Source organism: Salarias fasciatus, chromosome 8, assembly GCF_902148845.1.
Source record: "Salarias fasciatus chromosome 8, fSalaFa1.1, whole genome shotgun sequence".
Classification (NCBI taxonomy): Eukaryota; Metazoa; Chordata; class Actinopteri; order Blenniiformes; family Blenniidae; genus Salarias; species Salarias fasciatus.
Genome location: NC_043752.1, coordinates 16,496,297 through 16,637,668, shown reverse-complemented (window position 1 = coordinate 16,637,668; position 141,372 = coordinate 16,496,297). Strand labels below are relative to the sequence as shown.

General features: G+C 46.2%; 7 protein-coding genes across 8 annotated transcripts; 5 read left to right on the top strand and 2 right to left on the bottom strand.

Annotated features, from left to right (window-relative positions):
- Nucleotides 1-2,558: 2,558 nt before the first annotated feature.
- On the top strand, nt 2,559-4,756 carry adrb1 (adrenoceptor beta 1). Its single transcript, XM_030097742.1, has one exon. It carries the CDS (start codon nt 2,711-2,713, stop codon nt 3,929-3,931), a length of 1,221 nt encoding a protein of 406 aa, XP_029953602.1. The 5' UTR covers nt 2,559-2,710; the 3' UTR covers nt 3,932-4,756.
- Nucleotides 4,757-12,251: 7,495 nt separating this feature from the next.
- On the bottom strand, nt 12,252-31,228 carry ccdc186 (coiled-coil domain-containing protein 186). 2 transcript variants are annotated; one of them, XM_030097739.1, is made up of 16 exons: nt 31,093-31,228; nt 28,834-29,680; nt 28,430-28,556; nt 26,697-26,825; nt 25,622-25,834; nt 25,405-25,524; nt 24,679-24,783; nt 24,104-24,202; nt 22,686-22,772; nt 22,433-22,575; nt 21,436-21,691; nt 21,163-21,352; nt 20,148-20,246; nt 19,796-20,009; nt 16,339-16,558; nt 12,252-14,388 (listed from the first exon to the last, which is right to left on the bottom strand). In XM_030097739.1, the coding sequence occupies exons 2-16, from the start codon at nt 29,622-29,624 to the stop codon at nt 14,305-14,307; spliced, it is 2,877 nt and encodes a 958-aa protein (XP_029953599.1). In that variant the 5' UTR covers nt 29,625-29,680; nt 31,093-31,228; the 3' UTR covers nt 12,252-14,304. The 2 variants fall into 2 exon arrangements, with proteins under 2 accessions (XP_029953599.1, XP_029953600.1); XM_030097740.1 differs by having other exon boundaries at nt 20,166-20,246.
- Nucleotides 31,229-32,182: 954 nt separating this feature from the next.
- Nucleotides 32,183-40,789, top strand: tdrd1 (tudor domain containing 1). Its single transcript, XM_030098911.1, has 22 exons — nt 32,183-32,294; nt 33,297-33,334; nt 33,425-33,485; nt 34,190-34,272; nt 34,566-34,646; nt 34,727-34,906; nt 34,992-35,135; nt 35,209-35,374; nt 35,637-35,813; nt 35,902-36,009; nt 36,166-36,336; nt 36,410-36,676; nt 36,904-37,035; nt 37,367-37,474; nt 37,775-37,942; nt 38,107-38,418; nt 38,490-38,606; nt 38,694-38,822; nt 39,422-39,589; nt 39,681-39,989; nt 40,545-40,591; nt 40,718-40,789. The coding sequence occupies exons 1-22, from the start codon at nt 32,198-32,200 to the stop codon at nt 40,787-40,789; spliced, it is 3,135 nt and encodes a 1,044-aa protein (XP_029954771.1). The 5' UTR covers nt 32,183-32,197.
- Nucleotides 40,790-43,595: 2,806 nt separating this feature from the next.
- Nucleotides 43,596-53,925, top strand: vwa2 (von Willebrand factor A domain containing 2). Its single transcript, XM_030098910.1, has 14 exons — nt 43,596-43,636; nt 44,706-44,767; nt 48,119-48,193; nt 48,825-48,958; nt 49,040-49,149; nt 50,491-50,688; nt 50,798-50,931; nt 51,007-51,136; nt 51,233-51,288; nt 51,358-51,465; nt 51,606-52,187; nt 52,268-52,819; nt 52,950-53,072; nt 53,164-53,925. The coding sequence occupies exons 1-14, from the start codon at nt 43,596-43,598 to the stop codon at nt 53,292-53,294; spliced, it is 2,436 nt and encodes an 811-aa protein (XP_029954770.1). The 3' UTR covers nt 53,295-53,925.
- A 118-nt stretch (nt 53,926-54,043) lies between these two features.
- On the bottom strand, nt 54,044-84,162 carry afap1l2 (actin filament associated protein 1-like 2). The gene is made up of 19 exons (XM_030098665.1): nt 83,976-84,162; nt 74,166-74,294; nt 71,326-71,391; nt 68,356-68,447; nt 61,231-61,342; nt 60,031-60,242; nt 59,654-59,833; nt 59,484-59,570; nt 59,121-59,205; nt 58,922-59,026; nt 58,626-58,837; nt 56,655-56,800; nt 56,454-56,565; nt 56,069-56,323; nt 55,718-55,988; nt 55,207-55,380; nt 54,920-55,107; nt 54,641-54,835; nt 54,044-54,546 (listed from the first exon to the last, which is right to left on the bottom strand). The coding sequence occupies exons 1-19, from the start codon at nt 83,989-83,991 to the stop codon at nt 54,520-54,522; spliced, it is 2,664 nt and encodes an 887-aa protein (XP_029954525.1). The 5' UTR covers nt 83,992-84,162; the 3' UTR covers nt 54,044-54,519.
- LOC115393668 (kelch repeat and BTB domain-containing protein 13) lies at nt 66,002-67,540 on the top strand. Its single transcript, XM_030098775.1, has one exon. The coding sequence runs from the start codon at nt 66,002-66,004 to the stop codon at nt 67,538-67,540; it is 1,539 nt and encodes a 512-aa protein (XP_029954635.1).
- Nucleotides 84,163-90,773: 6,611 nt separating the features above from the next.
- atrnl1b (attractin-like 1b) lies at nt 90,774-140,720 on the top strand. Its single transcript, XM_030097861.1, has 29 exons — nt 90,774-91,287; nt 94,704-94,787; nt 95,210-95,323; nt 95,660-95,788; nt 96,135-96,343; nt 96,794-96,968; nt 98,325-98,412; nt 98,596-98,857; nt 99,648-99,831; nt 99,948-100,102; nt 101,220-101,304; nt 101,541-101,755; nt 101,878-101,996; nt 102,186-102,318; nt 103,811-103,998; nt 104,442-104,655; nt 104,806-104,997; nt 108,440-108,700; nt 109,571-109,708; nt 111,925-112,018; nt 117,615-117,667; nt 119,188-119,282; nt 119,359-119,437; nt 121,407-121,564; nt 124,203-124,264; nt 127,110-127,188; nt 133,417-133,524; nt 139,027-139,141; nt 139,363-140,720. The coding sequence occupies exons 1-29, from the start codon at nt 91,037-91,039 to the stop codon at nt 139,485-139,487; spliced, it is 4,164 nt and encodes a 1,387-aa protein (XP_029953721.1). The 5' UTR covers nt 90,774-91,036; the 3' UTR covers nt 139,488-140,720.
- The last annotated feature ends 652 nt before the right edge of the window (nt 140,721-141,372 follow it).

Genomic DNA, 141,372 nt, shown 5'->3' with positions numbered 1-141,372 from the left:
GGAAATGAAATCACGACGAAAATAATGAGCAAAAAAAGTCCTCTCTGTGGCCTTTATTAAAATGTTTATGTTCTCAGTTCTTTGTCTTGCAAATCAGAGCTGAATTTGAATCAATCATCCGATATTGTGACATTTTGAGCGTCTGAACTCAGACTGCTCTCGCTACCGTGTAATCGAAGTAGTAAATGTGTTTTGTTCTGCTCCAACTGAAACAAGTCTTTCAACAGCGCGTCTGTTGTTAGAGATGAAGGAAAGGGGTTCGTTCTCACTTCAACAAGTTTTATGCTTTTATAAAGTTTCAGTTTGTTAGAAAGCCCCTGGTTCAAATCCCTCCTGGATGGACTGATGTTGTTACTTCCTGTCACTGTGGACATGTTTGGCTCCCTGTGAGAACGTTCTGAGATATCTGCCGCCATGACGCAACGAGACGGAGCGGAATTCACCCAGAGATCATCCGTTTGAGATCTCACAAAAAAAAGCAAATAAACCGGGATTATGAGAAGTTGGCATCAGCAGACCGAGCTGATCCGCCCTTAATCCCGAACAGGTGAGTGGTCGAGCACATGACGCCTTCATGCAGCCTCCAGTTTGATTTAAACCACTAGAAGAGGTGTAGAATCTTTTCCTTCACTGAAACATGTGATTATTATTTATTATTTAATCTCCCAAACAGAAGAAAAGTAACTGCTTCTCCCGGTGTGTACATCATGCCAACACATGGCGGCTGTGGGCGCCTGAGGCATCGAACTCCACCACAAGGCGGTATGTTGACACTGAGATGGGGGGGGGGGGGGGGGGGGGTCAGGTTCACCAATATATTCAGCAGAAAAGCAGCAGAGTGAGCAGCTTTATCCTCGCGTGCACTTCGTCTGACACAAGGACGTCGGGGTTGGTGATGATCGAGTTATCCGTCCTTGTGTCGACTCTGAAAGGCCGACTGAATTTGCAGGACGAGGGCATCATGAGCTTCACTCTGTCGCTGTATCCTCACAAATAAACAAAGTCACACGGACTGAAATGCTGTGATCTCCCTTTTGAAGAGGGGGATTTTAATTTTACGGTATATTTGCAGCATATTTTTTCTCTCTCTCTCTCCACCTGTGCCTCTGTGCGTTGCAGCCCTCTTCTCTGTGACGGCTTGTTTTGGGTTGAACCACGGCCGCTGCAGGCCGCCGGTCCTGTCTGCCGGGCAGTTTACACCTGATGTGCTTCACTGGCCTCTTTGATCACTTTGTTGACATTTTTGCTGTTTGGTGTTTTGGGTATTTTGATGAACTGTGACTGACCAGGAATCAGTCTCTGCAGTGACATGTGTGAGCAGCAGCGTGGCTCCGAACCAAACCCTGCTTCATGGCGCTCTCGGCTCGGGGAGATGTTTCTTGTGATGCAGCTGCTCTTAAGCGGAGAGAAAATCTGTGGCTGGGCCGGTGGAATGTATTTACAGAGACCAAAATATAAAACGGACAAGTGAAAAAACATTACTTGTTTGTGATGGCGAGTGATGAAAACAGAGAAGTCCCTGTAGCTTCGCTGTTCTGTGTGAACTTCCATATTTGGCCCATAATGTTCCCAAATCCTGGGAGATTTTCCGACTGATAAAAAGACGAGCTGGAGTCTTCCACGGTGGCATGGCGGCCTGACGGGCGCCCACAGCCACCGTCATCTGATCCTCAGTCATGCCAATCCTTAAACTTCTCACCCGCTGTGTCGTCCATCCGTCTTCTCTGCTTGCTGGAGCTCATCCAAGATATAGGAGACAATACAGGAAGCACCCTGAAGGGCTGCCAGGCCATCACAGAGAAACAGCCACACTCACACTCACACCTACAGACAATCTAGAGTCACCAGTGCACAGGTAGAACATGCATTACATTAAAATGAATTCAAAAGTGAAAGCAAATTAAACATGAGACTGAAACGTGTGTGTATTTGATTTCAGTGCAGAAAACACATGGATTAACTTACATTGGTAAAATATAGTTTGTGCTCTGCACGTCTTAAACTGTCTAAGACTCTGCTGAACAGTAACCCAATTAAAGGAGCAGATGATGAAGAGAACAATATATGAACAATGGGTAAATCCTGGGTTTACACATAAACAACGTAGAAAAAAATGAATAAAGTTTTCTGTTATTTGATAGTGCCATATAAATAGTGGCCAAAGGCTTCCAGATGCTTCACAGTTTGAGTTTTTAATGATGTTTTTGAATCATGTGTGAATTTAGGGTGGATATCATGAATATGGTCACTCTTCACAAAGAGAAATAATTAAATTTAAGTATTTCCACTTAATTGAGAGCCAGCTTACCTCTTAATCACTGTTTAAGATCAGTGTGGATCCTGCCTCAGAGTGTTTGATTAGGACTCTGAAGTCCCCTCCTCTCTCTGATCATCCGTTCATTCACGTGCGTTAACCGATCAGACCTGAATGAGGCAGAAAGCCTTGAGTCGGAGGTGTGTGTTTCTGCCCGGCCCCGTGGGGAGCGCAGGTCCTCCGAGCCGTCTGATTGGTGCGCAGCCGCGCTGATGTCACCGCGGCTCCGCTGTCCCGCTCGGTGCGGCAGCCGGAGCGCGGCGCGCGCAGGACAGAGCTCCAGATGGACCCGGAGAACGACGGGAGCAGAGCTGCAGCTCCTCGCCGGCTGGAGAGGCTGCCCAGCACTGCCTGGATGACCCGGACCTGGTGCCGCTCACAGCGCAGCAGCCCGTCATGGGGGACGGCGGCGCGTCTCCGCTGCTGAACTTCCAGAATGGATCCGGGAGCGACGCGGCGGCGGCGGCGGCGGAGGCGGGTGCGGGGGACGCGCCGGGCTCGGCTGCGGCCGCGTCCGAGCAGTGGATGGCGGGGATGAGCCTGCTCATGGGTTTGATCGTCGTGTTCATCGTGTTCGGGAATATCCTGGTCATCGTGGCCATCGCCAGGACGCAGAGGCTGCAGACGCTCACCAACGTGTTCATCGTGTCCCTGGCGAGCGCGGACCTCATCATGGGGCTGCTGGTGGTCCCGTTCGGCGCCGCGCTGGAGGTGCGCGGCTCCTGGCTCTACGGCTCCTTTTTCTGTGAGTTCTGGATCTCGGTGGACGTCCTGTGCGTCACCGCCAGCATCGAGACCCTGTGCGTAATCGCCATAGACAGGTACGTGGCCATCACCTCGCCTTTCCGCTACCAGAGCTTGTTGACTAAAGCCCGGGCCAAGGCGGTGGTGTGCGTGGTGTGGGCCATCTCCGCGCTGGTCTCCTTCCTCCCCATCCTCATGCACTGGTCGCGGGACAGCGTGGACACCGCCTGCTACGAGGACCCCGAGTGCTGCGACTTTGTGACGAACAGGGCTTACGCCATCTCCTCATCCATCATCTCCTTTTACATTCCTCTGCTGGTCATGATATTTGTTTACGCCCGCGTCTACAGGGAGGCGAAGAAGCAGGTGAGGAAGATCGACCAGTGCGAAGGCAGGTTCCACAACACCCTGACTGGACTGACGTCCAAATGCAAGAAGCGGCCGTCCAAGATCCTGGCGCTCAGGGAGCAGAAGGCGCTGAAGACCCTGGGCATCATCATGGGGACCTTCACCCTGTGCTGGCTGCCCTTCTTCATCGTCAACGTGGCGCGCGCCTTCAGCGCGGAGGTGGTGAACAAGGACCTGTTCGTGTTCTTCAACTGGCTGGGCTACGTCAACTCCGCCTTCAACCCCATCATCTACTGCCGGAGCCCGGACTTCAGGAAGGCGTTCAAGAGGCTGCTGTGCTGCCCGCGGCAGGCGGACCGCCGGCTGCACATCAGCTCCTGCGACCTGACGCGCTGCTCCGGGGGCTTCGTGTCCGCGCTGGAGCCCGGCGCGCTGGGCATGTGGACGGACTGCACGGGCCTGGACAACAGCGACAGCAGCCTGGTGGGCACGGCCAAGCTGTCCCACTCGGAATCTCAGCTGTGATCCGTTTTTCTTTGGAAGGAACACGCAGTGATCGAATCACTGAGGCGGATCTGGAGCGCGCACAAGACAAGAGCCATACGTTTTATACCCAAAGTGCGTCTTTTTTTTAAATATAAAAAAAAAAACAAGACTCACTCAAACACCAGGCGAAAATATTCGAAAATAAAGTGGATATCTCTCCGGGATGGCTCCTTATCAGAAGAGATGATCCAGTTTTCCCGATTGCGGTTGTGGATCAGTCTTAGACAAACAGCGCACGGATGCGCTTTTTTCAAAAATGTCTCTTATAGTTCATGGGATCTGATAAGCTGTTCACATATGTATGTATAAAGACACGCTGGGGAGGGGGTGGGTATTCTGTGAGTTTTTAAGATTAATTTATTCTCTAAAGGACCGCTCAGGCGCATTATTATGGGACCTTTTTTTTCCTCTTTTACGCGCGCTGGTCAGGAGCGAGACATTTGTCGGAGAGACTGTATAGTAGCGGCTTTAGAGCTCACAGTGGTGTGTTTTACCTCACAGCCGAAGGCAAGTGCAATCCGTACGACAGGTATTTGTTTATATTAAACATTTCTGTGAAGATAGACGTGTAATTTATTCCGCACTATCTTTTTTTGCAACCGAGCAAGTGATTGTGGGGCGGTTTCCCGCGCCCCGTGTACATATCCTGTGGTGTGTTTAGTACTGAAGCGAGGGATTTAAGCCTCTCTCTCTGTGTTTGGCTTGACATGCTATTGTGGGGTTGTCTGCTAACGTCTGTTGAAATAAAAAGGAAGTCCCGTTGTTATTGTTCGAGCTTTATTTTGGGGAAATTAATAGAAATAAAACGTGTTTTTTTCACCACAGATGAAAACTGTGGGACTCCAAGAAACTGAAAATGCCTGAGAAAGCATAATTTCTTTGTATTTCCTGCACAAAGAAAAAAAAAAAAAAGAATGGATTTATATACCTTGTTAATGGGTTTATGTGAGTTTACACTGGCTCATGCTCAGGAATATGAAGACCTGTCTGTGCAGTGCATGTGTGGGTTGGTGCTCAGGTATTATACAAAACAACACAGGGGTTGGTCGTTTCTCTTCTCCACAGACATTTGGATGATTTGGGTAAAAACACAGACATCGCTGTGACTCATGGTGGCTCTTTTTCACTTCATAGTTGAACTATAACAGGTAGACAGCAGAACATCCTGAAACTCCAGCATTTTCAAAGAAATTCAACCATCAACATTATATGAGCGTCTGGGACTGAATGCCACAGCTGAATGTCACACCGTGAACGATTTGATGGAATTTAACTTCAATTTCCTTTTAATCTGAAAGCCTGATTGTGACATTCTGTGGAGAACATGGAAGAACTTGAACAGCAATTTGTCATTTTTTAATTCTTCTTTTGGGTAAAAGGTGAAAAACTGCAACTAACCTGCACAAAGCATTTCACACATTGTAACCCCTAGTTTATTATAAGTGATTTAAATCATCATGTTTTCTGACGTCTCCTTACCGACTGATGAAATCTTTCAGTCTGTGTTTCAGGTGAAAATCTACACCGAGGTTTGTTTTCATCAAACATCCACCATAAGCCTTTAATTTCATGGGTTTTTTTTTTTTTTTTTTTTGTCTGAAGTGCAACAGAAAGTGTTTTCATTTTCTGATCTTCTGTGTTCGCTGTTATTCAAAAGGTTAATGACACCTTGGAGCTCTTTGAAGGCTGCCGTACACTCAGAGCCTATGGAAAACATCGCAGTAAACATCATGACAGCTGGCGTTACGCCGCAGCTCTTCTGGGAGAGGATTGCAGTCATTTCTGGGGAATATTAATTAGCCCCAAAGCTGGATGTCTTTAAAATGCATTAGCATGATGTGTTCTGCTAATGATGCTCTCCCAAAAGGGCCGAGCTGTACATTTCAATCAGACCAACAAAAAAAAAAAAAAAGAACTTAATGAAACCGAGCTCAGCTGTTTTGGTGAATAAAGCTTGTTTGGATATGATTGGCTGAAGTAATGAGTGCAAACCAGACCCAGCTTTTAGAGAGAGAAAAAAAAAATGAAATAAATAACAACATCAGTGCAGCCAGAATCATTGAAGGCCTCCTGGCAGAGACCCACTTCATTATTAAACATTGTTTGTTTGGCAGAAAGTTTGTGTTTTGGGCAGATTAGCAGAGGGCTCACAGATGGGAAGTTAATCACTGGCTGAGACAATCATCTCTGCAAATTGAATGTGTATCAGGTGACATTGTGGCTACTAGAAGCCAAAGTAATGGAAAAAAAAAAAAACAGACAACATGACCTCGACGTGAACAGATTTTACATTCAGAAGTATTACAAACTGGATATTTATCAATAACGCCGATCTAACGCCTGAATAGCTGACAGGAGCCCGAGATGGGAATTATTCACAATCAGCCCGGAATGGATGTTAAATTGAACAATAATTCAGCGCTTTATCAACGATCTCATTAATTTCAGTTGCCTGGAATCGCCTCATTTATCCCAACACAGTTTCTTAATGAACTTCTCAGTCAGTGGATCAATGATCCACATTGAAATTGGAAAATATCAGGCATTTACTTCAAGGAGACGGATATCAGGCAGAGCTCTGGCTCCCCAAACTGCATGGCTTACCATACTCTCTGATTACAGAAACACCACAGTAAAGCCAAAGCCAGTAAATCCAGAGGCACCCTGACCATTCTCTTCCAAGGTTCTATGGGATACACTGACTACATTAACAGTAGAAGATGAATTCATGCTAAAATTCAGTAACTGAATAGAGAAACAAGGCAGAGAGAAAACTCATATTTCTCTAGCGCTCACAAATGAACGTGTAATGTCTTTTTAGTACACCAGCCGTCATGTTGTGGTTTCTTCTTGGAGTCATCTGCCAGAGTTTTTTTTTCTGTTTTTTTGGCCGGGAGCTGCAGCCACCAGTAGGGTCTTCAGGAAGTTTGTCCTCCTGGCCAATAAATTCTGGACAGATTTTGCCACCTTTGGTGTCAGAGCCTTTGGTTCCAGTCCTTTATGCTTTGGGCTGAACACCTGTCGTACCCAGACAGCGCTGATCAAATCTATTCACACAACGGGAGGTTTTTAATGTCTGTTGCAATGTTACAGTAAAAAATATTAATACTTTTCAAAAAATAAGGACCCTTTAATGCTATTCTGAAATCAGACTTTCTGAAAAATATGATCAATATATTTGGAAAAGCAGTAAAAGGGGCTGCACAAAGGGTGGAGTGTTTTTATAAGCTCTTTTAGGGATGTTTTTCATCACATGTGGATGGATGGATCAATGGGTAGATGATGGATGGATCAATAGATGGATGATGGCTGGATGATGGATGGATAGATCAATAGACGAATGAGGGATGGATGATGGATGGATGGATCAATGGATGGATTCATAGACGGATGGATGATGGATTGATGATGGATGATGGATGATGGATGATGGATGAATGGATGGATGGATGCATCAATGGATGGCTCAATAGATGGATGATGGATGGATGGATGGATGGATGGATGGATGGATGAATGGGTGAATGGATGGATGGATGGATTGATTGATGGATGACAGATTAATGATGGATGGATGGAAAGTTGGATGATGGATGGATGGATGGATGGTACAATATACATACACACATTAACACATCCATGGTTTAAATGAAGGGTGTCAAACATAAGGCCCGTCAGCCACAGCCGGCCCACTGGAGGCAGCCCAGCAAACGAACTGTAAAAATTTCCTAATAAAACATTAATTTTTGTTCAAATGTCTTAAAGAGTGGCGGAGACAGCACAACACAACACAACACAACACAACACAACACAACACAACACAACACAACACACACACACACACACACACACACACACACAGACTGTTATGACACTGGTCTCCTGGTCTGGAACACTCCAGCTGAAGCTGGGCCCTACGTGGCCCCTGAACTAAAACACTTCTGACACCCCTGGTTCAAAGGATATGGGGATAATTAGATGTTTGATTCTCTGTCCTCTCGGCACCGAAGCCTCGTCTGACTGGACTTTCAGATCCGGTCTGATACCAGGCGGGGAATTTCATCCAGCTCGTCCACGGACTCCACCTCCTCTCATCCAGATCATGAACGACGTCTCCGCCAACCTCCTCCCACTGCCATCTGCACTTAATCAGAGACAAACAAGCATTGAAGTCATTGATTAGACATATCATTTAGCTAATGCAGTGATGCATGGTTGCGGTTTCTTCGGCAGAGCTGCGGCAGGAAGACGAGGAACGAGCGTCATCGTTTCGCTCAGAGCATGATTGGAGAGCAGGGTGGGAAACTTCCCAAAATAATCTCTGCACCTGCAAATAATTGCAGGTGATTACTATCAGACCTCGGCAGATATGCAAAACTTGGATCATGAAAGTGTAATTTTTGCAAATATATTCCACTTGAAAAGCATCTATTCATATGAGACGTACCTGAACCGCAGGGCCACTTATCTAAAGACACAGACGAGAGTTCAGGGAAGGGAAGCTGAAGATGTTATCTATGAATGTGAAAACTCAGGGAGACGGTGCAGCTGGCGCGCGTCCCTCAAAACAAAACATTGATTAAACCCGACTTCAATCAGCCAGTAAATGCGTCGGACGCCTGCAAGACAACCCCCCCCCCTGTGATCATAACACTGTAAATCACAGTGCGCGAGCCGCGGAGCGCTGCCAGAAGCAGGTGCTTCGCCTCGTGTGTCCATCTGCTTGGATTCCCGTGTGAACTTGGCGCTTTCTGGCCTCCATCTGCCGCGTTCTGGCCCTGGATCGGGTGGATGCGGGTCAGTCCTGTTGGGTTTTTTTTTTTTGCTCCGGGTTTCATAACGTGAGCCGACCGGCCTTTCGGAAAACGTCGACGGCCGCTTTTAGAAACATGTCCGAGAGGGTCCAGCAAACATAACCGCGGCGCATTTCTTTCTGGCTGTATCAGACATAAACATCACAACAGCAGAAATATTACCCCCGGGAGTTAAAAGGTTTGATTGATAACCGAGTTTTGAAGAGAAATGGGCCTCAGACGAGACCCGCAAGTGCAGGGAAAGCAAAACTTTCAATCCACGGATTTTGGCCCAAATGAAGCTGAAATAACAAAAACATGGAGTCGGCCTTGGATTGCTCCCGGTTTCTGATTGCTCGGTGCAAAAGTTTTCCTCCTGAGGGCACAACTGACAATCACTCACATAAAACACACACATATACCTGCAGTTATTACAGGGGTTAAAGGTCAGTTTCCCAAGAACTTAAAGTGAAGTTGAGCCAAAAAAAAAAAAAAAAGACTTTCTCTTCACTGCTCAGGATGAATTTATAACAACCTGCAGCCCCCAAAGCCGACGCTCCGATCTTCTGTTCGAGCCTCAAGAGTCTCGACCTCACACTGCATCCTGCTGAAGTGCCAGTGAGCCCGTGATTCAGCGTCTGAAGGGCGGAGGTCACTGTCAGTGGCTTGAAAATTGGGACACAGCGCAAGTGTGTGTGAGTGAGTGTGTGCACGGAACATTTTTAAATGAGTGGACGATGCTCGTCCCACATCGCTCTGTCTGAAGAGGTGATCTGATTCATATAAAGCAGGAAGCAGGAGAGAAGCTGAATTCAGCTGAAAAAGAAAGGCGAACTTCTGTTTTTACGTTGAAAACCATTGTCGGTCTCCATATATAGCCTTTAACTGTCATGTCTTTTCCATTTGTGTCCACGTGAACGTCTCTTTTCTCCTGCTTCCACTGTCCACAGGCATATTTGATCTGCGCCGCACGAGAGCGAAGAATCGGAATCGGGTCACATTACAGTGTAAATAAGACCAAAGACGCTGAAACCAGAGACGGAATCTCAAAATAACAGGAGAGATGAAGCAGAAACCAGGACACACGACACGTCGTACTGCAGGACTCCAGCACTCAGTGGCTTATCAAATGGAATCTAAAGCCTTTTATCCGTCCTCTGATTGATTGTTTTCATCATTTAAGGATTTTGTGAAAGTTTGAAATCATTTTGAGATAGTTTCAACCTGAAAGAATCTGTATTCCTTTCAGCGCCTTACATCAGTGACCCCGCTGAGTCCATATTCCCCCCCTCCATTCATCCTCCTGGGAAAACAAAGACGTACAGCTGATCAAACAGACCCTCAGCTTACTCTTTCTGCTCTCTAACTCGTGTCTTTACCACGCGGATGCAGAGATCCAAGGTGGCGAGCAGCTTGAGAAAAAGATATTTTTATTACAGCAAATGACTTTTCGGGGAGCTCTGCTCTTACGAGGAATCGATACCGACTGGACGGAAGGTCTGCCGAGGTTTCAAAGACAGAAACCTCGACGTGGGAAAAACAGATTTGAGGGTTTTGTTCTCTATATGTGAAGCACAGAGCCGGGAATTCAATCCTCCTCAGTTCAGTTTATTCTTTAACATTAGGAAATAAAATCCTGTGACAGATCGTCCAGATCGGAGAAGAAAGACCACCAGAGAACAGAAAGATAAAACACCCGTAAATGTAAATACTGTCTTTTCCTTCATGGTAGAGTAAAAAAACAGCAGCTTGTGGAAGCTCCTTCATCACACAAAAGGCTGAACTAGTTTTCCTGCTGACGCTGCATTCGGCACTGACACTATGTTTAATCTTTACACCAGTCTGCCTCAGCATAAATCGCACAAAAGATAATCTCCCCGAACACACTGAAAGCATGTTATATCATCCTGCTGGGGTTTTTTTTCTCTCTTTTTTTTTTTCTTTTACACCTGCAGCTAAAATCTTGCAGATTTGCACCTTTTCATCAATACTCAGGTTTGTTAGCGTGCTGCAGCTTCCGCCGAGGGAAAAACGAACTGTCTCCGTTTCCATGTGAGAGGCCGGGGTGACGCGTCTGAGGAGGCCGAGTGGCACACAATCAAAGAATTACCGAGCGGCTGCACGCACGCGGAGCGGGCGCCCGATTTATTCACTGGGACAGACCAGATGGATGCATGAATATTCCCAGTTGAAAGCTCTATTCCTGTGCGGAGAATTACACAACGCTGACATTAAAGGGCAACAAGGAGAAGGCAATTTCGTTCATTATGAGAAACCCATTCATATTCACGCTTCCTTCAATCTTAAAGCTGTTTCTCAGAGGGGCCTCGCCTCAGTTTGGATTACAGTAAACAAGCCGGGCGCGTTATCTCTGCTCCTCGAGAGCCGCTGTCACGGTTGTTGGTGTGCCTAAAAGACGCAGGCGATGCTCTATGAATTCAGGGGTGGTCATTTAAAGCCGATAGGAGAGTCCGCCGCCTGTGCTAAAAATAGCCCGTCAGTAACCGTTTTGCTTGAATTGGATATTTGAACCTGCTGCCTGCTGCAGCCGCCCGCAGCGAAAATGGGAACTTTCATCCACACGTGACAGGAATGTCTGCCGTTTTCCCTTTCCTGTGGCTGAATGCCGCGTTGACGCCGGTGACAGCAGCGCTCAGCTGTTCCGGAGGCGTCTCTAGCACATGTGTTCACGTGGGAACGGATGACAAAGTGCATGTATGGCATGATGGTGAATTATATTTAATGTAAAAAAAAATAAATAAATAAAAATCCCAACAACAACAACAGGATGTGTTGAACAGACGATCACGCCTCTCAGGAACATCTGCAGGAGATGAGCAGCTCCTGAGGATCTGTCACATCCTGGACTTCATCTGTTCCTGCTGTCCTCCAGAGGAAGAAACTCAATTAACCTTCAAAATATTTCATTTTTTTTCTCAATTTATAGCAGCAACTGATGCCAACTCAAGCCATTTCTCTGAACTTCAGTCTGAGGCTGAAAACCCTGCAAACAGATAAATGAGTAAAATCAATGACTTTACTATGAAGTTTTTTTGCTCTTGTATTTCTTTACATGTGACCCATGGTCTTTATAAGCTGAAGTAACCTATAAAAACCTGAGAAAGAAGAGGCAAAATATGCAAACTCCACACAGAAATGCAAGAAATGGAGACATCGCCACTATGTTACCATTAAGCTAAAGAAATAAATCTGAATTCTTTCACCCAGGGTGAAGGTTTCACACCGTTTTTCATCTTCCTCTGCTCCTTCTGAGCGGCCTCGGGTTTGAAATCACCCGAGATGCTGCCGGCGCTGACTGATAGCGGCTCGGAGGCGAGCCTGACCTCCAGCACCGCTGACGCCGTCGTTTCTGAGGAGATCTAAAGTCACATCAGGCGGCCTGGCCAGACCGCCCCATTACCCCCCATCTGATATAAACTCCTCTCCACAGCGGCAGACAGGGAAGGTTTTAGCAGAAGAAAAAGACAACGGCAGAACATGAAATGTGAAGTTAAGACTCTTTTAATTCCCTGGAAACACCGTATGTACAGACATCGTTCAGAATCACTCTTTTATTTAAAAAAAAAAAAACAAAAAACAAACAGCTCATGTTGTTTTTACAGAATGACATATCTACAAATGCATATCATGATCACAGCTTGGATATTCCACAAAACAGAGCATGGGGGGAACCATTGCACGAAAGGGAAAAACAGAAATCAAGACGACGGTTTGTCATTTGGATCTACAGACTGAGGCTGAGCACACGGGACTTCATTCATTCATTCATTCATTCATTCATGACGGGCTGCTGCGGCAGGGCTTCGCGTCAGGGCCGAGCGAGCAGCGGGTTCATCTCAAATGGGAAAGCAGCGCGCGGTCTGAGGGGATTCCCTTGCGTATGGAGGTTGCATAGGTCTGATGTTCACTTTCGGAGACGGAAACAGTAAACGCTTCGATTTGGATTCTTTTTTTTTTTTTAAAGATTCATGCAGATCAGTTCATTTCTAAATCATTTTTTGCTGAATGTGTGTTGAGTTAATCTGCAGGTTTGAAAAACTGATCCCTCGTCACGTGAGAAGCAGTTCGATTGAACGACAGCTAAATCCAACAGAGTTGCTCGCCGCTGCAGTCGTGAGGCTTTGAGGACTCGGTCTGGGAAACCAGTGGTCCGTTCTGACGTCGCCTCGGGGGACTTGAGGGGCGGCGGAGCCGCTTGCGGCCCACAAAGGCCCCGTTTCTGGCCGTGACGGATGCGAGGCGGCGGCGTCTGCGCTCGGATCAAACCAGGTGGAGAGGGGACGGCGAGACGGCGAGACGGCGAGACGGCGAGCCGGCTCCCTGCCCTCCACCGGGAGTGTTCCAGAGCGCATGATGGTCTGTGCAGGTGTGTGTGTGTTCGCAGCTAACAAAGTCCAGTCTAAATGCAAACCGCACTTACTCCTCTGAATGGAACAATCTGGCAAACGCAACCAGCTTCACGAAAAGGCACGCGATGCAGCCATAAACACACACACACACACACACACACACACACTCCAGCACGGCGGCGTGTTCCCCCATACATGAAAACATTCAAACGGTTCACTGGCACACAAACAACATTCAGAACAAAAGAAAAGGGAGCAGCATTGCACTTTGTCCCTGGGTTTGTCTCTATAGCGTTCCTGAGCGACGGCTACAGATCTCCTCTTCTCCCTTTTTTCATCTTCTGCACTTCATTGACTTCAATGGACTCAGTGACGCTACGCAAAATTACAATCATGACAAAATGACAAAAAAAAAAAAAAAAAGAAAAGAAGGAGCGTGACAGGAATGAGTCTTTTCCTGCCACCAAATCATATTATGCACACGGTGCAAAAACAGAGTTCGTACATGCTGTGAGCATCACGGTCCGATACGAGGAATGCTGAGCGGCATCTTCCGATGCTCTCGTCCGTTTCTCTCTCTTGGTGGCACTAAAAGTTTCTGGCGACGGGAAGAATCAGACGAGGTGAAATAGAATCATAGAAAAAACAACTCAGCATTGAGCCAATTTTAAAAGAAAAATAAATTAAAAATCACGTAGAAAACTCAGACAAACTAAAGACCAGCTCTGCGTTTTAACCTTCACTAGTTGCCGTGTGCACAACAGGCGCAGCTCAGGAGGAGGAGGAGGAGGAGGAGGCTGCTTCGGCGCCATCGTCGTGTCGCACACGTGGGTGGGTGTGCCTGACGGGGACGCAGAGCGGCGGTCCGAGAAACACACCTGGAGACACTCGGAGAGGACAGAGGTGGACGAGCAGCAGCTCTTTCTTCTTATGCGATGAGTTTACTGGCAAATCGCAGGTTTGATGATACATTCGTGATGATGGCGTCTTCAGTCTTTTTTAATTATCATTATTTTCACAAGGCAACCAGAGTTCTGAGCTCTGTTAATCTTGACGGAGGCTCTTCGGGAGCCAGAGGAAGATGTGTTGGAGGTCATTCGCTTCTTCAAATGTCCGTAAGAAGAAGACATAAGACGACACGCCGGAGATTCTAAACGTTGTTCTCGATCACTCGTATCCTTCCACCGTTTCACTTCCTCCTCGCTTCATCCTTGGGATCCCTCTGCTGCTTTATGAGCCGTTCGATCTCGGCCCCCAGAGTCTGCAGGTTCTCCTGGGAGACAGACAAAAGAGCGATTGCACATTTTAGGAAGTGATACAGTGGAGGCTGGCGGGCGATTGATCATTTATCAGAGGAACAAAGAGAGAGAGAACGCAAGTCTATTACAGTCATTTCTACAGAACGACTGTTTAAGTTTGTTCCCATTTCGTCGACGTTTGCTTCATTACGATGGTTGAAAATAACAGAATTCATAAAAACACTTTAGTGCCATCATTTTCCGTTCAGCAGGGAAAAAAAAAACAATCACGGCCGACCATCAATCACCGTGAATGTGAAGTCTTGATTTGGCACTGTCAGAATATTTTTGTTTTATTGTCACTTTTATTGCGCCCGTGGTGTGTGTTTTATATCACCGCTTCCCGCTTCCTGCCAATCATCCTCCGTCCACGGAAACAAAAGCCCCTGCCAGGAAAAGACTCCCACGCGTTATCGGGGGATTTATCGCGGCGGCGGCGGCCAGGTTCGTACGGATCGCGCCTTTAAATGAAAGTTTGACACAACGGGAACACAATGGGGGGCTGATTCGGACGGAAACATGCTGCGAAGCGCGTGCCCACATGAGGAGACGTGCAAATGAAGCGGAAAGGCAAACACGGGAGAGGCGGGAACGACGCGTGTCAACGGGACGGCGGCGCTGCGCGGATGTGGGCGTGCAGCGGGGCTCTCATCGCCATTTTCACTGTTTTGCTTCCTTTTTCTGTTCGTGTTGTTTACCTTGAGTGTTTGGAGCCTGTTTTCTACACTTCAGAAACGACATAAACTCAAGACTCATGTGATATTTCTGAGTAGGAACACGATCCGCTGTGAAAAAAGACTCATTTATTTACAGCTGCCAGACAGTATCTCGTTCTTCAATCATAACAGAAGCCTATTATATTCTGAACGGCGCGATAACGAGTCGGTTCTGTTTGCAGACTGGATATGATAAGAAAGAACGAAATGAAAAATTGCAGCTAGATAGGAGGACAGAGAGAAGTAAAGTAATTAAAACAGAATAGAAAGCTGTGAATTAAGTATGAGCGCATTAAATAATCCAATACGACACACGACTGAACAGGGTCCAGCTTGTGTGACCAGGCTGGATGCTCCACTTTCTGTTAATTCTCCCGGAACACGAGGTGAACAAAGCCTCGCACTCCGTTTAATGACATGAAATACGGTCACTGTGTTCGATTCTGGTGATCACACATTATTATAAAGCTCTGAATTGTGGACATTGGGCAAAGCTCAGGAAAACAGCAGTTTAAATCCATTATTTTAGCCCGGATGGCGAAGAGCGCGTCCGTGTTAAGTAGGTCGCAGCGCTTCACCTCCTGATGGTATCAATAATGCAGGTTATGACACACATCGCCTTGAGATCTCCAATATGTCAGGTTACGTGATTCCTCGCTGACGGGGAGACGTGAGGACGCCGCCCCGGCGGAAATGTCAGGCGTCGCATGCCGGCAACGTGACGAGAGCCGCGGCGCTTTGAAAGGTGCATCAAAAACCGCCGGTCGGCGGGGGACAGGAGGTGGTCCGACGCTCGCGGATCGAAGCGCTTTTATCCACGCCTACATGCTTTTAACACGCGGAGGAAAACACAGAGCGCCACGGCGGAGGAGGACCTGCGTGGCAGAAAAACATTCCACCTTGCTTTGCTTTCTAACATACTGTAAGTGTGTGTGTGTGTGTCGGGGGGGGGGGGGGGGGTGTAGGTACACTGCGACACTGGAGCGGAATGGCTGCAGGGCTTGAACCACTAAAAGAAGCTCCACATCAGCTGCGATCCGCATGAGGAGTTTACGGTCTGCGTAAAGGCGCCATAACGGCGTCCTGCGGGGATCCGGCGGCCTCCCGGCGCCGGTAAAAGGTGTGAGGCTTCAGCGGGAGGCAGATCATCAAAGTCTTCACCGAGGACGACGGAACGGCTCAAACTGAAACAAAACGTCATTAAAGTACCTTCAGAGTGATGTTCTTGAGCAGCGTGTCCTCCAGCACGGCCTGCAGCTTCCTGTTGATCTCCAGCGACAGGTCCAGCGTCAGCCCGCTGTCCGCCGGGTGGGAGGTGTACAGCGACGCCATGATGCCCCCCCGCCGGCTGAGGTGCACCTTGTTGATGTCCGACGCCTCCGACGACAAGGCCCCTGACTCCTCCCTCAGCACATAGCTCTGGATGATTCTGGAAGACAAACGGGAGGAAGAGGCGACTCAGGAACGAGTGAAAGCTGAAAAGCGAGCGAGAGACAGTGGGATTCCATTTCGCCAGCAGCCGAGGCGCCGGACGTCGCAGGAATAGTAATTTCAGCTGGACGCCATATTGGACTGCGTAACATTCAGCCATGGTTACAGAGATTATGGCCGTGCCCGTCAGGGAGGGTAAGGTAATGAGGACGGCGTCTTTAGAGCGGGCAGCCGGGATTCAATTAATCACTCCGTGCCTGTGTGAGGAGGACAGACTGAGATAAATCTTCACGTTAATCATAGATTTCCAGCGCAGCAACAACGCGGGTTAAGCCACGTCGGCGTCAGAGAATTCATTAACATAACAGCTCGGGATTTCCCCGCCGATCAATTTTTCCCACTACAGACTGACGTGCGAGGGTTTCCAGGAGAGAGGGAGGGAGTGGCCGCTGACTGAAACATCGGCGACCAAAGAGCAAGGAAACCGATGTGGAGCACAACTCACAAGTCCCCAGCTGAAGGATCAGCTAGTTCTTTTATTATTTTATTAAATTTCCACAACAGGGAAAAAAAAAAAAAAACACACACACACACACACACACTGCGGTGGAGTGTGAAGAGTGAAGAGAGCAGTGACCTGTCCGGCGGAAAAGGTCAGCAGCATCCTGTTCTCCAGACAGTTCAGGGATCAATACTTCACCCCGTCGTATACCTAATGTAAAAAAAAAAATGAATCCTCCGTCCGCCTCCTGATGTGCTTCAGTTCATATTCAGGGTGTGTGTGAGAGCGATGTTTAAGAGGCGAGTAGATGTATGACGACTCCTGCGCCAAAATATGTTCCTGAATTTACACTGTAGCAAGCATGTAATTACACTATAAAAACACATGTAATTACGCTGTAGCGCGCACGTTATTACACTTTAAAACGCATATAATTATACTGCAACACGCACGTTAATACAGCATTAAAGACAAAAAGTCTGCATTTCTTCAGAGTCTCATCTCCTGCCTGTCAGGACGAGGCGGCTGCAGAGAAAACCGATATTAGAAAATAGCGAAACGTTGCAAATTCCTGTGAAGCAGCGACACCTGCTCCTCATCTGGAAAGTGCCTGCAGGACTTTAAAGGAAGCTCAAACGCCGAACTGACGCTCTAATCGACTTTCTTTTTTAGCTCTACATTTACAATATTCCAGTTTTTAACAGGTCAGACAGTTTATGAACCCAATCAGGACGGCTACACTGAGGCGGACTTCAGACTGAAGATATAAAGACTTGCCGGTGATTTTCATTAGTGAGCTTTTTCTTCTTTAAACTGAGGTTGGTCAAACTTAAGGCGAGTGGGCTAAAACCAGCCCGCAAGAGGCTACAATCCGGCCCGTCAAATAAAGGGTGAACATTTCAAACAACACATTGATTTTCAAGCAAGTTTCTTAAGAGTAGAAGACACAACACAACACAGAGACCCGAGCTGAGAGGTCGGTGATGCTGCCAGGAGAAAGAGAAAACTAGCACTGTCCTCAAAGCCATGCTGTCAGGGGGAGTTCAGAGAAACATGCACAAGGCAACCAAAGATTTATGAGAATTTCACTGTATTTTGCACCAGAAAGTTCAATTAAAACTGGCTTTATGTTGATATTGTGGTTATTTTCAGTAATAATTGTTTGGTTTTGCTGTGTGTGGCTTCTGAACTAAAACAAATTTGCAGCTTCAAACTGCTCAAAGTTCACTATTTATTCATTTCCTCCGAAAAGGTTCAGATTTGGTTCCAGTTTGAAATTACAATCTGAGGAGGAAAAGCTGTCCTGTCGTCATGTGTGATTTTTTTCTTGTATCTCAGTCCCATTTATGAATTGAACCTAATATCTAGCACTAAAATCTAACACTAGTTCTAAATAAAGACAATAAATCTAAGAAACGGGGAAAATTTAAAGAAAAGTAGCTAAGCAAGCACTACAAGAAGCAAACACACTACCCCCTTCCACACAAACACACACAATCAATCAATATATAAACCTGATCTCTCACAGACAGAAGATGAAACTTACCTCTGACTATGCTTGTAAGGGTCCATATTTGGACCCCAGTTCCATCGCGACAGTGTTTAGTGAAAACAAAAAAGTGACAAATTAAAGAAGTGTCTGCAGGAGGGGCTGAGTGGCATGCACAGGTCAGCAGGGGGCGGAAACGCGAGCAGCAGATCAGGAACCAGCAAGGCAACGGTTTCGTTTCGTTCCGTCGGTCATATGGAGGCAGCAAGTCATGCATGCAAAGGGGAATTTCTGATCAAATAAAACCGCTGATAAGAATCTGCCTCTGGGTTTCGGAGTGTTCCGTCCTGATCAATACTGAGCCTCGCATTTAATCCTACCAGTGTGGAAACAAATTCAGCAAATGACCGATATTACTGCTGCTTAACGAAGGAACGTGGGAAACGTGAATCAAAGATAAGCCTATTAAATCCCTCTGTTTCTCTGACTGCCCCTCTGAGCCTCGTCCGCCTCTTCATTCATCAGTCTTCACCAGCCTGTCCTGAAGGGATGAGGACGGAAAGACGGGGGACACGTTCACATCCGCGCTCTGGTCGCCGCCGCCGCGCCGCCTCCGTGTCGAGCCCAGATCTTTCGCAGCTAAATTTATCTCTGCAACCGTGGGATTCGGCCTAAATTTTAACTCTTCAATGTAGGTTGAGGCTAATGGATTCAAACCAAGTGAAGAAGCTGAGAAGTGGGGAAGAGAGCAGCTGCTCGAGCGAGCTGTAAGGTGGCGGCTTTACTAATTAATAAACGGGATTTTTATTCATTAACACGCACATAACCACTGGCATTTTGATGTTGGCATCAGTCCACGATCCGCTCTCAGGCCTAAAACACGCCAAGCGGCGTAGTTAAGACCGTCCAAACATCCTGTGTCTCTTGATTTCAGGTGATGCGCATAAATATGGATGGAGGATCATTAGAGACGCACCCCGTCGCCTCCAATCACCCCGGCTATAAATAGCCGTGAGTGAAGTTTATCAGGAATGCGGAGTGCGGCGTGTGCAGCGGCTTCGAATTTGAAGATGAGAGGAAGAGACAAAGAACACCGGTGGGGTGGGGGTGGGGGCGTAAAGTGTGTGTGTAAGCACATACTGTCTATCAAGGTCAGCTGGAACACTGGGAGGCCAGTGAGTGAAGGCCGCTCTGCATCGCCGAGGGGAAAAAAAAAAAAAACAACCTCCGGCTTCTTCACTCACTTGGTCTTCTTGCGGATCTCCTCCACCAGCTGCTTGATGTGATCCTCCATGAACTCGATCTTCTCCTGCTTGCGAGCCAGGGCCTTCTGCAGGCGCACGATGCGCTCCACCAGCACGGCCTTGTCCACCTCCGGGAAGCTGTCGGCGACCACCACCGACGGGCCCGACTGGCTCTCCGGCGACCGCTCCTCGCCGTGGCGAGCGTTCAAGGAGCCTGCGGACAGACGCACGGAGAGCGGCTCAGCGGATCTTGCAATTTCACAATTCCGCGCAAACGTGTGGGAAGTGCAATTAAATCAATCTCCCCTTTTTGATATTAAAAGTGTGTTTTTTTTTTTATTTTAATACTAACCAAATTCCGGAGTAGTACCTGAGGAACTGGAGCGGCTCCCCATGCTGCCGGCGTCTCGGTCGCAGCCTCCATTGTCAACCTGGTCCAGCCTTTTTCGGGCTGCGGAGAAAGAGACGGTTACTTTACGTCACATCGCTTAACAATCAGGAATCCCAGCTGTTTCTGGACAAAGTGCTCCTGCAGCGAACCTCCCGAGCGTCCCGCAAAGGTTGAAAACGACCCTGCTGATAAAGCAGCTGAAGCGACAGTTTCGCCGGAGGAAACGAGTCCTCGCAGCTCAACGAAAGCGAGAGCGCGAGAGATAAAAGAGCGGCGCTTCCGGCCTCAGAGGTCACTGTATGCGACACGCGAGCCGAGCAGACGAGGCGGGCTCACGCGATTATGTTTAATCCGGGCGTGAGGAACATTAGCAGTCCGCGGAGCGCCGTCCGCCGTCTCGTTCTAAATCGCCGTGCAGGTCGTCTTTATGTACGTCTGCCAGCCATAATTAATACATAAATTAATCCACGGCTGACATGAACATAATGGCCACTCCAACCGAGCGAGGAATAAAATGAAAATGACAGAATCCCTAATAAATACGTTCTTTTTTTGCAACTGTGTATCAGTATAGACTGTTACTAATGTGATTGTTCAGCTTTAATCCTCATATATTGAAATTAATGAATTCTAGACGATGTAAAAACATCATAAACGTCGTCTTCATAGCGTTTCAGGGAGGAGACGAGGAGAAACACTTCTTTTTTCGGTCTGCTTTTAACATATTTTAGTATTACTCATGATCCCATTCACCTTCAGAAGTAACTGAATAACAACAATGAGTCACCAGAAAACAAAACCAGATTCAACTTTCAGACTCTTAATGTGTGCATTCAGTTCCGATTCCTGTTCTTCCGCACAAAAAGCAAAAAAAAGAAGTGACTGAATTTGTTTGCATTCAAGCGAGTTTAAACCCACAACGCCTATGATGTGGAGCGCCAGATGAGAGCTGCAGAGGCAGGAAGCCCTTCGTCACCTTGGGTGAGCTGCTTCGTCAGGTCCTTGATGTTGGCGGCTTGCTTCCGCTTCTGAGTCACCAGCTCGTCCCTCAGCTCGTCCACTCGGGTCTTCAGTTTGGCCACGTCGGCCTGCAGCGCCGCCCGCTCCTCCCGCAGCCCCTGCACCTCCTGCTGCCTCAGCGCCTCTTCCTGTTTCAGCTGCCGTGACTGCGGGAAAAAAAAAAAAAAAGGCTAAATTATAATAACTTCGCGAGCCAAACTGACCTCGGGGTGCTCTCGTGCTCGCTGACCTTGTCGTCCAGCAGCCGGCCGGTCTCCTCCAGCTTGGCCCGGAGCTCGGCGGAGCTGCCGGCGAGCTGGTCGAGCTGCGACTGCAGCGCGTTGCTCTCCGACTGCAGCTGGGCGTTCTTGCTGCTCAGCTTCTCGGTGAAGCCCAGCAGCTCGGCCTCGCGCTCCCGGCTGCCCTGGACGTCGCGCTGCAGGTCGGCCAGCTGACCGTTCAGGCTGTCCACCTCCTCCCGGAGCGAGGCCATCTCCTCCTCGTCGCTGCACACAGCAAATAGAACGGTTTTTAAACAATGCGATACAGCAAAAAACGTATAAGTGCAGATATAGCATGAAGCGAATAGAATGCTAATCCAGAAATCTTAAATGTTGCCCTGGCACACATACAGCGAAGGGAATAGTCATTCGAGACATTTTCCTTCTTTTCCACTCATTAAAATCCTTTTTCTATTAAAGCGTGCGCACATGGCCAGCAGGGCCACACACTCACAGAGGGACCCGAGTCCGCTCCTGCCCTCTGCGCTATTTTTAGCCCTGCCCTATCTTTAAATGCTCTTATAAAGCATTCGGAAAAGAAAAAAAAGAAAAAGGGAACATAAAGTATGTTACAATGATCTAATAAAACCAAGTGAGACACATCCTGAATTCAGATTTAACACGTGTTAACTGAACTGCTCTCACACGCCACGCGAACGACGGTTTCAATCTAAGACACTACCACCGAAGAGACACAAATATTAAAAGAATTTACTTCTTAGAAATCTGCTGCAGACTCCATCCTGATAATTATCACCACAGGAGAATTTGCCGTCCTTCGGTCGCTGCCATCAGAGGCCGAGCGGGCGGCTCTGCCCCGTGGCGGGCCGTATTGATTTCACTCCTGGAGTGTGGTTGGAGTGCGCCATCACACTTATTGCTGCAGTGTCTCCACAGCTGAGCATTCACACAACTCCTACGTGATCGCCGCGAGTGTGTGTGTGTGTGTGTGTGTGTTGGTCGTACCGCCGATGCTGCTCCTGGAGCGCGGTAACCTCCTCCAGCTTCTCTCTCTGCCGGCCGATCTCGGCTTTCTGCCGATTGATGATCTCTCTGTACTTGCTGAGCTCGTCCTCCCAGCGCGGGCGCTCGTCCTCCAGACACTTCAGCTGGAATGAAAAAAAAAAAAAAAAAAAGAAAGAACACACACGCTCCATGTTACTGATCTGAAGGCATCATGTGCACGGATTATCAAGCAGCACTCATCTGCATGGCGGACCTTCGTGCGCAGGGTGTCGAGTTCGTCCATGGCCTCTTTGTAACTCCTCTTCAGGTCGTCCAGCTCTTTGGCTTTCACTCGGTGCACCTGCCAGTAGCAATGGATTATTCTTCACTTATAAATCCGCCGTTTTGTTCTGCATTCGCATCCAAAAAACCTTTCCAAACTCATCTTTTCTGCCAATTCCCCAAACAGAATCAATTTTTGGGCATTTCTTTTGAATTATTGGATTTCTGGATAAGCCATCAAACCTCTGAAAGCACTTTCCAAACAGTCTTTTGTCTCATTTTTTAAAAAAAAAAAAAAATCATAACCATTACTCCTGTTCCTGTTCGTCCACATTCCCAGGAAGCTGTTAGTTTTATTGAACCAGTGCGGTCAGCGCGGACGTGGGAAAGGTTCCCGCTACCCAGACGGAAAACGACACATTACCATAACTAATAAAAAAAAAAAAAAAAATAAGTACAGAAGAGAGATTTATTAATATTGACTTTACAGGCTGTATTTTATCCGCGTGTTAACACAAACAGGCGGTAATAACGTCAGTCATGGTCGGTTTACTGCCGCAGTATTTCTGCCATTGATGCCCTCCCACATGTTTACACCCGAAACTGGAACGGACAGCGTTTGGCGTGACATTATTTATGACTGAGCTGCATTAAAACTCCAACATGACACACATTCTCATGAAAACTACAGTTACAGATGACTTAAACTGTCTTTATGCGATCGCATTTCCGGCGACAAACAATCAGGTTAAAGAAAAACTTTTTAGCTGTGTTCAAAAGGAGAAAAAGTCCGTTTGTATCTTGACATTTTGAAGAGTGTCGATACGTCCGGGGAAACGAAACGGCCTCCGCGATGCGAGCGAGAAGTGGGTGATGTCTTTGGGGCTGTTGTTGAAAGGCCTGATATTGATTATTTCTGTGCCGTTTATTTTTAAAGCGCGATTCCCTTCAGAGTGGGACCCGGAGAAAAACAGGCCATTGTGTTTGGACGGAGTCCATGTCTGAGTGCCTGCGAGCGCACGCGGCGCTCGTGTGCCAGTTTGCTAACCATTCCCAATTACGCCGCTCAAACAGGAGGGCGGCGGAAAATACAGAGATTCGTGAAAAGAGCCGGGATCAGGGCCATGAATGAAAGGCTGCTGGAACAGAACCGAGAATTTTTTGTGACTAAATTCAATGGTTGTGGGAAATAAGCATGTCCATTGTTCCCGTTGTTGAGTTTTTAATTAAGGATTACAAAAGACAAGCGTCTGCAGCTGCTTTGTGTGAAGCAGCCCGAGACGTGTGGAGGTTTTTAGGCCGGCAGTGCAACAGATAACCGTCCTAAAATCAGAATTTTGTTCTGTTTGTGGCTGCTTATTAATGAGAGACGGTAAAAGATGGCTCTGTGGATAAATGTGAGATGCTCACCTCTAGTTGGTCTGTTTGCTCCTGTTTGTGTTTCTCCAGCTCTCCTTTGGTCTCCCTCAGCTTTGCGTCCAACTCATTGGAGCGGAGCTCCTCCGATTCCTGCAGGAGAGACAAGTAGAAGGCGTGAGGGAGAAGAAGCCACAGAGAAAACACTGATTTAAATTAAAAGATGTGCTGAGAGAAAAGTTACCTGAACAGAATTAATGAGTAGTAAATGATAAAAATAATGCTTTGGGTTTGTTTCATTTATTCATAAAAAAAAACAAAAAAACCCTCTGTAGCTGAAAAGAGTCCAAACGGGGACAAAGCTGCTGCAGCTCTTTACCACCATCATAAGGTGTGAATGAAAACTGCCAGCAGGTTCAGTTCAGTGAAGTCACAGAACAACAAACACGACCTGCATGTTTCGGCCGCAGCGCGGCATAAAAACACCGAGGTCTCTGGCAGGCGGCTTGATTTATGCCTCTTCTCGTTTTATTAAGCACACGCGGCGATTTTACTGCCAGATTCATGAGTCAGGAGAGGAAACATTCGGGGACACGGCGAGTCTTTCGTTTCGCGGACTCTTCTTCTACCTGGTACGTCCGGATCATGTCCTGACAGTTCTTGCGGATCTGTTCGGTCTCTTCTTTCGCCTGGGCCAGCTTGGACGTGGTTTCTCTCAGTTTGTCTTTCGTCTCCTGCGCATACATGAACACAGAGAGTCCGATGAACTATTTCAAACAAAGATGATGAAGCAGAAAAACAAGAGCAACACACTGAAAGGCCAATATATCAACATAGTGTCTCTCCGTCTTTTGTGATAGTTTTCTATTTTCTTGGAGGCAGTTAAAAATAAAACCATTATTTCATAATAGACGTTTTCAAAAATAGCCACACCGTTAATGACAATTTGCCTGCAGGTTCATTACTGTATCGTTTTCGCTCCATTTCACTCTGAAGCGCACAAGAACACATCTCATCATGTCGTTTTTAATGGAGCGTCTGCAGATAACATAACGGGGGGGGGGGGGGGGGGGGGGGGGGGGGGGGGGAGTTGTTTGTGAGCCGGTGTGCATCTCTGACACGCAGTAAAGGTGGGTGTTAAGAGACAAGACAATCAACTGCAAGACAGATGTTGTTTTAATAACAGTGGTTATGCGAGTAGTGATCCTGCTTCATATGTGCAAATGCATACAAGAGAAAACATGAAAAATATCCATAACATAAAGATATAACTTCTTATTTTTTCTTTACTAATACAGTGAACCACATAGTGGTGTGTTTAAGAGCACATAAACACAGATAAGTGTTTGCGTTACCTTGTGGGCGTCCGCCTCGCTCTTCAACTTGTTCTGGGCCCATTTCACCTTGATGAGGTGCGAGTTTATTTCCTCCTTCAACTTCTCCACTTCCCTGGCCAGCCTGCCAACTTCGCCCTCCTGAAGAGGCGCGGGGACAACAGACGAGACGAGAATATCGACGCTGCTGAAGAAATGTCGCTAAATGAATCAAGCGGGCGTCGACGGCAGGCTTTACCTTGGCGTCGTAGAGCTGCTGCAGGCGGCCTTTCTCCTGGGCCAGCTGGTTTCCTCGGAGGGCCTGGCGGTCCACCTCCCTGGTGGCTTCCCTCAGCCGCTTCTCCAGACTCTCCTTGTCCCGCCTCAGGTCCAGGGCCTCTTTCTCCCCGCGCACGTACTTCATCACCATGGCCTCCTTCTCCTGCCGCGCCTCGTCACACTTCCTGTTCGCCTTGAGAGAGTCGGCCGTGTCATGAAACGCTCGTCATTTCACACTTCAGTCATTTGATCCTCGGGAGAATTTAAAAAAAATGAGGCTGACATGGATCATATTTTTGAGTTATTTGTAGCACACCGGCTCGACACTAACCCTGTGGGTTTGTTCAGTGCCCCCCCCCCAATATAACACCTGAGTGTTCATTCCTCACACACATAAGGTGCTCACGGACATGTTTTCAGTTTGATGGACTGTAGATTTATGTTCCTATAAATCCCCTGCTGGACTAGCGGGGAAAAGTTGGTGTTTTGATAAAGTAAGAAGACGAACCTGTATAGTCGAAATGTCTATTTTCAAAAAGAACAGAGCATCACGACATTAAAAGGTTGAAAGAAATCAGCTGTTTGGTGCCAGTCTTCCACAAATTAAAACGTTTCCAACCCGAGGACCCGATAACTGACTGGGAACGGGTCATTCGCCGCCGTAAAGCGAGGTGGGAACGGTACGAGGGGAAAGATTAAAAGAGACAACTGAGCGAAAAAAATCCCACTTGTGCTGTTCATTGAACAGTGAAATTAAAAAATGGCGACGTGTGACAAAACTGTCAGGAGGGGGAAAAAAAAAAAAAAATCCTCACATGGTGTCAACCAGGTGTGTAAAACCGGTGAATGAAAAAAGAAAAAAAAAAAGTGCTTGAAGGCACAATTCATTTAACAACTGATTAAATCTGCAATAACGACAGTAAGACCTGGATCCCTCCACAAGAAAAACCCTGTTTTTATTATCTGGGATCAACATTCATTTCAGGTATTCAGATGAACACAACTTTTTTGAAAGCTGTGCATATAAATAGAACTGTCAGAGTCTCACTATTTACCTGTTCGAGCCGGTAAGTCGTCTCCTTCTGCACGTGCTGGAGGGCAGCTTTAGCCGCCTGGTCCTGGTGGACCAGTTTGTCCCGGGATTCCTTCAGTTCCCTCAGCAGCTCCTCCACCCTGCTCTCCAGCTGCAGAAACCCGGAGGAAAGAAAGAAAAGTCAAAGCCACGCCTGGACTAACCTGCTGCGCAGGACAAGGGCTGCCGGAGCGGCTGAAGACGGGTTTAAGTCACACAGGAAGTTCTGGTATTTTCACATTGTGCATCCTGAATCATCAGTTATTCCGTTTGGGAAGGAGAAGTTTCAAATAATCACACTGCCAGAGCGCATTTTGAGGTATAACAGAGTGAAAAAGTTATTTTCCTTTTCTGTAATTCCATTAAAATATGTTTATTTGATTCATTCTCAATAATTTGACATGAAACATCATCAAAATAGAAATGCAGTATTTCAAAATGTTTCATAAAAATCTAATTTTTTCTCTTTTTTTTAAATTATAGGCTGTATGTAAGTATAACAATTTTAAAAAACTGAAATGCTATGTGTGTCAAGAACATAAAAATAACTAATGAAACAATTTACTTTTCAAGAACATTCTTTAGACGCACTTGTATTTTCACAAAATCTCTCAAACTCCATGAACTCATGAGATTCACCATCAAATATATGTGATCCCAGCATACACTGAGAGTCATTAAAAACTGCTCTACACCCTTCTGCTTGCACAGGGCTTGAACAAACGGTGCTACCGAGACCATGAATCTGTAATTCCTTCTTCCATGGCAACAGAAATGTTAAACCGGATTCAGTGAATAGTGGAGCTTTTGTGTTTTTGGAGTGCAGCTTTGAAAATCAAAGAGCTGGATACTGTGTAAAAAAAAAAAAAAAAAAAAAAAGACATGATGTTTAAGAGGACACAGAAATTACAGAGAGGAGAGTGAACATGTGGCCCGTTTAATGCTACTGATCATCTTCATCTCCCCACAGGGCGGCTTTGTTTGACGTCTGTAATTACCAGCCGCGCAGAGCCAGAGAACAGATTTAATTGAATTGGAGGGTCACGGCGACCGGCGCAGACGCACAGCATTTGTCCGCTGATCCGTCCTTTTAATTGTGCGACGGTGAGCAAAACCGGGGTCTCGCAACTTCCAGACGGGCCACGACTGGGTTAAAATTTCGACCGAAGGTAACTTGGTTATTTTGAAAAAGAAATGAGAAAACAAAAGTCGCATTGTGCATTTTCAATGCAAAAAATTTAAATCAAAAGAAAGCGCTTGAAGGAGTGCAAACTACTATTTCAGAAAGCTGCATTCGTGACGCCGCTTCAGTCGGGTTGAAGGTTGAATCGTATAATGAGTCGTTAAGAGTTTGCATAAATTTGCCTGCTTGCTGCAGTACAGTCTTCCTCCTCAGGGCTGAATCTCAATACTCTTTATGAAAAAATGTTTACAAAACTGCAGATGCACTGTGGTCACAGTGTGCAGACGACAAGGTCCCGATTGAGCAGGAAATAAGATAAAACACTGCAGTAGGGCACTTTTTCCTTGTTGATGTTAAACAACAGCGAAAAGTAGGTTTTGTTGTTTGGAAAAAAATCCATTAAGAAAGCCTCAGAGAGTCGAAGATGTCAAACAAAGTCCATTTCCTTAGAAAAGGTTAGTCTGTGTCTTTCAAATCTGCCTCCTCAACAGTCAGTGTCACTTAATTATGAACCGCGGAGAAGAAAGCCTGACCTTTTTAATGGTGGCTACATGCAGCTTTTCCGTGTCCGCCCTCTTTTTCAGCTCGTCCTTCATATTGTCTTTTTCTGAACAAATGCCCAGGATCAGCTCCTGATGCCGCTTGTTCTCCTCGAGCAGCCTGAGCACACACAGACACACGCAATCACAATTCAGGTCACGACCGTATAAAAGTGTCAAAATACAAGGCGAGAGAGGGGAATAAAAAGGAAGGATCAGACTCGGTCGTTCACAAACTGAATCTCGTTTCATGACAAAAAGCTTGGCAAAACTATAATAGCGTTACTTAACTGTGTCGGCTTCACAAAGCAGATGGTGTTAAATTACGGTGAAAGACTAAAGAAGAACACAGATGAGTTATACAGGTCAAAGTTTTCCTGCCTAAAACAACAGTTTACCTCTGGATAGCTTTCTCCTGTTGTGCATACTTGTACTGCACACACTTCTCAAACGCCACCATGCAGTCGTCCTGGTCTGCGGGGAGCCCGTTGACAGGCGGGCTGCCTTTCTTCCCGCCTCCATTTTCACCCACGGGCAGCTGACAAGCCAACAGCTCCGACTCCAGCTCATCCAGCAGTGACTCCTGCGACAGGGAGCGCTCGATCTGGGAGATGAGCTTTCGGCTGCAGTCAGTGTCGTAGGGACTGGACAGGGAGTGCAAGGGGATGGAGTTCTTGGGATTGGTTTGCGGGCTGGAAGCGAACGGGGAGCTGATGGTGTCGGAGGTCGGCGTTGAGGGGCCATTAGAGATCCCAGAGGTCGTGGAGTCGGTGGGAGAGCTCTTCGAAGTGCTTTGGACGGAGGAGAGTGAAGAACTCTCAGCTGAAACACTCTCGTCATCAGGCGCTGCGGCTGTGGAGCCATTCCTGACCGAGAGTGGCGGCTGCTCATTGCTGTTTGGAGTAGTGGCACTAAGAGTGAAAGAGGTGTCTTCGGTTCCTTCACAAACCGAAGGGGAGTTTTCTACTACATCCGGAGTGGTGGATGGAGTTCCCAGTTGGGCTGTCTCACTCTCTCCTGAGACTGGACTGGGATCACACTCTGTATCGGCGGCCCGACTGTTGATTTCTGTGTCTTGCATATTGTTGCCCAACATTTGTTTCACCTCTTCCGCGTCTGAAGTGTTGTTGTGAAGCTGATTCTCCTGATTCGATTCCTCCAGCACAGATTCAACCTCTGATCCTTCCATGGTGCGTCGATCAGTATCAGGACCAGGCTGCTGCTTGGTCCTTGACTGGTTCAAATCTGGCACAGATTAAAAAAAGCAGACACGTCAGAGACAAACAAATAATTGAGTTGGAGTTGAAACAGAGTGATAAAACTGTTTGTTTTCACACAGAGCAGCAGCAGTTCCTCTGGCAACAATTCCTGGATACCGCCGATACAGCTCACAGACAGCTTTCTATGTACTGAATATCTGATTCGGTACAATCTTGGTCTTGTTAAACCAGGAAAAAAAATCTGACAACACTGCTGACAGCGTTATCTGATTACTTGAGCTCATCATTAACTGAAATAAATAGTAAACTCAAAGAATGTTTGACAGAAAATAACCAAGAGGCGTGGCCTTCACAAGTCGGCAGTCGTGAGACACACCTGAAGGGTGTGTGAGGCAAAACGTCACACATGTATGATTGGTATTTGAGATTATACACAGCTGTGGGGAAACATCAGAATGTAGCCTGTTAAGAAATTATCTAAAAGCCTCAAGAAGACACACAGGGATGGACAAAACAAAAATGAAACTAAGGAATTTATACTTGAATTCAGTACAATACAGACGGAATAATCATATGCATCCAAGTCACGTATCAACTCAAAAGACACAAAAAAATTGTACCATTTTACATTAAATTAGTAACAACTAGCTAGTTACAGTCATTCTAGAATAAACTACAAAAACGTGATCCCAATCATGAAGAGAAACAAGCACTGTATGCTAAATACGTGGGAAAGGTAAGTAAACAAAGCAGCTCTGTCGTAGCCTGACATTGAAAGCCCTCTTAAAAGAACACCTTTGGACTTGTAATGCTTAATCTGCCCTCACTAAGTTAATGACTCTCGTGACCGTGGGTAGCAAAGGGGCGTGTAAAATTTCGCAGTTTGTAAAGATATACTGAAATTATGACTAAAATTATAGGCAATGAATTTTAGTCCAGATTCCTCTTGCTAACATATAGTACACAGGATGCCCTTTCAACATGCATATAACGTTGAAATTACAACAACCTGTGTAGTTAGCCTGATAGGTTCATGTGATCCAAGTGTCCTTGAATCGGGCTTCAAGAAAAGCAATGCAGCCAAATGTTCTCAATGCCTTTTTATCTACTATCACGGTTCATTGACGTTAGCAATAGCTGGTATTAGCTCGCTAGCTTTTCAGGTAGGCTGGACAATGAAACCAGACGGAAATGGAAAATCTTAATTCAAGCACCGCACCTAGTAGGTTAAGACATATCCGTCATGAATAGAGTGGCTTAAGAGGATTAAAATATAAGCAGAAGAATGACAATGTTATATTGCTCTCTCTCTCTTTAGCCAGCTGAGCTAACGCAGATAAGGAAGGTGCTAGCTCGTCCAGTAAAACCCGTCCGCAGTTCAGGCGGCGCAGCTCGCTTCTCTCCATTCTCTCCCAAACAGATGCTTTTATTACCCACCTAGTGCAGAGAGGCCATGGCGTCGCTCAGCGCGGACACAAAGTGCAACTTGTTACTCCCTCTCCGCCAGCTGATCGCCCAACAAGTCACTTTGATATGACACATCAACAAACATGGCTCCTGCAGGGGAAACCAGCTGGCACTGACCAATGGAGCGCCACAGCGGAATGACGTCAGAGTGCAACGTCATCACGCACAGGTACGCCTTTAAAATTCCACACCTCAGGGAAGAAGAAATCCAGTGTGGGTGATCTGTGAAACTTCATTTAACCCTTTATCTGCACCAGTTATCTGTGAGAATTAAGATTTCTCAAAGATTCATGCAGTGTGGACAGACAGGAAGTAGTAAGAGGGACAGACTGACAGCAACCCTCCCAGTCTAACATGATTGATTATTATCAAACGACATACATTTTGTTTTGAAAGTTCCTTGTAGAATAATGAGAGGAATTTTAAAAATAAATTACGTTTTCTTATTTTTTTTTTTTTATTTTTATTTATTTATTTATTTATTTTTTAATTCAGAATTTTCTCCTTATTAAATTTTAGGGGGATTTCCAGTTTGCTAGCGCCCAGCCCCCAGGATCCCCTCTGAGCCTAACTTTATTGTTTTAACTTAGAATTACATACAGTGTATTTTGAAAGGTGTTTTTTTTTTTGGTAAAATAGTGGGGAAAATTTGAAAGTACACTTTTTTTATACCTGTTTTTGTAATTCAGAAGTTGCTCCTTTTGAGGAACTTCCGGTTTGACTCGCGAACGCTACTGCGCACGTGCAGTTCTAAATTACTACAACACTAACACGTGCTTTGAGGTAAGACACGACGGACTGATGATAAAGATTATTTTATAAATATTTTTGCATTGTAATATTAAATTGTAAGCTTTTTGAAGATGGTTTTCCTCTGTTGCGATGTTTTTTAAATTGGTTTTGCACTCCTTAAACACTAGCGAAGTGTAGTCTCGTTTGTAATGTTAGCTAGCTAGCTCGCTAGCTACTTGAAGTTTCATCTCATATAAACTTTCGGACTGTTTATATATTTCAGTCGGGAGCCATGGACAGTCCACTTTTTACTAGCCGGTCCCAGCTTTTGAGAAAACCATCAATGAGCCCGTTATCATTGATCAGCGGAGGTCCCCCACTGAGACCCCCTGCCACTGCGGCCACGGCGGCCCCGGCGGCCCCGGAGCACCGCGGAGGCGGTGAGACCCAGCTCCGGTTGTCATTTGACTCTCAACACCTTTCTCTTTCTTTTTCACAGATGTAGCCATTACTTTTCAACTGAGAATATTTAATAAGTTGTTTTCATCTTTGGCTGTCTTCTGTTTTTTTAAGCTTTCTTTTTATTCATCTTTCTCATTTTACAAGTGAAACATTATTTTCGCTTACTCATGCCACCATGTTTTAAGTGCAGACGTTTAATATTAGCGTTTTCGTTTCAGAAAAGTTTCACATTTGCATGTATGTTTGTGAGATTTTCAAATACTGCCAAAAACAAAAGTTCCCTTTAGAAAGAGGATGAAAAAAGCTTTAAAATAAACTTCAAGCCCTCAAAACAGCTTAAATAACAAGGAAGTCACAGAAGATTATGGGTATCAAAATGTGTCAGTGTTTTGTTTTGAAATCAAGACAAAATTGTGACCAAAAACGTAGGGGTGTGATGCTTTTAAGAAAACTAAAATGAGAAAATATGACTGGAGAAACAGACCTTTTTAATGTATCAGTCACAAAACAATACAGGTGCATTTTGTGCACAGGTCTAATGAGGGGACAACTTAAAATCCAAGTGGTACTGTCCCCTGGAGACAGGTGTCTCCTTAGAGGGACAGGCTATGAGGACAAAATGGAGGACATGCTTGAAATAAACAGTTGGAGTTCATTGCTGATAATGATTTATCAAAAATACCAGTGGAGACATGAAACAAGGTCAGCTGCAGGTCAATGCAGAAACACGCTAAACAGTAGTTTTCCCGCAGGGCCATTAGTGAGTTATGTATTTTTATTTTATTTATTTTTTACATATATATTTAATGAAACCACATGCACAAGGAGACAATCCAGTTTTTTTTGCTTTTTCACTTGAAATCATTGCTGTGTCAAAGGTTCCCTAACGAGAAGATTGATGGCAGTAGCATATTAACATGCACAGACAAGTTTTTAATCTGTTGTCATTCTAAAAAAATGTACTTGTTTCCTCTTCACAGGGCCACCAAATTCACCACTCAACAAGAATGCCCTGGCAGTATGTAGTAAATATGCAGGTTTTGTCATTTATCTCAGTGCGTGTCTCATTAAACTGATGGGATATTCTGTGTAATTTTCTGCACCACAGCTGTCAGGATCTGGGCCACCAGCACTCACTGTTATCTTCTGCAACTACTGCGGCCAGCAAGGTAATATATCAGTTTTATCAGGGTAGGTTGAGTCTGTATATCTGTTACGTGCACCCTGTTGGTTTGGATGTTGCTACACAAGACAAAACTAAGACTGCGTTCACACCAGGATTGCCCGGTGACTTGGGTCGATTGGGTGAGGAACAGCTGATCTTTTCAGAAGAATAGAATTTTGCTCTGAAGAGAAAATACAAACTTAGACCTCTCCACATGCAGCTGGAAAAAAAAAACACAATGTTGCCATTTAAAAGCGTTGTTCTTGTCGGTGGCCGTATGGATATGCATGTTCTCTTTGCTCCACATCTGCCTGTATGACATTCTCCTGATTTTTTCTTTGTTTCCATAAACTTCCTCAGGTTCGTGCTGTTTGCTTTTGTAATGCTCCACGCACTCTTTGATTCACTTCCTGTGTTTGCTTCTCCAGATAATCTGTCAGTATTACACACTGTAAACAAGTGTGCAACTAAACAGAGACTCTCAGTTGTAACAAATTTCCTCTTTGAAATGTGCAATCTTTTAATATGTGCAAAAGCATTTCTCATTGTATCGAACGTGTCAATTTCTAATGGTTTCTGAGGTCAATGGGGGGACTTGCATTGAATGATTACAGTAGTTTATTTCATTTTTCAAATTTATTCCACCATTTGGTTTTCTGTTTGTCAAGATGTAAGTGCAGTCTACTTGACTGTCGTTTTTCCTGGCAGGAAACTTTCGGTGCAACAGCTGCAAGAAGATTCCTTACTGCTCAGTCGTGTGTCAGAAAGAAGACTGGAAAGCACACAAGCATGTGTGCACATATATTGATGAGAAGACTAGAAAGTAAGGAAAGACCCTGTAGCCATTCTCTTGTGTTAATTAGTGAAACACGATCTGATTCTGCCAATTTTAAGATGAAATAACACTGATGACTTGTTTCTTTTAATAAGAGCGCTTTCAGAAAAAAGCATCATCTCTCCAGCTGAAGGAAGCAGCGCGCCCCAGCTAGAGCAGAAGGTATTGGAAAGTTTGAATGATTTAAAAGAAAAAAAAAAACCAAAACAAAACTTTGGTTCTTAAATTATTTTCGTAATTTCATTGAAGCTTGGCAACTCGGAAAGCTCCAAGAAAGTGTATTTGAAGGACCTGCAGATCCCTAAATTTGTTGAAGGAGCTGACGTCCAGGTACAAAATGCCCAAAATTAATGTGATCAGCTCTGTTAAATCAAGTGCAGTGTTCATGTGTTGTGTATTTGTGTCTTCAGGCGTCTGTGTTGGAGTTCTACAGCCCTGGCAGGTTTTTTCTCATGTTTCAAAGTCCTGAAATATTGAAAGCTCTCACAGACATGAGTACAGAGCTTCAGGGAACGAACAGGTCACCCTCTGTATCAAACTATGTGCCCTGTGTTGGGGAGGTCTGTGCTGCTCAGTTTTCCTTGGATTTGGTGAGTAAAGACCGTCCCGATTAAACGGGCGCAAGTTTTACATTGATTATACATTCTCACCGACTTTCCTCTGTGTAACATGTAGAAGTGGTACCGCGGTCTGATACAGACTTTGACTCATGACCAGAAGATGGCAAAAGTCCTTTACATCGACTTTGGTAACGAGGAGGACGTCCCAGTGGACAGGATCAGACCCCTGGCAGCCAATATTAAACCACTCAGTCCTTGTGTAAGTGTATTTTAACTCCAGATGTTAATATTAACCTCATGCATGGTAAATGTTGTATAACTGTGATCTCCAGGCAATGGAGTGTTGCATTGCCGGTGTGGTGCCGGTGGGCGACAAGTGGTCAAGCGAGTGTTGCACAACAGTGAGGGAGATGATCGTTGGCAAGATTGTGACTGCATGCCTGGTGAAAACACAAGAGCATGGTCAGAGCTTTGCTGTGGATATTCTACTTCCCATTGGTGGGTCATGTTAAAATCTAATTGGTTTGACGTTAATTCGAGGACCTTAAGCTGAATGCCATGTTTTGTCTTTCAGAAAAGCTTCTGAGCACAGTTCTCGTTGAGCTCGGCTTCGGAAAGAAAGAAACCAAACCAGCGCCAACCAAGGAAGAAATAGGTTTGTTTTGATGTGTTGAACTCGTTCCAGCTTTCCCACTTTGTTCACATGTCCTTTAGTAAGTGAATATCTCTTTGTTTGTATATTCTCATATGAAACTCTTAGATGCCATGACGAACGCCTCCTTGGAGAACTTCAGGCGTCTGGCTGATGGTAAAGACGACAACTCGTGGGCCCAACCACCGGAGCCACTGAGGCAGGCGGTGGGCGACCGCCTGTCTGTTGTTGTCATCCACTTCCAGTCACCTACTGACTTTATCGTGCAGAAAGTGGAGAATGCAAGTGAGAGGCGTTCCCTGTAGTTTTGGCAGCCTGAACTCCCCAGCTTTGCTCCCTTTTTGTTCACCTCTGTGTGGATCCTGGTTGACAGAGTTGATCCAGGACTTGCAGCTGAAGCTGAGGGAACACTGCAGTCAGGTTGCAGCTCCGAAGAACTTCAGACCGGCTCCCGGCACAGTGTGCTGTGCTCAGTTCACAGGTCCATTGATAATGCACATATCATCAGTATATTAAACGTTTGAGTCAGATGATGTGAAATGATCAATGAAAAAGCAGCATAACACACGCTGAAGCAGCTTGCATTTCAGTTAAATTGAGATGTGTTGTTTTCCCGACTTGTTTCTGCTTCCTCCAGAGGACAAGCAGTGGTACAGGGCAACGGTTCTGGCGTATTCATCAGAAGAACGCGTCTGCGTCGGCTACATTGACTTTGGTAACTCGGAGGATGTGGATTTAAGCCACCTGTGTCCCATCAGCGCCGCACTTCTAGAACTTCCAATGCAAGCTATACCATGTGGTCTAGCAGGTAGTTCCAACTCATTTTGACCGATCACAGTGGATCCGAGTGTGTGTTGACACACAGATGTGAATTCTTTCAGGCGTGCAGCCCATCGGAGAGAACTGGTCAGAGGAATGCGTGGTGGCCCTGAGGCTTCTCGTGTCAAACCGGATATTGCACGTGGAGATCCTGGGAGAGCACAATCGCAAGCTGTTGGTGTCCATGGTCGACGAGACCAGCGATCCCCAAGCTAACATGGCCGAGGTGCTGATCTCCGCGGGCTACGCAGCAGCTGCTGCTGTCGGGACCAAAAGTGACTCGCCGGCTGAGGCGGCTGCTCCTGCAGCGTCTGTGCAGCCACAAGGGGGCAAGTACCAGAGAGTTATCTCGTCATTTTACTTTGAATTTTCAGTAATACATTTTTAGGGACTCAAAACTCTACAATACATTAAGAAATATGTAGAAGAAATTACTTGTCTGCAATAGGAACCAATAACAATTATGATTTTTATGGTTCGGTAATTAAGCACAAAGTTTGATTGAGAAGAACTTTAGCGTAACAATATGTGCCGTGTTTTAATTTTTACTCCACAGGATCTCCTCCGGTGTCTGAGCCTCTGGTTTGGCGCAGTGCTGAGCTTCCCAGTGACGGCCAGACGGTGGCACTGCAGACCACTGTTGTTGAAAACCCCGGAGAGTTTTACTGCCACATTGACAGTCCTGCAGGTATCGTTTCCTCAGCATATACAGCTGCCTTTATTTTATTTTTTTTAACACTCTTAAAATCAACCTGGAAATATACCTGGAGGAGCACATGTTAGTGGTTGTGCAGACTCCGTTTGAGCCAGTTTTCAGAGTAGTTTTTCCCCTTTTATCAAATGTGAAGAGCTGATGAAGGCAGCATATGTTCATTAGTATATTCCTTACTCATTTTTATTGATTATGAAATGTTACAAGAGGACTTGTACATATTTTTTTTTAAAGTCAAGAGTGCATCAGACTTCAAAATGTTGCTTAGAAAAGTGAGACGATGCGTGATGAACACTTTGTTTTTCAGCCCAGCAGCAGCTCACAGAGCTGGACTCTGAGTTGAAGCTGCACTGTGAAGCCGATGCCACGTCTTTAGTGCCAAAAGTGGGGGACCCTTGCTGTGCTCTGCACCCTGGTAAGACGACCTGGTCTTAATACAGGACATGATGCTTTGTTTTGATCAAAGATCTGTTCCTTTCATAAAAGGTGTTAAGCGGAGATTAATTTAATGTCCGTTATAAATGCATTCTGAACTCTAAGGCCTGATTACACCTGTCATTGAAATGTGTCTCTGCTGATCCGGGCGCACATAACCCCTTATCGTAACTTCTCTTGTTGAGATTTAGACAGATCTGAGGTCTTTAGCCACCCAGAATAAGGCTTGTGTTGTGATCTGTCGTACTTGTTTGTGTATAATGCACTGTTTTCTCCCCAGGTGAAGGAAGGTGGTGCCGGGGCATGGTGAGGAAAGTGTCTGAAGACTGCGTAACCGTATACTTTGTGGACGGCGGGCAAACCATCGATGTTAAAATGAGCAATGTCCGGTCAATCACCGTCGAGCTCCTGAAGCTGCCCTTCCAGGCAATCCGCTGCTGGCTCGCAGGTAGAAAACACTGTTAAGGGTCAAGGAGGAGTTACTTATTAGGCATTTATTTGAATGTCTCGTCCTGATCATGGAGTGTTAAGTTACAGTCCCCATCCTGACAGCAGTAGAGGTTGACGGATTCAGTGTTTCCCCCGAGTTTCCACTCTAAACTGTGTTTTTAGGTGTGGAGCCCCTGGAATCAGAATGGAGCAGTGAATCCCTGCTCTTTTTCCTGACCCTGGTAGATGGGCAGCAGCTCTCTGCTCGGGTGCTCTCCGTCACTGAGCAAGGCTGCGGCGTGGAGCTGGAGAGTAAGGGACAGAACGTGGCAGCCGCTCTCATTTCCGAGCAACTAGCCAGAGTTCCTGGAGAGCTGGCCAAAGAGAAGCACGTGACGACGGGCCAACCAGGTAAAGACGGCGAGAAGGAACCGCGGACGGAAGACGCCTCTAAAAAGCCGTCGGCTGAACAGCTGACTGCGGTTTCATCAGACGGTCAGTAAACACATCAAAATCTGCTGCTGTTTTGATGGGAAGTCATTCGTAATGTTGCATTCTGGTTTCAGAGCCGTTTTTCCCAGTGGACTGGAAGGCAGTGGAGCTGCCACTCAACAGCATCTTCAAACCCGGCGTCGCTGCGGCCATTAACCCCTCCCTGTTCTACGTTCTCAGCCCCATTCAGGGTTAGAACCCGGGCTGAACATGAAACACGAGCAGTTGTTGCAGTACTCAGCTGTTTAATTCTATTTCTTTCTTTTTTTTTTCTGAAGTTGATGGGGAAAAGGTGAAGGAGTTGATGGAACATCTTGCGGCCTACTGCTCCAAACACCAGACGGCTTCATCTGCGGCTGTGAAGAGCAGGCCTGCTCCTGGGGCTGCCTGCTGCGCCCAGTTCTCTGGTGAGACACGGTTCATTAAGTACTGAAGATCTGAAGAGGAGCTCATGCACTTTTCATCACATTGTAGTTCCTCTTTCTGCCAGAAGGGGGAGACAAATGTCCCCGATTTAGTAATTACAGCCACCCGATGAGGACAGATTGATCCATCAGTGAATGCTTCCATCCACAGTTTGGCGTTGCCCCCCCCCCCCCCCCCCCCCCCCCCATTTATTTTAATGTCAGCTCTCTTACCTGAAGTTGTTCTCTAGAGCTAAGCTGGTAATTTCATGTCTGCTCGTCGAAATAATTACACGGCGAGTGTGAGTGTGTGTGTGTAGCTGAGCATGGAAACTGCTTTAAATACAGTATGCACAGCGGAGACTATAGCCTGGCATACATTCCACAGCCCGGTAACAACAGGGTCTGTTTTAACGGGGTTTTCGTGCTGGTTGCTGGTCCTGAGTGCTGCTGCAGGGTTTTATCGTCCAGATCTCTGAAAGTGGGCTCAGTGTTTGGTTTGAATAGAAAGTTTAGATGGATCCATCAGAATGATTTTCATTAAAAGTGTGTTGTTGGGTTGGGAAAATAAAACAAACGCGAGTGAATGTTTTGTCTGGCAGCAGACAACACCTGGTACCGAGCCGTGGTCCTGGAAGTGGGCGACGCCGAGGCGAAGGTCATATACGCCGACTACGGCAACATGGAGACGGTTCCGTTCTCCAGAATTCTGCCGATTCCCCTGCGCCTGCTGCAGCTCCCTTTTCAGATCACTCGCTGCACCCTCCTCGGTAAAGAAAATCTCACTGCGTTCTTCGTAATTTCTTTGTGCTACGAGTTTTCACTCCAGCCGACACCTCTCCCCCTCTTCTCCTTCAACAGGCATGGAGCGCTTTCCGGCAGTGTGGCCCGAAGACGTGACTAAAATGTTTCAGCGTGCGCTGTCGGACGGGGTCTTTGCGACTGTGCTGTCCTTCGACGGCTCGGCCAACGTGCTCTCTCTCACTCTGCCCACGGAGAGTGGGGGGGTGCAGATCGCCTCCATGATCTTCGATGCGTTGCATCCCCAGAACAAGGCCAACGCTCATCCACCCGCCAACCCGAAAAGCGACCAGACGGGCAGCGGCACGCCCGACCGCGCCGCCGCGGCTCCAGACGGCGCCCCGCTCGGCGCCATTCCCAAAGTGCGAAGTTTGCCGAAAGAAAGGACGGGTCCGGCTGGAACCCCGAGACCAACCCAGACCTCCGAGGAAAGATCGATCAGCCTTCAACGCAAGAAAAGTGCTTCTGCAGCGGCGGTCCACGGTTGGTCTGAACGTCTGAACTGTCGCTACAGGATTCATTTGCTAGTTTCTGTTTTTCCACATTTCAATTTACAGAATTTTGGAAAAGTTTTAGATGCATAATTGAAACATTCTGTAAAATTAAAGTATTTTCACACCTGCTTCAGATATGAGTAGTTTAACCGTAGCTTCAATACTTTCTTTCATGAATTACATCATGTAAATTTAACTTACACTAATTGATCACCTTGATTAGATACGACATGTCAGATATATGAAGTGTTGACACTCAGCGCCTTTTTTTTTTGTTTTTTTGTTTAGTAAATGGAGTGAACACAATCGACCACCAAACGGAGCAGCCGTGCCGAAACGATTCCAAACCCAGCAGTACGTATTGCTTTAAAACCCGAGCCGGGGCCTGACCGGAGATTTTCTAACGAGTCTTATTCTGTTGTTCTCTCAGTAACAGACCATCAGACGCCATGCTGCTGCCCGAGTCTGAAGACACAGGTGAGGGCTGGCATTAAAGCTTTATTAAAGTTTCCGAAATCTCACAATCTTGTTTTGCAGGACTAGAAGTTGTCTAAATCCTAATATCCTCCTGAAGCACAAGTTTTTCTTCTTCCTGCTTTCCAGATGGATCGCCTGGAGCAGCTCATGCAGTTGCAGCTTTCTCTCATCAAGCAGATTGTTGCACAAGCAAAATAAGGACCAGAGATGTGACACACCGCTCATCCCTCAGTGATGTCGGGTAGTTGCAGGCAGTTTTTGTTCTGTTAAACCAGTTCCCAAATATTTTTTCACAAAACCATGTTTAATTCAGTGTCTTGAATTCTGACTGAGCGCTTCTTTATTTTTGTGACCTCTGATTATGTTGCTTTATAGAGGTTTAATGATAAAGCTTGAAAGCCCTCAGTAGGTTTTTTTGTGTTGAAGTCAGCAGAGTTTTGGTTATCGTATCGGAGTCCTCGGTGTTCTGTGTGGCATGCTGACCTTGTACCGTCGTCTCTTCGGTCCTGGTCAGTTCAGTTGGATCGATCTGAAGGATTTCACGTTTCAGTTTTCCATAAAAGTTTAAAACGCTTCATGTGTGAGTTATTTATTCGTTTATTTAGACACCTTCAAGTCGTGTTTTTAGTGTGGATTGTGTTGTTTGTGGCTGAGTGAGACCACACCCTGCTTTAGAGATGAGAGGGGGACAAATTAGAGCCCACCGGTGCAGGTACATGAGCGGTGGGCATGGCCAGGAGGAGGAGGAGGAGGAGGGGTCGGCGCTCCGCTGCTGTCCGGAGCAGAGAGCCACATCACATCAGAGCTGCAGCAAGGTGCTTCAGAGCTGGAGGAGCTCACTGGAAAACACTCGCCTTGACGGATTAGGACTGCCCAGGGTAAGCACACGCACACACACACACACACACACACACACACACACAGATCTGGAGTTAAACTTTGGTGCTCAAATTGAGTTTGAGTGTTGAGCAAAGGAAAGTTTGGTGATCGTGTGTAAAACTTAAAACTGTGTCATCCATTGGAAGTTGTGGTTGAGAACAAGATGACAGCGCTTTGTTTCTTAGTGAGTTACTGCTGCATGTCAGGATCTTAACCTTTGGCTGCGTGTTCGGCCACCTTTGACACGCGGACGACGAGTCCAGATGTTGACTGGAGCATCTAACTAGAAGGCAAAAAGAGCACATTAAACTGAAGTAACTCATTTTCACCTGAATGACAGCAACATCATTTCAGCAGCATTTTCAGTGATAATCAACCCACCTGGAGTTAAAGTCTCTTACTCCCGTTCAGTTTCCTGCTGTTTGTCGTTACGTGCAGCAGGCTGTGCATCTTGTGTGGTTTCCAGTTGGCCGTTACCGACACACACGTCTGGGCTTCCATGCATACCAGAGAAATGTCACAGCTTTTAATCTTAATGCTACACTCGTGAGGAAAAGTTTCCACATGTATTCTTTTTGTGAAAGGATCGGCTTCAGCCGACTCACCCTGAAATGAATGAAACGCGTTTTGATGTTTCTCTGTGACGCTTCAAGTACAGGTTATGAGGCCGGTGGATTTTTGTATGAAGTTGGTCCAAAAACAAACACTCCTTACTAATTATAGACTGCAGAGTGGAAGCACACTTTCCAGAACAGTCAACAGTCGGTCTGTGGTTTATTCTGTCCTGTTTGTTGAGGTCGGTGCTTTCTGTGACTTGCTCAATCTGTTTTTAATCTCATTGCACTAATCGTTTAAATGTGAACCATTGCTTTAATGCGAGGGAGCCGACAGGCGTGGAATCCATTTTTACCACCCGATCCTCATCTTGGAGCACAGGAGGTGATCTGTACAGGTTTGTCCTTTTACTGGAGCCGTGGCAGACAGGTAGTGATGGAGGGTGGAGGGATCCAGAGGAATGCTTGTGAAGCGGCAGCCAATTTTGAGACAGGTGTGTGTGTGTGTGTGTGTGTAGGCATGCTTGGCTTGCCTCCCCTTACGAGCCTACATGCTCTAAGCTGCACCCCCCCCCCCCCCCCCCCCCCCAGTAATGAAATCTCCTGTCTGCAGGACGCAGCGCTGAATGCACAGATAGAGTATCTATGGGCCTCGGTGATGTTTATCAGCCCAGCCGCCGTGTGTCGGCTCGGCTGATCAGTATCGCCGCCTCCTCTTAAAGAAAGGCCCCATACTGCGCACGATTCTATCGCTGCCTCCAAAACACACAGTTTTACCGGCACAAAGGCTTTCCTTCAGGCACGTCTGTCGTCTTGGCCCATCTCAGCTCACACACACACACAGACTCGGGCAGAATATTATGGATAAGCTTATCATCAGCTGGAGCTAATCAGAACTTATCTGCAGTTTCTTAAAACATCTCGTGTGCACTCAACGGCGAGCGTCCAGGATGCAGAGAGCTGACGGGTGACAGGTGGGATTGCCAGACTAATAGAATAGTTAAGGGGAGGTCAGATTCTTAACTTGGTTGACAGCAACTACAAATGGTCTTTTAAACCCGGCACAATGAGTTTTATGGGGATCCATCCCCCCCTCGTTTTTTTAAAGGCCTTCGTTTAGAGTTTCAGAGTGACAGAAGGTTACTTTAGCAAAGCATTATCAGTTTGTTGCAGAGAAATCTATCATAATGAAAGTAGAGGTCTTGTACCAAAAGATGGTTCTGTCAGAAAATTCAGTATGGACCTTGAGCATAAGAAAAATCATCGGTGCATCTTCCATAGCACTTCATTCAGTTCAGGTTTGCCAGATTCTAATTCTAATCAGTGGACGATGGGTGAAGACAAGGCACAACATGTACAGTCTGATAATCGCTCGCATTCATATTAGTCTATGGTCAGAAACTGCATTTCCTGGAGAAAAAAATGCAGGAATAACATGGAAACTCCACACAGAAATATACAGTTCACCACGAATCACTGTGTACCATGAGGCTTTCAATGAACAGGAAACTCACCATGTGAAGAGAAATGCCTTTCAAAAGCTGTGGAAATCACACAAGTAGTCGTGTATCATGGGAAGCTGTCACCAGCTGAGCATGCAGTGGACCCCTGTGTAAACAATGAGACACACTATCTCTCTCACACACACACACCGGAGTACACACTGTTGTTAAAGTCATGCTTTATTCAATTTCTGCATTCCACTTACACATATGAAGAAAAAAAAAGAAAACAGTCGACATGTGGCGATAAGAGTTTACTGCCATCTTTGTGACCCAGACAAAACACCGATAAGAACACATGCTGGTGTCAAGTCGGTGTGGCGATCTGTGGAGACATCGTTCTTCTGCCAGTGATGTTTTGGGAGGGCGAGTGAAGATGATATGGGCTGCTTTGTGTGTGTGTGTTGTGTTGTGTTGCCAGTGCTGATGTGTGCCTACTGATTAAAAAGGCCTGGGTGGTCACGCTTATTCATTACTGACTTATACTTTCCTGAAATTAGAACGTTAACCAGGGTGAAATTGGTAGACTTTGTTGACGGCTTTCTTCAAAGAGACTCAGCCCACACTCCAATTTACAACCTGACTTCACTGAGGCAGAAATAAATGTAGTCCTATTACCTAAGAATGTATTGAGTGGAGGAGCTACTTTTATTTCCTGTTATTTGCACACAAAAAAATCTGTTTTACCTTCATATGAATGTCTTAAAAAAATAAATACATTTTTGAAGTTGAACTTAGGATGTTGTTCAAAACCAGTCCTCCAGAGGTTCCAATCTGGTCTGTCAGATGACATTACAATGCATGAAAACAACAACAACAACAAAAAAACCCAGCTTGAACTATTTTTTTTAGTCAATAAAAGCGTTGCTACACATTTGTGAACGATTTCCCAGAACACCGAGGCTGGAACTGAACAGCTGGTTGTGGATGGGTGCTGAAATTCAAGTTCATGTCTTGGTCCTGATGCTCATTTCAGACCCAGTGAGGCTGTATGAAACCTTCTGAGCTAAAATTAGAACTGTGGAAACACTATATGAATCCAAAAGCATACTGCTGTAGGCAAGCCACCTCAGAAAAGGTAATGTATGTCGATCTTGAGGCTCTCATATTTCTTTTTGAGTAAATTTTGTTCATTTCTGCTGCTCTGTTTTTTTTTGTTTTGTTTTTTTATCACTCCAGGTGTCCCGACATGCACCCTGATATCTGCCTCTCCCTCCTCCTGACGCTGCTGCTCCTTCAAGGTCGGCTGATTGATTTTATTACTGTTTTGCCTTCTGTGCTTCTCTGGTATTCACGATCATTGGAGCCAGCTCCGGTTAAAGCAGCACTTTGGAATGTGTTTAATCTCCACACATTATTGCAGACGCTGGTTTCTCTGACAATTACAGAACGGACTCGAGTGAGGATGAATAACGTCCGTCCAGGTAAAGGGTGGAGAGTGAGACGTGACGTTAAAGTGAAACGGGTTCGATCCCCTGCTGCTCCTCTGGACAACCTAAACCTAATTTACAAGATTTTTTTTACTGCTCGACAGTCATGTTCTTCCCGACTGAAGAATTTTCTTCAAAGTGACTTCCTGCTCCTTGCACTCCGACTTTACTCTCGTTTCCAGGCACTGCAAAAAAAAAAAAAGTTCTGATTGTTTTTACGGCGTATCGTCAGTTGTACCCGTGGACCCGAGAGTATCGGTATTTGCCCGAGGGAAGAGGCGGGAGTCGCCCGGCGATATAATCTCTGAGTTGTTTTCAAAAATGACAGCTTTAGCACCATGTTAAGTATTTATTACTGGCCATTTTTAAGACTTTGAACTTGAGCAAACCAGACCGTGTCGCCCTGTCAAGACGCCCCCTTCTTTCGTCCTGTGCTGACAACACAGATAACACGCTGCAGGAGATAACTTGTAATCCAGCCGGTCCAATTAAATTTCACAGGTAGACACGTGCTGATCCAAGGTTTTATCTGTGATTTATAGGGAGTATTAGCTATATCTACACGGGGATTAATGCCAACTGGACATCAACCCCTCTGGGGATTTTTTTTTTTCCTTCCCTGCGTTATCTTGCTCCTCATTTTCCTGCCACGGTTTCTTTCACAGACTCTGAAGATACACAGTAATTTTGCTGGGGGCGCTTTGGCTGAACAGACGGACTTTTTGTTCGGAGCTCTGGGGCCCCACCGGCCTGGAGAAAGCTGCGTGCCAAGACCCTAAACTTTCACTGTTAGATGGACCCCGGGGCAGGTTTGAAGTTGGGATTAAGTGCAGGATGAAAGGGTCAGCATTGTGAGGAGGTCAGATTGGAGGCCTCTCTTTAAATTAAAGTATTTACACTTTGATATTTATTGATTTCATGCAGTTCCTTCTTTCCAAGGAAGCCGAGTTTAAGAACCTTTGTGGAGGTTTAACGTTCATTGCAAGAGAAATCAGTGGCCAGTTTTCTCTGTTTAAAGTTTTTTTTTTAATACATTTTTAGAAAAACGTACACCATGAAACGCTTACATACAGTTAAATACAGTAAAACCGCCGTGTTTTGTTCCAACAGAGCCGCATCCCTGCGGCAGTGCACTTCTGTGCACACCCTTTGGGAGAATTGCAACTTTTCTCCAGTGTCAAGTTGTACATCAGGTCATTGATCAGTGATCGGTCCATCCATCAATCCAGCTTCAACCTCTTATCTGGGTCGCAGGGGCAACAGTCTGAGCAGTAAGGCCCAGACTTCCCTTTCCTCAGACTCTTCAGCTCTTCCTGGAGGATCCCGAGGCGTTCCCAGGCCCGCCGAGAGACACAGTCTCTCCAGTGTGCCCTGGGTCTTCCCTGGAGCCTCCTCATAGTGGGACATGACTGGAACTCCTCCCCAGAGAGGCGTCCAGAAGGCATCCTAAAGAGGTGCCCGAGCCACCTCAGCTGGTTCCTCTGGATGTGGAGGAGTAGCGGCTCTACTCCGAGCTCCTCCCTGGTGACTGAGCTCCACCCTATCGGTAAGGGAGCGCCCAGCCACCCTACGGAGGAAGCTCATTTCAGCCGATGGTGTCTGGGATCTTGCTGTTTCGATCATGACCATGCGTGAGAGTAAATTGAGAACTTTGCCTTTCGGCTCAGCTCCTTCTTCACCACAACGGACCGATACAACGGCCACATCACCAGTCCGCCTGTCAATCTCACAAACAGGACGTCATCAAAAAATCCTGTGGTTTGTCAACTGGACCCCCTGCAGCCCATGATCTCCTTCACCAAACCGGTCGAACAGCTCTGAACTACTGCCAGCGTTGCCGACAAGGCTCCTGCTTTGGTCATACAGTGTTGACTTTTAGCAGAGGGCCCCGGACCCCGTGGTCCTGAGGCAATCCCCGCATGATACCACAAGAGACTCGGTCGAACAGCTTCTCAACAACAACAAAGAAACACTTGAAAGTTGAATTTTTTTCCAGCCCACTCCAGATGAAACTTGGTAGGTCAGGTTCGGAACCACAGCAATACAAATTAAAATGTTTTTCTCATTGCTGATAATTAAAGAAAATACGTCCAGACAATTCAAAGCTGTAGTTTATTATTTTGGTTTCTCTGCCTCCTATTTTACTGGATTTTGCTGCCACCGAGTCTCCGTCAGACAGATGGCGCGAAGCGTTACGGCAGCGCTGATGGGAACAAACAAACCCCGTTGTGTTCTGGTGGGAGAGACGCACTGTGCCTTTTCAGAGGGCGGAATTCGTTCAGTGCGTTTTGTAAGATCACTCAAGTGATTCGTCTCTGTCCTGGACAAATGCCTCTGTGACCTGCTGGGGTTACCGGGGACAACGGGGCATGTTCACAGGCCGTCACGTTCCCCTCCCTCGTCCCCAGGCTGGACGTGTGCCTGAATGGAGCAACGTCCCCTCAGTGAATGGAGCCAAAGAATGGTTTCCTTCACTTGTCTGCTCACATTAGCTTTAAATTCTCAATTATAAATCGCAGAAAGGGTCAGGTGGGAGTGCCGTGTTGGCTTTGGCTCATTTTACTTCGCTTTGCCAAAGCCGGTCTCTGAATGACAGTAATTAATTTACCATCATGAAATGTGTCGCTGGCAAAAAAGCAAGTAGGTCTTTGTGCGTTTAAAATCCACAAGTTGAACCGAGTTGTTATTAAAGGGTTGAATGTAGGATTTATTTTCAGTCTTTATGTCATAGGCCAGGAGGGTCGAGCTCAGTTTAGCTCTGGAGCCTAATGTGAACCTAATTGGGCCAGACTGGCAAAAGATAACTAAAAATAAACGAGCAAATCCTGAAATGTTCACATTAGATTGACTTTTTCACAGCATTTCTTGTTCATTGTGAAATCCTCTCATTTTTGCAGACTTAAGCGTTCATGTTTTCAGAAACTCACCCCAATGGAACGTGTTTGATGCTAAGACCATTTTTCCCCCCAGCACTCTTCAAGGTCACCACATGGCCTGGTCTGAACTCTCATGTTGATCAGACCTTTGTTTTTCGTATTTTTGTTGCTGTTGTTCGGATATTTTTTGTCTTATTATGATGCTGTTATTTTTAACAGATCCTTTTTGCATGTAAAAGGCATGTTGATGTTTGACTGACCTCCACTTTGCGTGCGTCTCTCCTAGTTCAGCAGAATGCCTCGGTGCAGGAGATCCAAACCAGCCATGAAAACATTGTGAAGATCAACTCTGCAGGAGAAAGTAAGTGGCGTCTGTCTGACACGGATAGAAAATACAAAGTTTAAAGTAACTTTTATGTCCAGTGGCTGCAAATACAGTTAAAACTGACACATTTAGGTGAGAATTGTGACGTGTCAGCCTATAATTGTAATGCTGTAAGTTTAAAGTTATGTAATTGGTTGTTAGTCAGCTAACAGGTGCACAATAAATGTGCTGGTAAAGATTGGATTTCACTGTGTTGACCTGTCCGGCTGCCGCCTGAGCTGCAGAGGACAACATGTGGAGGTGACTCCCTCATAAATGGTCGACGTGAATGACGGAGAGGCGGCACCCCACCGCCTGCCTCTAATGGCCCTTTTCACAATCAGCTGCACATTCTAACATGAAGGCAACGCCCCTGATTATTTATGCTTCGAGCAAGTCCGAACACGAGAGGGAGGGGGTTCTGCTGAGTCCTCCAGGGAAAGAGAAATGGAGCTTTTTGCATGCTGAGCTGGTTTTGCTGCCGTTATGCTGAGGTATTGCTTTCATCTGCATCAGTCCATTTGATAACCACACAGAATAATCCCCAGAAGCCGAGATTCCCCCCCCCCCCCCATGCATCCATTGTGTTCGCTGTTTAATTGTGTTTCTGTGTGTCTCTCCTGGGAAGTGATGAAGTGCTCGGCAGCAATGGATATTCTCTTTCTCATGGATGGTTCGTACAGTGTCGGGAAGGGGAGCTTTGAGCGATCCAAACACTACGCGATCAAACTCTGTCAAGCACTCGACATTGGGCCAGGCAAGGTTTGTTCTCCTTCCGTTCTTCTCTTTCACTCCTCATCCTCTTGATGCCGTGTCGGTCAGTGTGTTGGCGCTCTCGCTCAGGTACGAGTCGGCATGATTCAGTTTGGTTCCAGTCCGCGTCTGGAGTTTTCTCTGGACTCGTACCTCACCAAGCAAGAACTGAAGAAGCACATGAAGAAGATTTCTTTCAGGTGAGCTTTTTAAAAGTTTTCGTTATTAAACTAGTAAACTAAATTTGCTGGTTGAATAATGATTGTCATTACCAGCCATTTAGTTTTACCGTTGAAAGGTAAGATACACCACAAACAGGGCACTAACGGGACAAAAACGTTCCCACAATCATTTTGGGGACACCAGTTAGCCAAAAGTGCATCTTCCCACTCAGAAAACCCCAAACTCTGACTCAGTCCAGAGATGTGTTCACTGTGAGAAGAGAGTGCAAACCACTACTTCACCAGACCCTACAATACACAATAACTTTGAACTTGATGTATAATGAACAGTTAGAATTATTTCATCTTAGTTTTGTTGGTTCCTGCTAGTTTGAGGAACCGCATGCTCCACTAGATTTATTCCTTTTTTAAATCAGTTCTTCAGGAGTTTTTCATGCTCAGTGCATTTCCAGTGTCATCTGCTGCAGAAATGGTTTCCAGGAATCCTTGTAGATCAGCGTTAACTGATGATTTACGGCTGTCATGCCTGCATCAGTATGTCCGTGCTCCTGCCTCCATCCAATTCACACGCCGTCTTCAAACTCTGCAGAAAGCTTCATTAGAAGTAGAGGAGGGAGGCAGGACAGTGATCTGACAGGATCAAAAATCAGTCAAGATCAGGATTTTAACTCGTGTTTTCTTAACTTTTCATGGCTTCACTTGAAACCTAAGCTGGCAGCAAAACACACATTCATACACACACACGCGCACACGTCGAGGCCAAGTACCGCCAAACTCGCTGAGAAGGAAAACAAATTATTTTCAGATTAGAGGCGCGCCACTGGTGGTCACTGGATGTTGGATTAGTGTGTAACACGAGCAAGAAGGAAGTAATCTGATGAGACGTGCGAGGGTGGCTGTTATTTGAAGAAATATTATGACTTGCTGCTAACTGGTCTGAAGTGGCCACCCACGTTTCGATCCTCTAATTGCTCTAATTCAAACCGATCTAATAGTCCATGTATGCATGTGGTGAATTATTTGTACTGTGATGTTTAATGTTTTTTGAATGATTTACATTTAAAGTGTCAACTTTCAGTGTTCCTTTGGGAAAACTGAAAGTGGCTCAGGCTCTCACTGGGTTTCTTAAAGTCCTGAGGTGAGGAAATTTAGCCGCCAAACAATTTTAGTCCAAGAATTAAAAGTGGAATCTAAGAAAAAGTGATGTTTGGTTTTCCTTGGCAGTGATCTGCAGCCAGCTGTTGACTCTGCCGACTCCTGTGCTGCATCAGAGTTTCTGCAATTGCTCCATTTGTGTGTTTCTAACAATAACAATAGAAACCGTGCTTGTCAACACTTTCCCAAATTGACTCTTTGCAGAGGAGGCAGCACCCAGACCGGCCTGGCCCTGAAATACGTCCTGCGGAAAGGTTTCCCAGGCGGTCGGAACTCCTCCAGCGTGGCCCGCATCGCCGTCCTGCTGTCGGACGGGAGGTCCCAGGGAAACGTGGTCCAGGCAGCTGCACAGCTCAAAGCAGCAGGCGTGGTCTTGTTTGCTGTGGGCTTGCGCTACCCCAAGTATGTCTGATGGCTGGAAAATCGTCCTGGCCTGTAATAATATAGTATTACACATGCAGTTGTTCCTAAAGCTCTTTAAAGACAAAGTTGGCCTCTGTTTTTTGTCCAGGTGGGAAGAGCTGCACGCCCTGGCCAGCGAGCCGATGGAGAGCCACGTCTTCTTCGCCGAGCATTTCTACGACGCCGTCAACGGCCTGTACACAACACTGAGCACCTTCGCCGTCTGCAGCGCGACGCCACCAGGTGGGATCTGACGACCGCCGCATCGTGTCCGTCAGTCATCTGTCTCTCTAAGACCGTCCTGTCAACGTGTCTCAGGCTGTCAGGTGGAGACATTTCCCTGCGAGAGGAAGACGCTGGAGACCGTGAAGGAGCTGCAGGGGAATTTCATGTGCTGGAAAGGCTCCAAGGGGTATTCCCCGTACACGTCGCTATGTCCTTTCTACAGGCAAGTCTTTGTGAATGAAGCCTTTTAAATCAGGTTACAGGGAGCTGATCTCTGGTTAGTTGGTAGAGTAAACACTTTTTTTCTTTTTTTTTTCAGGTACAACAAGGTTTACAGAAGACACCCGACAGTCTGTCATCGGACTTTATGTCCCGGTAACACCGTCTCTCGATGGGCTTGTTTTCTCAGATTGAGTTTGTGGAGCTGACTGTTCTTTTTGGTAGATCCCTGTGACTCCCAGCCTTGTCTGAATGGTGGAACGTGTGTGTCAGAAGGCCCGGAGGGTTTCCACTGCGTGTGTCCACCTGGCTATGGAGGAGACCCGCACTGTGGTCAGTACATCAAACTGAAAACCAACGCACCAAAGCCCATCAACAGCAACAGGAAGTGGAGGAAGCCCAGACTCTGCACTAGACCTGTAACTTGAAACCTGTTCTGGACAAACTAACCAAACTCTCCCATCTCTCGTCAGCTCCTGCGTTGTCGCTGGACTGCTCTGTGGACTTGCTCTTCCTGCTGGAGGGCTCGGATGCCCTCACCCTGGAAGGCTTCCTCCGCCTCAAATCCTTCCTGAAGCGCTTCCTGCAGACGGTCATCGGCTCCAACAGCCCCAGTAAGGTCGGCCTGGCGGTGTTCGGCGCCGAAGCTCAAGTGGAAGCCACAGTTGGGAGGTTTAACGGCGACCTGAGGGCGCTCCTCCAGGCCGTCGAGGCACTGAAGCCTTTCGGCGGGGAGACCCGGACGGGCCACGCGCTCCGCTACGTCACGCGCCACGGCTTCGTGAGCGAGCCCGTCTTCGCCGACGTGACCGACGACCTCCCCCGCGTGGTGGTGCTGCTCACCGCCACCCCCGCCATCGACGAGGTGGTGGAGCCCTCCAAATACGCACGCGACAGGGAGATCTTCCTGATCGGGGTGGGACCCGATAGCTTGAAGGCGCAGCTCAATAACATCACCGGGAATCCGCAGAGGACTCTCACCTACAGCGCCCCTGACCGGCTCACCGCCAAGATCCCCGAACTCAAGGCCAAAATCTGCAGTGTGGATACCCAAGGTGAGCCAACCGGTTACCATGTTTTTGGCTTTTTGAAAGAGCCCGTTCGAACTACATTGCTTCTCCTCATTTGTTTTTAGGCTGTCTTGGTCAGGCGGTGGACCTGGTCTTCGCGCTGGACGCGTCGATGGGTGTCGGCCGCGACAACTTCGTCGCCCTGCAGAACTTCGTGCGCAGCCTCACCGTCCAGTTCGACATCAACCGCGACGTGGCTCAGGTGGCCCTGGTGACCTACGGCCGACGGCCCGCCACCGTCTTCGGCCTGGACGCGCACGAGACCGGCTCCGCCATCCTCAAGGCCGTGGGCGACGCCAAATTCATGGGCGGGGTGGCTTCGACCGGCACGGCGTTGCTCCACATCCAGTCGGACGTCCTGACCGTGGCCAAAGGGGCGAGGCCCGGGGTCAACAAGGCCGTGGTGGTGGTGACGGACGGCTCGGGCGGCGACGATGCCGTGGTGCCGGCTCAGAGGATAAGAGACAGCGGAGTTTCTGTTTTTGTGGTCGGTATCGGGGATGTTCAGAGCGAGAGGCTGAGGCAGATCGCCGCTTCAGAGGAGCGCATGATCTCGGTGCCGTCTTACGAGGATCTCAAGTACTTCGAGGACGTGCTGGTGCAGATGTTGTGCTCAGGTAAAAACATCTGGTAGCAAATGTCAGGAAAGTTTATTTGTCGCTCAGAGGCTGCATTGACATTGCATTTAAATACATTTTAAACACCTGAGGAAATTGACTGTTTTGTGTTGACTTTTCTTGACAACAGAGGTGAAGAAAGCTGTAAACCTGTGCAAACCCAACCCGTGCATGAACAATGGGACCTGCATCCTGTCAGGAGGGAGCTTCCGCTGCCAGTGCCAAGGCTTCGAAGGACCCCACTGCGAAACAAGTCAGTGGAATAAACCCTTTCCCTCCATTAAAATCTACTCTTGCTTTCGCTTCTTTCGGTCGTCCTGACTTCTTCTGTCCCCGGTTTGCAGGAAGCAGTCGGACCCCGTCCAGAGGAGACCGTCCGAGACCCGCTGGTCTGAGGAAGAAGAGCCGACAGAAGAAGAACCACCAGGAGCTTCTGCGTCACTACAAACTCCACCGAAGGAGACACGCGGCCTGACGCGCCCAGCACGGTCTCTACAGATACATATCATTTATGAACTCTCGCACACGGAGTGAGGAGAAGCCTTACGCTGATGATACTGTGTTTTTTTTTTTGTATGTAAAGTTCAACAAGAGCCTGGTATGCATCTCTACTGCAGTCCGTGAAGCCGCCACATGCTCTCTGTTGTGCAGCTGGTTAAAGTATTATATTACAGTGTGTATCTTTTTTATAATATATTTTACAACTTTATTCGCAGTTGCAACCAAAAAAAAGACATCCAAAATTTGTAACTTCTTCTTTTATTATACTATCACCGCACGTTTTTGTTTTTTATCTTTACACTCAGTTGACTGAGTTTTTGAAATATATCTGTTTATGTATTTCATGGTGCTTTGCCACACATATTAAGGATGACTTTGTGGAGGGTTAGGGTTTTTCTTGTACATACAGTAGGATGAGAAGGTCCATCCAGTGCTGGTGGAAAAACTCCTGTTTCAGGTTCTTGATTTATTCTACTTGCTTGAACTCAACCATGGACCAGGAGAAACGTGTAATATACGATGTATTATAAGTGTTGCAAATATTTCTCAGAACTCTTGGTTCTCTCAACTGTACCGTGTAAATGTTCAGTGTTTCAGAAGTGAATCCTCAAACATTTTGTCCATTTTTTTTTTTTTTTTTTTTTTTTTACAATTTGGTGTGAGCGTTTCAATGCAGAGGGGCACATTTTCATAAAGGACTTTAATGCAAGTTGTTTTTGTCAGTACATTTTTATTTGAATAAAAAGTGCATTTTTAGCTAGCAATACAAGCCCACAGGCTGAATAATGGTGTAAATATATTTACATCTTGGCTACCAGCATATATGAACCAAGCTACAATCTAGAGTGTGACGGGACAGTTCAGTACAGGGGCGTCTTCCTGTCCCCGCCGGCAGTGGTCTCCAATACTCAGGTGTGCGCAGCATGGATAATGTTACATTGGAAACACTGGCCGAAATGCTACAGCCTCCAACCTCTCTGTTTGCGAATAGAGAAAGACAGCTTGTGATAGTCACTGAACATATCCAGTGGTTGGTGAGGAGGCAGGATGCGTCTCTGTTTGATTGGTTTCTCAGAGTCTCTGGAAGAAGATGAGGGCGAAGTTTCCAGGGAGGGGAAAATGTCGATGTTGGCGGTTCCTGTCATGATGGATAGACTGGCAGAAACCTCTGAATGCTGCAAGTTAAAGCCGTGTTCCTTCTAGGTGGTGGATTTCTTCTCCCATTCCTATAAATAGAGGAACATTAACGCGAAGGAATAATGACAGCAATTTGTTTTAATGGCCTCCGTGTTTCCAGGGTGAGCAGATCTACGGTCTCACCTTGGCTTTCTGCAGGACGTTGCCTTTAGTGGTCATGATGGAGGCCGGCCGGTTTTTCAGAGCAGAGGCGGAGTTGACTGGAGAACCCGTGTCTGCGTTGCTGGTGGATGGCTGGGCTGACGATGATGATGATGAGGATGAGGATGAGGATGAGGATGATGATCCTTGGGGATTCTGCGGGGTTGTTGCCTTAACCTGAGAGGGAGGAGGTTCAGTTGTTTAGACTGAAAACAGAGTGGCGGATTCCTACGTGTACAGCATCATGACCGGCGAGCCGACCGTCTGTGTGTCCTGGAGGCTGCTGTCCAGCGTGGTTCCCAGAGTGAAGGGCCCCGCCTCCGCTTTCTTCAGACTCTCCTTCACTTCCACCAGCCGCAGCTCCACCTCCACCCTGCGGCGCTCCGCCTCTCGACACGCCTCCTCCCTCTGCTTCAGCCGGGCCTCTAAAGACGCCTGCTGCTTGGGATCTGGAGACATCGGGCTCCTGTCAGTCCCTCTCCTCCATTCAGACCTCATCACAGCGGCCACGGGCCTCGGAGGGGTGGGGGCGATGGGCTCAGACGTACCTTGGCAGGCGCTGAGCTCCTCTTTGGTCTCCCTCCTCTCCTTCTTCAGGGTCGCCAGACTGCTCCTCACCTCCTCCCTCTCTTTCTCCAGACGGTCGCGCTCATCGATGTAGCGCCGCATGTCTGCCTCCGTGCGGTTTTTGCCCAGTTTGCCCTCGACTGCACTGGAACACCCTGAAAAGAGCACCGACAGCTTTAGTGAGACCAAATCAGTAGCTTTTATAGTCGAAAGAAATAAAGATGAACGGAAGTGAATGATGCTGCATGTTAAAACACATCTGTTTTGTTCCATGCTGAATGCATTGAAGGATGAAAATGACCAAAAAACATGAGTTCAAATTGAAATCTTTTCCATCCAGTTGTGCTTTTGTGTGCAGTGGATGCAGATGTGCACTAGAGGGAGCCATGGTAACACAGGATAACCAAAAAAGGAAGTTCATTCCCTTTCTAAGATTTCTCGAACACCTGAGTTGAAAAGAAAGTAGTGAATCAGTCGCTCTCCTCAGCTTACCGAGGACGTGTGCTTTGGGACGTGGAGGCTGTGGACTGTGAGGCTGCACAGCAGCAGGCTGGGTCATCGGGCTCTTGTTGATCTGTCCAGCAGAGGAGTTGAAGGCCTGAGGGAGTCCCACGCTGCTCCTTTTTGGGGCCTCCTGGCTCTGAGGACCCCTGATAGGCGGGGTCGGGGGCTGTTCTTGTTCCGGTTTACTCGGCCCGGGACTCGGACTCGTGCCGTTGACCGCAGGTTTTGACTCTGGCTCAGTGTGGTTTGTTGAAACGACCTGAAATGAATGAAATATTACACAAAATGTAGCAAAGGCACGAAGCTGAATTTAGTCTCTGAGGCAGAATTATCTTTCACCTCATTAGTTTGACAGGAAGAGTCTTTCTGGTCCTCTGCATGTGTCGAGGAAAGTGCAGACGTTTCTTTGGTGGGGGGAGTTTTAACCCCAGAGGATGTGTGGAGGAAGGAGCGCACGGGGATCAGGTCCAGGTAGATCCTGTCTTCCGTGTCCTGCTCGGCGCCGGAGGGGTCCCTGGCATCTGGGGAGGATGTTTCATTGTGTTCCTGGATGTTGTTCTGCTCACAGTTTGGCACGCCGGCGTCTTCGGCATCCTGCGTGACACAGAGGGGAGAAGGAGAACAGAAGATGGGCGGGGGTCAAATGGAGTCGGTCCAAGTCAAAAAGAAACCGAAACCGCAGTCTGAGGAACAGGAGGGCGACTGCGGCGTTCCCGGTTCTCACCTCCGGGTCGGCGATAGACGCCACGTCGTCGTACAGCTCCTCAGAGTCGTGAGGAATGGAAGGCGGCGTTTCTATATAGTTGTTTGGCTCTGAATATCTCCTCTGCATCAAGCTGGGGACACAGATTAAAAAAACAAACAAACTGAGAATGGACTTCAGACGGACAGAAAACATGGAGCCTTTAAAACGAAGGAAACTCACTATAAGGACGTTTTGGCAGCGCTGACGATGCAGGAGATCCTCTCAGCGTTGACGTAGTCGTACGCCAGCTCCTCCGGATCGGTCTTGCTCCCCGTCTGTGACAGCAAGAGGCCGAGCCAGTGCCCCATGTCCGCTGATGTTTTAGCCTGGGAGGGGGAGACAGACACAGAACACACACTCAGATCCAGACTCAAATCCTTCAGTTGTGTTGGCAGCTTTGTGGTTTTAACTTAAGTTTCTAAAGAAAGATTAGTTCAATCTTCAGCAGCTTCATTGATGATAAGCTTGACAGAAGAACATCAGGCCATTAAAGCAGCACCTACACAGTGCTTAATATATCCTCAATGAATTGATATGACAACAACGCCTGAAAATATACAAATTTCTCATCAGGAAAATGCACAATTACAGCAAAAAAAAAAAAAAAAAAAATCCAAGAAATCAAGAAATGCTTTATTATTGTCTGCAGTGGTTACTTTGTCAAAAGATTGTTTTAATGCTACTTCAGTAATGCAATGACCAACCAGTAATGTCATAATTTATTCAATAATTGGTAAAATATTGGCTCAAATATTTAATAATGCTGTTGACAGGTTAATACATTATATTTATTCACAATTCAAATGTCTGAAACCATTACATTACTGACAGGTATTACTTTTCGCACAGATAATTTCGAGTGAAATTTAAACACGTGCTTTCAAAATAAGCTCTCCTGTAAAATTTACTGAACATTTTAAGGTTCATTCCAAAATTTCCCGAAGAAAGGCAAATATGCTTCACTTCTTGTGAGGATTGAATGTTGTGGGACTTTGTGACGTTACTATTTGTTACTAAAATGCCATGTCCAGATGAAGAAATGTAACTTCTACAGTACATTTTGTGAAATAAGCAAAGCAGCATTACTGATATGGTGACACCAACTAGGTCAATGAAGTATTAACTATGGGTAATGCAAGTTTGCAGGTTTTAAGGCTTTTAGTAACCTGCCGAAAATATGCCGCAGGTTTATCATTTTTGCAAATTCTGGAAGATCCAAACTGCTCTCTTAAAAAACAGGGGCATGATACCAACACAACAGTAAGATACATTTTTTTTCTAAACTAGTGGAAGGAGCTCATTATTTTCTTTGGCCTTAAGAATTTTGGATCAATTTCAGTTTGCAGAAAATTTTAAAAGGTGGAGCATGGGATCACATGACCGCCTCTGAGCGAGCCCTCAAACGTAAACATGGAATTCCTTTCCCTATGACCGAATCGCCACTGCAGCTGGGCGGTGCTGCTGGAAGACTAATGAAACAGGGCGTAGCATTACTCCATGAAATCCCAGCTCATCCCCACCCTACCCTGCACACACACACACACGCACACACACACACTGTTGACATAGTGCATTCTCCTGTGATTCTTAACTATTATCTGTGTCAAAGAAACTTGAATTCTGACTTTAACTTAATCCTTCCTGAGCCCAAAAACCTCCTCCGAGTAAACATTATGATTATCATTATTCAGGTAAAACAAAGGCACACACACACACACACACACACACACACACACACACACACACACACACACGCTCTCTCTCACACACCACCCAGTCTCCGTGGTCATATAATACACTACCATATGTCAGATGTCAGCAGAAAAAGAGCTTTGACTGAGTCAGACCCATTTTTTCTCTCTTTTAGAGAATTGCTGATCTACCGTGGGTTTCTGCTCAAACGTTCTGCGCTTCCAGACTCGCTTTACCTCTGCTCGTCTTTATCAGCGACAACCAAAGCAAAGCAATGCGGTGAGGAGACGTCTGAGGCGAGAACAGGAAACTCGTGACGCGGACAATGAAATACCACAATCTATTTTCAATAACGTGTTTTAAGCATAAATGATTTTGAAATTTCAAGCTGCAAGAAGAAATCTTTGAGACATCTGAAGAAAACAGAAGCATAGAAAAGGAATAGAATCGATGGTTGACCTCTAAGGTCGCCAGCTGCGTGCCGTCCATGTGGATCCTGAAGGAGTAGAGGTGTTCGGGGCTGGGGTCGGGCAGAACGCTGCAGCCCTCCAGGGTCACGGCCGGCTGGCTCACTTTGTTCTTGCCCTTGTCCTGATAGAACCACAGCTGCCCGTTCTTGATGAGGCACCAGCAGGTCCGCCACTGGCTGTTCACCAGCACGTTGAGGTAGCCTGAGGCGAGGAAAGACCAGGAAGCTGGGCTGCAGCTCACACTGAGCACGAAAACCGAGTTTTTATATGAAATAACATGTTTACCTGAAGTGTCCACACATTTCTCCGGGCTCTCCAGTAACGAGGGCTTCTTCTTGCCGATGTTCATGAGGTTGCTGAACTTCAAACCCGCGCCGTACTTCTTCTTCACTGCGGAGCGGAGGCGACACGAAAAAGATGCTATGTGAGAGATCGGCTCCGGTAAGGTCAAAAAAGGAGACGTAAAGCGAATGATGTGATTCACCATCTTTGTTTTCTGAAGACTCAGCGTGGCTGTCCGTGCTGCTGCCGCTCTCCGAGGCCCCCGAGTGTCTCTCGCTCAGCTCCCCCTGCGTGTTCACATCGGCCTTTTAGTCAGTTCAGAGGCACAATTTTAATATTGGACATTTTTATTCTTCAGATTGTTGGAGATTTCAACACAATAAAAAGCAGAATTCCTCTTTTACCTTAAAGTTTCTTCACATTTATGATTTTAACTCTCTTTTATTACATTATTGATTTGATTAATTTGTGTCTGTAAAGCACTCTGTGATCTTTATCTATAGAATATGCCACATAAATACATTTTACTTACACTTGAGAATGGATAAATAATTTCTAAGTGTACCTTAGTGCAGATGAGCCTTGGAGAGTCGGACGCTGAGTGTTGAGGATCACAGTTTTCAGGGGGTTTGGGGCTGATCTCTTGAATAACCTAAACAGAAAGAAAGAAGACATAAATGTTATTTATATTACTTTAATCGAAAAGTAACCATAATTAACACCCGAATCCGTCACCTTGAGCCACTGCTCGATCTGCTCTTTGCTCTGCAGGCCCAGGACGATGGCCTCGCCCCCCACCGGGACGATCTTCAGCTTGTGCTCCTTCCTCTTCAGCGGCTTCTCCTTGTAGACCACGCTGCAGCCCAGCAGGCTCACGTCCAGAAGAGGAGTCTGCTCCTTGGAGCTCTTGTAGCACTGGGAGGGAGACACGAGGACGGCGTGATAACCTCTGTGCACCGCAGCACCGAAAATGTTCACTCTATGACTCAAAATAAAACACCATTTTCAGAGAAATATGTGACCTTTCACTATTCCAAAAGTTGTGTAAAGTACAGGAAGTCGAGAATTCAAGAGGAGCGTTTTGACTTTGACCTCTGCGGCCGTTCACCCACCATCAGACGGTGGTCTCTGATGACACACAGCTGCTTGGCCCACTGGCCGAGCCACTTCTTCCTCCACAGGAAGGCGCAGATGCGAGCGTCCTTCATCAGCTCTATGGACGCCTCCGCCGACGGCCACTGGTGCTGCGCCGACGGCGACTTCCCCCTGGTCACCTCCTCCTCGTCGTAGGACTCGTACGAGCTGCTGACCGCCTCGCCGTCATCTAGGGGGCAGAGATCAGAGGGCGGCGGGTCAAACACGCCGCCGTGGCTGCGGGAGGCGATCGGAGGGAGGATGAAACAAACAGCAGGAACGAGTGAGGCTGATGTCTGATTTCTGGAGTGAAGCAATTATTCAAACAGATTCGATGGATGACAGGAGGGGAAACATGTAGTTTATGATGAAAGTGAAGATTTGTGATGGCGGTTGTCCTTGTTGATAACAGTTTCTGTGCATGCTGGCCATGCTGGGCGATGATGGACTTTATTTGGAACATGCTGGTTTCACACACAGACACGCAGGTCCTAGCTACCCCTGGTAATAACAGCATAGACCACACTGTCCGAGCTGTGCACTCGTATCCAGGCCCCTGAGGTGAGGCCAAAACAGTCCACATCTACAGAAACGTGCAAGAAGAGGAAGACAGCGCCAACGTTGGAAAGTGGAAAATCATTCGAAAAAGCTTCAGTCATCCTTGTTCTTCACTGATCATGATGGAAAATATCATTTATCTGAACAAACACAACCGTATTAACAGTTCAGAAGAAATACTTGCAGATATTTCGGCATGTTTAACGTGTTTTTTCTCAGTTATGTGTAACCAACCAAGGGTCTGTTGAATTAGTCTTTCAGAGGATTTTCAATAACTCATGTTCAAATGTCAAACTTCGTTCAAAAACAACAAGCAGAAAGGAGCAGATCAGCAACGTAGAGGTAATAAACATGTAGCTTATTGATCATGTAGCTAAAATAAACAACAAAATGCATCTTTCGAGACGAAATTGATTCAAATATTAACTGGTGATCTAGAAAATTTACCTTTTTGTGTAATAAATGGCAAATAAACAAAACTGTTTGACAATCCAACCATGGTAAGAAAAGTTTTTGCTTCAGTATTACAGCATAAAGTACAAGGATCAGTTTAACATTAATATGAAAATAACAATTCCTCAAGGAGGAGAATAAATCTGCTACTCGATGGGACTTCTTACCATTAACAGTTTCCTCGTAGGGCTGAGCCTCCTCGTAGTAACTTTCTGTGGCGTTTATACAGGCTGGAGACGGGATGGGAGGCAGAGGGAACGGCTCCCGGTTCACCACGCCCTGGCAGATCAGACGGAGATGCAAGAAAGAGGACAGAGTTTTAAAAAAAAAAGAAGAAGAAAAAACTGTATCAAATGCAAGGAATTAGAAAAATCAGCATGTTTAGCAATTTGATTTTCTGATTCCCGTCAGTGTTTCTTCAATTAGTGTCAGTAGGAGCCCTGAGGAGGAAATGCCCAACCACACACACACACACACACACACACACACACACACACACACACATAAACATGTGTCATCCCCTCGGGCTGAACATGTGGTTGGTGCGGCTGTCACTTCAGGAGTAAGTCGGGAATTCCTGGTGTAACCAATCCTCGTCTGACCCGGCGCACAGGGGAGCAACGTGTCTGCCTCCAGGGGTGTGTTCATGGAAAAGAGCATGTGTGTGTGTGTGTGTGTGTGTGTGTGTGTGTGTGTGTGTGTGTGTGTGTGGGCCCAGTGGCTTTCCTGAAATCAATCAGCAGTCTGGCTTCACTTTAGTTTTTACCACACAGGAGATGACAAAAAAAACCGTTTGGTTCAGAGCAGGCGGTCGGCTTCACTACAGTTTGCAAACCAACAGCTGAAATATGAAAACTCTTCTCACGCCAGTCTGCCAGCACCTGTTAAATCTGAAGTTCAGCAAGAAAATGTATTTTTATCAGTTTGATTATCTCCATTACGCCTACAATAAATTCAGTTTTTAAAATAAGTTTTTTGTTAAGATAATTCATTGTTCCCCCCATTTTGCACATATCTCTTTCTTCAACTTTGTTGGTTTGAATCCCACCCACTGTGATGAGGATCACCATGTGTGCATCACCTTCTGATAAGCTTTCATTTTGAATAAAAAAATCAAAAAAGGGAAAAAAAAAAAACACGTTATTCGTCTGATTTTTCTCGCTGTGCGGTATGAACTCACTGATCCAGTTGTTTTAAATGTGACGATTTGTGAGTCATCGTGTGTCAGACTGAGGGAGCCTTTGTTCAGTATTGTTTCAGGGATTCATACCTTGGCTTGTTGTATGTAGGCTGGGAATAATGGAACTATTCAACAGAAAAAAACAGAAGAGAAAAACTGGTGGAATGTCAAATTTCAATGTTTTTTTCCCCAGTCTTTGATATTGTGAAACTAAAAACTTTTCTCTTGCCAGCCACGCATGCCTCCTATCTGATCTCGCTCTCGGTGAGACAACTTGTTAGCTTATCAGCGTGTGTTTTTTTTCTTTTTAAAGAGGTCATTTTGGAACTATTTCACCACAAGTGTCTTTTACAGGCATCGAAAGTTCACGATGTGACTCATGCTCTGCTGAAACAACAGCCTCCCACCCGCCGGACCCTCCTTTCATCAGAAAACACTCCTCATCCCCCTCAACCTGTGACCACAAGTCTCGCGTTATCGGGAATCGCCGGCGGCGTGACAACAGATGTCAGATATGCAAGTCTGTTCTCGGCTGGAGAAGTGTTGGTCGCCGGCGGCGGAGATGAAATCTGCGCGTTGGTATCAGAGCGGTGGATGGCGGGGGGACGGATTTCCTCAGAGGGAGGATTCTTCTGAGGCCAGCGAAAGACGTACTGCGAGCCGACTCGCAGACTGTGTGATACGAAAACATCTCCAGCATCCAGCAGCTAAAAAGCAAAACATTTAGGAGAAGCCTCCCGAGGACACGGCTCATATATTCACTTTGATGGAGTTCATGAAGTTCTGGAGTGAACTCCAGGAAACCCTGCAGAGTGAGCTGGATGGCAACCAGCCACTTCTGAACAATGTCTGATGTTTCCCTCCTCCTTCATTCCTTACTCAAAAATAAGAAATAGAAAGAAGTTTAACAAAGTCCAAAATGATCTGAAATCCATCTGAAAACATTCACTGTGACTCCCAATAAATAGGGAATTCCCTTTCTGCAAGTTTTTTTTTTTTTCCCACCACATCATGTTAAATGAACTAACCCACTTCCAGTAATACGCCGCAGATGCGGCGCCGTCACGTCACAGTCACGGTGACCAGCTCTTGTTTGTGTGACTGCGCTGCGAGCCGGAACGAAGACTCACAGAGAGATGTGTGGGACAGAAAGAGATGTTATCGGAGGGTAACATGAGGTCTGCGTGATGACACTGTTCAAGTATTCCATCGTGCAGATGCAACAGCAAAAAAAAGACATTATCCAAGTTCTAATTCGCTTTTAAGTGATTTCACGTTGAGTGAATGTAGGTTAGGATGTAAAGTGGGAAGCAATTTGACGTGTGAGGTGAATGTTTACATGACTTGGCAGGATCCAACTCTTCACACACACTTGTAAGTGATAGCAGCAGTAATGAACGGACGTCATCGAGGTGTGTCGGCCATACTGGCTCTGAAGCCCAACTGTAAGATCCAAGTGAGCGAATGGAAATCCGGAAGAAGCTGACGTCGTGTACAGTATGCCGGAACACAGTCATATCTACAGAGGTTTCAGGAGCGTTATTACTCTAAACTTTTGCAGAGGAGCTGCAGAGCTGCTGTCTCTACTACCGTCAGAAGCAATGCCAAAAGAAACCTGAAAGTAACATCAACACACACTTGATCCGCAGCAGATGTGATGAAACCTGGAGTAATCATGAGCTTCACCAACGTAATAACGCTGCTTTCCACTGACCTCAGGGCTCGCAGCTCCTAACTCAATAAAGATTCACTTCCCCGGAAAATACTGGTCGCAGTGTCAAGTTCATCATAAAGCAAGTCAGTAAACAGGATGTGTTCACCGAGAAACGCCGGTCTTCTTTCTCAGTATGAATAAAAACATTACACAGCAATTTAAAGAATCACACAGCTGAGCTGTCAGACTGAGTCACTGCAAAATACTGAATGGACAAAAACTCACAACCCAAAGTGCACACAGAACTAAAACACTTTATTATTTAAGTTGTTCTTTTTTCTTTTTGTGTTTTAAGAATCAGAATTATTCACATTTGTCCTTATTTGATTTTGTACCTCAGCATAGGGATGTCAAACATGCAACACGTGGTCCAAAACGTGGCTCAGTTTTCATATTGAGCCATTAGTGGGCGCTGCCGTAAACAGGTCCCGAGTCTCAAACCTAACTGTGGCGGATCAGGGTTCGAATCCCAACCGCAGCAGACAGAAGCGTGCGGAGTGGAAACCAACCAAGTGCAAAGACAAATTTCAAACTGCAATAAAACAAAGCAAAAAAAAAAAATCTAGAACGTGTCACACAAAATGTTGGCCACAGTTACTGATTTGATCTACGTGGAGATAATATCTCCCTGATGGCGAGACAGACAGGCAGAAAGTGTCAACAGTTGACAGGAAATTGTGCAAACCGCTTCACAGTGAAAAAGAAAGAAAGAAAGAAAAAAAGGCAGTTCAAACATCTGTTAATAATTAAAACAAAAAAGTCAGAAATTCCTGAGAAGCACCCCACGCCACCAGCCTATCTCCCTTCTCCCCTTTTATTTTTCCGTTTAGCGCATTTCGAAAGCTAACTTGTTGTTTAGGGTCAAGGCCAAAACGGAGGAGGTCATTCCGGGAGGAACAGGACTAAAGAAGAAGAAAAAAAAAGAAGGGAGACATGCCAGGTGTGTGTGTGTGTATTGTCTCCCAGAGGCCTCCACTTATTTAATAGTCACTTAAGCCCTTTCCTTTCACTTCTTTCTCTCTCTCACGCACACACACATACACACACACACACCTTCACCACAGAAACATGGACTAGAAGGAATGGATCGAGGAGTCAGAGCATAAATAACAAAGCAGGCAGGGGAGGGGGGTCAGGCCGGGTGTGGCGGAGGGGGCTCCGAGCAAAGAGTGGGAAAAAGAGCCCAAGAAACGAACAGTCGAAGGAACATGGAAAATCCCTGGTTCCCATGCCAAGAATCCAGCGCAGCAAAACACACACAGTCAGTGTGTGTGTGTGTGTGTGTGTGTGTGTATCTGCAAGCCTGCTGGGAGCTGAGAGCAGGGGGAGAAGAAGGTAGTGATAAAAAAGTTATCAGTACAGCTGGAAGGATCTTGCTTTTTTTTTTTTTTTTTACCTCTTCATCATTTATTATATATATTTTTGGCTGAAAAAAATCCCAAAACTAAGTTAAAAATAGGAAAATCGGCAGCACATGTCAGCTGTGCGGCAGGAGGCAGCAAAAGAGAGAGAGAGAGAGAGAAATTCACATGACACAGACGTACTGCATGCGCTGTGTTTATTTTCCTATTATTTTGCCTTCTTGGGAACACTTTGACCTCCTCTCAGCCCTTCATAGTTTTGGCTCCGGATTGATTCTCAATTTGTAGGCACAAACTTTTACGAGCAACTAACTCGGAATTTATACCTCTGAATTTTAAAAAAAAAAAAACAGCAAGTACAAAAATCTAAATAAGCATGGATTTACAGGGACCGCAAAATCATGAATAATTCAGCGTGCGACTCACGCCAGCCAATCGTGCTGCGGTCGTGATAATGACCGGTTGCCGACAGCCGCGCTGCCGCTTCCAGCGCATGTCGACAGTTTTCCTTTTCCTGCCTGACGCTTGCGAGCGGCGCAGCTGCTATCTATAGTCCGGCTCTATTTTCGGGTCCTGCAGACGGGACGCAACGGAACGGGCACAAACCTTTATTGACCGTGCGCTGCGAGGGAAAAAAATGGCTAATCTGCACTCAAGTCACACACTGAGCGATCACAGAGAGCATGGACGAGCGTGAAGGCCTGGGAATCCACCAGGACGTTCCGCTGGAGAATGCGACCTTTGATCCGGAGCCCGGGGAGCGCCGGGCCGGCTGGGTGAGGGTGAAGGTGGAGGCGAGCTGCTTCGCCGTGGAGCGGGCTTTTCTCGCCAGGCACAGCGACTTCTTCTGCGCCCTTTTTCAGTCGGGCATGAAGGAGAGCCGGCAGGCCGAGCTCCACCTGAGAGGAGGGGTCCGAGCGAAGGGTTTCCTCATCGCGCTGGCGGTCTGCAGGGGGGAGGTTCCCGAAATCGGCGAGCCGGACGAGCTGGTGGCAGCCGTGGAGTGCGCGGCGTTTCTGCAGGTCGCGTGTTTGGTCCGGCACCTGTGTGACATTGTCGACTCGGACAACTGCCTCCTGCTTTATCAAGCCGCCTGGATATTCGGGGTCCGCGCTCTGTTTCACAGCGCCGCTCTCTTTCTCTGCGATGCTTTCGAGGACCTCAGAGAAGCAGCGGAGAGCTCAATCCCAGACGAGCTGCTGAGATACTCTCAATCACTGTCTCCCACTGCTTTCATTGCTTTAGGCACCCACTCTCCTTCCATGGAGCTGCTACAGGACTCGTTCAGGGTCGTTTGCTACCTTGACGAAAACGCAGGCGAGTGGAAGCATCTGACGAACCTCCCGACTCTTTGCAGCACCTTAATGGCCGGCATTGCAGTGCTCGATAACCGGCTGTATATCGTGGGGGGCGTGTACGGTTATGGCAAAGACACAGTGGACAGCAGCTTCTGCTACAACCCCGAATCGGGGATTTGGACAACTCTTCCAGGTCCCCAGCAACCGAGATACGATTTCACGTTGCTGGGGCACGAGGGCCGACTGTACGCCATCGGAGGAGAGGTCAACAAAAGAACAATTTCTGCAGCAGAGAGGTACGACGCTGCGAAAGGCGAGTGGACAGTCATACAGCACGCCCCAAGACCCGTGGCGTCGGCAGCCTGTGCTGTTGCGCGCCGGCGGATATTCGTCTGCTTCTGGAAACCGCCGGACACCACAGACATCTTTGAATACATCCCAGCCAGGGATGAGTGGAAGCTCGCCACCACAATGATCCGACCGCAGAGCTACGGCCACTGTATGGCGGCCCACAGGGACAACCTGTACGTGATGCGCAACGGACCCTGCGACGACTTCCTGCGGTGCCTGATGGACTGCTACAACATCACGACGGGCCAGTGGACAGCCATGGAGGGGCACTACATCAACAGCAAGGGGGCGCTGTTCACCGCCATGATAAGGGGGGACTCCGCGTTCACAGTCAAACACATGCTGACCCTCGAATACACCATCGCTGGGGACAAATGGACGCCACGCAGGCAGATGAAGGGTTTTCCAAAAAGCGGCTCGCTGTGGACGTGTTTACTCAGGCTTCCCAAGACAGGGCCGGTGATACCACAGCTGGATGAAGAAGGGGGAGAAGGAGAAGAAGAAGGCGAAGAAGGAGAAATGCATCCGCCAGACACATCTGGGGGATTTGCAGAAGCTGCACCACACCTGTGAAATCCACCGTGACAAACATGTGATGATCGTTATAGCTTTCAAGCTCAAACATAAGTCTAAGATTCTGTCTAAACCAGCCTGAGTCCCAGTGCATTTTGGTTTTACACACACGTGCTCACACTAAACATTTCCTCTGATTAACAACAGCTGCTACTGTAGTTTATACTAGGAGAGGAGACTCTGCGTGTCTGAGGGCGAGCAAGGTTCAAAGGCCTTGACGGGATGTGCTAAGCCTCTCATTCTCTGCCTTTTTCCTGAAGTCACACTGGGCCAAATTCAGGAGCCACCGGCCTTCCAGTCAACATAAAAACACACACACATACACATACACACACACCGCAGCTCTCTCACACACTCATGAGCAATCGCTTCTCCAGCGCTGCTGCCCCTCGAGTCGTTAAATACCTGCTTCTGTGGGAGAATATGTTTCACACAGCCTCCAGCCTGTGACTCTGAGGGTTGTGGGAAATAGTTTTAGCTTGCGTGGCCAAAAGCTTGTATTTTCTTGAGCATACTGAAACACAATGAAACTCTATTTCGATACCTGACAGCAGTTCATCCGCAAAAGGTGCTCGTTGGAGACAATGTTGATGTTGTAACACAAGACGAACACACTTCTTCTTTATTCAGGAGGATATCATGATCCCCACTAAGCCTTCCCACCATGTACTTTATTGAATTCAACAACCCTACTGGGGTCAATTATGCTATTATCATTCCTACCACAGCAGCAGAGGCTTGAAAAGTGGTGCGTGTTGAGCCAAATCCTTCAGCATGTTGAGCAGCTGATGGGAAACGGGCTGATTTTCACTTACTGTTCTGGCGGGCGGCAGGTCGGGCAGGCCCTTCTGTGGTACGGGGACATATTTCGCTGCCTTTCCATTCACCAGGCCGTCTGATCTGTCATCTGGACCATAAAAGATTGAAAAGACAACGTATAAGCAAGACTTTCAGCTTTTATAAATAACTGAATTCAACAAAAAGATGAATTATGAATGCATTTAGTCTTTGATCTGTCGACAAAGTTTGAATGAATATCAATCTTTCGTTACAGAAATATTAGAAAAACAACTAAATCATGTCAGCATGGTATATTTACTGTTCACAGGCAGGCCACTTGTTGACACCTAATGAAAGTTTCTCTGCTTTGCAGATTCACATGTAGCAGAGACGACGGTGTTAACATTCTGATTTGAGGTTTTGTCAGAAAACTGAGAAGTGTATATTTTGCTGCTTCGAAAGCATGCACATCTGTTTTGTAGTCGTTAAAGAGTCAAATGAAATATATTGTGTCTGCGTGTTTTTTTTTTCTTTTTCTGGCGTGTTGTGTCTATTTCTTGGAAGAAAGAGTGTCGATATCAGTGACTGCCGCTGTGCTTCTTGATCCTAGTAAGTTACCTTTAACCAGAATTTGCATATTGGCCAAATTAGATACAAAAGTACAAAAATGTAAACAGATCCCTTTAAAATCAAAATAAATATTCAAACTGGACAGATTGTACTGTTGAAGCGGGTGGAGGTGGAAAAGACGGTGCTGTTGTTGGGTTTGTTAACAACTGCCCAGTCAGGCCACTTGTTGTTGTTTTTCATTACACAGAAGTGTAATTTTGTTATACTACTAAATTTTCCATGAATACAGAAGAGACCGACTTTGAGCGTGCTAAATTATAAGGTATTCTTGAGTGAATATCAAGTCTCTGAATGTAAGTAACTCAAGACCAGCAAGCCATTGTAGTTGATCATTTCTGAAGAATTTTTCTGCAACTTTAATAACTAATGCTGAAAAGAGAATTAAAATGGTTTTCACGTTGAGATATGTGCAGGATTTCAAGATATATTAAACAATTTTTACAAACAAAATTAGCGAAAGTACCATCATTTAAAAAGATCCACTCTAAGCATTCAAAAAATTAGACGCATGTAGGTAATAAAAAAAGGCACAATTTTCGATCTGGGGTTAAATTGCTCTATTCTAACCCACAGGCTTCAATTAGGACCATAAACGTTCAGTCAACGTTTTTTCGTCTCGTTTCAACAAGTCAAGGGTGTCCGTTCAGTCCCTGACTATTTGCACTGGCTACTGAACCGCTCGCTATTGCACTTCATTCTAACTCGACTATTACAGGTATAAAGTGGTCTGGAGGCGATGGTCTCTCTTTACGCCGACGACCTACTCTTGTATGCGTCAGACCGGCCTGACTCTGTCCCTGCAGTTCTGCATCTCCTTTCAGAGGCTGGCCGGCTGTCAGGGTATAAGCTGAGCCTGGGTGGAAGTGTTGTTTCCTATTAATGTGGCGGCCAAGACCTTTCACCTCCACGACTTTCCATTTAAAGCAGCAAATGACAATTTTACATACCTTGGAATTGTGATTACTCACAAACATGAGGATTTATTTAAGGCCAACTTCTCTTCTATGCTGTCAAAAGTTAAGGAAGACTATGAACTCTGGTCTTTTCTCAAACTGTACTCGGCTGATCGCATTAAATTGCATTAAGATTAATGTACTTCCACATTTCTTATATCTGTTCCAATGTCTCCCAATTGTCTTGACCAGATCCTACTTCAGTCAGGTAGATTCTCTCGTTTCTTTTGGCTGTGTCCTCGGTTTCATACGAATGAGGTATTTACTGTTCTGTCAGCTGTGCTGAGCAGGAAAATTGACCCAAACCCTTTGAGCGCCCTGTTTGGGGTCTCTTTGGACCCTTCTCTAACCTCCTCTCAAGAAAACTCTCCAGCGTTTATGACTATTATTGCAAGGAGACTGAATCTACTCCGGTGGAAGTCACCTCTGACCCTTCGCCTGTCCACCGGCTCAAAGATATCCTTCACTTCGTCCAACTCCAGAAAATTAGATTGTCTTCACAAGGAGCCACTGATAAGCTTGTCCAAACGTGGCGACCCTTGCTTCAGATGGCTGAAAGATCTGAAAGCATCTAACAGCTTGAGCATGTAACAGCCCCAAAGTAAACACAGCAGAGACCGCTGTTTGTGTGAGTTTTCTACAGTGAAACAGAGTCAAAGTGTGCCATAAGGTCATTTGTTAAGAAACCTCCGTATTCACACATTCGGCTTCCCGTTAGTCTCTGTGAAACAAAGCTTGCGGCTTCGCTCAGCGTCGCTGCCGAAAATATGCGTTAGGTCTGCCGCTTGCTCAAACCACATTCTTCATCACCGTCCAAACAAAACAGGTCCATCTCAGATGGTGAGGAGCTTCGCAGAAACAGACAGGAAATGGTGGGCGAGGGGAGGGGGGGAAGCCGAGGGGGCCATTTCTCGCTGCAGCTTATCATGTCTTGCAATTCAGTGGAATCTAAATTGAGCATGAGATGTAATAACAACAACAAGTATGTCCTATCTGACCCACTTGGACCGAGTCAAAACATCAGAATAAGGATTTGTTTGCACTATTTTGCGCCGGCGTTTAAATAATTTCAGACAATGTGCAAAAAGATGAAGGATTCATGTGGTAAAACATTTAAATGTGGAATGATAAGATCAATTGTTTGAACAGGAGGAATGTTGGGTATAATAAAACTACCATGAGCAGTGTTTTTTCACAACATATTAAAGGTGCAGTCAGAAAGCTTTTAGGAGAAAAACTATACTTTTAAAGATAGAATGAAATTCATACGGTTGATGATAGTTATACAAAATACAACATTTACCTGAAACTTTGTATTTTTACATTAGTGTTATTATTATTAGTAGTAGTCATTGCTAAAATTGTCGTTTGACTTTCCCAGAAAACATCCCAGTTCAACAAGAAACCTTGTAAAACTCACACCTTTCTCGTCTTTTTCCTTCCCAGTAACTACGACTTTGTTCATGTAGATGTACTCCTCATCAGCGCCTGCATGCAAACAGAAAAAAACAACAACAACAAAAAAAATTAAGGTGAACGGTTGGTGAGTGTTGCACTTCAGCAAAAATATCATTCCACTTTGCGGGTGGCAACCTCAACCTTGTTAAACTGAAGAACAAACATCATGTGTGAATATGTCATGAAACTAACAGGAGTCTCACCCGCAGAGCAGTTCTCCAGATTTTCACGTAGAACCTGCACATGTGTGAATTCCCTGCAAAGGTCTAAAGCTGGTATAAAGCTCAGAACAGAGCTCTGTGCACGACTCTCTGAAGAATCACATTCATTTTAATTACACAGAAAGCATTACACAAAAAATAACTTCAGCATAACTTTACAAATGTGTCAGAAATGGAGGGAAAAGTCTTCATTCTGGTGTGAAAACATTTGTACTATGACCGGTTACCAAAGCCAAATTTAGCTCTGAAAACTAACTTTGACTTTAATTTCCTGTACAGTGCAGCATCTCAGGAATGTGACCCTCGTTGTTTGAAGCTATATTGCTCTGATGTTCCGGAGGCGGCGTGCCTTCACTGCGCGCCCCGGCGCCGTATACACACATATTTTGCTTCCTTTATCTGTATGAAGTCTTTTGTACTTCCGATGGGAAAATCTGATGGCACCTCAGAGCCAAACAAACTTTCAACACATTAGTAAAAAAAAAAAAGAAAAAAAATCCAGGATTAAAAGGGGAAATTCGCTCAAAACAAGAAAGGCATTGTGCGGAGAGACGGGACCATTATTGACACCCACTCCTGCCGTGGCGAGCATTCATCAGACATTAGTCAGAGGACTCCTTGCTCGCACAGTGGAGCACTGTGTCACCGCTATCTTTGAAGTTCTGGAGAGCACACAGTTAGATATACAGAGCCGCTCCTGAACTCGGCGTATCTGTTAGAGACAACCAGCATTCCTGAAAAAGGAACATTATCACTGGAAGGACAGGAGCCGAGTTTGGGATTATGCTTCAATTTGATCTACAAAAGAAAAATAACAATTAGGAGTGATTTTTTTTTTTGTTTGTTTTTAAATTCAATGATGAACGATAATTCAGACTGATTTCTGAATGAAGACTTGTTGGTTTGACTGAACAAATAATCACCTACAGAGTGATTTCATGCGGCTTTTCTTTGTTCTGAAATGTAAATGCTTACAGGTCAGGGTGGACAATCGGAAACGCACAAAGCCTGTGACAGAACCCGAGCAGAAGTGTTTGGATTAATGCTACTCCCAATCCTGCTGCGGTAATTACAAGCTGGTGGGGAAACGGCCGTAACTCTGCCACATCAACAGCCTGGATGAACGTCTTTTCTGCTGCAGCTGGACTGTAACCTGTTACGGGAATCTGTTCCGGTGCGGCGGCGCACTTTTCAGAAAAAGTTGCTCCATTGAATTAAATATTTTGGCTGACTAAGATTATACCCCGAGAGGAAATCAAACACGACTCCCACCTTGGGCGATACTCTGGAGAAGGCTTCTCCTTTGAAACTGATACCGAGAGGCGAAAGCAAACAGCAGCAGAATAAAACTCATGTTTTGCCTGTACAGTGAAAACAGATTTTCAAGGGGGAACAGAGTTGAAACGCTATTTATAAACCGCTGCTCAAAGGAAGTGAGCGTCCCCAGAGGATAAATGCAGCTTCGGAAAAATGATACAGCTTGGAGCCAGAAGAGGAAGTATGGGGAGATGAGTCCAGGACCTGAACATGGAAAAGCATGACTGCTGCTGTGTGTTAGTGAGGAGCAGTGCGTGAGAGCTCTGTGAGAAACAACGAGGGCACGCGAAACTGGCTTTTTTTTTTTTAATCGACTCAGAAGTGAGAATGATTAAAATAATCCGCTCTTACAAAACTTACATCGACAGGACGCTCTGACATTTAACGTTTGTGTCCGTCGAAAGCTGCAAAAAGTCAACAAGGTCAGCCTTAATAATTTTGCAGAGGAGGCTGGAAAACCTGCAGCATGGTGTAATCCAGCGCCCACAACGAGGTCCTTAGCAACACTGATGGGATAATGGAAGACAGGTCTAATAGGAAAGGCAATCTTGCGTGAGTATAATTATTACATTGTGGCTCGCCGGAGTTTTAAATAGCGAAATAATAGCAGAGTGGACGGTTTGATAGCTTCTCTCGGGCCAAACTGTAAGTTTGTTAGAGTGTGGGAAACACGGGGCACGGCCACATGTTACATAAGGTGCCCTGCATGAAGGCAGACGACGGGCCGGTCAGTCTAAACAGCTTCTCAACCAACGTAAACAGCCGTGGTTAACCTTCAAACATAGAAACGGGTCATGTATTGACTGAAACCACACTATTAGGAATTTAGAGACAGCATTAAAGGTTTTGGGACTATTTATTGCCTCTAATAAGGCGTTTTCTCTGTAACTGAGCAGCTTTGGATGGAGCGGTGACTTAACAATGTTCTGCTATAATGGAAATCTGTTGAAAGTCATGTTTAATAGTTGTAAAGGAAAACAAATGTCTTTATTGAAGAATGAAGATTGATCTCCGCTGTTGGGCAGCGCAACAAGTAAGTCTTACTTTTCTTTTTCTGACTCACAGCTTTGGAAATCACAGATTTCTACTGAGGCAGAGAAGAATCGTGAGCTATAAATAAGTTATTGATGAACATCAGGCGGGATTAGGAGACGTTTTTCACACTGAAACCTTTAGGAATTGTTAGAAATGTAGAAACACTGAAAAGGCAGGAACAGCGGCTGCTCAGTCGGGGGTTCAAACACGATTCTGAGTGTCTCTCCTCACCATTTGCAGTTCTGTAGGACTGGAGGAGGTCAGACAGCAAGCCCTTCTGCACGGTGGCGTTCCCGCTCAGAGTCTCCTTGTCCAGGACGAGTAAGAAGCGGTGGAGCTCCGCGAGGAGCTGGTCCAGCACTGGAAGCAACAGACAGACAAGTGGGACTCAGATTTATAGCAAAAACAATGTTTTTAATATTCCCAGAGACATTCCTTGGCGGGAGAACGTTCGGAAGCATCAAAACAATGGCAGCAGACCAACACCTCCAGCGTTCCCATCGCCAAGACGCAGAAAACGCCTGTGGATTTTCCACACAGAAGGAATATTATACTTTAATTTACGGCTGAGGTTTGGTCCAACGCATCGATGTGTCTTCTCATGCCGGTTCTGTCGGCTACGTCAGCGTTTCAGCTGGCACTCCGACACACTCGTCAGTCGCTGCCGACAGTTTCGAGTCTGTTTGCGGTCGCTCCGGGGAGTTTGGTGAAAGGTCAAGTTCAGCGGAGGGAGGGGCTTGCTGCTGAAGTCTGGGTGCAGCCCACACACATCCTTCAGGGGTCAGCGCTGAGCTCACAGGCCCCTCCGCCGTGTGGGGAGCTCTTTGTGTTTTCCCCCCTCGCTGTCTCCGGGACGCATGAATAAGCCTCCTGCCCGAGTGGGCCTCAGAGTGTGTGTGAGAGAGGAAAGACGGGAGGCGGGGGGACGAAGAAGAAGAAGAAGAAGAAGAAGAAGAAGAAAGGCTCTATTAATGGGAAAGGTGGGGCAGGTATCAGTGAATGAAGAAGCTGTCGTGGGAAATGATGTCAACAGCCACACACACTCCACAAAGCAGAAACATTTGCTGATACTATAGCAACACACACACACTCACGGACTGCCATGACCTTCCCACTGCAATAACAGATCAACCATCATCTGGCATCGTCATGTCCTCTTCCACACTGCTTGTTTATGACATTCAGTTCGAGGGTCCTGGATGTCATGTGAGGTGACTTCGGGGAAAGACAGCATTGATTCAATCTTTTATAAAATATGCGTCCAACTTACACCTTTTTTTTTCCATTTATCTGGGGAAAAAAAGGTCTGATCTCATTCAGTAATTGAACTCTGATGCAAAATTAAATTAAAAACTAATAAAAAAAAGGTAGGAAGCTGCTTGTTACTGCTTGAACTCTATTAAAAACTCCAGGATCTTGTTTTAACGGCTCCTTCCGGCTCACGGTCTTATGGGGGGGGTCCACTCCTTCCTCGGATGCCGCACATCAAAGGCTGTTTTAAAGAAAAGTGGGGATTTTTTTTTTTTCCCTTTTCCGCAGCACAAGGTGTCAGACGCCGGTAAGCTTTGCCTCTCAGAGATGACGAGAGGATTTTCCCAAAGCTGCAGCAAGCTGGGTTGTTTTTAATGACTCCTACTCAAGCTGAGTCAACTTCTGCTGAGAGGCCCCGTGTGAGGAAAACACCGCCGGCTTGAACACACTCACACACACACTGGCTTTTTTTTTAATTAATTCTAATGCATCTTATTTTCTATGCAATTATAAATGAGTAAAAAACCTAAAACTGAGGCGTCAACATGTCGAAATCCAGATAACATTGTTTGATTCCTGTTTAGCCGCTGATGTTTGCCTGCTCTGAATGAAAGTAAACATTTTCCCTGCCTCTCTTCCTTGTGTGTTTGCAGAGACTGACTCAGATGGCCTTTTGGATTGGGGGACCCTGGGAAACAGAGTCAGCTGACGGGGCAGAAGGGTCTGCAGCCGGCCCTCTCCGCGGGCTTCGGCCTGGCCGCTCGCCCACTGCACATCCATCGAGTAACCGCAGCCTCCGCAGCATAAACAGTTCACTTCTGTGGGACGGCCGGGAGGAATCTGAGAGACCATCAAAGTTCAAGACCAGACCGCAGGGATGTTTTTACTGTGGAGATTTAAAACTGTAAAAAAAAAAAATAAATAAATAAATAAAAAAAATAGAGCAGGTAAGAGCTGACTCCCATCGCACATCACACTCCTAAAACAACAAAATGACTGGCCACTTGTTTGTCGGATTCCTCCTGCAGTCCACACGTCCACACTTCCGTGGTCTGCGTGAGACTCACCGGCGTGCTGCAGAAGATACTCAGCGGGAAAAACATCCCGCCCCAGATTACGCTCGGCAAGTGTTTCCTGCTGTATCAGTGGTCACAAGCGGAGTGCTTACGCTGCACGGCCCTGCCTACGGTCGACAGAAAAACACAGCCATTCCTTAGATTTTGGCTGAACTCTGAGGTCTGTGGTGCTAAAACTATCTGTAGGCATACTTGAACATGTTATTTACTGAACTCAAGTCCTGTGCGCCTTGTCTTAATTAATGAAGCTGACATAGATGATCGTCTCAATCAGACTACCTCTGAACTGACTGAGTTTTCTGGTGTGTCTGTATCTGTTATGTTATTGTTGACTCAGACTCTGTAATCTCCCAAACCCAACAACTTCTCCCTCCTTCCGTCCTACTTTCAGAGAAACTCCTCAAGTTCCGGCACGTCAGTTCTCACTCCAGGATATTTCCTGTGTCTCACTGATGCAATGTTTGCGCTGCTTTCAAGCATTTTCATGATGGCTTTGATCTGAATGGCCAAAAATTCAAATGGGTTAAAGGAAACAAAAAAAAAAAAACAAGGCGGAATAAAACATTATGATTTTGCTTCAATCCGATGATGATGATGCAATGAAGACGGCTGAGATGTAAGCCCGGCTTCCTGCTTTCGCAGCTTGGAGCTGCTGGTTAAGGTCTGTTTGGGTGACTTCCTCAGCTCTCTGAATCACATCTGTATTTTTGGGATGCGGTGCAGATGTTGGAAATAGCTGCAGATGTGCTTGCTTTATTTAAATCTGCTACGAACCGAATGCCACAGTGACTCTTTACACACTGACTGATGCATCCCATGATAAATTCATCACGTGACGACTGATTTCTGTGCTGCTGTGTATTTATAAACTGTTTCTCAGCTGTGGTGTGTGTGTGACATTCAGCCGTCTCCACTGAGGTGAGACACTTTGACGAATCGTGACTCATATCGCAAAACTTTCTTCCTTCTAAACGACGACAGCTCCGCTTTGACTCATGAATTCAAGATTTGTAAATATAAATCTGTGTTAACGCACTTCAGCAGCAGTAATTACTAGACTGTGTGAAAAAAATAAAGCAGCCTCTCCATTTATTTCTCAAATCGACACATTTCCCAAGTAGTCAAAAGTAAGACAAAGCATAAATATGAATATTGTTGTAAAACAAAACCTACAAGTGCAGTTTTTTTTTTTTTAATCTTGTTAAAACAAGTGCGATCCATTCAAGTGCACCAGACAAGCTGACGCAGTTGAATTTGACATTTTGAGCTGCTGCTCCAGCTGAGAGGGAAGTGGTGGCATTAAAGAGAATTGGAACCAAGACTTAGTGAAGTCTTTTTTTTTTTTTTTCTCGGTTTTATTTACTGAAAGTGTTTTCTGACTTCCAAACACAGAAGCACAACGGACTGTGACGGAAAACGTCTTCATGACGAATCTGTTGCTTGTCGTAGACGTTGCTTTGCTGGAGTGCAGCGAGAGCGGATGATCCTCAGCCGACGGCCGAGTACAGGATCAGACTTTGAATCGACAGATCGCGATCACGATTGGCAGGCATCGGCGGCTCTTCCTGAAGCCTGCTGGGTTCAGCTGTCGGGCAGCGGCTGCATGGACAAGACCGAATTAATGCAAGCTGTGTTTTGGTGTTATTGCCATGGAGACCAGAGCGAAAAAGAAAAAAAAAAAAAAGCAGGTGTCAACCAGATGACTTCAGAAAAAAAGAGGCCGTTTGTGTCTGACGGCGCCGCTGGAGCAACTCAGGACAGCGAGGCAGAAAGTGAAATAAAGAGTGGAAAAAACAAAGCAGTGGGAGCAAGATTACAGATATGTGCATGAACACTTCCTGTCTCACGGTTTCCACAATAACTCTGAGTTTTAACTTTAAAGGAAGCATCAACTTTTGGATCTATTATGTCGGCGAGAACAAATAAATATATATAAAAAATATTCAGCAAATATTATTATCACTGATTTCTCTGGAACACAGGATGCACAAAGCAGTAAAAGGTTGACCTTGCAGTTGTTTGCGTTGCTTTCAGTATTGATCCCTCTTACTTCCTCATAAACAAGTTTCTCTCGTGCAATCACTCATGACCAGTTCGAGCTCTCACAACCAGGTCAGTAGTGTTTCAAAGTTCCTGTCGCAGTGTGTTCCTGTGTGTAAAAACCGCTGGAATGTGGTTCAGTTTCTCACACGGAACCCAGTGGAGTTTGATGTGATACTGATTGGTTTCAATTTGATCTACTCATAAGCTGCGAAACTGAAAGGATTCATAATATCGACATTTTCAGTGATCAGAACAGGGTCATCCACACAGTAGAAAAGGAGCTTTTACTGTTTTATTGCATTAAAATAGCACATATTGACCAGAGATGGACCACTCGCCCACAGCGATACGAAGCTTTTTATCACATAGAAGTGAATCCTGGGAAAAATTTGCCAGGTGGTCAAGTGATGGAATCAACAATTTACTGTGTTATTGCACCTCTGATCACCAAAAAAAATGAAAACCAAAGTCTGCAGTGTTGAAAGCGAACAAAAAGCATCCCCGTTTTGTAGGCGTCTGTTTCATCTCTCTTTTTCGTTCAATGAAAAATAACAGCTTCTCCTGAAATATGCTCAAGGCTTTCAAATGTAACACAATGAAATATTAAGCAGGTTTGATCAGTGTGATTAGTACGGGGGAGACGTCGCGGAGGGAAACAGAAGCTCCAATATCAGAGAGCGAACATGATCAAAGACAGAGGAGAAAGCTGAGGCTTCAGGAAAACTCCGAGTGAGACAGGAGAGGAGGGATCTGAGGCCAGAGCTGTAGCAAGTGTTTAAACACTGGGATTTTCCTCCTGGGAACAATCCAGCCCAACATGCTGAACCACCGATCGAGGTGCAAGGGCAACAGATACTGAAGACGAAAGCTGTAAAGGGAGAAGTCACTCATGGAGTCCTTTCTTTTAGTCAAGTTTGTCTTCTTTCATCTTCCCTCTGCCGTCAGTATTGAATCTATTCAACCCACGCTTCGACTTCAGCTCTTTTCTTCTTCACATTGTTCCTTCAGATCTGTGCCGTCTCCGTTATATTGAGTCTTACAGCCTGGGCCTGGGAGAAATCAGGCAGGTTTAACAGCTAAAACATGCTAATGAGCGCACAAAAACCCAAGTTAATCTTTGCTGTTTAGAGGAAGGGGCCCTGATCGACTTGGGCAACTCGGGCTTGATTAGGATGCGATGCGGGTTACAGGAGTGTCTGCAGAGTGAGTCGAAGGTGGAGATTCGACCGTCTGATGAAGTGGTGAGGACATGAGGAGGAAAGTGTCTGCAAGCTGTACAGCAGAATTTAAACGTGACGCAAACATCACAAAAACAAAATAAATGGGAAGAACACCTGCACATCTCCATGTTGGGTGAATGGATGAGTGCGACACTGGGAAATCCACATTTCAGCAGGTTATTTCCTGAAAGACGGCTTTTTGCCGGTAATGATCAGTTCCTTCACGTTAAAAAGGATGTAAGTTTCGGATATCTTCTTGGAAAGATTTCTTCATCGCTGTATCGAATGACTGTTTGAAACGCAGGACTTCTTTGTATTAAAAAAAAGAAGCCCTTTGTCTTCTGAAGGGATGGAGAAACGTTGAGGATATGCAGCATTTTCAGCTTGGAAACCACTCATCATCATTCATCATTTCACAGTATATTTACTTGCTGGCACATCAGTGGGACCAGCTGCCGTGCAAGGCGCTGTAGTTGGTATCTCCTCGACTGCAAAATAACCTGCTCTGCCACCTGAATCACGCTGAAACTCTCTGAGCAAAGTCCTCAACATCCAACTGTCAGTAAGAACTCATCCCGGATCAAACCTCCGGATCACGTGATCCACTGTTGGATTAAATGAATCCAAGAAAATCTTAAAGCTGCTCTCTGGCATTTTAAATAAGCAGCTGATTACAATCCCTGCACAGAAAACGATGGCACTATTGAGGCGTAATGTCCCGAGTCTCTCTCTCTCTCTGACTTTCCTCACTCTGTGTGGGCATGAACCCGTCAGTCATTTATCAGTTAAAACATACAGCATGGCTATTATCAAAGTTCTGTTGAGAAAGAGGAAAGCTTTACGAGCCGATCCACTCTTCCTGAGATGAGAAGGAAAGTGAGAGACTAGAAGCAGCTGCCGACAAATAAAAAGTAACTCGCAATGCCGCCTCAGTCGCCCACATGAAAGCTTCTCTGCTGACTTATTATCCCACAGAGAAGTGGCCGGGGTGGGTGGGGGGGCTTCATGGAGAGCGTGAGATGGCGAAGGTGCACATGTGTGCGATTACAAGAGTGTGTGTGAGCGTCTGTCTACTGCACTAAATGCCATTTCCATCAAGAGTGTACCTGGTGAGAAACAAACACAATACCCGTCTGATCCAGAGCTCCGGTAGCCAATAAACAAAGACATGTTTGATGTGTTGAAAATTTACACGAGTGAGACCCCGAGGGCAAAAAAAAAAAAAAACAAAAAAAAAAACCTCACACTGGGCACCCCGCCGCCACGGAGCAGGAAGACCGTCTTTCTTTTCATCATTTTTATAGCCCAGTCCGGCTTCCTGGATCACCCGCTCTCCTCTCACTTCCCTTTGGCGAGTTCATCCGCTGACACACATGCGGGTGAACCGCAGGACCCCGCGGCGGGCCCGGCGGCCCGCATGTAAAGCCCGCCACTGCGGAGCTTACGGCAGGTCAGACCCACCATAAACCCGGTGACTCTGTCACATTGTGGCGCCGCTCTGAAAAGCACCTTTGTCCCAGAGTAATGTCGATTGACACGATCACTGCTGTTGACAGACTGCGGGCTGTGCTGAAGGGGAGTTGGTTTAAAGTGTTACAGAGCGCTAAATAAACACTAAGACCAACACGCATGAGTGAATTCAGCCCATTCATCAAAGTCTGGCTCATTTTTTTTACTGATGTGGAGCATCAGAGGCATAAGTTTGAATTCATTTCCTGTATTATGTCCATTACTGTGATTTATGTAACATGCAACATACATAAATCAAGGACCATAGTTAATTGTAAATCGATTTTTTTTCCCTCAGATTGCAAATTTTTATCGCTTTAGCCGGGGGTATCAAACATAAGGCCCACGGGCCAAAACCGCTATGCGCAGGGCTGCGAAGTGTCTTCCTCCATCAAGTCAAATTTCAGCTGGAGTTGATTATTTCTCCAATGAGTCATTTGCTGATCCAAGCGTCCATCAGTCCGTCTGCATTCGTCTTGCATTCTTAGTTGGCACTGTGGCCGCAGAATAAGATCACTGCTGGAGAAGACAACTCATCCTGAAGACAAGAAAAAAAGAGCTAACTCTGCTGATCCCATCGGTTTTCCGGCCAGTGAACAGGAAGGCACCGAAGTGAATTTAACATAGCCTTATCCCAAAACGAGTGGCGTCTGTAATAACATGGGAAGGAAAGCAAGCATGGGAATAAGGTGGAAGGCACTGACTGACGAAGGAAGAAAGATAATAAACACCGAAGAAGATCTGACGAAAAATAAATAGAGGCTTCTGTGCATATTGTGGGAAAATTTGGGAGAATTACAGGTTCAGTTATTTTGTTTAGGCTGGGTGCACATGTATGTCATTTAGACACTGTTTCTTTTATAAACTCCTACTGTGGATATATGGAAGCAGATCATCAGCTGATCAGGGCAGACTTAACAAGACAGCTCGTGTCAACACGGCTGTGTGAAAAAAGGACTGTATAAACATTTCTGCCAGTGTGATTATTTAATAGTTTAGTCGATTGAGCCATCACCGCGCTGTAATGAGGTGTTGGCAAAGCAAGCAGTGGGCCAGCGACTGAGTTAAAAAGTGCGCTAATCATCTCTGGCTGAGCTGCTGCTGAAATACGCACTCCACTGCAACAACACTGTCCCATCGCAGCCCAGAGGTCGCTCAGTCCAAACAACGCTCCAGGTGGCTTCGCTAATTCGATCTCCACGTCTGGCGCGACGTGAGAGAAAAGCCTCCGCCACTCCGGTTTGAGAAACACACAACATATCCAGAATACTGAATAACGTCAGTCCTTGTCGCTGGATTTTCCTCGGTTTCCCCCCTTTGCTGTAGCCCCTCTGCTGGCTGCCGGCGGCTGTATCTAATCCAGAGTCCTGGACAGATCTGCCAGGAAGAGGACACTCCTGCCCTTACTGAACCTGAACAAACCCTCCACTGTAATCTGCGCCCACCAGGTGCAGGTTTCCATTCTTGCGTCACTCCAGCTGCCAACCTCTTCCCTTCTCTAATCTAATACGCTCCCATTTCTCATTTATTGCCCTTCGCGGATGACGTAAAGACATTATCGCTGGAAAGACCAAAAACACAAGCCGTTACACTGCTCTGTTTACACTGGACACTGTTTTCCACTGGCTGACAGATGTTGACCGATGATCACTGAAATCTCGCCCTCATCCAGTTTGCCAAAGCTGGTTAAGATCAAACATCCATGTTGATTAGGCTGCAACACTTCAAATAAATCTTTGTAAGCAAAAATACTGCAAAAATGCTCATGTTTGTGATGTGAAATGAATTAAATATGGGTATTAAAGTACATAAAAGTCCATCAATGAATCAAGGCTCACTGATGAACGGTTTCATGGTCAAAATGTTTGAGTGAACGTCAAAGATCACAGCACCAGTTGGGATGAAAACAAGAAGGACACCTCTGCACTGCCTGCCTGCAACACTGACTATTTACTCTCAGACTGTGGGAGTAAACACGCTGAGCTGTCTCGTCAGCTGGTGACCAGGAATGTGGCAGTAAGACTGTTTTCTTTCAAACTGCGCTGATTCCATTTCAGTCTGACTGCTCGCCATTGTTCCCAGTTCAGCGACTTGCTTCGGTCGTCCATCCAGATCTGCTGCAGCGTCCCGGTGGCTCGCTTCTAATCCTTCTCCCAACAGATCCAAAGATAACTCCCAACAACCCTGCTAACCAGCCTTTCTGCATACTTCCTCCTCCTCCTCCTCTCTCTCTCTCTCTCTCTCTCTCTGAATTGGCAGGAAGTTAAAAGCTTATTTATTTTCCCACTAGATTTTCAGCAGGTTGGCTGAAAAAAGCACTTTGTTTATGTCAATCACAGAGCATTAAAGCGGCCTCGCTCATCCCTCATGAACAAATAAACCACTGGAATCCCAGGAATGCCGTGAGAACAATGTTACAACTATTGGAAACCATCAGTCGCCAGCAGCGTAAACTATTTAATAGATCCCACTTAGATGCTTGTCGACGAGACATCTTCTTGGTCTGGGTGCATCTGACTCTGGTTCCAGTTTGATGCAGTCTCTTGAGGCTGACTGCCAACAGGTCGGAGGATTTATGGAGGCACAGGTAGCAAATACTAAAAGACTCTCTCTTAAAAACAATGCATGGATGCACAGATCTGTCACAAATGAATCACACTCATTTGAGGATGCTTTCAAAATCATGTTACACAGTGCGCAAAGCCACATCAGCATTCTTCTCCTAATGAAAAGCATCTGAACGTCTTCTAATGGTCCACTGGAGGCAGGATGTTGTGTTTTGGGAAACATTGAAAGTGAGGCTGTAAGGTCTCTCTCTTGTCTGGTTGCAGTTATTTAGTAAGCAGAGTCAGCAGCCAGTATCTCATGTAAGTGATACACACACACTTTCACACACACTCTCACACACACATACAGAAAATCCTCTTCTCTCTCTCTCTTACCTTTGTGCTTCTCCATTCGCTGGCACGGGCTCTCGCGCTTTCACCCGCTTTCCCTCCTCACATAAAAACCAAACAATCCCAAAAAGTTTACGCACAACTTCTCTGAGTGATGGGACAGAAGCCTCTGCGGAATGCAGCCCGGCCCTCCCTCCAGCTCTCCGCACAGCGAGCGAGCCAGACGCACCGAGACGCGGCGCAACAGCGCTCTGCGCGTCTTCCTCATCGGTGTGCGTCCTCCTCCTCCTCCTCCTCCTCCTCCTCCTCCTCCTCCTCCTCTTCACCCTCCTCCTCCTCCTGCCGGTTTGCAGCATCCACACAGCAGAAAAGAACAGAAAACATCAAGCAAAAGTCTTTATTCTTTGTCTCATTTTAATAATAAGACTGAGTCATTTAAAATTTATTGTTTTGCGCATGAATTACTTTCACATTTACAGGAAAAACAGTGCGATTTCTTTTAAACACACAGGAGTTTCACCATTACAGTGTTTCTTTCGCAACCAGAATTCTATATTAGCAAAGATTAATGGTGAAGCTGAAGAAATAATAGTAAAAAAATGTGTCGAGATCACAGTTTATCAACAATGAGAGGAAAAAAAATTAAAAGTCATAAGATATTTCAGATCTCACTCTTAAACAGCAGGACTTTACCAGTTTGAATCTGTTTATTCCTTTACTGTCAATCAGATTATTTTTTAAATAATTTGTACATGTTTATTAGTCGATATAAATCAATATTTAGAGTTGGGCACATTGAGTAGAAACAAGAAAAGGGACAGGTGAGTCAGGTGAGGTTAAGGACTAGTTTGATTTATTTGAAATAAGGACTGAATCCTAGCCTACAACTTTCACCACTACATCAGGATCTGTTTGCTAGTTCGAAGGTGAATTGAAATGAATCTCACTTGTTGGGGAAATAAATCCTACTCCAGACCACAACACTTTCAGGGGCGGCTTCCAACAAATATTCTCCAGGATCATTATAATTTACACATTGCCTGAAGGCAGGTGTGTATTGGGACTAGTTTGTTTGTTTTTTTCCAATAAAATACATACACTAGGTGACCTATCAGAAAGGCTTACATGCGACTGGAAGACGTCACTCTGGCAGTTGAAACTATGCATTCAATTTAGTTCAAGTCTCCTTGGTTCCTTTACAGGACCGACCCTGAAGCCAAGTCTTTAGCGAAGTCTTGTCAACTCTGAGAGGACAACTAGAGGATCTGATGTGAATCTGTAAGCGTTTAACGCCAAACTCCTGACGCTCCACTTCTGTGCATTCTTCAGGTCTGTCTGAGGCCCGTCCTGCTTTCACCGCCGCAGTGCGCTGAATGGCATCTTTTTCAATAAATCAGCAGTTCAACATCTCTTTTAGACTCTGCGTCCGGCTGCCAGCTTCACCTCCGCTTTACAAACCCATTCATATTTTGATGTGGTACTGTGCAAGAGCCAACGGTAACAGACACGCTGGCATGATGTGCCTCCCATGGGCCGTGTTCAGATGATGGACGGCGTCCAGGGAACCGCTGGACTCCACTTCAGAGACTGGCTGAGAAAACTGGACACTCCAGCAGAAAAAAAGAGATACCGTAAGGAATCAGACATGCAGGAACAGAGGTCACAAGAAAACTGGTTTGGATTCGGTCTTTGCCAGTAAATCGTAAGAAAGTACAGGCTCAGACAAGGAGGTGCTCCAATTCCAGAATACGGTATTTTTGCTGTGAGGTGTACTGGTGCATCGGTGGGAAGATGTGACAGAAGCAAACACCCTCAAAGGCAAGACGATAACAACGGGAGCGGAAGTGTCAGGAGAAATGGCTGAGTGGGTTTTAGAGGCTGATGTTTACACTTTCAAGGTTGTGCGTACCTGCACTGCATCTTAAATCAGAATGGATGCTTGGATCTATACTGCACTTTATTCCAGAATGAATGTGTGTGTGTGTGTGTGTGTGTGTCGACAGCTGGCTGCTTGTGTGATATTTTTTCTGGTCTTGACCTCACCTTCTGACCTTGAACGCTGCTGACTGAGGTTCAAATCCCGGCTGAAAAGTGAGCACCTGCATACCTTCTCTTGATCTGCAAACCTTCAGATGATGTCAGGATTTTCTCCTCCTCGCCACGCGACCTTGACTGAATATCAGAAGTGTGAATGTGAGTCAGACATAATGGCTCAGCATGAAGAGAAAACGAGGGTGGTCCTGCCTTTTTACCCCTTTCACTTGTGTGTGTGTGTGTGTGTGTGTGTGTGTGTGTGTGTGTGTCCACAGAGAAGAAAAAAAAACTGTCTTGTTAATCCATTGGGGGAATTCCTGTTGTGCAGCAGACCTTTGGAAGCGTCTGGCTCTCCGGGAGGTTTGAGGCCTTGAATGTCAGATTTTAAGATTTTTAAGATCATCCTGCTTGCAAATGTGGCCTAAGTGGGCTTCAGATTTCAAGATGGATCATAAAGAGTCTCGAACTGTATCGAATTACATTTTTGTGTCAAAGGTGCGATCTTATTGGATGAGGCTCCTCCGCACAGTTCAGCTGAGTGAATCACAAAGAGCATTCCTCAGCTGTGAATCGGAGTACAAAGTTCACTGACTCAAGTCCAAATTAAACCCTGGACCCTTTAATTCAGGGGCCTTTCTCCTGTTCACACACACACACACACAGCACTACCTTAATCCTCTGAAAGGAGACCTAACATTTATTTGAGTGTTTTCACCCATTGTAGTCAAAACTATGTTCTTTCTCTTACTGTTATGTCTGGAAATTTCCAAAGAAAAGCTGAACTCTCCCACTCTGCTGTTTTGTGGAGATCGTTGAGACCGGGAATGCAGAGGGCACTGGCTTCAGACACACTACACCTTGTAAAGACTGCGCTTGTTTCCCCACGCCACAGAGGTGTGTGCACCTGACTAAACGCCAGCAGCAGGCTCCTCTGCAGCCCAGGCGGAGGAGCGTTAAGACACAGCACAATAATATTGTCTTTAGCTCATGTGTGATCACGCCAATCGGAGCCAGTGTGGAAAATAAGCCGTGGTTTTTCAGATGTCAAAGCGGGTGAATGACTCATGAATTACAGGCTGAGAAAATCTTGACGCTCAACTTCTGTGACATATTAAATATTAAGAAATAATTCATGAAGGTATTTATTATTATCATATTTGTGGAGTTAATATAAAACAGTTATTGTAAATACTCACAACGTTACATATAAAAAAGCTGCAAGTTTATACCCAAAACTTACTTTTTTGTATATCAATTAAATATAGATTTAAGATTTGAAAAATATGCACATTTTTTTATCATTATTTTTTCAGTATGTCATTGACTGACTCAGATCTGTGGCACACATGATCACTTTGCCCTTGAAAAATAATCAGTACTCCTAACTTTGTGGTGCTGTGCAACACTGCCACCTACAGGTAAGGATGTAGAAGTATCCCAGCTGAGTGTGTGAAGGCAGAGTAAACCTTGGAGGGGGTTGCCAGTCAGTTAAAAAAAAATTGAGAAAAACACAATCACACAAACTTTCAGGAACATTTTCTGTTCATAATTCAACCCAGGAGCACATTTTTGTAATTTCATTGTAAAAAGAATCTGGAGAAATGATGTGAATGCACAGGGAGAACATGCAAACCCCACATGGAAAGGCCCAGGAGCCTTCCGATTCTCTGCACGCCGTGGTGAAAGTGCTGTGTTACATTATTCATGGATTAACGCAGCGTACTTGTACAAAAGGTGGTATCAAAGTTCAAGGTTATCTCATTGCAATGGCTTCCCATTTCTAACAGGATTTTTTTCTCAGCTTGCCAAGAAAGGTAAAGAAAAGAAACATTCTAATCCTATTAGCACCATAGCAACTTGTCCATCACTCTGTCAAGTAATTGCAGGGAAGAGTCCAATAAACCGAGCAGCAATTCAGAACTTCAGACATATTAAGTGAGGATTTCTAGTTCTGTCTGCTGTCGAGAGGGTTTCTGCGTGACAGACAGTGAAAGGACGCACGTCTCAGATCTCAACACCCTGCAGCATCGAACGGCTGCATGCTTCACTTTCTACACGTCTTCAGCTCAGCATCACTCCGACGAGCCGCGTCTCAAACAAAGACAAGTGCCCTCTCAGCGAGACGTGCTGGATCCCATACAGGAAACAGTCACAACAGCCTCCTCAGCCATCACACTGATGAAACACATCATTAAAATGCCCATCATGGCTGAACTCTGTCACTGACTTCATTTACCACAAAATACTACATTTCCTATCAGTGATAGATTATTCACCCACAAACTGATCTCTATACTGTTGAAAAAGAAAGCTGTGTTGACATTATTCACTTAACAATCTGTGGATTTCATTAATAAAAAAGTGTCATAAGATATAACTACAATGAAATCACAAAAAGTGCCCTAAAGTATCTTTCACACAGCATTTTTCTTTAAATGCAAACAAAGGACCTAATTTTAACAAAGCCACTTTGACATCTAGTGAAGATTATATCAGTAAGTTTGAGTTGAGTTGAATCTCAAGCATCTGACATTTAACAGGCTGAAGTTGGATGCTTTCACCCAAAACACTGAAACTTAAATTCATGAAGTGAAAAGCGGTTAGTGTTCCTACTTCAGGGTGATAAGGTCATGGGTTTAAGGTCAGGGAAGGTCTCTCTGTGTGGAGCGTGTGTGTTTTTCCTTGTTGTTGGTTTCTTCGAGTCTCTCTAGTTTCCAGAAAACATAAAAAAAAAACCAAAACATGCACACAAAGCTAATAAGTGTGTGTGTTCCCCTGTGATGGTCTGGGAACCTCTCCAAGGTGAACCCTGCCTTTGCACATTATTATCTGGGATCAACTCCAGCGCCTCACAGCCTCGATTTGGAGAGAGCAGTATGGAAGATGAATTTCCCAGAAGGTCAGCTTGGTTTTTTTTTCTTCTTCAAATTGGATTTGACTTCAGTGTTTGATGGCAGAGGTGTAGGATGTAATGGTGACGATATTTTAACAGCAACCTTGTTTCCAAACTTCAATATGCCAGGGCTCCTGGTTATCAACAGGTTCAAAGCTATTTCACAAAAAACCAACAGGAAGGCAGTGGCTCAGCTGCAAGGTTACTCCACCTCCATATGTCAAAATGTTTTGAAGCAAGATATTGAATCACTTTCGAGTTGCTAAAACTTATAAGAGAGTATAGAAACAAACACTGCAAAGGCACAGTTCTTGTTGTCTAAAATCTTTCAGTTTTCAGAAGTACGTTGGCTTTCAGATCTGCAATTACCTTTAAATATGCCTGGAAGAAATTATGTTATGAATGAAATACAAACTCAAAATGTAAAATAAAACATATAGCAAAAAAGAAAAAGAAAGCAGTGTGTTCCGATTGTAGGGCAGTTTAACAGAATGCTGTAAAACATTAGTGGTATGCATGTGTTTCAAGGAACTGAACCTATGGTCAACTTACAGTCAATAATTAATTTTAAATGCATATTTTAGACTGTGAGTGGAAAACATAATAAGAGAAAACCAGTGCATGCACAGAGAAAAAATGGCACACTGAAAGGCTTCCAATCCCAGAATCACTCAAGGAATTGTTTTGGTCTGAGGTAAGACTGCAAACTACTGAAAGTCTTTCTATGTCGTCTGCAACTGTTGCCGGGTCACACTGATGGTTTAGCACCTTCACACTAACAATAAACATTATGTGTTTCATTCAAATTTAAATGATACACAACTAACCTGTGTGTCTCGTCTAGTGTGTGCTATTATTCTTTTATAAATGTTGAAATGTGACCTTCAGTTAGAAATCAAGTCTGATTGGTGTCAAGCCTCATATTACCACACAGGAACATTTGCTTGTTTTCGATTAACGTAGCATTTGTGATTTATTCTGTCAAGTGTGCATTCAGTTCATTAATCATATATTCAGTTTTATCATAAATAATTGCACATGCATCTCAAAGTTCCATTGAGGGGATCCAAATTCTTTGACATGGGGAATGAAATCCCCAGATCCCTGCGGACCGTCTGATTCTGAACCCAGATATGGCCCAACCCACATCTTAACGACAACACCTCAAAGATCAAAAATGTCTAATCGTTTGTCATCAGCGTGGAATTTCGGACCTGGAAAAACCAGTCCGGGATGATCTGCTCGTGTTTAATTGTCGCATTGGGGAGCTCGCGGCGGAGCGCCTGTCCCTTTAAACAGACGCCGCGTCCAGTGCGCATGCGCAGCCTGTGTTTAGTTTTCTCCAACCTGAGGAACTGTCTGCCGTCGCTGCGCTAGCAAATCCATCGCGGCCACTTCTTCTCTTATTTCCACTGACGTTTCGCCGAGTTTTTTTCGCCTTTTTTCGGACTACGGAGAGACGGAAAGTACCCGGCGCCGTCCGCGAGGTCTCCCCCCGAGGATGTTTGCATCGCTTCGGGGATAGAGGGCTCAGCAAACAGTCCAAAGTGTTTGCTCAATGCCCCCCGGTCGGCAGGAATAGCCCCCCGGTTGCCCACACATCACACCACATCCATGTTGACTGCGGCAGGCTGCCGCCGTGGGGCTCCGGGGCGACGGAGCCTTTGTTCGTCCGCGGAGCGGATCCCGGGGAAGGAGCATCGTGTGAGCCCGAGCACATCCCTCTCTCGGTCTGGAGGATTGTTTACGCATTAAAATGGCTGCTGGAAAGGCATTTGGAAGAGAATGGTTTTCAATCAATGCGTTACATTACCCGGCAGAGGCCAAACTGCAAATAAGCTAAATGTGTATTAGCTTCCTCTTCTTCTCCTCCGCTTGAAAAGCTTTAATCCATGTTTTTTTTTCTTTTTTCTTTTTTTTTTTTCTGAAGTGAAGGGATTTCCTCCCGGTCTAAATCTATGCATGCGGTTGGAAACACTCAGCCAGCAATTGTAATTTTTCATCCGAAAGCTTTACGAGCAGCCATAATCTGAGTGTGGACTACACTCGAGGAAACATGCAGGACTTATTTGCTGTAGTAGAAACATCCCGAGTAGCTTTTCTCCCAAAGTGAACCCCCCCCCCAACCCCCCACCCCCCCTTACTGTTGTCTTTCACTCGCCCTGGAGCGGAGGAAAAAATGGATCCAGGGGGGAAGTGTCGAAGGAAACTCTTTCTTCTGGGACCCCGAGTGGCCGTCTGCGGCGACCTGCGCGGCGTGGGCCGGTACCTGGCGGTCTGCGTGCTGTTCCACTGCGTGCTGTTCACCCACGCCAGCCCGGCGAAGCCCTGTGACAAGAGCTGCCTCTCCGGGAAGTGTGTCAACGGGTCGTGCGTGTGCGACCGGGGATGGGTGGGAGACCAGTGCCAGCACTGCCAGGGCAGGTTCAAGTAAGTCCACCCGAACCGCCTGCAGGGAATCTGCGTGTGCCACGACACTGATAAGCAGCCAGGGAAAGTAGGTTAGTAGTGAAGGTTACTGTGCAAACATCCCTGTGAACCCCACTTTATGGTTTCAAAACTACATTTGACTGATCCAAAACAGTTGGATGCTTAAAAGAAGAAGCAAACACCAGTTTACTGAACCCAAGCCACATTTATGAATAAGGAAATCTCACCTATGGCAGTCTAAACAGGACTCTGTATTAAAATAAACAAAACGTATTGATTGAATAATTGTTGATCATGTGAGAGATCCTGTTAAATAACCCAGAAGGCCTCTAGAAAACATCACATGGATGGCTCTGGATCTAGTTTGACCTGCTAGCTGCTGTTTTTCTACCAACATCGGTGTCAGCAAAGATCATTGGCACTGGGCAAACAGTGCTGTTTGACCCCTGCGTAGTTTTTTTCAGAAAAAGGGATGTCTGACCAAATAAAAACCACAAACAGCAGCGAATAAACAAGGTGCTGATCTAACCGAAGAAACTCAGAAGTCCAAAAAAAATCCAAGAATTACCAGCCCAAAGAGGGTGATTTCACATGTGATGGTTAAGTATCTGTGTCTTTTTCCTTTGGTTATCTGTTTTTGCTTTTAAAAAGTTGGAAAGTGAAGCTTGTTTGTCCAAATCATGAAGGGATCCAGTCAAGTCTTCCAAAATACCTATTAAAACATCACCTTCATTGTCAGTTCTTTTAAACAACCGATCATTTTTTGATTATTTGGTTGATTTTTGCTTTCTAAATTAAAAGTTATTTTTCCCTTTGAATGTTTCAGAAACAGAATGATCCAGTCAAGAAACTGAAAAACCCTTTGAAAACATCATTATCTTGCAATCAGCACCTAATGTGGGGACATTTGGTCTTAAAGGGGACTATAAACAGAATATATTCCTCCCTCTTTGTTTTTGATTTGTGCTTGTTTACTGCGGATATATGCAAAATCAGTGTTATCACTTGCTTCATGTTGACTCTCTCGGTTTGTTTTTCTCCCACACATGAAGAGAGAGCGTTGAATGAGAGCCTTGTTCGCTGCCACCAGACCAGACAATGAAGACACCGCCATCCACTGTCATATTGACTCGGCGCCTCGTGTGTTTGCATTGATTCTAGATAAAAAAAAAAAAAAAAAATCCCCCAAAACCTCCTTTTGCTTTCTGCGTGAGAGAAGAGCCACTGCGGCATTCAGGAAACATCTGTGTCCAACTTTGATTTTACTGAAACCTCGCAACACGTGTTGCTCCAGCCCGGCGTTGTTGCGAAAATGGAGGAACACGTCTGTTAGTTGGAAACCATGACAAATACATGATGAGGGACAGTTATGGGAGTTGCAGGGGAGAGTAATGGAAGAATAAATGTTGAAACTATAAAGTAATAACAATGTTGGTCCTAATGGGAGCGTCTAATGGCCTGGCGCTGCACCTGAGGAGCACTCTGTGGTGCCTCGGCACCTCGATCACAGTAATTACCGTCGCCCCTGATGTATGTGGGCCTTAGCATGGGTGGTTATCAGGCGCTCTTACAGTGGCAAACCTTTCATCACCTCAAGACAAACCACTGAAATTAAACGGAACATCTTTGCTGTACTGGAGACGCGCGCATTAATACTCCACAAATTACACGGGGGGCCGCCCAGAGCTAACGCGCCGAAATGGGCCCCGCGGATTCACGGCTTGTTTACAGTGCGTTATAGTTTAGCAGGAGCACGCAGGCAGCTTTTTGAGCAGTATAGTGTTTCCCAGGGAGGTCCAAAGTGCAACATGAAAAATTCATCACTTCTGGATGTCTGCGCAGCCCTAACTCATTGCCAGTTGCTTGCTGCTGGCTGTTTATGTCACAAGTGTTAAGCTGTCGCGAGCGCAGGTTAACTCCACTGCAAATAAAGAGGAGCAGCGCCGAGATACACCTGCACGTTTAGGAACATAATGCCCGCTTCAGGCAGCCTGTAAACAAAAGGTTTTGTCTTGAGCTGAATGTTAAGGGTGGAGTTTGCGTGTCAACATGTATTTAGTCCATTAAACTGTCAAGAAGTCTGAAATTAAAATATTGTGTTGTTAAAAACGCTTGCCGGGGAGATCATGCATTCCAGGGATGGGGGACTGAATGATTGTGAGATACAGAACAGCGAGCTCAGTGAGCTTGTCTTTGCTTTGACTTCCAAAACAAGTTTTGTCAGTCAGCGTCTTTGAATCAGACAGCAGCTCTTATAACTCATCACAGTGGTCTTTCCTGGGTAGAACACTTCTTGTCAGGCTGACAAACTCTCTCAGGAGACGGCGGATTGAATCCTTTGCATGGCACAAAGTGACCTTGAGATGACTGCCAGTGTTTTGGCGTCTTATCTGGGATCTTTCAATCCACAAGGCAGCGTTATAATTAGACTCCGTCGTTTACATTTATGGGGTGTTTTTCATCAAGAATGGACGTCAGCTCATCGATATGAAGCTGAAACTCTTCACTTTTTGGAGTTGTGACAAGCAGAACAACTTTGTGTATACTAAAGAAGAAATAATAACATCCTTATTCGGTAACAGTGAAAGTGTTTATTCAGGTGCTGGCTTTAACGGGGGACGTCACAGCAAGAGCTTTTACTCTGGATGTTCTTCCGACCGCAAACCTGATTCAGTCACAGTTGAGACTGAACCCGATAACGGGAACTTTGTAGTTTCTGTTCGCTACATGAACAATCTGGCTCCAGATCAGCTGTTTTACCTCACAATGACAGTTTGAGGGATATAAAAAGAGGAAAAGGGAACAAGCAGGAATGGCTCATTGCAGATAAGACCATATCGGCATGTACTTATCTGTCTAACTAGAAGTTATAACAATCACCTGCGCAATTGTGGTTTTTTTAATCCTTTTTTCTTCCCTCAATGGTTATAATTAGTTTGTATTTTTTATTCCAAAATCCCCCCATCAGTACAGTGTTGAACTCTTTTATCAATTGAATAATATACAGATTCCCTACATTTTTGAAATGACTTTCTATTTAAATGGATCTTCTTTTTTTTTTCAAAGTATATGTGAAAACTCGACACTGAGTGCCATTCAACTGTTTAAATAAACCAACTTGAAAGGATCCACTGTCTCCAGCCACTACAAAGTAGATGATCGGTTCTGCTCAGTGATGATTTCCGCTTGTTGCCATCTTTCTTAGATTTGTACGATACGCTTCTTTCCGCAGTGTGAGCTGTGGCGAATGAGCTCAAGATTAGATGAAAACTGTCATTGTTGCCTCAAAATGTGGACCGCTGCTCACACCAGCGGCCTTTTCAAGTCCTCCTCGTCTTTATAAAAGACCTCTGTGACGTTGTTGGATGGGATACTAAGTGCGGGTGCTCACCGTTTGGATGTTGTGTTCCCTCCAGGTTGACTGAACCGTCGGGATACCTCACCGACGGGCCCATCAACTACAAGTACAAAACCAAGTGCACCTGGCTCATCGAGGGCTAGTGAGTACCGTAATCGTCGGGAGATGGTTCAGCATCTCCTCCGTGTTTCCAGGCGGTTGAGAAAGACGGAGCCTTCCTTTATCTTCTCGTGCTTTTTAATTGTCGCGGCCGCCGCGGCCCGCCGAGACGACGGAGCCGTTTTGGAAACTCCATTAGCGAGATAGCAATAAACAAAAGAGCGGGCCCGTCGCTCCGGGATCCCGCTACATTTTCGAAATGAAGAACAATGCACAAAGAGTCCATTCAGAGTTAAATGAAATTGATCCTCGAGGAGCACAAAAGTAATAAAATGACAATTTGAATTTCGCTAACTTCGCAGCAGGCAGCGGTAATCGACAGGCCGCGATTGAGTTTTGCATTTCTTTGAAGAAACGTTAAGCTTATTGTTTTTTTTTTTTTTTTGTCCTCTTCTCCTCCTGCAGCCCTAATGCGGTTCTTCGGTTAAGATTTAACCACTTTGCCACAGAGTGCAGCTGGGACCACATGTACGTCTACGACGGAGACTCCATATACGCTCCGCTGGTCGCTGTCTTCAGGTGAGCGACGCAGAGAGTTGGAGCCGTCTGTTTGTTTGCGTCCCGTCAATAAGTGCTTAGTTGTAATGATGCGGCAAATCAGATCTTTTGTTTGTTTTGAGGGATGAGTGTGCCTGAGCGCTCCGGCACTAAAAGGTTAATTCCTGTGTATTGATTGTAGAAGAGAAGAAGCACTGACTGTTAAACATTCAGACATTGACTCAGTTTTATTGCCTGTGTTTGTAATTTAGACTCCATTGATTGTCTACAGTGAGACTGTGATTTAATGAGAAATTCTTCCTGTAACTAAGGATCGGTCTGAGTTCTGATCCGATCCGTCTCTGCGTTTCCCCCCAGCGGCCTCATCGTCCCAGAGATACGAGGCAATGAGACGGTTCCCGAGGTGGAGACGACGTCGGGTTATGCACTGTTACACTTTTTCAGCGACGCTGCCTACAACCTGACAGGATTTGAAATATTTTACTCGTAAGTTCTTTGACCGGGTCGCGCATTGGATCGGATTTTAAGCAAGCCACAAGATGATGTAAATGTTGAGTATGAGATGATTTGTGTCCCATTATAAACCACAGTCAGCCATTCCTGACTTCTTCTGGTTTTTCCAAATAGCAGATTAAATGCTTCTCAGCACGATTGAATGCTGCAGCCACAATCCCCATGAATGACCACCAGCACACTCAGTGGTTTTTCCTGCAACAGTAGTCTTTTTAATCTGACTAACTTTGGCTAAAAGTTGGATAATGGTCCCAAATCTTCCTCAGCTGTGCATTTAGTGTTATGGTACAACATGACGGCACATTGTGCTTCTGTCCAGGATCAACTCTTGTCCCAACAACTGCTCCGGCCACGGGAAGTGCACCCCGGGGAACTCGGCCGCCAGCAGGGTGTATTGCGAATGTGACAAGTACTGGAAAGGCGAGGCCTGCGACATCCCCTACTGCCGGAACAACTGCGGCAGCCCCGACCACGGCTACTGCGACCTCACCGGCGAGAAGCTCTGCGTCTGCAACGACAGCTGGCAAGGTGGGAGCGAGCGCCGACTCCCATTCCTTCGGAGTAGATGAAGCCCCTGTCTACCGTCGCCTTAAAACCAGTGATTGGATAATAATCAAACACAAATATATAATTCAAAATACCGCCGCAGCTCCCGTGTCGTCTGCGGTGATCATGAAGCCAGATGTAACGAGCGCCAGCCGCTGCGCCGTGCTGTAATGCTGATTGGTAACATGTCGATAAGCCCGGTGACAGTGCGTTATGTGCCTGCAGCTGGAGGGAGCCACATGCTTTTGCGTGATGAAACTTGACAGACTCATTAGCGGAGGCATGTGCTTTTCCCAGCGCGGTCGCCGTTCACACGGCCTAACATGTCCGCACCTCCCTGCTTGTCATGTTCGTTCACAGCGCCTACATTAGAAGCAAGACCTTGGTATTGATGTTTCTTTAACTTCCTCTGTTCTGCGTTCCCCCCCACAGGTCCGGACTGCTCTCTTACTGTGCCTTCGACGGAGTCTTTCTGGGTCCTACCCAGCGTGAAGCCGTTCGGCACGTCTCTCGCCCGAGCGTCCCACAAGGCCGTGGTGCAGGAGAAGGTCATGTGGGTCGTGGGCGGCTACACCTTCAACTACAGCTCCTTCCAGATGATTCTGAAGTAAGCAGCTTAAATCCAGACGATTGTTTCCCGGAAACTTTGTCATCGCATTTTAACATCTGTTCATTTGTTGCTCATTGTAAGAAGACACACCGCTGTTTCCTTTCAGCCCGAGGAGAAGTGGATTTGTGGTATTTCATTCAGTTGAGATAAGATCGACTGAAGGTGCGCTCACAGTCGGCAATCTCAGAAGTTTCCAGCGGCAATCGGTTACTTTTAGAAGACTTTCAGGAAGTCAAATGACCGATCTTCAACGTCTCTCGCAAAGCTGTAGCCATGATTGTGTTTATTATTATGATTTTTTTTCCGTTTTGATGCGCCAAATGAGATCTGTATTACTGTGAATTCCCTTCGATCAAACATCCAGCTCACCTTCATTCACGAGACTTTTAGGCTTCTTGATTCTGTTTTTCATTACATCTCATTGATCTGCTGAGCAGCTCATCCTCAGCTTTGAAGGAGGCTGCCTTCATCTTCTCCTGTGAACGGTCTGGTCTGTGGCCTTAATTTTAAGCTTCAGAAATACATCCTGAGAAGCTGCATTCTTGCCACATATTGTGTGCAGAAAGTTTTGACTCGTATACCTGAGTTACCAGACCAAAAATTAATGAGGCATCAAAGTTCAGTGTAACTCCAGGTTGACAGTTTTTTTTTTTTTTTTTCACACCTTATATAATGCATGTCTCATCACACTCCTGAACCGTTCTTGTTTGAACTTGTGATCAAACCTAATGTGCGTAAACATGCCCCCTCGGATCACTTCGTACCCTTAACGCCACAGCGTCAAAACTAACGGTTAACTCTTGACAGGACCAGGATTTTCTGTCGTTCCTGTATGATTCCTGCTTATAAAGTGACTGAATAAATCAAAAGAAGAATTGAATATTCAAGGTTTGGGGTAGAACTCTTCAGATAAAATGGAAAACTAATATCTATGCTTAGTCATGGCCTATTTCAGTTTCTCTAACCGATGTTTTTCATCTTCGCTGCTCAGATAAGCTCTCTCCATCTGCTCCGTTTGCTCGTCGGTATATGTTGTGATTCCCGATGACGTGACCAGGCTTCCTCCTTCTCTGCCCGCAGTTGCAAACATTAATTTGTCCTCTGATGTTCAGAATTTCCAGCCAAAAAAAAAAAAAGGATACCTGGTGTTTGTGTGTGACTCATTTGCGAGCTGCGAGGTTATACGGGCGTTTGTTTCCCTTTAATAATTTGGCAGGTTATGAAGTAAATACCAATTTGTGTGAAGTCAAAGTGTTTTGACGCTCCGTAGGTAATAAGCGCTTTCTGTTCACACTTTGATTGTGTGCGTCGGCGTAACTTTTTTTTTAATATGTTGCTGGTGTTGCCCCGCAGCTACAACCTGGAGAGCGGCATTTGGAACACGGTGCCCATCAATAGTGGCCCGGTGCCAAGATACGGCCACTCGCTCGCACCCCACCAGGTAAACACCGTCCGGAAAACACAAAGCCACCATGGGAGGGAGAGCTGGATGGATTGAGAACACCATGAAATCAATCTAAAACTGTCACATCATTACGTTTGGACATATTTTGGCTTTTTCTTAGATTTTTATGACCTTGTGCGTCAACTCCTCTCCTCTCCTGTGCTCTCGCCGTCTGCCCAGGATGATATTTACATGTTCGGTGGGAAGCTGGAAGCCGGCTGGGGCAACGTGACGGACGAGCTGTGGGTGTTCAACGTTCCCAGCCGGACGTGGCAGAAGAGGAACCCCGTGGTGGCCTCCCCGGCCACGGCCCAGATATATGCGGTGGAGGGACACTCGGCCCACTGCGTCCAGCTGGACGGCGGCGAGACCGTCATGCTGGTCATCTTCGGCTACTCGCCGATCTACAGCTACATCAGCAACGTGCAGGAGTACAACCTGAGTGAGTCAGAGCTCCTCCATGACAGTTCACCTCCTGGATGTTTAAAGCAGCTTCATTTTGCAGTTTTTCTTTCTTTTCTTTTTTTTTTTTTTTTAAATCAAAGCTTGTGCTTCTACTTTAAAGAGTTTGTTAATGTAACACACAGCTCAATTTATCAGCCGCAGCAGTCAAGCTCAGTGTGGCTTCGAATATAAATGTCTGAAGTAATTAGGGATGTGTACAATCAGGCGGCCAGATGATTAAATGTTGGCTCGTCGGCACCTGAGATATCAGTATCAGTGTTTCAAGCCCCGTAGACTGAGTTTGAGTGATGACTGTGTGCATGCATGTAGAAATGAAAACCTAAAACCATTTTTATTCTACACTTGTGGTGTAAAAAGTTCTTCATCCCTGTTTATGGCTTAGCTGTCATTCAGCTGTCTCCCACTAGTCGGAGCTACAGAGCTGTCAGACTGCAGTTTTTAAAACATCAGGATTTGTCAACACTTTTTTTTGACAGAAATTGGAACAGGGTACTCTGCTGTAGGCTTTGCCAGAAAAAAATAGCATCTGGAGTAAGGACCTCCCTCCATTTACCTTTATTGAAGCTAAAGACTTGAAGCAGTTAATGTAACACCTTGAACCTGAACACACACTACTACATTGACAGGTGACAGTGAGATTAGTCGACAGATGTTTGAATTTCACTCAGATTGTTTATTTTTTTGTTTTTCTTGAGTACTGTTTGATTTGTAATAGTTGTTTGGTAAGATGAGCTGTTTAAAGCTTTCCCTTCATGCCTCATGATCAGGGTCCAACACTTGGCTGGTGCCTGAGACCCGAGGCGCCATCCCCCAGGGGGGCTACGGCCAAAGCAGCACCTACGACAGCGCCAGCGGCAGCATCTACGTTCACGGCGGTTACAAAGCGCTGCCCGCGAACAAATACGGCCTGGTGGACGACCTCTACCGATACGACGTCAACACACGGACATGGTAAGTCGACACCTTCCTGCCCTGCTGATTCATTTTGCGCCCCGGAGGCTGTGTGACACTATCGGCGTTGAACGCCGCCGCGTCACGGCCGTCCTCGGCTCCTCCGTACGTTCCAGGTTCATCCTGCGAGAGAGCGGCTTCCCGCGGTACCTGCATTCGGCCGTGCTCCTCAGCGGCACCCTGCTCGTCTTCGGCGGCAACACGCACAACGACACGTCACTCAGCAACGGCGCCAAGTGTTTCTCCTCCGACTTCCTCGCCTACGACATCGGTAGGAGTCACCGCGAGGGTGGATAAGCGCTCTCCTGCCACTTCGGCGTCACGTTTACTGATGAGTTGAAGTGAAAATGTTTTCGCTGACAAGATTCTCCCACTATGAAAAGTATTAGAAGCCTTTTAGTTCATATATTATGAATGTGGAGACATTTGGTATTCAGTTTACTGAATGAAACTCCCAACTGTCTCCACAACATATTCTGAATATTATGAGACGCGAAGGCCTCCTGCAGAGCTGCTGATTAGTGAAGAGGAAAACTTTAGATTTTCGAGACCATGGGAGATATAAATGGGATTTTATGGGCTCTTATCGGATAATATTAATTGGATTAGATGAGTGTGACAAGGGCTTTTTCCACTTTTTCATAATCATTTATAATAAGAAACATTCACTGAAGTTCTGACCGAACAAAAACGGCCGTTCTTAAAGCTCAGTGTCGATTTTATTTTATTTTTTTCTGTGACTGTGTTGATATTTTATTTATGAATGGCACTTTTGTCAGATCTCAGTCCTTGAGTGACCTGCTTCCACAGACGAACCAAAACAAGATGTCACATGAAGAACACTTTGTCTCAAATGAAATGCGGACACCACTAAAGTCAATGTTTATTGATTCCTTTTCAAGTTGCTATTAGACTGAGAGGACTTGGAAAAGGATCAAGACTTTGAAGGGAGGTCATTTGTAAGGCAGTGGATGTGCACGCTAGGGATTCTAACAGCCTGCATTCGGGGATTTGTTTATGTGTACGTCGTCGTAGGAAGAAGTCGTGTTTCATGCATCAAACTGTTCAAAACCAAAAGGTTTAATTCATTCCAACGTGACCATGTCTTCTGTTCGTCCATCAGAATTAGAAACACATCTGAGAGCAGCCCAGGACTGATTTGGAAGACACGATTTGTTGTGTGTGTGTGAGTGAGTGTGTGTGTGTGTGTGTTTTAGAGAAAAGCTGTTAAGACACACCAAGGGGCAAAAATAATTAGATTTCAACTTCATGTTGCTGCAGTCTGGCTGTTTTCTTCACAGTTTAGGATTTAAAAACAGTGGAAAACCAAAACACTTACTCATACTGCCTTCTTTTCTTTCCTTTTTTTTTTTTTCCTTCTTCCTCAGCCTGTGATGAGTGGAAAGTCCTGCCAAAACCAGATCTGCACCGGGACGTCAACCGCTTCGGTCACTCCGCTGTGGTCAGCAACGGGTGAGCGCGAGAGTTGGATGTGGAATGGAATTACGCACACCAGACAGATGGTGGAACCGGCTTTCAGTCTCAGCTTGTGGTCGCGTGGGGTTTCGTTTGATCTGGCGGGGGATATTTCTGCCCCGCTGATGATGCCTGGATCCGTTTAAATGAATCAACACGACACCAGTCATCATCCGTCCGTCTGCCCGTATGACGAAAATGACGCCAGTTTCAGCTCCGCCTCTCCCCACCAGGTCCATGTATGTGTTCGGAGGCTTCTCCGGCGTGCTGCTGAACGACGTGCTGGTGTACCGACCCCCCAGCTGCCGGGCCTTCTTGGCACAGGAGGGCTGCGAGAAGGCGGGGCCGGGCGTCCGCTGCATCTGGAGCAGGGGCCGCTGCGTCCCCTGGGAGCCCAGCATGGCGAACGGCAGCCTCAGTCCCGCCCCGTTCTGCCCCGCCAAAGCCGGTGAGAGAAACGTCCAAGGCTCTCTCTCTTCTCACTCGTCATGTTTCCAAAACTGGGTTTGTGTTTCGTACTATCTGTGCCGACAGACGCTCCTTCCTAAACCTCTTCCTCTGTGTCTCCAGTCACGGTGGACGAGTGGTGCTACAGGTTCTCCGACTGCGCCAGCTGCACGGCGAACACCAACGGCTGCCAGTGGTGCGACGACAAGAAGTGCATCGCCGCCTCCAGCAACTGCACATCTGTGAGTCGTCCAACAGGGGGCAGCAGAGCACCGCGGCCTCACAGACATGAACACACACTCCAAGGAGGATTTTTGTGCAGAATTTCATTATACTCTCTAAATGAGTGCCTTCTTCAGAAATTGTGGGATTTTTTTTTTTTTTTTTTTTTTTTTTTGCTTTTAACATTCCTGTTTTTCCTGATGCGGCAGAACGTGAAGAACTTCACCGAGTGTCCAGTGCGGAACGAGCAGGTGTGCAGCAAGCTGGCCAACTGCAAGAGCTGCTCGCTGAATCTCAACTGTCAGTGGGACCAGAACCACTCGCAGTGCCACGCTCTGCCCGGTAAGCGCCACGTTTGACCGGGAATCACACCCAAGGCGCTGGATTCGGTTCTCACACACACTCAAACACACACACACACATAGAGTGAAGGACTGGTGAAGGTAAACTCAGGTTTTGCATATTAAACGGAGAGAAAAACAGTTTCATTTCCTGAAATATGCTTAAGGGTGTCGCTTGAGTCTGTAATTATTGTAGAAATTTCCTACTGACAGTAAAATTTAGAGTAATTAGCCGAAGAGATACTCTTAAGTCATGAATGACTCGTCTAAAAGCTTTTTCCTCTATGTTCATGTGATTTTTGCTAAATTATCTTCGTCCCTCCTCCTTCACTTCTTTGGATTAACATTAAATCACACAGATGTAAAACAAAAAAACTGAAAGCACTGAAAACAATTTCAAAACAGTTGTTATTGCATTAAGCCAGAGGTTTTTGAGGTTTTATTTCAGCGCTGCATCAACCAGTGCTGATCTAATCCTCGATTTAATGTTCATAAATGGATCATTATGGGCTCACAACAGAGGAAAGTCTTCACAGAAGTGACAGTGTTCACTGTAACGAACGGCTCTGCTGACGCCTGCAGCTGAAGGGGACGTTCAAACAGACAGTCATTGATTTTCGCAGTCAGAGTTTCCTTTGCTTGATCAATGCAGGAACAGAAACCGAATCAAATCTTTCAGTGATTTTTGTTTTGGCTGATGTTAAAAATGATCTAACAAGTGATTTTTTTTTTTTTTTTTTCCTCCCCCCCCCCCTCCCTTCGGCTACAGTTCATGCAGTTTAAACACTGTATCCCCGGTGTGTAGGGATGCATTTTCAAGATGTCATCCTGATGTTGTTTATCAGACCTGGCAGTGCATTTAGTTTACCTCGCACCAACTTACCTCCCCCACCTCCCCCACCCGCCCCGCTGCTGATGTTGACGCCGGCTGAATCTGAAGAAATAGTGCTGTCACTTTTTCCATAATTTTCAGCTCATGAAGCCTTGTCGCCTGCGGGGGAGTGCAGTGGGAGCTGCAAATAATGTGTATATGCAACAGCTAGTGTGTGTGTGTGTGTGTGTGTGTGTGTGTGGGGGGGGGGGGGGTCTGTACACACATTTCTAATGCATGAATGTAAGGCGCTGATCACATATACACACACACACAATGCACAAAATGCATACATTTAAAGCAAATCGGTGCCAATTACACACATGCAAAGTCAGCTATAGCACACACACACACACACAAAGCTCTAAAGCTTTACTCCCCTGTGATTTCTCATGCCTGCTTTGCTCTCCGTTTGCCGCCGTCTCACCTGGAGTGTGGTGCTCCCCCCTTCAGCAGTGTTTAACTAACAGTCTCAGTTAGCGATTTCAAATATTGACTTCAAAGAATTCCTCCCTTTGCCTTGTAAATGTTAAAAGAGAGTAACGATTTCACCGATTTCGCCTTTCCCTCCTCGTCTCTCTCTCTCTCTCTCTCTCTCTCTCTCTCTCTCTCTCCTCTGCAGCCCAGCAGTGCAGCGAGGGCTGGACCCAGGTGGGCGAGGCCTGCCTGAGGATCAACTCCAGCCGCGAGAGCTACGACAACGCCCAGCACTACTGCAAGAACCTCAACGGCAACATCGCCTCCCTCAGCACCTCCAAGCAGGTGGACTTTGTGCTGGAGGAGCTCAAGAAGCTCCAGGAACAAGACAAGGTAAAGATACAGGAGGAAGTGTGTCTGGGGAAAGAAAGCCTACATCCAAATCAATCTTTTTGACAGGAAAAATGATGGAAAACAGAAATGATGCTTTCCGTTTGGTCATGCCTCCTGTATTCGGGAGAATCGTCAGTCTGCTGGGCGGAAACTCTGCTGTTTGTTCCAAGCAGACCCTCGACATCATTTCCCCATTACATTAAAACTTGAATCCTGAAGGCAAATAAGTAATCATATCTGTGAAATTATTTTTAGCAGACTTTTAATGACATCTTTGGTTCCAAAGTGTAACTGCAGCAGCTACTCATTCAGTTTTTTTTTTTTTTTTAATAGCACGATCGCAGAGAAAAAGGAGACACTTTTTTTTTTACATAATATCTGAACACCGAGCGGCTTTTCAGGCCTGTACGTGCGCGTTGAAGCTTTTGGCTCTGTGCCCACAGCGGTTGTCTCCGTGGGTGGGCCTGAGGAAGATCAACGTGTCGTACTGGGGCTGGGAGGACATGTCTCCCTTCACCAACAGCAGCCTGCGGTGGCTGCCGGGCGAGCCCAGCGACTCGGGCTTCTGCGCCTACCTGGAGGAGCCCCAGGTGTCGGGTCTGAGGGCCAATCCGTGCACGTCCACTGCGCACGGCCTCATCTGCGAGAAAGCGACTGGTGAGACACACACACGCACAGACAGTAGATTGATTTTTATACGTTTCCCGCAGAAGTGCTTTGCTGCTACTCGCCCAATTCTCCTCCCCGTAACTTCAGTCCATGAAGAGAATAAACACACTGACAGGCCCTCTCTGTTTTGCTGCCCAGGAAACCCCAATCAGAGCTCCCGTCCGTCCTGCAAGAAGCCCTGCCTGCTGCACACCAACTGTGCCAACTGTACCAGCCAGTCCATGGAGTGCATGTGGTGCGGCAGCGCCCAGCGCTGCGTCGACTCCACCGCCTACGTCATCTCTTTTCCCTACGGCCAGTGTCTGGAGTGGCAGACTGCAGATTGCGTGGGTAAGAGTGTTTTACTGAACTTAATCTAGCCGAGTCGTCTTTGAAGTCTGAAGTCTGGCGTTAAGGCGGCCGACAATAAGCTTCCCCGGATTGGCCTCCGTGAGCAGCCAGCATTCCTCACCTGAGAGAAGAGAGGTTACGGGAGGAAAAACGGCTTAAAGTGGAAGGCGTCTCTGTGCGGAGGGGAAATCGTATTGGTTTCTCGTGATTGGCTTCGGAAGGTGCATTTGGTTCGTAATGGCCAATTACTTCTGCATATAATCTCACACCAACTGTTAGATTTCCCCGTTGACCAGGCTATACCATCAGCTCAGTCGTTTGCTCGCACTGAGGAGGAGCGATTGCTAATAGGAGTGACTAATTTGGGTGTTATGGGAGTGTACACATGCGGGATTGTTTTCCTGGCAGTTGTTGAATGACTAGAGCGCTGGAGAACGTGCTAACCCATTTGGAAGTTATGATATTGTGTGATTTAGCAGACCGTAAAATAAATGTGAACCAAATATTTTGTGATATGAATAAAAAGCTAAGTAAACCCAGCATGAATATAGTTTAATAATGCAGACAGTCACAGATTGTTCAACACAAGCTTCTCCAAGTGGTCGATCGGCTCATCTACATTGTGCAAATACAAAACAACACTGAGAATAAGTTGTAAATGATGTATACTGTGCGTGCTTGTTGCTCGTCTGCCTGAGCTTCAGAGCTGAAGGTTATAATCCCTCCAAGGCGGCACATAAACAAGTCTGAAGGGTCACAAGTTGAAGTTGAGATTACTTTACTCATATAATCACAGAGCCCCAGAGGAGAAATCCACAAAATAAAAAGCGGCGCTGGCATCTCCTCAGGACACGGTTAAGGAATGGTTTCATTGTTATTCCCCAGATGATCATGTCCAGAAATGATCACCTTAAACGCCGGACGCACACAGAGGTGAGGCAGTATTTCCCCCTGCGTGGTCGCAGGTTGACTGGAGGGCTCCTTCACTTGAAGGTCGAGGCGGCCGCTCGGCCCGGTGCCGCGGCGCCGCCTGATGTATGAATAATGGCCGCTGTTGTGGCAGACTGTAAAAATATCTCTGATCAGTTTAGCGAGTAACAAATTTAGGGAGCCCATGAGTGCTGTCCCTAATTCATTTGTGTCTGCCAGCGCGGGTTAATGCAGACAGAGATGCTGGATGTTTGTCTTGCTGCGTCCCTCATGGCGTGAAGGACGGAGAAGGGCGTCCTCTCCATCCACTCTGCTCTGTCTGACGCTAAGTTTCCATCGCCGAGCTGAGACTTTCTCTTTCTTCATTCTAACTTTGAGAATAACTCAATACTTAAATGTATTAAAAAAAAACACCTTGTAACGTCACTGCCTGCTGGGAATAACCTTGTAGTTTTTTTTTTCTTTCGTTTTCTTCTGGTGAAGAAACTCTTCATTTACAGTATCGCCTTCAAATTGAGAATCCGGTAGATCCGTTCACTTTCCATGTAGCTGTATCCCTCTAGATCAAACAGCCAGGCCAGACACATGGTCGTCCGTGCCGTAAACACAGCGTCTGTCTGTTTCATCACGTCCGACCCGAAGAAGCAAAACCCCCTCCGGCTGCGTTTAGTTCAGACAGAATTTTAAGCGTACAAGGTTGAGTTGACTTTGCCTCTCACCTCGCAGCGTTTTCCACCCTCTTTGATTCTGTCTTTTCTCTGGAATCAGGCCTGATCGCTCCTTACACCGATTCCACTGTTAGTGTACAGTTTTTTGTTTTTTTTTTTTTGGGGGGGGGAGTTGTGGCCAAGCATGCTACCTACATTGTTTTCAGTATTTACTGTACAGATGTATGAATGCTCTGGTTTGACTTGATCCAGGGCCAGCGCAGCGAGACAAAGGGATCGGTTCTCCCCGTTAACGAGAGTCGCCGCGTCAGAGGAAAGAAGCAGTAAAGCCACATGGATGGCGGACTTCACACGCTCGCGGGGTTACTCGCTGATTAAACGCAGCATTTGTCATCTGTTGATGGCGCCGAGCGACACAAAGCGCAGTGAGACCCAGAGCTAAGCTGTTCGCCTCGCATCTCTCTCAGATATGTAGAACAGACAGTGAAGGTTGTCATGTTGATCAGCAGTCTTTGTACTGTCTGTGAAATCCAGGAATAACAATTTGGAGGCCACGAAAAGAAAAAAAAAATGCCGGCAGACACAAATTTAGGAGGCTGCAGCCACAGGGGACTTTAAAGTGGATGTACAAGACACCTGTCTTCTAAAATCTGATCTTGTAGGGTTTGACCTTAAAAGTCAGGTTTTGCTGTAATGAGAAATTGAACATGAAAGCGAAAAAGTGGAAGTTTGAGTCATTTGCATTTGTAAATCCGCATGAAAGTCTGCGGGAATGAACGCGGCGTGTTGTTGCAGAGACCCGGGGCCAGGCGCAGATATTGTATTTGTTCAGCTAATAAAAACTGGGAACGATGGATAAAGTGAGATTCTTTTTTTTTTTTCTTTTTTCTTTTTTCTGTGCAGACGCCGCTGTATTCAACATCCAATTTATCACATTTTGGCCGTTCAGTCCCACATATTGATTTATCCGTCAAAGCACAAATGAAAGATGTGGAGTTTGATTTTTGTGGCAGATTTGAGGTTCCATCGTGCTTTTGTGTTGTGGCAAGACAAAACTCCTCATCCAGCTGCCCCCTTTTTTCTTTTTTTTTTTTTTATTTCTCTCCTAAGAATGGTAGGTTCCTGAGAAATCCAGCACTTACGTCTTGTCGTCTAAACAAACTTAAATGGCCTTGCTTTGCACTGATTGCTCTTGTGTTGTCATGGTTTCACATCCATTAGCAGAATAGCTGGAGATTTGTTTGACATAAACTGAGGTAAAAGCACTCAATGTTTGTCTCCTTAAAAATAGTAGTGGCATTTTCTCCGCTGAAGTGTCTGCCTGACAGGCGAGTGCCGGCGCCGAAACTCGCCGAACAATTTAGTGGCCGCGAAAGTTGGTCCCTCGGCTGACAAAAACAGCATCGCTCTCCCGGGCTGGAGAGTTTAGAGATCGAGACCGCTTGACACCTTGTATTTAATCCCCTTTGTTGAAACTTTGCTCGCGTCTCAAAACTTTTGGACCAGCTCTCTCCCCTCCTCGCCTCTTGACACGTTTGCTGTCTTGTTCAGTGGCCTCCATTAGCCGCTCAACACTCAGTTCTTGTTTCTTATCCTCTTATCTGCTTTTCAAATCTGTTGAACTCACCAGATAACCGATTTGTGTTTTAGTGCAAAGCGCATTAGCGCTCCTTAATCCTCAGCTCCTGTAAAAGCCCAAGAAATGAATGAATGAAGATGTCTGTAGAAATCCAACAATGGAAGAGTCGTGAAAAGAGGACCTAGTTAGAGTTTACCTGCAGAGCCTCCCGAAGTGTCTTCAAATAGGATAACTCAATGTTTCTCATCTGTTTTCTCTTCTGCAGCCCAGAACTGTTCGGGTCTGCGGACGTGTTCCCAGTGCTTGGAGCAGCCGGAGTGCGGCTGGTGTGGCGACCCCAGCAGCACGGGGAAGGGCCTGTGCATGGAGGGCTCGTACCGCGGCCCCATGAAGAGGCTGGCCAAGCAGGGCCAGCAGAACCAGCAGATCCAGCAGAACCAGCCCCACCAGCCCCACGACATGATCCTGGATGCAGGCAGCTGCCCCAAAGACAAAGGCTACGAGTGGGCCTTCATCCACTGTCCCGGTGAGCGAGCCGCTTCCTGTCCGGCGTACTGGATTACACGTCAAGGGGTTGTAAGTTCATCTGTGTGAGGGCTCGTTGGTTCCTATTGACTGTCGCGGCTCAAGGACTCGTGTTGCAGCACCTCCATGGAACCAATCCCTCCCCGCTGACTCCATGCAACCCGACACTAGTATGCCATTTAATGCTTTCATTGAGCGCCCGTCATGCAGCCGGCTCACGCACAGCCGCTCGTATTAATTTCAGAAGCGAGTGTGTTCAAACATGGATTTTTTTGTCTAAATAATGTGCTCAAGAAAAAAAAGCCCAATGTCACTTTTTACCATCCAGCGCAGCTGCTTGCTTGAGGTGACATTGACTATCCTTGAATTTGTTGCGTTGATGCAAGAAGCTGCGATCAAGGGGTTAATTTTCTTTCAAGGTAGAACTAAAAGCTCCTCGTTTACTTTGGTGGGCAAAAAAACCCAACAGCACAAACAAGGTAATTAACACATTTGTATTTCCTATTGCAGATTTATTGCAGGTTAATTAAAAGTTGGCCATTAAAAATATTTCAACAGGCATGTCTGATTAAATGGTAATTAATATGACACTGCAGCCACAAGTCAGCGACGGCTCTAATGGGTCGCCTGCTTTTCTCCGAAGCAATAACAACAACAACAACAACAACAACAGTAGGTGTTAAATCACTCACAGGTGCCTATGTGACTCGCAGACAGATGGCGGGTGGGAACGCCGGCGTGCTCGCATCAAATCACCTGTCTTGTCTCGGATCGCTCAGCCTGGACTTGCCCGGCTGCGAGCAGCTGCGGGAGAAGGGAAGCTTTGACGTTGCTGTTTGCATTAATCCATAACCTCCGCTCGCCCCCGCAGCGTGCCAGTGCAACGGCCACAGCACGTGCGTGAACGGCAGCGTGTGCGAGCAGTGCCGTAACCTCACCACCGGCCCCCACTGCGAGACCTGCATGCCCGGTTTCCATGGAGACCCCACCAACGGCGGCAAGTGCCAGGGTGAGTGCCGCATCGCCGCTCCACATTGGCGATTCTGCGCGTGTGTGTGTGTGTGTGTGTGTGTGTGTGTGTGTGTGTGAGGCGCCTGACGGTTCCCGCTTGTTTTTGTTTTGGTGGCGCAGTCAGCTGATCCCCGCCGACCGCCGACAACTCATTTTCCGAACAAGACGTCGGTGTTATGTATATAATTATCTGAGCTCTTTTGTTTTATTTGGAGGGGACCCGCTGTGTGTAAGTGATAAACAAGCTTTCAGAGGACCCGCCTATTGAATTCCAATTAGTACCTTTTGGTAAATACGTTGTAATATGGCGTCAGAACAACAGAGGGCAGTGTTGCGCACCGTTTTGCATTTCTGACAAATTGCTCCTGCTTGATCAATGGTATCGAATGTGTTGGTTTCAGAGAGCGTTGGACAGGGAAACGGCTATAGGCATTAGTAGTAGCTATCAGGTCTCTGTGTGCGTGTGTGTGTGTGTGCGCGTGTGTGTGTGTGTGTGTTATTGGCTCCACTGCTGCACGCTCTCGAAAGGCACTGAAATGTCAAAGTATAAATGAACAAGTGCATGTTGAGTGTATGTGCGGCACGATGGGAGCTGCAGGTGAAGCTGAAGGTCAGCGTGCTTGTCTTGCTGATGTGTTTCGCCTTTTAGGGGGAAAAGAAGGCGCTGCTGCACATCTGTGGGCTAAAATCACGTAGCAGCAGGGAAGGATGAATTCATATTTCAACCTAAGACCAGTTTCAACAGATGCAACTTAATCGCTTTGATTGTTTTGCTAATTTTCCGGGTGTGACGTTGGGTTAGTTATTTCTCCGTGGTAAACTGTTTTGAGTGAGTCTTTGAATAGCGCATGAAGCAGATTTATTAGCTCACTCTCCTGCCCAGCGTGGAATAAATTTTCTTGAGTGACTGCAACCCATAATTTATACAGGATCCCTGTTTTCTGAGCAGTCGCTCATGATGCCGGCTGAATTTAATGTGGAGGGAGGGCGTGAACACAGCGCAGGAATGGACTTGGAATCAAAAGTGAAACGAGTGTATTAGTATCTGATAACTGTCTGAGTTGTCTTTCTGTTAAATTAATTGCAAATTTATTGAGGTGAGATGGGTTCTTTGTACCTGCACTTTTTTTAAATGTGTTTTTTTTTTTTTTTGTATTTTAATGAATAGCGTTCCTGAGCAATCACATGGAGACTTATGCTTTAAACTCCCGGACGTGGTGGGAGTCACACACCCACAGGAGCTTTAGGGTCTCACCTACCGTCTGTTAAAGCTCAGACTGTAGCTGGAACCTGTAAAATGAAACTACACAGGTGAGCGTCTGAGTATTCACTCCCTCAGAGCCCCTGGGACAAAAATCATTAAGTCATTACGACATGTGAATACATCCGTGCTCGGAAGATGACGGCAGCCCATCAGTGTTTTTTTTTTCTTTCTTCTTCTTGTTTTCACACGCCCATCCTGCCATACTGCGAGTGAGTCTCATCTAACCATGACGTACTTGTGGTTAGATTGAATTCCTGCGTCACCAGCTGTCAATAACAAGCAGTGTATGAAAATGTGTGAGGACACTCAGAAGAAGAAGAAAAAAAAAAAAGGCATTTCAGTGGCTTAAAATATTCAAATGTACCATGTTGTGAGATGCGCAAAGACTTGAGGGGCTTCAGTGAACTGAGAGGAGTGGGTCGGGGGGGGGGGTTTGTTCAGCAAATGCAAACGTGAAAGGATGACACACAAGCAAGTCACTCAAGTTTCACAAAGTGTGATACACACACACACACACTTATCTGGGGGTGAGGTTTGAGGGGTGGGGATTGGGGGAATGGGGGGGGGGGGGGGGCTCTCCTTCATGTGTCTGATCTTTGAAGTTCATCTGGCCTTTTGGGAAATACAGTTGTTTATCGTCCCGCCCAGATCGATAACCGTTTGGAAAAGAAGCGATTGTAGCCTAACTTTTCAAAAAGTTTCAAAACACTGAAAAGTTACGTCAAGATGGAAAAACTCTCGTTGGGACATATATTTGGTAGATTTCTGGCATCATTTTAACCTCGTGGACTACAGAGTTAAGACGGTTAATCAGTCTTTCTTTAACCAATCAGACATATTCTGGGTAAATCTTACCACTGATCAGTTCTGCACGGCATCTTTTGGTTTTGGCGTCACCAGACTCTCTTCTTCATCCTCCTTATTTAATCACTTCCTTTTCCCTGTTTCAGCCTGCAAGTGTAACGGACATGCCAGTGTGTGCCAGGTGTTAACTGGCAAATGCTTCTGCACCACCAAGGGGATCAAAGGAGACCAGTGCCAGCTGTGAGTACACCAACCACACACACACACACACACGTGAAGATAAACCAGTGTGTGACGTCTTGTGAGTTTAATTAAATACGGCTTCATAATCCCAAAATGTTTCTCTGGCACTGAGTAATAGGAAATAAACTTATGGAGTCTTTAAAGAGCTTTCCATTAGCACCCCGGTAGGCAGCTGACATTTAGATGAAGGGAAATAGTCGTGTTTGTTGAACACCTTGTTGGCTGCTCGTCAGATGAACACTCAGCAGAGGTAAAATGTCGCCGTTTGCGCGTCCCGTGATTTTGAGCACCGAATCTTTAACCTGTCTTTAAATATAAAACAGAACTTCAAGCCAGCTGAAAGCCCGAGCTTAGTGCTTTCAAGAAGTGCAAAGATGTAAAACGTTAATGTCTGGAGGGAGAAGAAGGATGCTTCAACAGAGACTTCACCTGATAAACAAGACCTAAAGTATCCGGGTGGAGCTGGTTCTCAAAGCAATCAGTGGATTTTGTCCCTTTGGTCACATTTATTAGGATCGTCTGCAGGACTGAAAGTCTGGAAAGAGAAGTCAACACTGAAGCAGATTGGAGACAAGTCATCCTCTGTGATTCAGTGATTCAAATCCACTGATATTATGACCCCTCTGCAGATTGCAGGAAGTTTTAGTGAATAATAGGTTAGTGACCCAGGGGCGGGTGAGTTTTCCAGAACAGACCTCTGATTTCAGAAATATCGAACTCGAGCAGTACATTTCTTTGAGCATCGGGTCGAAACGGCTCGCTCAGTGGTGACTGGAGTGCTGTCAGAGATGACTCGAGAAGGCACTAAACACTAAGCATATCGACCTCAAATCAGAATTAAGTTGATCTGATTTTGAGTAACGACACGGTCTGACTTTCAGTAACCTCCTCTGTTTTAATTATGCGATGTGATTTATCACTATGTGATTAATTCACTGCAGTGATTCATAATCCTCCTGACGTGGTTACGGGCATTGATTTCTGACCACTGACAGCAGCCCCGCTTCTTCTCAACCCGCAAGTTCTGTATGCTAATGATTCGGTGGCGTAAAGAAAAACAGAAGCGCCGCCGTCAGCTGGGCGCCGCCGCCGTCAGCGGACCCCACCTCCGGGGTTTTCTGCTGACACGGCGGTGTTCCGCCGGCGTGGGCGGACCATCTCCTCTTCAGCTGTCTGCCTTCTCGGGCACTGTTTTTAATAACCCTAATGCAGTGAGAGTTATGGAGGAGGTCACTGGCAAACACGAGCACACATACAGTGTGTGCACGCCCACGCACAATGCTGTTATTGTTCCCTGCCTCTCGCACTCTCTCAAAATCACATACCCCCCCCACCCCACCAACCCCTACATCGACACCGCGTCCTCTCTGAATATTCAGGTTTATCGTTTCTCCCCCAATATTCATGTGAATTCTTCAGGCGAATATCATTTTAAATTTAGTCTGTTTTCGGGCACGTCATCCTGATTCACTCCAGACATCTTCTCGCTGAACACAGTGACTAAATGTTAGTCATCAAAGTGACATACAGTAGTCCTGACACCCCGAGAGACACCCGGCAGAGTTTTTCTCGTAAACAAACAAAAGTTTTGCCTGGTTTTTCAGTTCTGGCTGTTTTCTTGTTAATGTGATTCTTATTTTTTTTTTTTGGAAATATTAACATTCACAAATAATTTGTTGGCTTTTTGCTGTAAATAAATGGCTGACATGTTGTTTTTGAGGCTACTCGTGGTTCTAAACGTTCCCCAGCATACACGGGGAAAAAGACAAAGGATGTCAAACAAGACCGGCTGGAAGAGAATGAGGTGTTTCTGTCAAATTAGGCAGCGGATAAATGACACTCTGCCCAACTGGAAAGAAACACAGATTGATTTCTGCTCGCAGATGGAACGCGCTGCACTACAATGCGCAGCGACTCAGGAATAGCAGGTGGTTTACCGTCGACGCAAACAGCTCATTTCTATCCTGCAGAATCAGATGGAGTGGGCTTGGGGGGGGGGGGGGGGGGGGGGGGGGGGGGGATTCTGAGCAGGCCAGCACCAACAGGCCAATTGTCATCAGCCGGCGAGAGGGAGGGTGTGCCCGTTCAGCTCCGGAGCCAGCTCTGGGACGGCTCCCGCCTCCCATTACCGATTATCAGCTGGAAATTCAGCCAGCGGTATAAAACCTCCAGGACGCGTTCTTTAATCAAACCAATTTGCGGACTGTAATTAAGACGGTGTGCGGTTTCTTCCATTTCAAAATCAAAGTGCAGTTCCCACATTCAAAACCTGCGTGACGATTCAAGTTTAGAAGAATCCCGAACATTCGGGTGAGCTGTTTTTTTTTTTTTTTTCCTGGAATATAAATTGTGGTTCTCGTTGCAAGTGATCAGTGTTTCCCCAGCGCTGTCAGCCACTCACTCACCCCATCCCCGGCAGCAGCCCTCTCACAAAGACCTCTGCACAAGGGTACCGTGTCATTTCAGCAATGTACAGAACGACACACGTGCACGCCGCCGTACACGCATGCACAGCAACCCCCCCTTCCCCGCCATTAGGACCTCCGAATAATAGCCGCACTAATGAAGTGAAAGGTGCATCGGTGCGGAATAAAATTGTTTTTGAAAACAATTGATGAGGCCGAGGGGAGGGAAGCGTTTCCTGTTTTAGCGCTCATTTGAATGCATGCAATATTCATCATACGTGTGCATGTTAATGTCGGTGTGTGTGAAAGACATCGTATGGGTCCACAGTTCTCCTCTCGTTGTGTGTGTGTGTGTGTGTGTGTGTTTACGTTTCGCCTGTTAAATCGGAGCGTGCACATACAAAGGTTCAAGCCGAGTGTAGATCAAATTAAGATACAGTGCAGGGGGATTGCCCCAAGTTCAGACGTGTGCACGGACGCATGCAAGTGTAGATTAAATTAAGATACAGTGTCGAGGAGCTGCGTTATACCGATCGGCGCTCGGGACACCGTGTGTATTTTTTGCCAGCTGCAAATGCCATGCGGTGGAGACGCTGGAGGAGCGATGTTCTGGAAGGCTCAGGAGCCTGTGGCGCCGTTTGTCCTCTGTCCTTTGTAGCATGGTGAAAGTGCACTCTACCCCGTCCTCGCCTGCTGCTTAGCATCGCGGAGAGCCGTCGCTGCCCCCGTACGATCACTCAGAGCACCCGGCCTTGTTCCTCAAGATGCGCCGGCCAGATAAAGATTTCCCATCCGTCTCAATCAGTCGGAATGCACTCGCAAGTGTCTGGGAGTCGTCGGCAGCTACAGTGCAACAGCTGTTAGCGGCAGAAGACATTACAATATATTAGCATTAAAGCAGTTGTCAAAAGAAAGCTGTTCTGTAGTTCAAGCATCCCCTTGGGTCATAGTTTAACAAATTTCCTTTTTACGCTTCCCTGCATGCTGACGGTTTTCCTCTCAGGTGATATTTAGGGTGTTGAGAAACGCTGGATGTGTTACACCCACCCTCGTCTGGCCGACTTGTTCTCGGCGCGGTACCTTCAGAGATGACGCCGCCTGTCTCGCGAGTGCCGCGGAACAGCCAATGCCAAATTATTTTTAGACGCGGAGTCACCGTCGTTCAATATCACATCACTAACAGCCTCCTCCTCTTCCTCCTCCTGCTCAGTGGCGTTTGTGTCTCTCATTCAGCCTGATCCCCCCCCCCCCCCCCCCCCCACCCCCCCCACCCCACCCTGCAGACTCCCCACCGCCGCCTCTGATGTTTCTCCTTGTAACGAATTCAGCTGCTAAAAACACAAGAACAGATATCGAATGCTCCGACTGCAATGAGACTCTGGCGTTATTTATTCAGTCGTAGTACAAGTGTGACATCAATCGACTTGTTTGTTACTCGACGGCGAAGACAGTGAAGCTCGGTGTGAAATAAGTGTTGACGGTTAAAGTGCAGAAAAGTCTAGGAGAGAGAAACTGGGTGGAGGTCGGCAGAGATTCAAAACTTGTGCAGCACCAATACTTGTGTTAACATAAAATTACTGGTTTGACTTCTTGAGTAGATGAAAAACTGCAGAATCTGACGTATCCTAAAGTAAAAATACATTTTTGACTTTCAAGGCATCTTAAACCTTTTGTTATAGGTACACTGCGTCAGTCAGCATGGACGCAGCAGCTCAGTCTTTACAAATGACACAGATCATAATTCAACTTGTATCAAAGTTTCCAGTACAAAACCAAATTATTTTTGAGTTAAAAAAAAACAAAACTTCGAACTGAACTTTGAGAAGGAATTTGTTTATATAAAGTTTTTTAGTTGAGAACAACTTTTATGATTGATCCGAAAACATCAAGTCTTGGCATTTAGTCATTATAGCTTGATTGATCTTAAATTCTTTCAGTTTTAGGAGGTATGACTGAATCACTTTCATAGAGGTTAAAACATGAACGAACCAGTATTAGGAAGGAAAATTGCAGATATTTGTGTTTAAATACCTGAAAAACCTGTTTATGGTTCGATAATAAAGTATGACGATCAGTTATTTGACAGGATTTCAGTGAGCGCACTGTATTTTACTTCACTTCACAAAGTGAACCTTTGGAAAACCACGAGCCTGAAAAAGCACCCATTGCGCACACACACACACACACACAAACACACTCACCACAGCGGAAGGCACTCTGGTTGTTCACAAATTATTTTGCTTGGCAGCACTTCATTTAAAAGTCAAACTATTGGGCGGATCTCTCAGCATCGCTGCTGCCGGGTGAAAACACAGTCAGCTGTTAAAGTGCAGTTTTCGTGACCCCAGTGACCTCTGACCCATCCCACGTCCTCATGCTTAAGAAAGATTTGAGCGTCAAATTCTGCTATTTATTTTGGATCTTTCTTCCCATGTTACCTTTGATTAGTTAGAAAAACTGAGAGTTATGTAACTTTCGAAACTTGTTTTTATGATTTTAAAACGACTTCCTTTGTTTCCGAGTTTCACCAAACGCGCGGATTGAAGAATCGAGGGTAGGATTAAAAGTAATGGGACAGTCACTTAGCAATCAAAGTAAACAGGCTGTGCTGTGAGCGTTTTGAGGAATGAAATCCAAGTTCTGAAAACTTGGCTTGAGAAACCTGAGTGGAACCGGCCCCAGGCTTTTTTCTAGCTTCTACTAAACTTCGCAGTCTCTCAGTTCTCGGTGTGTATCTCCCAAACATGATCGTGTACCACTTTATCTGGTTCTATCTTTAAATTACTCACCTTGATCAGTTGGAATTCTTCGTTTGGCTTCCCCTCCTCAGTTCAGGCTTAAACAATCGAGGAAGAACTCATTTGCATACGGTGTGTCGTTTGCTTAAAGGATTTTGAGGGATTAAACTTGGCGCGTTACTTTTTTGACGCCGCTCCCCGCGATCAGGTGGAAAAACCCGAACGTCTTTTGCCGCGTGTCACTGTGTCGCTTTGATAAACAAAAGTTTCATTAACTTTTAAACAAACTATCAGATGTAAGAGACTTGACGAGGCGCCAGCAGCAGGAGCTAATGCGCTGGCGCTCGGCGCGCACGCCGCCGCCGCCACCGATAAGAGGTATTCTTGCTCTCAATCTGTTAGCGCCCTTCTTCATCTTGTTCCCTCTCCTCTCTGTTTTCGCCACTGCAGATGTGACTCAGAAAACCGTTACCTTGGCAATCCACTCAGAGGAACCTGTTACTGTGAGTAATTCTCCACTGGACAGCTTCTTGCTGGAGAGACGGCACACACACATGCACACACTCGCGCATCAACCATCAACTTGTTTATTCTTGGCTTTCTCTCTCTCTCTCTCTCTCTCTCTCTCTCTCTCTCTGTCTTTCTCTTTCTTTCCGTCTCCACTTCCACTCTTCCGCTCAGGGCAGATGGAGCATTTTAGCACTTTGGCACCAGGGGCGCTTGTTCGGTGACAGAATGACTTGTCGTGAAAATGTCAAGTGCATCAGAGGGAGTGAGTGATTGAGCTAATCAAGGAGACGGAGGAGTAAAAATTCTCCACTTGTCTACTCACTCAATCACGCACCTACTCATTTATTCATTTAAAAACTTGACTAAATGATAGTTTGACTTATAATGGAAAAAAAATAAAGGGGGGGGGGGGAGAAAAAAAAATCCATGAAGGTGCAAAATGCAGTAAGATTGTTGAAGGAGAAGGAAACGACACAATGGCGACTGTTAGAGCGCCCGGCGGGATCACATCTGTGTGTACTGTACGCGCTGGTGTTTGTGCTCTGTGTGTTTATTTGCATGACTGTGATGTCCTTCACGGTGCTTCAGTACTTAGCGATTTGTTATCTGCCTCTCAGCACTCTGCTACTGACAACACAGCCTTTGCCAAGGTTTTGTCCCTCTTTTTTCTTTTTTTTTTGGTTTTTTTTGAAATGCCATAGCCTGACAGCAGGCTCAGGGAGGAGAAGACGGCAAGCCGAAAGCCTGAAGCTCCTTTTAACCTCTGGACACAACTGGAACTTCTCGAGGCCCCCGCGACGCACCGTTTGCTAGCGTGGCGCTCCTCACTGTCTGAAATGCCACTGCCCAACTTTTATTACCAATATTTGACTTTCACGGAGAAAACTGTCAGATTCCACGTTTGTTTATGTCCCGATCATTAAAATCGGAGCAAAGCAGGTCATTACAAAGTTTGAAGCGTTTGCAAAGGAGTTAAAGACATTCAGTTCAGTGCAATTTGCCTTTTTTCATCCCAAATGTTCTAAACCCAATTCGACCTCCTGCAGTAAATCATTCAGATTTCTAGAAACGAGTCGGACTCAGGCTGATGTACCGTGTAATTTTCTTACCAATAGATGTCTTCTGGAAATCCAATCGTCGACTCTCGGCCTTCAGCACACCCAAAAAGAGAACCTCCACATGAAACTCGAATATCTGATTAAACACATGATGCACATCTACATTTTTAAATCGTCTCTCCTTTATGCAACGCGTTTCTCACACCTGTTCTCAATAAGTCAGCCCAAATTCTGGCGTTTGTGCCAGTAGTAATATTGGATTTGTGCGTGGCATCACTGATTCACGATTACACTTCTGATTAAATCACCATTGTGGGACATTTGCATGTAATCCTACATGTTCTGGGCTCGGTGAGAAAATTGTCCACCCACAGTGTGCCGCGTTCTTCAGTCGCCACGTCGTCCTCATCCGCCGTCCCGTGTGTGTGTGTTTTTTTTTTTTTCCCCCATAACAGACAACCTCCTGATCGACTACCAGTTCACCTTCAGCCTCATCCAGGAAGACGATAACCACTACACCGCCATCAACTTCATGGCCTCGCCTGAGCAGGTAGCTTCACAAGCAAGCGGGACTCGGTTTGCAGTTTATTACGTTTGTGACCAATTGTTTTGTTTTCCTTCCGAAGCCCAACAAGAACCTGGATATGTCCATCAATGCATCCAACAACTTCAACCTCAACATCACGTGGTCCGTGGGATCAACAGGTACTGGGTCTTCACTCTGTCTTTTTTTAAACTGAGCCTTTTCCAACAGAATGATTCTCCATGGATGTTATTTATTAAATGGCTTGCAGTGGGAGTTGTTTAAAGGATGCACAGATCTCTTATACTGCGTTCTTGTAGCCAAGCCTCCCCTGTTTTTTCTGTTTATTTTGATTTGTAGTGAACGGTGCTTTGTTTTCTAGTTTTCCGCCTCCGACCGAGAGGCCCTCGTTTTCAAAGGGGTAAATGAATCTGTTGTGAAAATGCCTGAGCATTCAGCCGACGCCAGAGTTTCTCTTGCACAAATTTGAGTCGTATTAGTATGAAATTATTAATGAGCTCTTAAAAGGTTCTAAACCAAGCAGATTGCTGATCTGTTTTGACGCCGGCGTGCGAGGGGTTTTGTTCTGCGGCGAGAAGGAAAGCGCGATAATTATCGGCCTGATGTTGGATTTGATATTCAATTTGTTCCAATAAGTAGAGCCAATTATAATGAGCCAACATGCTTTGATTTTATTTATTTCAGCGAGATTTTCTCATTCACCGAGCTTTCATTTTGGGGATCTTTTCGACGTTCTTGTTGTTGTTGTGATTACAGCAGATTCTGTGATGTTCAAGAATCCTGATTTCCACTCGTTTCACATGACGTGTATCTCCATCTCTAAATCCCTGTCCGTCATAGGTTTAGGGTAAAACGTGTAACGGGACCCGTGTTGTGTTGTTTGCGTGCTCTCTGTCACCGCTGAGTGGATATTATGGGTCCCCTGAGAAGAGACACCCAAGGACACTGCAGTTGTCCAGTACCCCCTGTTTATCTCTTTACCCCCCCCCCTCCCCGTCCTCCTCCCCCCCTCCTGCCCTCTCAAGTCATCTGCCACTTTTCCCCCTCGTCCCCACAACACTGACATTTTCCAGCCTCTAAAACACGTTAACCCGCCGCGCTCCTCTCCGCCACCTTAACCTTTTCGTCACACCGTCATTAATATTTGAAGTCCCTTCTCCTCCCCGTAAAAAAAAAAAAAATAAAGATACCGGCGTCTCAGAAGGAGCGGGAGCCTCTTCACAATCGACAAGAGCACGAGGCGCCTTTGGGTGGGTGGGTGCGAGGGTGTGGGGGTGCGGGGGGTGATTTCAATTAAGATAAACGTGCGCACGTAGACACACTCAAGCTGTCATTTTCAATGCTTTTGTTTCAGAGCTGTGGGTTGGAATGTCAATGCTGAGGACCCGCTGACACGAGGAAGAATAAGAAATGACTCGGAACGTTTAGTTAGATGGAAAATAGACTTTTCCTTTTTCTTTTTTTCTTTTTTTTTCCTCCCTTCAAGAGTTTGGGCACAAAATAAGTTGGCTGTGCTTTCATGAAGGGTATTAGGGATTGTATATAAACAAGACAATTTCTGAGATTTACACTTCAGCTCGGCGTCAAAGAAAACGCCATCATCCCCGACTTCCAACTGACGCCGCGCTTTCGAGCTAACTACCAGTTTTGGGGGTGTTGTGATATCCTCCCAGGAATAATAACACCCTGCTCACCAGTACTGAAACCCAACGAGCACAAACAGGAATTCATAACGACAGTCGGCCCAAGCAAAAGCTTCCAGTTGCCCCCGCGCTGTGTGTACCTACCCCAAGGACAATAAATGCAAATTTCTCCATGTGAAAATACACCGCGGCTCTTTTTCCCCATTTAGAAATAAAATATGTCCGGCGCGTGCAATCAGGCAATAAAGCTCCGCTCTGCTTTAGGTCGACGGAAACGAAGTTGAATGCAGTCAAGACATCATAATAATTGCTCATGAGAGCTTTCCTGTTGTTCCAAATGGCTTTCTAAATCCATTAATGCAGCCGTAATAACACGTTGCAGCAGGTCCAGCCCCGTCTCGGTGTGTAGGTGCTTCGTTTTTCTTTTTTCTCCCTGAGCGCCTAAATGGCAGCAGTGCTGAACGTGTCCTCTTGCTTTCCTCAACAGCTGGAACCATTTCTGGAGAGGAGGTGCCCATTGTCTCCAAAACAAACATCAAGGAGTACAGAGACAGTTTCTCCTGCGAGAAGTTCACCTTCAGAAGCAACCCCAACATTACTTTTTATGTCTATGTCAGTAACTTCTCATGGCCCATCAAGATCCAGGTAAGGACCGCGCTCACGACCTTCAGCCGACTCGAATAAAGCACCGCAAACCCATTTCCTGTTACATATTGTGTTGTCATTTTGAAATCGTTCACGAGATTTACATTATACTGGAGGGAGGGGGGGGGGGTAATCTATAGAGATCAAATTTATAAATAAGAGGTCCCAGTGCAGCAGGCATGTGGGGAGCAGGCGCAGCGCCTCATTGTTGCTCAGGGTGATTTCAAGTACACTTCATTGTAATTACAGATTTAATGAGCGATAGTTAACGTGCATAGGTGCGCAGCTGTTTTTTTAACAGGCAGAAGCAAAGCACCGTTAAACATTTCTGCTCTTCGCCTGTGAAGGGATTACGCGCAAGGGGGGGGGGCTTTGATGGGCGCAGACTCTTACAACACCGAGAAATGTCATCCATTTGCTTTTTAGTTGTTTTGGGCGTGCCGCTAACGCAGCAGTGAAAGAGCAGTTAAAGAAGCAAACAAGAAAACTCCGGGTTCGGTCACGAAAAGCAATGAAGGAAAAATGATTAAATGCGAGGGACGTCTGCAGAATGACAAGGTGGAGCAAGTTACAGAGGAACAGGAATCCATTGCAGCTCCTAGTCAGAAGGAATGCGTTCGGTTTACTGGGAGCAACAGTTTGGAACCGGGAATTCTGCTTCTCAAACCTCTGTGTGTGCTTTGCTGCTTATTTAAATTTAAAACAGAAGGTGGAAACATGACTCAAGGTGAAACGACAAAAATATTAAAAAAAAAAAAAAAAAAAGCAGTTTGTAACAACTGAAGATCAAAGAATCGCTTCGCCTTTGTCAGCGAGATCAAATCTGAAATAAGGGCTCCTGACACTTTAATGTGAAGAGTGTCGCTCCTTTAAACACACGGGACTGTGATCAGCGCTGCTGAAACACTGAAGCGAGCAGCGAAAGCTCTGGTTTAAGAAACGCGATACATTAAGATAACTGCTTTCGTTCTTAATAGCGGCGCACAATACCCATTTCGCTAATTAACCCACTCTCAAACATTGATTTTTATATTCCGTCCCACCTTTCCACATGCTGGATGAGCGGATCACCTTGGGGTAATAATATCTCTGGGGTCAGCCCATCCGAGGAGGTGGCCCAGTAATAGTTTTCTATTAGATTTTCTGGCCGGCAGTCACTTATTTATTATGGACTGGCCGGAGCTGTTGGAGCAAATAGCCTCTGTAACAGGATAAGCTCCCGCTTCCCTGCTCCGTGCTGCAGGCCCGAGACCGTAAACCCGAACCAGATAAAGCCCGATTGGAGACCGAGCACTCATGGCCCGTTTTGTATTTACTGTCCCAAACACGTGAAGCGAGCATATAAATGTGGACGAAGATTACAAAGAGCCGTCTGGAGCGCAGACTATTCCAGTTGCGTCATGGCGCGTCGGCGTAATTGCGCTCCGACAGACTGCCCCGCGTGATAAAAGTCCACTCGTAATAGAAGAAGGCTCTGGAATGATGCGATTGATTGGAGGAGATGGATGAATTGAAATTAAATTAACCCTCCACGTATTGCTTTGACCTCATGTGAAAGCAGGGTTGCTAAAGAGGGAAGTCCCGAGTATTAAAAAAAAGCTACAAAAACACACGAGCGGAGTGCGTTTGAGTCATGTCACCGAGCATCTCCTCTCAGATCACCGATTCTCCTCTTAGACAGGTGATGTTGTCCAAATAGAACATCCAGAGACTCTCTCCAGTTATTTGAATTTAATGTTTTCACTGAAATGTTCTTATAACGGGGAAACAGTGCTGAAAGCTCAAAACTTTGTCAAGGTGGAACATTTCAGAAACGCTCTAAACGTTGGAAAACGCAGCTTTGTGAAATTCTTGCTCTCTGCAAATCAAAGATGTCGCAAAATGCTTGTAGTCCGCGTCACAGCTAATAAATCTGCCAATGTTTACTCTGTCGTTTTACTTTTGGAGATTTGAAGAGGGAAGACGCGTCGCTCAAAATGTCTCGGACCAAAGAGGAAAACATAGTTTGGGACCAAATTGCTCAAAACAGCGAAAGCGAAACATCACAGGGAATTTAATTTCAACCGTTACAACTTCAGTAAAGTCAAAGTTAGCTGTGAACAGACATCGTTTTCAGAAAGTTGAACCATCAGATGACTCCACATTTGAGATATGAACCCATGACAGTAGAACAGAGCGGCCCGGCCCCTGCGGATGACGTCGGTTTGCGTCTCGCTGCTTTCAGGCGCAGAATGCCTCCAGAGCGGCTCCGGCAGCAGATAATGACTTGTCACTATGATACGGCCATTCATGTATGAGCCGACTGCCAGCGCTGTGTGTAATCTGTCTTTTAATGAAGATGAAACATATGCTTGACCCATTATTCCCTGGCTGTGTTGCCGCGCTGTAGCGGTCCCCCCCCCCCACCATCCAGACAGATGTGTCAAATTATCTACGTTTGAAATCATGTAGGATCCTGTGAGATGGTTGGACTTTTGAAAGTAAACATTGCATGGCACTCTTGATTCCTTAGTTTAATTTTATTTTAATCACATTCATCATTAAGTAGGATTCAATTTGAATAAAGCCTTCATTAGCATCTGTCAGTTGTGGCTGTGGTTCTTGTCTTCAGCCTTTTGTTCTTCTTTATCCCGATTAGATCGCCTTCTCCCAACACAACAGCATCATGGATCTGGTCCAGTTCTTTGTGACATTTTTCAGGTGAGTGTTTCGGATATTTTACACAACCGTCTGTTCCTCTGAGCTGCTTCAAGTGTTCATCAGTCAGAGAAACATGATCCACAAGCTCTTTTATTCTCCACTCCTGCCTCCCAAGGGAAAGGGGCGGGGGGGGGCTTCTGGAGTTACTCGAGCCTGCTGGTCCAGTTCTGTTTACCGAGTGCGTGGAACTGCTTCTCGTGGCTTCAAGGCAGTGATTCCCCCCCCCCCCCCCTTTCTTTAAGTGGCAAATGAACAGCCAGTGACAAGTTGAATAGGTGCATATTTCCCCTGCAAGTGGCGTCTGAAGAGAAGGCGTGGGCGATCAAGATATGAGAGCTCTTAATGATTTCTCATCCCGAGAGCTGCGATGGAGGTCTTTCATCATGGAAATGTTTAAAATGAGTCAATTGGGCTGTTTCTAAAGCACGCCAAAAGTCTGAATAAATGAAGTGGATGTGAGGATGATTGATGAATTTGTGCTTTGGGTTTGCGTACTTGCTTGTTTGAAAAGCTTCCACATTAGATCTGTTTCAAAGCCCGGCGTGCCGGAGTCGTACCTGCGCTCTCTTTAAACCCCAGCACAGTGCAGCATGCAGCGTTCGGTCTTCAGCTCCTCATTGATAGGTATGAGAACGATTTTCCCCAACACCGATAGTCAACAGCTCTGTAACCACAGTGCCGTTTTCCCCCCGCAGTTTGTTTGTGTGTGTTCATTTTCTTCAAGGTGTGCTGCCCGCAGCCGCTGACGGACTAACATATTATCTGTGTAGGTGTCACAGAGGGAACAGAAGACAGCCTTTGCCTCGGGCACCTGTCCGTCACTGCCCGGTCCACAATAACTTTCCCGAAAAGCTGTCACACAAGCATTTATCTTCTGCCTCCAACTGATCACATTACTGTTTGAATAGCCAAAAATCCAGGAATCCTTGGGAGGGAAGGAGGGAAAGATGCAGCTTATTTCATCCAAAATGTGTCAGACAGCTGCTTACATCAGTTTGCACAGGAAACTATTTGAAATGCGCCACAATTATGCAAAGCAGCTCCACTTTGAGGCTTTTTTTTTTTCTCCCCCCACCCCACAAAACGTTTCTTGCTTTAAGTAAGTTTATGTTTTTGTGAGACTATCGGCGCCTCATGCAGGCTGATGCTCTCAATCCAAAGGAAATCAGTTTGGGTTTTTCCACAATACGGCACACATCTTTCCTTTTCACCTGCCTGATTCTGTTGTCATTAGTATGCAGCGAGTTTTTTTCCTCTTTTCTCTCAATGTCAGGCAGTTTCTATTCATTCTGGTGGGCCTTTGTTTGCGTCCTTGTTGTCCGGTTGTCACTGACCCATAAACTGAGGGAAAAAGTGAAAAGCCCTGCTGCCATTACAGAGCCAGTGTGTGTGTCTCTGTGCGAGTGTGTGAGTGTTTCCAGAAGATTTGAGGAGGGCTGAACCTGCGGGGAACGTAATCAGCCTGATGACAAAATGTCAGATCGCCCCACAGGGTTCCCAGACCTCCTTGTATGCAGGATAGAGGGTGAAGAAATGACGGCATGACTTCGCTCTCTCATTGTTTCGTCTCCTGAGTTTACTCGAGTATCGTCTCCCCGTCTTCGACTGCAGACCGACGAAGCGCCCTCCTTTTCCTCGAACTCTGCGTTCCTCATAGTTTCGGCATCGTCTCCTTGTGGCACAGTTTTGTTTTCCCCCCCAGTTTGTTTTATGTATTGTGATTTGAGCCGTTTTACCAACTAAAACACAGACAATGTAAGCCAGATATCTGTGGAGGAATTTCTGTCACTCCAGACACATCGGACTCGCTCCCGGCCCCTCCCCTCCGTCCGCCGTTATCTTCAAAGGTGTCTCAGATGGTGCAAGCACTTCTAAAAGATTGAAACGCTTTCCAAGCTTTTACAGCTATAAAATAAATTCCACCTGTGACACCTTAATCCCCCCTTCCCCTCTTTTTTTTTTTTTTACGCCCCCTCACATGATCGCCTTCTTCAGCCGTCCCCTCCGACGGCTTTAACAGGCCTGAAGTTTACATATCGCGCAAACTGGCCCTCGACATTGGAGCCCGTTAACGCGTCTCTGGTGAAATGCGTTCATCGGACCAGTCGGCCCATTACAGAAACGTGGCACTTCCCCTAAGACCGGGGATTAGCGCTCATATTACATCATGTGTTTCAAATCCAAATGGGATGGTCTTTGTTCGTGGACGTGCGGGGCCGCTTCATGCTCCCTTTAATTATAGTCGGCGGGGAAAAACTGCTCGAAAGTTTGACACATTTTAACTTCCCGACTTTTGGGGTTCATGCGAAAACAGAAAATGTTACCTGGAGTCGTATTTGATTCTTTTACTTTACACACTATGTAAATATTTTGATGTTTGGTAAATTATTTCTTGTGTTGCTTAGAAATAATCAAAACTGGCGACAATACTTTATATTGATGGCGTTCCCACACAGACGGGGTAGAGCTTGGTCCGGAACGCAGCCGCTCGCGCGTGGTTAAAAGGGGCCGAATGTCTCTTAAGCTCATAATAATCTTCATATTCTCATCTGTCACAGGGATAATGAAGTGGGAGCTCCCAATCACTCATACTTTTCTATCCCAGCGGTGTTGCTGAATTTCCCTTGACTAATGGTCGTGCCGTTGGATTATTAATTGAAGTAATCGGCCAAAATATTCACTCCGCTAATAATTGAATGTGCCAGAGCCTTGAATCATGTGTTTCTGACTTTCTTTGGGAATCTAGATGGAGTGTTAAGTTGTTTCTGGGAAATACGACTTCCAGGAACAGCTGCTGTTTGTTATTATTCCCCTTCCTGACGTCTCTCCGTTTCTTTGGTGGCAGTTGCTTCCTGTCCCTCCTGCTGGTGGCTGCAGTGGTTTGGAAGATCAAGCAGACCTGCTGGGCGTCACGCCGCCGAGAGGTGAGTCCGTTCAACCTGCCCGGTCGACATGTAAAGCAGTTCTCGGAAAATACCTCATCTGTTTCGTTCGACGAGCGCATTCGCTCCGTCTCGGGTAAACCGCACTTTAGTCAGGAAAAGGCTGGGAAGAAAAACATGGTGGATGAGATTCTTTTGTTTTAGGAAAAAAACTGTGTGATAGTCAATATAATCAGGTAATGGAGCTAAAACGTGCAAATACATTCTATCAATTTAAAAAAAGTAAGATTATCATTGAAAATTCAATATTATGCGTGGAGTTTCAGGGTGTTTGTTTTGGGGAAGAATCTAAGTAATGAGATCCTGCGAGTGACTCAAGGAAAGAGGGGATATTAATCATTAAAATTCAGGGCCGGTGTGAAAGAGCGGGGTCGCAAAAGATGGAGATGAAAGGAGGTGAAAGATGAGATGATTGGCAGGAGGAATGATAAAAGACGTCGTGCAGGCGAGGGAAGACGGCAGCAAAACGTATGCAAATTCACCCGACTGCCCTCAACTTCTGCGGCATTGAGGGGCGTCTGGAAGAGCGGCCGTCATTTCCATCTCCTCGGAGTCCATCCCACATTCTCCCGTCTCGTATCCAGAGGCAGGAAGTTGCATTTGGCGCACCTGCAGCCTCATGGCCCGCCGTCTCCCAATTTATTTCCCTTTTGGGTTCGACGCCGATAATCGCAGGATCCGGGTTTTATACGCTCTAATTGATATATGAAAGTAAACAAGAATGATGGCCGCCGCGACTCCGAATCGGGCCGATCCAAAAAATTAAAAGTCAATAAAAAATTAATGCAAGCAGATGGGCGCGCGCGCTATTGAAATTCCGCTCACTCTTCCTGTTGACTCTTGCCACGCGTGTTATTTGTCAGCGTCCTTCAGCTGTCAGACGGAAACAAATACAGAGTTAAATGAAAACCTTTGTGTCATGCAGCCGCGGGGCTGAGAGGTTTAGCGGCGAAGGCAACAACATGTTTAATGCTTTTTCTATATTCGCTGTCTCTCGGTGATTGAGTTCTTCAGCAGTATTGATTGGCTCGTTTTGCAGAAGTGTGTTTTTAATGCGATTTCTTTTAAATCTCTCGCTGCGGTTTGTTTTCTCAGCTGTAAAAGTCGCTCGTCCGTCTTTTGGCTCTTTCACCAGCAAGACGTGTATTTTTCCTCTTTAAGGGGAGATTCGATACACACTATTTCACACTATTTTCTACAGTATTTTTTTTTTTCATTTATTTACTTTAGACAAACTTTGTTCCACCAACATGTTTCCCCAGAATAAATTTACGGTTAACATAAAGTATTTCTGATGTGTATTGTTAAAAGCTGCGTGAAGCTTGGAGAGACGTTGCCCTCAGACTCTCGCTGTGGCATTTCCAGGTGCCCTACTTTCAGAGAAGCACTGTTAAGAGAGGGTGTGTGTTAGTAACCTTTCCCCAGAAGCTGTGGCGGCCTTACGGCGGTTTCCTCAGTGCCGTTAAGCACTTCTCATGTCGCGTTTCTCTCGGCCGCTCTTCCTCTGGACTCACCTGTAGAGATGGTTTGGATCCGAGTCTCATGAAGTGTTTATGTGAACGATCGATGATGTGGTGTCATTGGTGAACTGATCGCCGTGTCCGGTTCATTTGAAGAAGCTGGGGCGCAGCCTGGCTCGTCCAAAATAAAGGCTGAGAGGATTTGGCCGGCGGGACAGTCGAAGCCTCCGTCTGACAAAAAAAAAAAAAAAAAGATGTGTAATGAATGAGTCTTAATGAGGCTTTCAGAAGTGGCAACGGCAATAATGAGAGGGAGACGCAGCCAGGCGGCGTATGGATGACCGATTCTGAACTTCTTTTGCTGGATGTCCAGTGTTGAACCAGAACGCTGACAAGTTATTTAACTGTGATTCTTTTTTGTGATTGATCAAGCTGATTTTTCTCTTTCGTCTTCCAAAACCGATCGTTTGCCGGAAGAACGAAGGGTTGGCCGAACGGTGAAAATGTGTCTGTGTTTGGACGGTTTCGGTCGAGGATAGTTGACGAGCCTTGGATCCCGAGCAGCGACGAAAGGAGGGTGAAGCTGTAAATGCCAGCGACGAGGACAAGGGCTGACCTCTTTGAAGCTACCTGTGGGGGGAACGGGAGGGGGAGGGGGAGGGAGGGGAGGGGCGCTGACATTTAACCAGACCGCAACACCACGGCGCGACACACAAACATATGGGTTCATCTGATGTGGCTGTGTTCACTCACGGCCGGGGTCGAGACGGTCATTGAAAGTGATGAATATTTGGAGAAAAAAAAAAAACTGCTTTTTGTTTTATTTAACTGTCCCTTGGAGTTTTTTTAAGCTTCATTATATATGTAGCTGGTTTAAACCATGTCAGCTATTCAGCATTATACTGATATTGTATCAGCTGGATGATAGTTTCTCTTGGACGGCAGCGGTTGGATTTGGATGCTTTGCAGCTGCTGGCGTGTCAACAGACTCTCAGCAGGTATCTGGACGGAGAAGAAAGGCCTGCGTGGGTCAGGACGCGCTGCTTCGGGTTCCACTTTCAGTAATACGCTCGTGAGATTGAAGCCTTGTCAGACACAGGATTTAAATAAAGGAAGAGAGCTGCGTTTCTTTTGTCTGCAGCTAAATTTGATTGGCTTCAGTTCTTTTTTGTTAGGGTAGATTTTCATGTTCGTTCAGTGTGGAGCGGCTTCACCAGGGTTAGAAATGAACAGCATCTCGAAGCACACGGCTGTGCGCTCCAACTCGGTGGCATCCCTCTCTGCTCTTGAAGCACTCAATCAGCGGCCATCGATCGCTCCAATGAGATTATCTCACTCTTAAGCCCCTCGTCACCTCGCTCGTCCTTTGTTCAGTTAAAAGTTTGCGCCGGGATCATTTTCGCTGAGGCCAGAGAGAGAGAGCCTCTCTGCGATGGGCGAGCTGTCGCTCACCTTGGGAGTCAAGAACTTCAGAGATGCAGGTTAATTCAGATTTAAAGAATTTAATTTACAGAATTTAAGTTCTGTATGCCATGTTGAAGTGGTTCCCAAGCTTTTTTTTTTTTTTTATATATCTAGAAGCACCCGAATTTCTGGAATATCTTACTGTTTTTCTTCTTTTCTCTCGCATATGTACCCATGTTTAGCTTGTCGGGCTCAGAGCAGAATTTTTTCGAGCTGTTTTTCCTCTTCAGTTCACAGGATGTGACTAGAAAAATAAACTTGCACTGACATTATTTAACTCATTACGCGCCTCGCCTTAGAAGATCATTGTGAACTTGATCTGCCGTCCTCTGGTTGAGGAGTTGAGGGAAGCCACCCACTCATTTCCTGAGTTTGTGTTTACTGTTTTCTCTCTATAAAAAAAAAAGAAAAAAAAAGAAGAATTCGTCGAGAGCCCGCGGGTACAAGCAGTGATCTTTGAAGGGGACACAGTGACCTGCCGAGGTGTAGAATACGCTCCGAGGCGGGATGACACCCGGCCTTTCCTAGACTCCGGTGAGGAGAACAAAATGCCGTATTCACTCCACAGATAATTCATGCGCTCACTTGCCAAATTAATCAAGCCGCGTAGCAGTGCACTTCATGGCCGCCGCCCTTATCGGAGCCGTGAATGGCTCCAGCTTGTATTCTTGACAAAATCAGTCTGTCATTGCACAGGCGTTAATTGGTTTTACAGAGTTCACTCCTGCCTTTTGTCATTAACTTCATTAATTCATTTCTGGAATCTCTCCGGTATTGTATTGGCCCTTTGACGATTGTATTCCTGGCACTTTTTCTTTTTTCTTTTTTTTTTTTCTTTTTTCCTCCTTTCCGTGCTGCATGTTCTGGACACCGAGCGAAGCGCCGGCGTTCCCTGACTTTGCTCGGCCTCCCTCCTCGCGCTTTGTTGCTTTAAACGAATTCTGCAACATGATAAATAACATCACCGCTATCTGACATTTAGGATGAATGTTGTTGGATTTGAAGCTTTTGTGTTGGGAACCATAATAAGCCGTGAGCTGTTTTCTTGTTTTGCAACAACCTCGCAGGGCCCTCCATCCTCCGTTTATCTTTCCGAAAAGGGCAAAATTTCTCATTTTTGACCCGCGGTGGCCCGGCAGCTCAAATCTATAGGTTTTGTATTGCTCCTTTGATGTTTAATGGTTGAGATGTACAACAATCTAACATGGGACTTCAGATAGAAAGTTTAAAAATCAGGGCTACAAAAAGAAAAATCAATCCAGTGATCAATCTCAATTTCACTTGGCTGTTGTCGTTTTATTTATTTATTTTTTTCCCCTTCCTTTCTTAGCTTTACCTCCCTGAGGGAGGATTTTCAAGAGCGAGTCGACAGAGCACCAACAGAGCGCCTTCTCCTCGTTCGCCTCTCGACAGAGACCCCGCGAAACGCAGAAGGTTTAGTCTTTAAAAGGCGTCGGCACGAGCCGCACCGTTCAGGATGCATCATTTATGATCCGTGCAGAAAGCTCCGTTTTTTTTTTTGTTTTTTTTTTTCATTTGGTAAACTTTTTATTTGACAGACGAGTCTCAGGAGGAGGGAGAGACGAGACAGTTGACAAATCTGTAGCGCCGCGAAGGATGATGGATGGTTGGCTCGAGCCAGCTGAGACCCACCCCGAAAAAAACTTTGAAGGGTCGAGTGCAGGCACAGAGTGTCCTCTCATTATCAGCATTTAAAGTGCAAAGTTTCATTTCTTTTTAAATGTTATCACGCTGACATTCATTAGATTTGTTACTGAAATGTCATAAAAAGCAGTAACAGGTATATTTGTCTCGTTTGTAATGTAAAAACAAGGAATCGCACCTAAAATATGTAGAAAATCAGTAAAAAGCTGTAAATTCTGGCTCATCGAAGCTTGTTTGGTTTTATTTGAGGAGTTTTAAAACCTGATGTGAGGCGGTTTATTATGTACAGTGTTAAAATCCACAAATGATTGATACCTTCATTGAAGCGCTGCCTCAGTAATAACAACAGATCGCTCCCAACTGCCTCCTTTTGACAACCTTTTTTATTTCCTGAGCATCTTTCTGTGAACATGTCAGACAGATTAATATGTTGATACACTCCCGGACACTGATTCGAATCGTTTCCGGCTTTTTTTTTTTTTTTTTTCCTTCTTCTTCCTCACATGTTAATTTCCACCCTGCCGTCAACCTCCGCGGACCCCATATAAAATTTGTCAATTAATAGCCGGACTAATGAACACTTAATTACGCCGGGAGTGAGCCGGGGTGAGGGGGTGTGGAAACACGATTTTCAGGGTTCATTACTACCCCAAGGGCACTTCTCTGTTCCCTCACTGCTGACCCACAATTTCTTTAAAAGGCTACTGCGCAAAAAACTGAAAATCTGAACGTTTTTGAGCACATTTTGGGTTTTCTTCGCCGCTCCGCAGTCGGATGTTTCTTGGCGTGTTTGTGAGAGAATCCAGGTTACGAGGCCGACTGTCCCGACCACTCCCAAGTTCCTCGTAATCTGAAGCACAATTAGATCTTAATGCGGCGTGCTTAAGCTCGTCACAAATCCAATAGCAATCAGCGATGTCCTTGGTGTGAAAATGGCGGCCTGTTTAGATATTGATCAGACGGCGCGGCGCTGATGAAAGTGTGGCGCTCGTTGTTTTACAATATTGATTAGCGGGCGAACACGGGGGGCTATTTTCCTCCTCCGTCTGAGCGGCAGGAACCGTGTCGCTCGGCGGTGGAGACGGGAACCTCGGCGTTTCTAGAAGCTCTGACACACGTTTTTTCCTAAGTTTCTCCGAGACGGGAAAGGAATTCCTGTCGATCTGTGGCTGGCGGCGTCGATCAGATTGAACACAAAATGACGTCGAGCTGTAATTGCTATCTTTTCCCTCCATCTTTATTGTATCATAAACAGACAGAAGTCTTGAACGGGAGCTTCAGGACTCACGTAGTTCTTCATTTCCAGAGGCCGTGAATGTTCTTTCACCGTTTCTTCATTGATGTTCAGTATTGATTTTCTGTAATCACAGTAACATGTTTTATGATATCATATAAATAAAATAGAACAATACAACCACCAAATAATGACTAAAGTGTTGATTTTCATTATTTCTCTGATAGGAATGGGCGAGTGTGAGTGTTGTTTCACCCTGAGGAGAACTCTACAGCCGGGTTTTGACATTTTAATGGCTCTACCTGTGAGACATATGGAGCGTGTGCGGTGACGCCGCCATTGTTTGGTAGCGTGTTCGTCACCCGTCGTCTGTGTTTGACTCCGCAGCAACTGATGAGGGAACGTCAGCAGATGGCCAGCCGGCCATTCGCCTCGGTCGCCGTGTCGCTGGACGCCAGAGGAGAGTTGACAGAAGTGTTGCAGCCGGTGGTTGATGTGAGTCTTACTCATTTGCTTTCGCGCAGACACACACACACACACACACACACACACGCACACACACACAGACACGTTATGCCTCCAGGCCTCACAGGAACATTATAGTGACTTGCATTCAGTTCCTGAGGCTTAATCACCAGAGTGTATATCTTCTCCAACACTTCCACTGGTTCGCTTCATTATTTATTTTTCAATTTTACTGATCGACAAAATGAACTTTTTAATCTTTCAGAACAAAACGGGATGGCCACTGCTTGAGGAGGCGTCGCCGAACGAGATTAGCCGCTTTGATAATGGAATATTCACGTCAAGGCTTCTTTTGGAACGTTTAACATTTCTCCTGCGTCCCACAGGGTGTATTTTACTCTGTTTTCATTTCACCTAATTTGTTCTCTTGGGTTGTTTACTGGGAATACGCTGCGCCGCGCTTCGGCATTCAGCCTGTGATTGATTTATTCGTTATCACACGCTGGATGCCGATGTGCTTTTGCACTGAATTATTCTTTTCCACTTGCTGCCGCACTTTATTTATTCCTCCGATGCTTTAAAAAAAAAAAAAAAAAAAAAGTCTGGCGCTGAGTAGAGCGCGGGGGTTCGGCCGCCACACGGAATAAAAGCATAACCGAGAGCGGCGTCCTCGCAGCGGCGACAGAGGACCAATAGCGACTCCTCAGCCGGGACCGGCCTCGGTGTCACCTGCTCCTGAGAGAAGTAAAATCACTGTGGCACCCGGGAAAGAGGCCCCATAATGCACTGCTGAGTGGCGCTCACTGTGCATTACGGTATCGTGAAGGGCAATGTAAAGAGAGAAAAAAAACAGTGTTCCTTGGCTCTGAGTGCCCTATTTTGTTGCACTTTACAAGCAGTGGGGCGGAGAGGAACTCTGAATGGTGCTTTGGCCTAATTTAGGCAAAATGTTAATTACACACTTGTCAGTGGGACGCGTTTCTGCCCGGCGTTTATTAATGCGTTCCAGCAGAGATCCTCCCTTTCTTTGCACAGAAATCAAAGACAGTGGTTCCTGTTAAGAGGCGCGGTAGAGGAGCGGGGGGGGGGGGCTTTTAAAGCCGCCAGAGAGTCTCTCGCCGCAAACAACGTTTCAAGCTGTTTTGGAAATGATAACTGAGAGGGGGAAAAAAAAAACACATTAGTCTTCTGCCGCTCGACCCTTTCAAGGTGCAGCGTGGACCTGCGAATGTGTGACTTTGAATACTTCGCTGAGGCGTCCGCGCAGCTTTTCGGGACGGCAGAAACCACCGGGAAAGTCTGCCGGTGTTTAGAGAGAATTGGCCTGCGCGGACGCTCAGTTTGTTGCATTGAAATTTTAGTTTTTCCTTTGATTCTTTACTCACCATGTTATTTTTTTTTCTTGTTTTTACCCTGAACGAAAACACATTGGGGTTTTTTTTTCAAGAATAAATCAAAAAGGGAAGAAAATACTAATATTTTTTTCATTCCAACACCTTTTTATCTGCGTCTATTTGTGCTGAAGTTCCTTGTCTGTTGGATTGAATCACCCACCCCCCCCGTCACTGGATCATTACTCGATATTTAATAGATACTGACCACTGCGGCCCAGACCCTCCCCGAAAAGAGCTGTAGGTTTGAAGATATCGTTTAGCCGTCACACATCCGTCTCCGTGTTCATCCATCATCTCTACGGGCCTCGTCCTCTTTATGGCTCTGGCCCTTGTCAGACTTGCTGAAATCCTCGCGCTCGGCCATTTTTCTTGCTTCCAGCACACCCAATTTGAGGACAAAATGTTCACTTGCTGCCTGATTTATCTCACTAACGGGCGCCATGAAAAAGACAGAATCGGTGTTTGTCATCTTGACTTGTCGGTGGTCGTAATGTTCTGGCGAATCTGTGTATAAAACACAAAAACTTTGATTTCTGTTGTGTTTTCTTGGAATATTTCAGGCTAAAATAATTTGCAGGGCGAGCACGCCGCCATCGCGAAGCAACAGCTTTCCAAATGTGTTTATGCGTGTTGGACGATCGGGTCTTTTTCGGGAAAGTCGAATCTCCGCGTCTCCAAATGCTCAGATGGAAACGTCGGAGCGTCGCACGCCTTGGCACCGGCTGAAGGTGAACTGTACGGATCGGGCCTTAATTCTCTTTCGCGAAAGGTTAATTGGCGAGCATCTGGCGCCACTTAACCAGCAGAAATATTTGTTGGTGTGGACGCGGGCGCCCATGCCAGCCTTTTTGTGTATTTACATCGCCTGCTCTGTAGCGACTGCAGCAAAGCTTAAAAGCTTAGAATACAATTTTAAATGGCTTAAATGATAATGGATATCGTAATAACCGCTGCTCTTTGAATAGCAATGAAAACACAGATGGGCCACCGGACCGGAATAACTCCCCACGCCCACCGGAGACCCTGTTCGCCGGCTGTATTGTCAGCGCTGATCTCGCCGCTTTCCCGACTCGCATTCCTCCGCCGCCACTTGACTTGACCCTCCAGCTGGTCCGAGAGCCGCAATTATACCCGTATCTCTCCCGTTTGGCTCCATTTCAAAGCCCCCAAGACGGACGTTGCTTTTAGTGACCGGGATGTCAGCAGCTGCCGGCCGGGCGGCGGGGCCGTCTGGGGCGGTGGGGGGGGGGGGGCGTGTGGTGTGTGAGCGCCGTCGGCCCGCGGCGCCGCGTCCCAACATATGGAGGCGCTAACGAAGAGCTAGTGTGATGGATGGCACCTGTCAGCCGGGGAGAGGGGAGGAGATACGTCGCTGGGCGCGCTCGTTTGCGTTTGCGTGTTCCCGTCCCCGGACGGATGCCGACGACCACGTTGCAGTCCTCCCTCGTGATTAATGCCGGGTAAATCTGCAGGCAGCGTAAAGCCGTCTTTGGAGGATCTAGAAATTGGACGCGGCATTTTAAAAGGTGTTGATAGAAAAGGTTGAACAGGCATGAAATGATTTATTAATGTTTTTATGTTCCCCCCCCCCCCAGCCTTCTCTCCGTTGTGGGATCACTCCTGTTAGCCCGGATCAATACAGTAATTTCACACAGAGGGAGACAGAAGAAAAGGGATGCTGTCTCATTTTACACAAATGCACGAAAATGAGCGTTTTACGGCGCGATTACTGAAATCTGGACATGATGGACGACTGAGCTCAGACAGTAACATGTTCAGAAACACGTTATTTCTTTTAATTGCCTCCATACGCAAGGAAGCCGCCAGTTAATGCCATCATACACACTTACACTAACAAGACTAAACGATTCCTTCACAGTTGGGTAAAATGCTCGGTTTTCTTCAGTCCGAGGTTTAATGGTAGTGATGTGGAGAGGAGACAGAAGCCTGATGGACAGCTGTTGATATATCTGGTTCATTTCACTCTAGTGAATGTGTAACAGACGGTTTTGGTGGTGAGCGCCTTCGCCTCATTCAGTCTTTAACGGGTTTGCATGTTCTACCCTCCAGAAGAAAAACAAGTTGTAGAGATCCACATCCAGCAGTCCTACAGGTCCCAGCTGTTTGTCAGTTTGACTCTGTGCGGACGATTCTCCGCCCGGCCGTGCATCCGCAGCCCGTAAATCATCCAGACCGACTCTCCGTGATGAAATTGCCCCCATTGTACAGATGTAGGTTTGCGTTCTGCAGCCGCTCATTAGCAAAGTCACCGCGATGGCCGTGAAACGGGGCCGGCAATTAAACTCCATCTCGCATGTCCGTCCGTCTCCGTCGCGGAGCAGATGCACGAGAACGCCGCGTGCCGCCGCGCTGCCCTAATTTGGTTGTGTAACAACGCATGTTAAACAATCTGCAGCGGCGACGCGGGCAGATGTTTGTTCCGTGCAGCTCGACGCTCGTTTCGGAGCCCGGATGGCGTTTCCTCCGGGAAAGTTCTGGCTGATGATGGAGGGCGTCGGATTTCCCCTAGTTGATAAGATTAGATAAAAGATAGAGGTGTGTGAGTAAAGTGTGTGTACGCGCTCACTTTTTCGAACGGTTTATCCAGTGATTAAGAATTAGAGTTTGTCATTTTTAATGCACCTTCCATTTGTACTTTGGTCTTTGGGTCGCCCTTCCATTTCCATTTCCCCCTTTTCCTTTTCTTTTTTCTGTCTTCACCTTTGTCCTGCTCTCCTTTCTCCCAATTTTTCTGTCTCTCTGCGTTAGTTCCAGCTGATTAGTGGCACAGACAAATGGAATTCAGCCCGGGCCGCTGTTGACAGCATTCATAATCGCAAATGGTTTGAATTCCGCAGGAGGAGCCGCTTCTGATGAAGGACGAATCAAGTCAACACTCATTTTGCATATTTATCAAAGTTGCGCCGTGTTTAATCATTAAATAATGGCACGTAACTGATGAGGTGCTGATTCCTTTGACAACACGCTGGATCTGAGCGGTTGAGTGAATATAAGTTGATGGACTGTTTTTTCTTTTTTCTTTTACTTTCTGAGCGAAGTCAGCAAAAATGAATTTTAATTCCACTTTTAGTTGATTTTTTCTCTTTTCAGTAAATCATACACATTGTTCTGCCTTAATGTTAAAGTCTCTCCTAACGTTAAACACCCTCATAACTACATCGAGTTGCTTTTTACTTCGTCCATTAAGATAAACGCGTGGACGCCGTGCGTCTGAGCGGCGGCTGTGTACAGTGACATTTCAAATGGCAGACTTAATTGGTCGCCGTATGGGGAAATTACACGGCGCGTGCGTCACGGGGAAGAAGACTGCACTTCCGCTGAGAGACTGGGGAGAAGCGGCGCTCCATCGCTCCTCGCGTTGTGATTAAATAAATTAACGTCATCCATTTAAACAAATTGCACATGTAAGAAGTTTTTCCTGGCTTCTCGATCTTTCTGTCTTCTGTACACACCAGTTTGATCGACAGTTTTAAAATCCATAAATGATCTTTTTTGTTGCAGGGTGAAATGTGTGAGGACTTTCCAGAGTGTTTTAAAACAAATGGCGGCGTCCCACTCCTCATTCTCTCATGTTTTAATGCATGTCATTATGCAGACGGTTTTTTTTTTAACCGCGCGTGCCTCGCTCCTCTCCGTTTTAAATTCAGCCGGACAGAAGGGAAAATAAATAAATAAAATAATCCTCAGTTCTGTTCGAACATGTCATTATTGCACAATTTCTGTCCTCTTTTCCAAAACATGCTGTGAAACCCTCGACATTCATTATCGGGATGACATGTTTTCCTCGCTTGAGACAAGCGGTTTTGGCCATTAAGTCTGGGGGGGGGGGGGCGCTCGCCGCCACGTGGTCCGTCTGACAGCGACACAAGTGTTTGTTATGTGGCCAATTGAACCGTCCGTCTCATCGGGAGGGGGCCTCGTCTTCCAGCTCCTGCCGCTAATGGAAATGCCTTTCCTGGCAGCGCGGGGGGGGGGGGGTTGAACAGAGCGCCGGTGGAATATCCAGTTAAACACATTAAATGTTTTTCAGGCGTTCTCCTGCTCGCGTGCCGATGGAGGCGGTTTTAATCGTCCACCGCCTGTAAAACAACCGCGCTTTCTTCTCTTTTCTGTGCAGGGAGCGCCCAAGCCCGTTGCCATGGAGCCGTGTTCGGGAGGCAAAGCCGCCGTGTTGACCGTCCTCATGCGGCTGCCGTCCGGACCCTCGGGCCTGCCTCCTCCGGGACAGTCGGGTATGGATGGATTTATGGATTTTGACATCCGTACAGCAGTCCAGACAGAGTTAAAGAGATCCTGGCTGTTTTAAGGCCTGCAGTAATTAAAACCACATTTTCACTGCGAGGCAGAATTATTAACGAAATGCCTTCGATATCCTGTCTTTCCCAGGTGAACAAATTAATTAGGTCTCTGCCCACCCATGTTTTTCAACTGGGTTTCTCCTCTCTGTGTTCAGGGATCATCGTCGCCAGCGCGCTGATAGACATCTCCCAGCAGAAACCAACAGACTTCAAGGACAAGTCCCAGGCGCTGAAGAACCGGAAAGCCCTTCCTCCAGCACACCAGGGGACCTGCGTCTGAGCACCAACGCCATCCGAGGCCGGAAGCCTTTTCCTCGACGACGCGCACCAGACATCACCCGGCTGCTCCCCCGTCACTTTTCCCTCCCATCGCCGCCCGTCCGGCTCCTCCGCTCCGCGTCCGCCGAACTCCCCCGAATCCGGGTCGTCGAGGCGAAGGCTGGACGTGACACCGGAGACGGATGAACGAGGAGCGCCTGGACCTTCTGAAGCCGCGGTCGGACTTCCGCCCGCTCAGCATGAGGCGATGATATCCATAAACACGGCAGGCGGTGGAACGTGACTGGGAGATTTCCAGTGTGCGCTGCCTCTACAGTTCTCCACCTTTTTGTTTTTTTGCTTGCCAACAAGTGGTATTTTATGGTGCTAAAGCATTTGATTTTTATGAAAAAGCCTGACTCTCAGCTCAGTCTTTGCTCGATAGACCGTATGCCTTTGTGTGGGGGAAGCGCCATCCTCCACCAGGACGCTCATCCGACACCGTCGGAGTGTTTCCTCCGCCCCCTCCGCCCGCCGCACCATCACCAGGATCAGCATCCTCTGTACATAAGCGTCATCCAGCCAGCTGAAGCTAAAGTCTGTATTCTGTGTGTGAAACGTACGAATGACTGCGATCTCCACCAGCGGCACACGAACCGGACGAGGCGCCGATTAATCCAAGACGAGCATGGAAAATCTGCAAGAATATCCCCCCGTTTGTATTAAAAATACAGATTTTTTTTTTCTGTTTTTTTGTTTGTTTTCCCCCCCCCATCGTCGCCACCAGAAGAAGAAACGTGAAGCAGAAAGACTCTGGCTTGTTTACCGGTCGCTGGCTTTGTTTTTTTTTTTTTTCTTTTTAAAGTGTTAGAAGCTACGACTTCATCTCAAACTTCAAGTGCAAGGAGCTGCGTTACCTTTCTACAAATGCCTTGGCTTCTCTATGAACTCTTGCGGAGGTGGGGGCGGGGCGGGGCGGGGGCGGGGCGGGGTTCCACACTTTCCGGCCCCTCCTCCGCCCTGAGCTGTACAGTGTCTTGTTGGAACAAACGTGCGAGTCTTTTGTTTCCCGTTCTCTCTCTCTCTCTCTCTCTCTCTCTCTCGCGGGTTTTGTCAGGTTTTTATGACAGAACGCTGGAAGATTATCAGTTATTTTAGGCCCCGTCACCGGATGCGATTCTATCTATGATTTAAAAAAAAAAAAAAAGAAAGAAAAAAAAAAAGTCTTTTGCTACAGTCATGGAAAAAAAAAAAAGCATTTCTGTTAATAAATTGTTTTGATATTTAACAGGTTCCCGTGTAATAGCGCATTTAACTTGATTTTACTGTTGACTTAAATCAGTTGTTTCGTGCATCCTTAAAAGGACTGTATGGGCATTGTCTTGCTTTTTTTTTTTTTTTTTTTTTTGTTATTTTTTTTGTTTTCGTTCTTTTCGTTGTTGCTCTAAGTGGTCGTTATGACGGATTTCGTACGGATGGTATGCCAGCTGATGTGTTTTTACTTTGTATGTTTGTAGAGTAATCCTATAACGGTGTCATTACACAGGAATCAGGGTCTCGCCGTACCGTGAAACAGGTGGGAAACTGCATATCAGTAATATTCAGTGTATTTTAAAGATGGACATCAATGCCAGAAAATAAAAAACAAAAAAAGAACAAACATCCAGACCTAAAGATCTTCTGTGTTCTGAGTCTTTATTCACACTGAGCTCTTTCTTTCTTTCTTTCTTTCCTCTCACTTTCTTTCTCTCTCTCTCTTTGCAGGATTTCCTGCCTGTGAAGCTCGGGCCTTCAGCTTTGTAATTACTTTCCAGTGGTCACCATTAAACACCGCTTGATTGCCTCGGCTAAAGATAATTATTCCCTCTGAAAGTGATCGAGAGAGACGAGGAGAAAACGAACCTCCA

Bases quoted from the DNA above. Each gene is read 5' to 3' on its own strand.
- adrb1 (XM_030097742.1), top strand. From the start codon at position 2,711: ATGGGGGACGGCGGCGCGTCTCCGCTGCTGAACTTCCAGAATGGATCC.
- ccdc186 (XM_030097739.1), bottom strand. From the start codon at position 29,624: ATGGAAGGATCAGAGGTTGAATCTGTGCTGGAGGAATCGAATCAGGAG. The intron at 24,784-25,404 runs GTAACGCAAACA...ATGTATGCGCAG, and splicing joins GCGAGGCGGACGCCCACAAG to GAGACGAAAGACAAACTGAG. The intron at 22,576-22,685 runs GTCCGCCATGCA...TTTTCATTCCAG, and splicing joins TCGACACCCTGCGCACGAAG to CTGAAGTGTCTGGAGGACGA.
- tdrd1 (XM_030098911.1), top strand. From the start codon at position 32,198: ATGAGCCCGTTATCATTGATCAGCGGAGGTCCCCCACTGAGACCCCCT. The intron at 36,010-36,165 runs GTCCATTGATAA...TGCTTCCTCCAG, and splicing joins GTGCTGTGCTCAGTTCACAG to AGGACAAGCAGTGGTACAGG. The intron at 38,419-38,489 runs GTCAGTAAACAC...TTCTGGTTTCAG, and splicing joins GACTGCGGTTTCATCAGACG to AGCCGTTTTTCCCAGTGGAC.
- vwa2 (XM_030098910.1), top strand. From the start codon at position 43,596: ATGGGAAGCTGTCACCAGCTGAGCATGCAGTGGACCCCTGT. The intron at 51,466-51,605 runs GTCAGTACATCA...ATCTCTCGTCAG, and splicing joins TGGAGGAGACCCGCACTGTG to CTCCTGCGTTGTCGCTGGAC. The intron at 52,820-52,949 runs GTAAAAACATCT...TCTTGACAACAG, and splicing joins GGTGCAGATGTTGTGCTCAG to AGGTGAAGAAAGCTGTAAAC.
- LOC115393668 (XM_030098775.1), top strand. From the start codon at position 66,002: ATGGACGAGCGTGAAGGCCTGGGAATCCACCAGGACGTTCCGCTGGAG.
- afap1l2 (XM_030098665.1), bottom strand. The intron at 68,448-71,325 runs GTGTGAGTTTTA...TTTATGGTCCAG, and splicing joins GAAGGAAAAAGACGAGAAAG to ATGACAGATCAGACGGCCTG. The intron at 59,571-59,653 runs GTGACGGATTCG...CTTTCTGTTTAG, and splicing joins AGATCGAGCAGTGGCTCAAG to GTTATTCAAGAGATCAGCCC.
- atrnl1b (XM_030097861.1), top strand. From the start codon at position 91,037: ATGGATCCAGGGGGGAAGTGTCGAAGGAAACTCTTTCTTCTGGGACCC. The intron at 96,344-96,793 runs GTGGGAGCGAGC...TCCCCCCCACAG, and splicing joins CTGCAACGACAGCTGGCAAG to GTCCGGACTGCTCTCTTACT. The intron at 103,999-104,441 runs GTAAAGATACAG...CTGTGCCCACAG, and splicing joins AGCTCCAGGAACAAGACAAG to CGGTTGTCTCCGTGGGTGGG.